This window comes from Mustelus asterias, unplaced genomic scaffold (genome assembly GCF_964213995.1).
Source record: "Mustelus asterias unplaced genomic scaffold, sMusAst1.hap1.1 HAP1_SCAFFOLD_201, whole genome shotgun sequence".
Lineage (NCBI taxonomy): Eukaryota > Metazoa > Chordata > Chondrichthyes > Carcharhiniformes > Triakidae > Mustelus > Mustelus asterias.
The window spans coordinates 1-132200 of record NW_027590192.1 but is presented as its reverse complement, the minus strand read 5'-3'; the positions used below and the strand labels follow the sequence as shown (position 1 = coordinate 132200).

The window sequence follows — 132200 nt, the reverse complement described above, 5'->3', positions numbered from 1 at the left end:
CCCTGCACAAAGAGTTTTAAAAAACTACTTCAGAACAGACAATTTCAGTTTCCACGAAACATTTCTCCATCTCATTTATCTTGAGCTGTAATCCCCATCCCACACACTCTCTCTTGTCCCTGAGCTGAAATCAAACTCATTGCCCCATCTCCACTCTGAGCCCAGCTCCCTCGCCCTCCAGCTGGATTCAGTCCTCCAGACCATGTGCAGATTGAGAGTACAATCAAGGAGTCAATTATTTTCCTTCCAAGTCAGGGGACGTGCAGCCCCACTGACTCTGTTGTTACCACAATGGGCACTCATGCTCTGCTCACCAATGAAACACCACAATGACCATTAACATGGGCCTGTTCCTTGGAAAAGCTCCATTTTATTTGTGCCACAACAGCAGGGGAATTACCTCCTGCACAGGCACAAAGGTATCATCAGTCACAGAAAATAATTGCAGCTGGTGTCTCAAACCTCATTTTACCATTTGCTCCCAGACATTCTCAGTTCAATTTTGAAATGCAAACTGAAATCTGGCATTATGGGGTAAATTAAAACCCATTTTAATGGTCATTTTCAGAATGACTATTCCCAAGAATTAATTCCCAAATCAGTAAATGAAAATTCTCATCAGCAATGTAAGCGGCACAGTGGTTAGCACTGCTGCCTCACAGCTCCAGGGACCTGGGTTCGATTCCCAACTTGGGTCACTGTCCGTGTGGAGTCTGCCCGTTCTCCCCATGTCTGCGTGGGTTTTCTCAGATGCTCCGGTTTCCTCCCATCGTCCAAAGATATGCCAGTTAGGTGCATTGGCTATGCTAAATTGCCCCTTAGTGTCCTGGGATGAGTAGGTTCGAGGGATTAGCAGGTTACATATGTGGGGTTATGGGAAGACGGCTTAGGTGGGATTGTTGTTGGTGCAGACTCGATGGGCCGAATAACCTCCTTCAGCACTGTAGGGATTCTATGAAATACTTTGGGAGAATTGCTATTTCAATGGGCATTTTCACATGCTATAAAATGAATTTTCAAAACAAATTAATATTTTAATGATTAATAAATAAAAAGTATTTCATAAAACAACCACCCAGTGTGGGGTTCAGGATTCTAACTCAGGGTTTCTGAGCTCCAGGAACCACTAACTGAACCAGCTGGGAATTGTCTCCACAAAACTTTCCCAACTCCCTCCCGGGAAAAAGCTGCAAACCTGGGAGCTGCAGCTTTTTACTGGGGGTGTTGGAGCCTCCAGCGGGTGTTCGTGAATCCTCCCCGCCCACCTCCCAGGGTTTCCTTCCTTCCCAGAGATCAGAGTCCTCATTGATTTGAGGCCAAAGTGTAACCTCTTATTTATTGTCCCCCTCCCCCATCCTCTGATGTGAACCATCCTCCAGTGGCTGAGCCAGGATGGGGCCGTTAACCTGGGCCTGTTCCCGGGAGGGAGGGAGGGAGAAGCCCCGCAGCTGCAAACCAGGGAGCTGACAATGATTCTGAAGGGTTTGCGGATCCACAAAGTGTTTCCAAATCCTCCCAGCCACCGCCTAACGCTGACTCCGCTTCTCCGGGACAAACAAGCGCCAAGGACAGCAATGACACTGCGCATGCTCCACATCACAATGCCCGGGGACTGATTGACGGTGGCTCCGGACCAATAGGAAGAGGGGGCGGGGCTGGAGGACCGAGCGGGAGCGGCTGGTCCTCCAACCAATCGGAGTGAATGAGGGGCGGGACCTGAAGCATGCGCAGTGTGGGGAATGGCGACAGACGGTTTAGAAAATTGAACAACATCAACTATCTCCCTCTGTTCAGACCCGGGAATGGAGCCCAGCAGGACCCGGGGACTCACCAGCCCACAGCTCCAACAGTTTGCTGAGGACCACTTCCCTGGGAATTGTGCTTTTTCAGAGTTCATCCCACACTCCTGTTTTCTGATTTCCAGCTGTTTCTGAGTTTTAACTGTATCCTCTATTGTGAACACCGAGGCAAAATACTTGTTCAATTCATCTCCCAGCTCCTCATTTTCCATCATCAATTCCTGGACTCACTTTCTATTAGACAGTGAAGAAATGAGGTGGAGCAAGTGACTGAAGTGTCAGTATTGGGAGCACTATTGGGAGCACCAATAGTTTTAAAATAGTTCTGGAAACAGATAGGACAGGTCCACAGGTCAAGGCCCTAAACTGGAGCAGGGCCACTTTTGTGGGCATGAGGCAGGATCGAGCAGATGTCGATTCGGTGAGTTTGTTTGAAAGGAAAGGAATGACTGGCAAATGGGAGGTTTTAAAAGTGTGATATCAAGAATCCAGGGGCAGTATATTCCTGTTAAGATGAAGGGAAAGAATGGCAAATTTAGGGATCTCTGGCAGACAAGGGACATTGAGGCTCTGGTCAGGTAAAAGAAGGAAGCATACATTGGGTTTAGGCAATCGGGGACAAGTGAATCACTCCGACTATAAAAAGTGTAAGAAAATACTGAAGAGGGAAATCAGGAGGACAAAAAGAGGGTATGATATGGATCTGGCAGGTAAGATTAAAGAAAATTCCAAGAGGTTCTTTTGCTATATTAAGAGTAAAAGGGTGGCTCGAGAGAGAATAGATCCCCTTAAAAATCAGTATGGCCATCTGTGTGTGGAGCCACAGGAGATGGGTGAGATTTGTAATGAATACTTCTCTGTGTTTACTGCGGAGAGCACCATGGGTGCTAAAGAAATAAGGGAAACAAGTGGTGATGTCTTGGGCACACGCATGTTACTTGGGAGGAGGTATCTGCAGCCTTATAAAAGCAAATTACTGCGGATGCTGGAATCTGAAACCAAGAGAGAAAATGCTGGAAAATCTCAGCAGGTCTGGCAGCATCTGTAAGGAGAGAAAAGAGCTGATGTTTCTTGTCTAGATAACCCTTTGTCAAAGCTCTGAAACATCAGTTCTTTTCTCTCCATACAGATGCTGCCAGACCTGCTGAGAATGGGGAGAGAGTGTGTGGGATGGAGATTTCCAGCTTTTGGGGAATGAGAGAGGAAAGAATGTTCCATAGAAATTGTCTGTTCTGAATTTCTATCCTGTACTGACACTGATGACTTTTGTGAACGAATTTTCCAGGATATTGAAAGAGGAATCACAGGCTGAAATCTCAAACGTCACGTCTAGACGCGACAGAATCATATTCCTTGGGACTTCAATATCATCGGACTTTGAATCCAGAAGGAGAAATGATTGTCCAGTCTGTAAATTTGAAAAGATTTGAAATGTCAGTGTGAGTGAAAATGCATCAACACACTGCCACACTTGAGTGAGAGTGTTCCAATGCACTGACTAAAGAGCTTTAACCAGTTACACAGCCTGAATAAATATCACACCATTCACAGCGGGTAGAGACTGTAATCTTGTTGTGTATGTGGACGAAGTTTCAACTGATTGTCCACCCAAGAGAGAGGTAAGGACACCTGCACCATGGAGAAACCATGGAAATGTGCGGACTGTGGGAAGGGATACAGAGCCCCATCAGAGCTGGAAGCTCATCGGCGCAGCCACACTGGGGAGAAGCTGTTCATCTGCTCTCGGTGTGAGAAGGGATTTCATCAGTTCTCCAGCTTACGGATTCACCAACGAGTTCACACTGGGGAGAGACCATTCACCTGCTCTCAATGTGGGAAGGGATTCACTCAGTCATCCCACCTGCAGTCACACCAGCAAGTTCACTCTGGGGAGAGGCCGTTCACCTGCTCTCAGTGTGGGAAGGGATTCACACGGTCATCCAGCCTGCTGACACACCAGCGAGTTCACACTGGAGAGAGGCCGTTCACCTGCTCTCAGTGTGGGAAGGGATTCACTCAATTATCCAGCCTGCAGACACACCAGCGAGTTCACACTGGGGAGAGGCCATACACCTGCTCTCAGTGTGGGAAGGGATTCACTCAGTTATCCACCCTGCGGGCACACCAGCGAATTCACACTGGGGAGAGGCCGTTCACTTGCTCTCAGTGTGGGAAGGGATTCACTCAGCCATCTGAGCTGCAGGCACACCAGCGAGTTCACACTGGGGAGAGGCCGTTCACCTGCTCTCAGTGTGGGAAGGGTTTCAGCGTTTCATCCCGGCTGCTGAAACACCAGCAAGTTCACAAGTGATTCCAGGGGTTGGATTCTGCTGTTATTGTTTCTGCTCTCAGCTGCATCCAGGACTGCATTTTGTTCATTCTCACAGTTGGTCAATGGGAAGGGTCAGAGGGTTTCTTTGTGCTGGACTGGCTGATCTCAGCCTCCAGTGGGCTGATGCTCTTTGAGTCTTTTTGCGAATACCTGGTTTCAAATTTCACGAGGATCACAGAGTGACAGGGTGTTAGGAAGTTGAGAGATATTTAGTCGGAAGAAAACAGAGGTTGGCAGTGCAAAGGTACATTTCTGAATGGAGGGCTGTGACAAGTGACGTTCCTCAGCGATCAGTGCTGGGACTTTTGCTGTTTGTAATATATATAAATGATTTGGAGGAAAATGTAACTGGTTTGATTGGTAAGTTTGTGGACGACACAAAGGTTGGTGGAATTGCGAATAGCGATGGGGAACGGCAGAGGATACAGCAGGATATAGATCAGTTGGAGACTTGGGCGGAGAGATGGCAGATGAAGTTTAATCCGGACAAATGTGAGGTAATGCATTTTGGAAGGTCTAATACAGATGGGAAATATACAGTAAATGGCAGAACCCTTCAGAGTATTCATAGGCAGAGGGATCGAGGTGTACAGGTACACAGGTTATTGTAAGATAATCAAGAAGGCATACGGCATGCTTGCCTTCATCGGCCAGGGCACTGAGTTTAAAAATTGGTCAGTCATGTTGCAGCTTTATAGAACCTTAGTTAGACCGCACTTGGAATCTCATGTTCAATTCTGGTGACCACACGACCAGATGGATGTGGAGGCTTTGGAGAGGGTGTGGAAAATGTTTATCAGGATGTTGCCTGGTGTGGAGGGCATTAGCTATGAGGAGAGGTTGGAGAAACTTGGTTTGTTCTCACTGGAACGACGGAGGTTGAGGGGGGCGACCTGATAGAAGTCTACAAGATTATGAGGGGCATGGACAGAGTGGATAATCAGAAGCTTTTTCAGGGGGTGGAAAAGTCAATTACGAGGGGCATAGGTTTAAGGTGCGAGGGGCAAGGTTTAAAGGAGATGTACAAGGCAGGTTTTTTACACAGAGGGTGGTGAGTGCCTGGAACTCGTTGCCGGGGAAGGCAGTGGAAGCAGATACGATAATGACTTTTAAGGTGTGTCTTGACAAAGATATGAATAGCATAGGAATAGAGATATATGGTCCCTGGAAAGGTAGGGGGTTTTAGTTCAGACGGGCAGCATGGTTGCTACAGGCTTGGAGGGCCAAAGGGCTTGTTTCTGTGCTGTAATTGTCTTTGTTCTTCGTTCTGTTTGGAACATCCCAAATGCCCATCCAATTTCCTTTTTAATTGTTTATTGTCTCCACTTCCTCCACCCTCGTAGACAGCGAGTTTCAGGTCATTACCATTCGCTGCATCAGAATATTCTTCCTCACATCTCCCCCCCACTCCCCCCCCTTGCATCTCTGACCCAAAACAAGAAATCTGTGTCCCCCCTCGTCCTTGTCCCATCAGCTAATAGGAACAGCTTTTCTTTGTCCACCTTATCTAAACCTGTCAGAATTTTGTCCACCTCTATCAAATCTCCCCTCAACCTCCTTTGCTCCAAGGAGAACAACCCCAGCCTGACATTGACAATAAAGAACAAACCAACAGAATATGTTACTGTCTGAAATCAAATGGGAATCTTTAATTTCTGTTTTAAAGATATTGTGAATATATTGTCCTGGACAATAAAGGAATTGGAATAACTCACCTTGGATGTGGTTGAATGGAATATATCAATCATATATGCACCTACAGTCTCATGAAAGTCTGGAATATGTAGCTGGAAGTCCCTTCCTAACAGCACTGTGGGTGGACGTACACCTGAGGCATTGCAGCAGTTCAGGAAGCCACCCTTGGGGTTGGGGTTGACCATGGCCAAGGCAGCTACGTACAGCCACATATTCTGTTATAATTGAAGGACTGCAGATTGAAAGTGAAGCATTGTGGGACTAGACTATCTTGACCATATTCCTGTGACTGCCCGGAAACTCAATGGTCTATTTCAGTTTATAATTGAGGATTTCTGGGAATAAGTTAAATGCGGAAATATTAAGCATAGCCTGGAGGAATTTGGAATAACTGAGAATTTTATCCCCAGATAAAGAACAAAGATTTTGCCTGTGTTTGGGTGTAACGTGTTTGGGATTTTAAATCAACAAAGATGTTGCCTCTAAAATCAGTCCTTGTAAGTTGTCTTAAAAAAGGTTAAGTTATAATGAACATAGAACAGTACAGCACAGAACAGGCCCTTCGGCCCACGATGTTGTGCTGAGCTTTATCTGAACTCAAGATCAAGCTATCCCACTCCCTATCATCCTGGTGTGCTCCATGTGCCTGTCCAATAACCGCTTAAATGTTCCTAAAGTGTCTGACTCCACTATCACTGCAGGCAGTCCATTCCACAACCCAACCACTCTCTGCGTAAAGAACCTACCTCTGATATCCGTCCTGTATCTCCCACCACGAACCCTATAGTTATGCCCCCTTGTAATAGCTCCATCCACCCGAGGAAATAGTCTTTGAACGTTCACTCTATGTATCCCCTTCATCATTTTATAAACCTCTGTTAAGTCTCCCCTCAACCTCCTCCACTCCAGAGAGAACAGCCCTAGCTCCCTCAGCCTTTCCTCGCAAGACCTACCCTCCAAACCAGGCAGCATCCTGGTAAATCTCCTTTGCACTCTTTCCAGCGCTTCCACATCCTTCTTATAGTGAGGTGACCAGAACTGCACACAATATTCTCAATGTGGTCTCACCAAGGTCCTGTTCAGTTGCAGCATAACCCCACGGCTCTTAAACTCCAACCCCCTGTTAATAAAAGCTAACACACTATAGGCCTTCTTCACAGCTCTATCCACTTGAGTGGCAACCTTCAGAGATCTGTGGATATGGACCCCAAGATCTCTCTGTTCCTTCACAGCCTTCAGAACCCTACCTTTGACCCTGCAATCCACATTTAAATTTGTCCTACCAAAATGAATCACCTCACATTTATCAGGGTTAAACTCCATTTGCCATTTTGCAGCCCAGCTTTGCATCCTATCTATGCCGACCATGGGGGACCTTATCAAACGCCTTACTAAAATCCATGTATATGACATCAACTGCCCTACCTTCATCAACACACTTAGTTACCTCCTCAAAAAATTCAATCAAATTTGTGAGGCACGACTTGCCCTTCACGAATCCATGCTGACTATCCCGATTAATCCGCATCTTTCTAAATTGTCGTAAATCCCATCCCTAAGGGCCTTTTCCATCAACTTACCAACCACCGTAGTAAGACTAACCAGCCTGCAATTACCAGGGTCATTTCTATTCCCTTTCTTAAACAGAGGAACAACATTCGCCACTCTCCAGTCCTCTGGCACCATCCCCGTGGACAGTGAGGACCCAAAGATCAAAGCCAAAGGCTCTGCAATCTCATCCCTTGCCTCCCAAAGAATCCTAGGATGTATTTCATCAGGTCCTGGGGACTTATCGACCTTCGGTTTATTCAAAACTGCTAGTACATCCTCCCTCCAAACATCTACTTCCTCCAGCCTATTAGCCTGTAACACCTTCTCTTCCTCAAAAACATGGCCCCTCTCCTTGGTGAACACTGAAGAAAAGTATTCATTCATCACCTCTCCTATCTCTACTGACTCCATACACAAGTTCCCACTACTGTCCTTGACTGGCCTTAATCTCACCCTGGTCATTCTTTTATTCCTCACATAAGAGTAAAAGGCCTTGGGGTTTTCCTTGATCCGACCCGCCAAGGACTTCTCATGTCCACTCCTAGCTCTCCTAAGCCCCTTTTTCTGCTCATTCCTTGCGAACTTGTAACCCTCAATTGAGCCATCTGAACCTTGTTTCCTCATCCCGACATAAGCTTCCCTCTTCCTTTTTGCAAGACATTCCACCTCTTTTGTGAACCATGGTTCCCTCACTTGGCCATTTCCTTCCTGCCAGGGACATACCTATCAAGGACACACAGTATTTGTTCGTTGAAAAAGTTCCACTTTTCATTAGTTCCCTTCCCTGACAGTTTCTGTTCCCATCTTATGCCCCCTAATTCTTGCCTAATCGCATCATAATTACCTCTCCCCCAATTGTAAACCTTGCCCTGCCGCATGGCCCTCTCCCTCTCCATTGCAATAACAAAAGACACCGAATTGTGGTCACTATCTCCAAAGTGCCCTCCCACAACCAAATCTAACACTTGCCCTGGTTCATTTCCCATTACCAAATTCAGTGTGGCCCCACCTCATCGGCCTATCCACATATTGTGTCAGGAAACCCTCCTGCACAAAAACTGCCCCATCTGAACTATTCGACCTACAAAGGTTCCAATCAATATTTGGAAAGTTAAAGTCCCCCATGACAACTACCCTGTGACCCCCACACCTATCCATAATCTGCTTACCAATTTGTTCCTCCACATCTCTATTACTATTTGGGGGCCTATAGTAAACTCCTAACAACGTGACCGCTCCTTTCCTATTTCTAACCTCAGCCCATATTACCTCAGTGTGCAGATCCCTCTCGAAGTGCCTTTCCGCAGCCGTTAAACTCTCCTTGATTAACAATGCCACTCCTCCACCTCTTTTACCAGCTTCCCTACATTTACTGAAACATCTATACCCCGGAACGTCCAACAACCATTCCTGTCCTTGTTCTACCCATGTCTCCGTAATGGCCACAACATCGTAGTCCCAAGTACCAATCCACGCCCCAAGTTCATCTACCTTGTTCCGGATGCTCCTTGCATTGAAGTAGACACACTTCAACCCACCTTCCTGTCTACTGGTACCCACCCTTGACCTTGATACCTTCCCCAACACCTCACTACCCTCAACACTGACTTCCGGACTACAACTCCTTTTCCCACCCCCCTGACAAATTAGTTTAAACCCCCCTGAAGAGCCTTATCAAATTTCCCTCCCAGGATATTGGTGCCCCTCTGGTTCAGGTGCACCCCGTCCTGTTTGTACAGGTCCCACCTTCCCCAGAATGTGTTCCAATTATCCATGTAGCTGAAACCCTCCCTCCTACACCATCCCTGCAACCACATGTTTAACTGTACTCCCTGTTCCTCAACTCGCTATCACATGGCACTGGTAACGTACCAGAGATGACCACATGTTTTTTCTTGGCTCTCAGCTTCCAGCCCAGCTCCCTAAAGCCCCGTCCCTTCTTTTACCTATGTCGTTGGTACCAATGTGTACCACGACTTGTGACTGTTCCCCCTCCCCCTTAAGAATCCAGAAAACACGGTCCGAGACGTCACGGACCCTGGCATCCGGTAGGCAACATACCATCTGTGAGTCTCTTTTGCTGCCACAGAACCTCCTATCTATCCCTCAAACTAACGAGTCCCCAATAACTATTGCCCTCCCGCTCTGCCCCTTACCCTCCTGAGCCACAGAGACGGACACAGTGCTAGAGATCCGCTCACTGCGGCTCACCACTGGTATGTCGTCCCCCTCAACCGTATCCAAAGCGGAATACTTGTTGCTAAGGGGAACAACCACAGGGTATCCCTGCACTGACTGCTTCCTCCCAGCCCCTCTCACTGTCACCCATCTATTTTCCTTTCCTGGAGTAACTATATCCATGAAGCTTCTGTTTATGGCCACCTCTGCCTCCCTAATGATCCTAAGTTCATCCAGCTCCAGTTCCCTAACACAGTTTTGGAGGAGCTGCAATCTTATACAATGAATGGTAAGGCCCTGGGGAGTGTTGAGGAACAGAGGAACCCAGGAGAAGTACATAGTTTGTTGAAAGTGGCGGCACAGGTCGACAGAGTGGTGAAGAAGGCATTTAGCACACTGGCCTTCATCAGTCAGGGCACTGAGTATAGGAGTTGGGACATTATGTTACAGTTGTATAAGTCATTGGTGAGGCTGCACTTGGAGTATTGTGTACAGTTTTTGTCACCCTGTGATAGGAAAGACATTGATAAACTGGAAAGAGTGCAAAGAAGATTTATGAGGATGCTGCCGGGCCTAGTGGGTCTGAGTGATCGCGAGAGGTTGGACAGGCGAGGGTTGTATTCCTTCGAATGTAGGAGAATGTGGGGTGACTATATTGAGGTGTATTAAATCATGGGGGGCATAGATAGGATGAACCCACATTGTCCTTTTGCCAGGGTATGGGAATTGAAAACTAGAGGGCATAGGTTTAAGGTGAGAGGCGAAAGATTAAAAGGGACCTGAGGGGCAATGTCTTCATGCAGAGGGTGGTGTGTACATGGAATGAGCTGCCAGAGAAAGTGGTTGAGACAGGTTTAAACATTTAAAAAGCATAAGTACATGAATTGGAAAGGATGAGAGGGATATGAGCCAAACATGGGCAATTGGGACTAGCTGGGAGGGCACCATGGTTGGCATGGATCAGTTGGGCCCAAGGACCTGTATCCGTGCTGTATTGCTCTAGGACTCTATGTGCTGGCTGCATCAGCATCTATTGCCCATAACTCATTGCCCTTGAACTGAGTGGCTTGCATTGCTGGGGGATGTGGTAATTTCCTTCTTTAAAGGACATTATTAAATTGGATAGATTTTTACAACACTTGTCATCAATGGACTTCTAATTCTAGATTTTTACTGAATTCAAATTTCAACATCTGCCACTGTGGGATTCGAACCCAGGGTTCACAGTGTTTTGCCCTGGATCCCTGTATTACTAATCCAATGACACTATCACTGCACCATTGCCTCCCCATCCATGGTAAAGGAGTTATAATAGCCCGAGATCTATGGAATCAGAGCATGCTGTAAATTTAAATTAATGCTCACTCACACTCACCCCAAAACCATTTCACTGTTTTCAACATTTTAAACCTGCTGGAGTCGACGTCTGCAAAGATCTGAGAGATTGGTGTCCGGGAAAAATGTTGCAATCTTCAAATCTTCTCCCTGTAAATGATGAAAATTATAGGTGTAATTCAAGGTTAGAAATTCAGGACAGACAAACATTTCTTTTGGTCTGAGTTTGCTGTGAGTAAATCTTTCCCTTCTAACCCCCTGTAAAAGGAGTTTCCAAAATCCATCAGCATCTGTCCAGAACAGAAATTCAAAACATTCTCTCCTGTTACCTGCACAGAATTACTTTAGTGGGACAAAATTGCAGTGGAAGCAGTTCAGAGAAGATCCAGTTGGTTGATTATAGAACATAGAACATAGAAAGCCACAGCACAAACAGGCCCTTCGGCCCACAAGTTGCGCTGATCATATCCCTACCTCTAGGCCTATCTATAGCCCTCAATCTCATTAAATCCCATGTACTCATCCAGAAGTCTCTTAAAAGACCCCAACGAGTTTGCCTCCACCACCACCGACGTCAGCCGATTCCACTCACCCACCACCCTCTGAGTGAAAAACTTACCCCTGACATCTCCTCTGTACCTACCCCCCAGCACCTTAAACCTTATTCCTGAAATGAGGAGTTTTATCTGTCAGGTTGAGCAGTTGGAGCCTGTACTCTTTGGAGTTCAGAAGACTGAGAAATAATCTTATTGAAACATCTGGGAATTTAAGGGTGGCATGATGCCTCACAGTACCAGGGTCCCAGGTTCAATTCCGGCATTGGGTCACTGTCTGTGTGGAGTTTGCACATTTTCCCCATGTCTGTGAGAGTTTCCTCAGGGTGCTCCGGTTTCCTCCCACAGTCCAAAGATGTATGGATTAGGTGGATTGGCCATGCTAAATTGACCCGAGTGTCAGGGGGATTAGCAGAGGAAATGCAGGGGGTAGTGGGGATGGGGCCTGGGTAGGATTGTGGTCAGTACAGACTTGATGGACCAAATGGCCTCCTTCTGCACTGTAGGGATTCTATGATTCATATGATATAAGGTGCTTGACAATGTGGATGCTGAGGATGTTTCCTTTGGTGTGGGAATCAAGTAAAAATAAAGGATTTAAGATTAAGATGAAGAGAAATCTATTCTCTCAACGGGCTGTTGATATTTGGAACTCTGTCTTCACCAGTGAGGATTGGAGGCAGGTCTATGAATATATTCAAAGCTGAGGTTCTGATCCACAAGAAAGTCATGGGTATGGACGGGGTGAGGGTAGCAAAGTCATAGATTCATAGAGATTTACAGCATGGAAAACAGCCCTTTGACCCAAATTGTCCATGCTGCCCTTTTTTTTAAACCCTTGAGCTCATCCCAATTGCCCGCATTTGGCCCATATCCCTCTATACCCATCATACCCAAGTAACTATCTAAATGCTTTTTAAAAGACAAAATTGTACCCGCCTCTACTACTACCTCTGGCAGCTTGTTCCAAATACTCACCACCCTATCCAGTTGCAATGGGATCTTGATCAATTGGGCCAGTGGGCTGACGAATGGCAGATGGAGTTTAATTTCGACAAATGCGAGGTGATGCATTTTGGCAGATTGAACCAGGGCAGGACTTACTCAGTTAATGGTAGGGTGTTGGGGAGAGTTACAGAACAAAGAGATCGAGGGGTACATGTTCATAGCTCCTTGAAAGTGGAGTCACAGGTGGACAGAATGGTGAAGAAGGCATTCGGCATGCTTGGTTTCATCAGTCAGAACATTGAATACAGGAGTTGGAATGTCTTGTTGAAGTTGTCCAAGACATTGGTAAGGCCACACTTGGAATACTGTGTGCAATTCTGGTCACCCTATCATAGAAAGGATATTATTAAAATAGAAAGAGTGCAGAAAAGATTTACGAGGATGCTACTGGGACTTGATGGATTGAGTTACAAGTAGAGGCTGGATAGACAGGGACTTTTTTATCTGGAGTGCAGAAGGCTGAGGGGTGATGTTATAGAGGTCTATAAAATAATGAGGGGCATAGATCAGCTAGATAGTCAGTATATTTTCCAAAAGATAGGGGAGTCTAAAACTGGAGGGCATAGGTTTAAGTTGAGAGGGGAGAGATACAAAAGTGTCCAGAGGGGACATTTTTCACACAGAGGGTGGTCAGTGTCTGGAACTAGCTGCCAGAGGTAGTAGTAGAGGCGGGTACAATTTTGTCCTTTAAAAAGCATTTAGATAGTTACATGGGTACGATGTGTATAGAGGGATATGGGCCAAATGCAGGCAATTGGGTTTAGTTTAGGGGTTTTAAAAAAAAGGGCGGCATGGACAAGTTGGGCCGAAGGGCCTGTTTCCATGCTGTAAACCTCTCTGACTCTATGACCTTCTGTGTGAACAAATTGCCCCTCTGGACACTTTTGTTTCTCTCCCCTCTCACCTTAAACCTATGCCCGCTAGTTTTAGACTCCCCTACCTTTGGGAAAAGATATTGACTATCTAGCTGATCTGTGTCCCTCATTATTTTATAGCCCTCTATAAGATCACCCCTCCGTCTCCTGTGCTCCAGAGAAAAAAGCCCCAGTCTATCCAGGCTCTCCAAAGTAGACATGATCTTATTGAATGATGCAGCAGGCTCGATGGGCCGGATGACGGGCTCCTGTTCCGAATTCTTATGTTCTTATTCTGATGTTCTTGGATAGTTGCGCATGCGCCCTGCAACCTGTTGTCCCTCTGAAGATAGAGGTTCTGAACCGAGCCCCCTGAAGCCACGCCCATTCTGACCAGCCCGAGAGCATGCGCTCTCCTTCCCCGCTGAAACAAGATGGCGGTTGAAAACCGGGGCCTGTTCCCGGGAAAAAATGACATGGAGATGCTGGCGTTGGACTGGAGTAAACACAGTAAGAAGTCTCACAACACCAGGTTAAAGTCCAACAGGTTTATTTGGTAGCACAAGCCACAAGCTTTCAGAGCGCTGCTCCTTCATCAGGTAAGTGGGAGTTCTGTTTACAAACAGAGCATATGAAGACACAAACTCATTTTGTGTCTTCATATTTTGTGTCTTTATATGCCCTGTTTGTGAACAGAGCTCCCACTTACCTGATGAAGAAGCAGCACTCCGAAAGCTAGTGGCTTGTGCTACCAAATAAACCTGTTGTACTTTAACCTGGTGTTGTGAGACTTCTTCCTGGGATAAAAGCCCGGGAGCTTTAAACCCGGGACCCACATGTTCTTATTCGGGCCTTGCGGCCTCCAGCGGGTGTTTGTGAAGCTTCCGCTCTCTCCCCACCCCGAATGCATTCCTCCGTCCCCACCCCGACTCCCGGTCCATTCCTCCCTCCCCACCCCGGCTCCATTCCTCCCTCCCCACCCCGACTCCCGGCTCCATTCCTCCCTCCCCACCCCGACTCCATTCCTCCCTCCCCACCCCGACTCCCGGCTCCATTCCTCCCTCCCCACCCCGACTCCCGGCTCCATTCCCCCCTCCCCACCCCGGCTCCCGGCTCCATTCCCCCCTCCCCTGACTCCCGGCTCCATTCCTCCCTCCCCAACCCGACTCCCGGCTCCATTCCTCCCTCCCCACCCCGACTCCCGGCTCCATTCCTCCCTCCCCATCCCGACTCCCGGCTCCATTCCTCCCTCCCCACCCTGACTCCCGGCTGCATTCCTCCCTCCCCACCCCGACTCCCGGCTCCATTCCTCCCTCCCCACCCCGACTCCATTCCTCCCTCCGCACCCCGACTCCCGGCTCCATTCCCCCCTCCCCACCCCGGCTCCATTCCCCCCTCCCCTGACTCCCGGCTCCATTCCTCCCTCCCCACCCCGACTCCCGGCTCCATTCCTCCCTCCCCATCCCGACTCCCGGCTCCATTCCTCCCTCCCCACCCCGACTCCCGGCTCCATTCCTCCCTCTCCACCCCGACTCCCGGCTCCATTCCTCCCTCCCCATCCCGACTCCCGGCTCCATTCCTCCCTCCCCACCCCGACTCCCGGCTCCATTCCTCCCTCCCCACCCCGACTCCCGGCTCCATTCCTCCCTCCCCATCCCGACTCCCGGCTCCATTCCTCCCTCCCCACCATGACTCCCGGCTGCATTCCTGCCTCCCCACCCCGACTCCATTCCTCCCTCCCCACCCCGACTCCCGGCTCCATTCCTCCCTCCCCACCCCGACTCCCGGCTCCATTCCCCCCTCCCCACCCCGGCTCCCGGCTCCATTCCCCCCTCCCCTGACTCCCGGCTCCATTCCTCCCTCCCCACCCCGACTCCCGGCTCCATTCCTCCCTCCCCACCCCGACTCCCGACTCCATTCCTTCCTCCCCACCCCGACTCCCGGCTCCATTCCTCCCCCCCATCCCGACTCCATTCCTCCCTCCCCACCCCGACTCCCGGCTCCATTCCCCCCTCCCCACCCCGGCTCCCGGCTCCATTCCCCCCTCCCCTGACTCCCGGCTCCATTCCTCCCTCCCCACCCCGACTCCCGACTCCATTCCTTCCTCCCCACCCCGACTCCCGGCTCCATTCCTCCCCCCCATCCCGACTCCATTCCTCCCCCCCACCCCGACTCCCGGATCCATTCCTCCCTCCCCATCCCGACTCCCGGCTCCATTCCTCCCTCCCCACCCCGACTCCCGGCTCCATTCCTCCCTCCCCATCCCGACTCCCGGCTCCATTCCTCCCTCCCCACCCCGACTCCCGGCTCCATTCCTCCCTCCCCATCCCGACTCCCGGCTCCATTCCTCCCTCCCCACCCCGACTCCCGGCTGCATTCCTCCCTCCCCATCCCGACTCCCGGCTGCATTCCTCCCTCCCCACCCCGACTCCCAGCTCCATTCCTCCCTCCCCACCCCGACTCCCGGCTCCATTCCTCCCTCCGCACCCCGACTCCCGGCTCCATTCCTCCCTCCCCATCCCGACTCCCGGCTCCATTCCTCCCTCCCCACCCCGACTCCCGGCTGCATTCCTCCCTCCCCATCCTGACTCCCGGCTGCATTCCTCCCTCCCCATCCCGACTCCCGGCTCCATTCCTCCCTCCCCTCCCCGACTCCCGACTCCATTCCTTCCTCCCCACCCCGACTCCCGGCTCCATTCCTCCCCCACCATCCCGACTCCATTCCTCCCTCCCCACCCCGACTCCCGGCTCCATTCCTCCCTCCCCATCCCGACTCCCGGCTCCATTCCTCCCTCCCCACCCCGACTCCCGGCTCCATTCCTCCCTCCCCATCCCGACTCCCGGCTCCATTCCTCCCTCCCCGTCCCGACTCCCGGCTCCATTCCTCCCTCCCCACCCCCACTCCATTCCTCCCTCCCCACCCCGACTCCCGGCTCCATTCCTCCCCCCCCATCCCGACTCCATTACTCCCTCCCCACCCCGACTCCCGGCTCCATTCCTCCCTCCCCATCCCGACTCTCGGCTCCATTCCTCCCTCCCCACCCCGACTCCCGGCTCCATTCCTCCCTCCCCACCCCGACTCCGGGCTCCATTCCACCCTCCCCATCCCGACTCCCGGCTCCATTCCTCCCCCCCCATCCCGACTCCATTCCTCCCTCCCCATCCCGACTCCCGGCTCCATTCCTCCCTCCCCACCCCAACTCCCGGCTCCATTCCTCCCTCCCCACCCCGACTCCCGGCTGCATTCCTCCCTCCCCACCCCGACTCCGAGCTCCATTCCTCCCTCCCCACCCCGACTCCCGGCTCCATTCCTCCCTCCCCACCCCGACTCCCGGCTGCATTCCTCCCTCCCCATCCCGACTCCCGGCTCCATTCCTCCCTCCCCATCCCGACTCTCGGCTCCATTCCTCCCTCCCCATCCCGACTCTCGGCTCCTTTCCTCCCTCCGCCACACTGACTCTCACCCGCTGAAAAAAAGTCCCCCGACTCGCAGAGCTCTGAGCAAAGTGACACTGCGCATGCTCCAGATACGGCATTGCGCCTGCGCAATAGGCTCCTGCGGAATGAATGGGACACTTTCACGCCCGCCGGGGCAACTGGGAATTAACGGCGCCATTATCAATCAAAGACATAATAGAAAACTATCTTGTGCAATTGAGATTAATTAATTTTTAAAAATACATTCCTCTGAACTTGTGATGTGTACTTATGTACTAAGCAGGTATTAAGGTTCCACTTAAAATTGAAAGAAAAGGTGCTGGAAAAACGCAGCAGGATTGAGAGGCAAGTTATGAATAGAGTTCAGACTGAAACAACAATTTAAAAAACCTACACGGGGGAGTCCAGGAACTGAGTTCTGCATCCAACAGACAGCCTGATTTATGCCAGCTCCTAACTGTGTTTCTAAACTCGAACTTATAAAACAATAACACAGAAACAAAACTCTGTAGAGACTGTTTCTGGGACAAAGAAAATAAATCTTGGAGATATTCATCAGGCCAGGCAGCCTGTGAGAGTCACAAACAGAATTGAGGATTCAGTTTGCTGACCTGCCCTCAGTCTGCAATTAAACATTTAGAGTCAGTCACTGACTAATGGCGGTCACAATTCCCACAATGCTCTGCGGCTCAGAAACCCCTCCATTCAAAAGTTGTTCGCCGTAATTCACGTATCATAGAAACCTTACAGTGCAGAAAGAGGCCATTCGATCCATCGAGTCTGTACTGACTCTACGACAGAGCATCTTTCCCAGGCACACCCCCTAAACCCGTAAACCTACGCATTTACCCTGCTAATCCTCCGACTGACCTTTCTCTTCACCCTGCCTGCAACGGCAACAATATTTTCTGCACCCGACTCTTTTCCTTCCCCCCTCTGTACTCCACCAATTTACTTTTTTTCTCTATAGCACGCAAGAAATAATACTTTTCACTGTATCCCAGAACATGCGACAATAATAAATCAAATTAGACACTACATATCTTGGGACACCAAGGGACAAATTTACCTAACCTGCACATCTTTGGGCTATGAGAAAAAACCGGAGCACCCAGAGGAAATGCACACAGACAGAGGGAGATTGTGCAAACTCCACACATGAGGTGGAGATGCCAGCGCTGAGCTGGGGTGAGCACAGTAAGAAGCCTCACGACATAAGGTTAAAGACCAACAGGTTTATTTGGAACCACAAGCTTTCAGAGCGCTGATGAAGGAGCAGTGCTCTGAAAGCTCGTGATTCCAAATAACCCAAAGAGAGAATGCTGGAAAATCTCAGCAGGTTTGGCAACATCTGTAAGGACAGAAAAGAGCTGTCATTTCGAGTCCAGATTACTCTTTGTCAAAGCTTTGACAAAGGGTCATGTGGATTCGAAGCATCAGCTCTTTTCTCTCCTGACAGATCCTGCCATATCTGCTGAGATTTTCCAGCAATTTCTCTTTTGGTCTCAAATTCCAGCATCCGCAGTAATTTGCTTTGATTCCAAATAAACTTATCGGACTTTAACTTGGTGTTATGAGACTTCTTACTGTGCAAACTCCACAGAGACAGTCACCCACCGCTGGAATCGAACCCTGACTCAGTGAGGCAGCAGTGCTAACCACTGTGCCACTGTGAAGGTAGTTTGCCGCAAATTTCGGGTGACAACAATGGGCTGGATGTTGCTCAGAATGTGGAGCACTGCAGCAAAGTACAGACAGACAGAGACAGAGCAGCAGACTGGACTGAGAAATGGAGTCTGCAGACTGGAACTGGCAGCATGAGGAGAGGTTATTTACTCTAACACTCACAGCAATCTACAACTTTTAACATTTAAGAAAAACTTGGACGGGTTCACGGATGAGAGGGGTGTGGAGGGATATGGTCCAAGTGCAGGTCAGTGGGACTAGGCAAAAAATGGTTCGGCACAGACAAGAAGGGCCAAAAGGCCTGTTTCTGAGCTGTAATTTTCTATGGTTCTAACCCACCCCCATTACCGAGACAGTGAGACAGAGATTATAAACACTCACCAACACAGCTCCAGTGAAACGTCCCAGGAAAAAGGGGGAATCTGTGGCAGTTCCTGTCCTGAAATAGCCCCAGGACTGTCACTCAAACCCCCAACCCGGCCCAGTTCACAGCTCAGCCTCTCAGCTTGCAGATTCCTGCACCTCGAGCCAACCCTATCCAGGTGTGGGAGGGATGTGGAACCACAGAGTGGGGGGGAGGGGTGACCTTCTGCTGTGCCCCAAATAGTTTCTCCTTCCTCTCCCCCTTGGCGCTCTCAGCTCTCAATGTGAATGTGTTGATGGACTTTGCAGAGCCTCACTGAGCTGCGCCTGTCCCTTATCCTGGGTCACCCCCTCCCCCTGGGTTCAGTGTGTTCAGTTCGCTGCTTCTTTCCCTGCTGAACCTTCAGTTAATCAAAAACAGAAAGTGCTGGAAAAACCTCAGCAGGTCTGATCGCATCTGTGATCATCCAGACTGGAAGCATTAACTCCATTCTCTCTCCACAGACGCTGAGATTTCCAGCATTTTCTGTTTATGTTTCAGATTCCAGCATCCGCAGCATTTTGCTTTTATCTTCATTTAAACAAGCATTCTTTGATGACCTTTACCCCCATTGCTCCTTTCCAGAGCTTCCCACCTTCTGCTATTGTCCCTGACTCCCACATTAACTCTGTCATTCCTCCCCTTTACCCCGCTCACCCTGTCTAAAGTCAGGCTCAGAGTTTTAGCGCCATCTCCCCCTCCCCCAGCCTCCACATCCCAACACCCGGAATCTCTAACCCAGCGGTTCCAGTTTGTCTGGTTTGAGTTCAGATTTGCCGCAGCACCGACAGGATTTCACTTCAAACCAGCCGGAACTGACTGCTCACAAATCCCTAAATGTTTCTCCAGCAGCCCGGGCTTGTTAATGTTGTTTAAAGTCAGCGCCCAAATGCAGTTACTCTCCTCAGTTTAAAAAGCTTCTCCGTTTAATCTGAAGTATTATTTGCACCAGACACAAACACAAAATTATGAACGTTACCCGAACCCCCCCCCCACCCCCCAGACCCGAGCTGGGGTGTCCGGAGTAAGAGACATCTGTTCCGGGTGTGACAATTCTTACACATTCTCTGCTTGACATAAAACGGAAAACGCTGGAAATATTCATGAATGAAAGCAAATTGCTGCTTTTGTCAAAAGGGTCACCTGGACTCGAAACCTCAGCTCTTTTTGTCTCCTTACAGATGCTGCCAGACCTGCTGGGATTTTCCAGCGTTTTCTCTTTTGGCTGGAAATACTCAACAAGTCAGGCAGCCTCTGTGGAGAGAGAAACAGACTGAATGTGACCTGTCATCGGAACTGGGAAATATAATATTATTTCTCGCAACTGAAAGAGACACTTTACAGTCTTCAGAACAAAACTGAGTCCAACAATTTTACACCACAATCTCTGCCCCCTTTGAGTTCTGGCCAGAATCAGATCAGTTGGGATCATGTCAAATGTTGAAGCAGAGGGGCCCAATGGTCCACTGCTTCTCCTCATTCTTATGGATGCTTGGCTGTATGTTTCACTCTGTTTCTGCCTTCATAGAAGCTGCTGGGCCTGTTGACTATTTGTGGCATTGACTGTTTTATTTCAGATTTTAAGACTCTGTAACATATCCCTGTGCAATCCAACAATTAATCCAGTTCCCCTGGATTTCTGTTCTGTAGCATATCACTGTGTAATCTAACAATTAATCCAGTTCTCCTGGATTACTGCTCTGTAACATATCACTGTGTAATCCAACAATTAATCCAGTTCCCCTTGATTACTGCTCTGTAACATATCACTGTGTAATCCAACAATTAATCCAGTTCCCCTGGATTACTGCTCTGTAACATATCACTGTGTAATCCAACAATTAATCCAGTTCCCCTTGATTACTGCTCTGTAACATATCACTGTGTAATCCAACAATTAATCCAGTTCCCCTTGATTACTGCTCTGTAACATATCACTGTGTAATCCAACAATTAATCCAGTTCCCTGGATTAGTGCACTGTGGCATAGTGGTTAGCACCGCTGCCTCACAGCACTAGGGACCCGGGTTCGATTCAAGTTTTGGGTAACTGTCTGTGTTGAGTTTGCACATTCTCCCCGCGTCTGCACGGGTTCCCTCTGGGTGCTCCAGTTTTCTCTCACAGTCCAAAGATGGGCGGGTTATGTGGATTGGCCGTGCTAAATTGCCCCTTTGTGTCAGGGGGACTAGCTGGGGTAAATGCATGGCATTAAGGGGATAGGGCCTGGGTAGGATTGTGGGCGGTGCAGACTCGATGGGACGAATGGCCTCCTTCTGCACTGTTGGATTCTATGATTTTAGTTAGAAGTCTCACAACACCAGGTTAAATTCCAACAGGTTTATTTGGTATCATGAGCTTTCAGGGTGCTGCTCCCTCATCAGGTAAGTCAATTGCCCATTATTCTAGATGCAGTCAAACTCACAGATGCACACATACATTCCCAGATACACATATATGGGGCTAAAGGGATATGGGAGGAAGGAAGGGATCAGGATATTGAATTCGATGATCGGCCATGGTCAAGGTGGATGGTGGGGCAGGCTCGAAGGGACACATGGCCTACCCCTGCTTCTAGTTTCTATCTGTTTATGTGAACACGCCCACCCACGCACACACACACGCACACAGTTGATGTCAGTCTCAGTCTAATCCACTAGCTGGGCACCAAAATAATAACAGAAGCCAATCTGAAACTCAGTGTGTGTGTTTTATTGTGAAATGAGATAATGTATAAATACATCCCCATAGCTCCGGGTGGGAGTGGAATTGATGATTTCTTGACTGTCTGTCTGCATGGTTGCCTCATAGCGCCAGGGACCCGGGTTCAATTCTCGGCTTGGGTCACTGTCTGTGCAGAGTCTGCACGTTTTCCCCGTGTCTGTGTGGGTTCCCTCCGGGTGCTCCGGTTTCCTCCCACAGTCTGAAAGATGCGCTGTTTAGGTGCATTGACCTGAACAGGTGCCGGACTGTGGTGACTAGGGGAATTTCACAGTAACTTCATTGCAGTGTTAATGTAAGCCTTAATGTGACTAATAAATAAATTTAACTTTTAACTTTAATTTTGTGATCTCATAGAATCGTAGAATCTTACAGTGCAGAAGAAGACCATTCAGCCCATCGAGTCTGCACCAACCACAATCCCACCCAGGCGCTACCCCCGTAACTCCACATATTTAACCTGCTAATCCTCCTGACACTCGGGTCAATTTTGCATGGCCAGCCAACCTAACCCGCACATCTTTGGACTGTGGGAGGAAACTGGAGCACCCGGAGGAAACCCACGCAGACACAGGGAGAATGTGCAGACTCTGCACAGACAGTGACCCAAGCCAGGAATTGAACTCAGGTCCCTAGCGCTGTGAGGCAGTAGTGCTAACCGCTGTGCCACCATGCCGCCCTTATCTCCTTGAACAAATAGTAAATTGTAGAGATTATAAAGTTTGAATTGTAATATCTAATGGTGTAAAGTATCTGGGAGCAGCGTGGATGTGATAAAGGCTGGAATACAGACTGTGGGAATGAGGCTGAAACTGCTGTGCTCAGTGAATGGTTCTTATTGGAAGGAGGGATGGGAGGAGGGAGAGAGGGATGGATGGTGAGAGGGAGGGATGGAGAAAGGGAGGGAGAGTGAGGTGGAAGTAGGGAGAGAGGGATGAATGGGGGTGAATGTGAGAAGCTGAAGTTTACATTTGAAGAGGTTCCCAGTCTCTCTGATCAGCTGAACTGGGAAGCTTTTCTGCAGACTGCACTGCTGCTGTCTCCCCTCCTGTCCACCAGGGGTTAGGGTTAGGGTTAGTTGCTGTAGGCCTCCCAGCTGCTGCTCCTCCCAGTGTCACCTCCTGCCCACTCCGGCCCCTCCAGTACACCTCACTGTGCCCCGGGCCATTCTTGCCATCCTGCCAGGTCTCGGGTACTGAGGCCAATAGTAAAGTTTATTTATGAGTCACAAGTAGGTTTACATTCACACTGTAATGAAGTTTCTGTGAAAATCCCCGAGTCGCCACACTCCGGCACCTGTTCGGGTAACACTGAGGGAGAATTCAGCCAATGCACCTAACCAGTACATCTTTTGGACTGTGGGAGGAAACCGGAGCACCCGGAGGAAACCCACAGACACGGGGAAACTCCACACAGTGACCCAAGCCGGGAATCAAATCCAAACCCCTGGTGCTGTGAGGCAGCAGTGCGAACCACTGTGCCACTGTACCACCCAGTGCTCTGAGGTTAAGTTTCTTCTTCAAACCTAAGAAGATTCAGTGTCACATCAGGACGGGGAAAAAGGAGTCCATTGGCTTCAGATGGATAATGGTAAAAGTTAATATCCCAATTTATTCACTTTATTCCTTCAAGCTGAGGTTTACAAAGTGAGAATTCCGCTGTTTACAGCAGTGACTAAATAAGCAATGACACTCATCCTATATTTAAATTAGTCTGTAATACACCTCAATTTCACACAGGTTAACATTTTTCAAGCATTTGGAACCCCAAATGTCTGCTGATGTGTCATCCAGAGCTGTTTCCCCGGCAGTTTGTGTCAGTAGTAGGCTGCCGTTACCATCCACTCTTGGGCAGGGTGAGGAGACAGCTCCGACACCGACCTCAGCTGGAATGGGTATTGAATCATACATTAGTCCGCAGGCCAGCAATGCTGCAGGAATTGCAAAGGGGCTGCACAGAGGTCCAGAATTAGAAGAGGGAGTTGTGGAGATGGAGGAAGCGTCTGCAAGACATGGGGACATTGTGGATTATCTCAAAATTACAGAATGTGGGAGACCAGTCAGGAATGTGTTGAAATTGTCAAGTCTGGCGGTAATGTGTGGATGTGGGATTCAGCAGCAGATGAAGGGCTGCACGGTGGAACAGTGGTTAACACTGCTGCCTGACAGCAGTGGGTTTCTGTGTACGTTCTCCCTGTGTCTGAGTTTCCTCTGGGTGCTTCCGTTTCCTCCTACATTCCAAAGATGTGCAGGTTAGGTGGATTGGCCATGTCAAATTATCCCTTAGCGTCCAAAGATGTGTAGGTTAGGGGGGTTGGCAGGGTGAATGCACAAGGGTACAGGGCCCATCGAGTCTGCACCGACTCTCCAACAGAGCATCTTACCCAGGCCCTATCCCCGTAGCCCCACATATTTATCCCGCTATTCCACTGTTACTTATTCATTACAATAGGGACCAGAGTCTGAGGTTATAAATGGGTGAGTTTACTCCAATAGTAATTCTTTCGACACCTGACAAGTTTACAGCTATTAACATCCTGCCTATCAAATAGCTCCAGCCGACATATGAGAGGACCAACATTCAGAGCTTTCAAATCCTTATCCTGAAGTTACAAAACAGACTTTAGTCCTCGGCCTGCTGATACATCGGCACATTCACACAGGGGTGGATTGGACTGTGATCTGTTTATTGTTCATCTTTAGTTCAATACAGTTTCTGAGTGATTTAAATTTAAAACAAGGTCTGCAGGCGTGAAGATTTATTGACACATGAATGAGAGATGCTGTGGGGCATTCTACAAGTCCAACCGGGCTGATTTACATCAGATAAACTCCAACTATCAGTATAAACATAATTTAGTTGGGATGCAATAACAGCAGCAATAACAGCAGAATCACACCCCTGTGATCACTGGTGAACTCGCTGGTGTCTCACCAGGTTGTATGACTGGGTGAATCCCTTTCCACACATTGAACAAGTGAACGGCTTCTCCTCACTGTGAACTTATTGGTGCCTCAGCAGAGTGGATGACCGGGTGAATCCTTTCCCACACTTAGTGCAGGTGAACGGTTTGTCCTCAGAGTGATTTCGCTGGTGTGCGAGCAGAAGTTTTCTGCTTTTAAAGCTCTTCTCACAGTCAGAACATTTGAACGGTCTCTCATTTGTGTGAACAAGTTGGTGTGAAGTGAGAGAGGATAAACAAGTGAATCCCTTCCCACACACAGGGCAGGTGAATGGCCTCTCCCCAGTGTGAATTCGCTGGTGTACAGTGAGGTCGCCTGATCGCCTGAAGCCAGTCCCGCAGTGAGAACACATGAATGGTCTCTCCTCAGAGTGAACACGTTGATGGTGACGCAGTTCCTCAGAACTTTTATAGCCCTTCCCGCAGTCTGGACATTTAAACAGTCTCTCTTCACTGTGAACTCGTTGGTGTTTCTGCAGGTTGGATGATGGTTAAATCCCTTCCCACATTCAGAGCAGGTGAATGGCCTCTCTCCAGTGTGAATGCGCTCATGTGCCACAAGGTGGAATGATGTCCTGAACCCTTTCTGGCAGTGGGAGCAACTGAACGGTGTGGAACCGGTGTGAATGTACTGGTGCTCCCGCAGTGTGCGTGGAGTTTTAAAACTCTTTCCACACTCAGTGCATTTAAACTCTCTCCTGTCGGTGTGAACTCGCTGGTGTCTCTGCAGGGCAGAGAAATCTGTGAATCCCTTCCCACACACGGAGCAGGTGAATGGCCTCTCCCCTGTGTGAATGTGCCGATGTATCAGCAGGGCCGATGACTGAGTAAATCCTTTTCCACATTTGGAGCAGGTGAACTGCCTCTCCTTGCTGTGAATGCGCTGGTGTATCAACAGGCCAGCTGTCTGAGTGAATCCCTTCCCACACACAGGGCAGCTAAAAGGTCTCTCTCCAGTGTGAGTGCGTCGGTGATTTTCCAGGCCAACTGGGTAATTGAATCCTTTCCCACAGTCTCCACATTTATACGGCCTCTCCCTGATGTGACTGCGCTTGTGTCTTGACAGGCCAGACGATCGTTTGAAGCCTTGTCCACACACAGAACATGTGTATGGTTTCTCCCCACTGTGAATGGTGCTTTTTTCTTCCATGTTTAATGGCCGATGATGTTCAGGTCCTGATGAATCGAGACACTCTGTCAGATCTTGATGTGATCCTTGATTTACAATTGTCTGTAATTTCTCACCTTCTAATCCCCTGAAAAATGAATTGAAAACAGAAAGAGGGAAACATAAGAGACAAGCCATTATAACACAAAGGCAAGATGTGAAATTGAGCTGAATGAATCTGGTAAATTGTGGGATTGGGAATAGGAAAAAGGATATGAAAGCTGCTGGATTGTCATAAAGCTTCAAACTGTTCACCAGTGCACTGAGGGAAAGGAACCCTTCACCCTTCAGAGCCCACAACAAAAATCCAGCCTTTATGTGTGAAGAGGGAGAGGTCAGGGAGGAGGGTGATGGAAAGAGATTTTATACATCAGCAACTCAACCAGCATTTTGGCAGAATCTCCCAAACCCACAATCTTTCCCACCTGGAAGTACCAGAGCAGCTGGGACATGGGAAACTCACACAACTTCCTGACTTGGACAAATATCACTGTCCCTTCAATGTGACTGGGTTAAAATCCTAATACTGTTGCATTGTGGGAGCACCTTTACTATATGGACTGCAGAGGTTTAAGAAAAAGGCCAACTATCACCATCACAAAGGATAACTGGTGATTGGTAACATATCACTGTCAGTGCAGGATAGTAATTCAGGACAGTAACCTGGGCCTTGTGAGTAATGTCCACATCCTAGGAAGTTTTATTTTTTTGCAAATCTATATGAAACTTGCAATGAAACAAAACCCACGACCACTACAATCTACAAGGACAAGGACAGATGGGAAACCACCATTTGGAATTCCCCCTCCAAGCCACTCACCATCCTGATTTGAAAATATGTCGCTTTCCTTCACTGTCATTGGATCAAAATCTTGGAATTCCCTCCCTAACGTCACTGTGGGTGTACCTACCACATGGATTGCAGCGATTTAAGAAGGCAGCTCACCAACAACTTTTCAAGGGCAATTAGGGATGGGAAATAAGTGCTGGTCTAATCAATGACACCCACCTCTATTGAGTGATTTTGAGAAATGACCTGGAATATCCATGAGAATACAATTCTGACAATTACTCAGTGATGCACCTCAATGAGCACCCGGAAACAAGGCTTTAGAACTGAAGGCTTTAATACATTAACAATGAAACTACTAACACAAATTCACCCGTTCAGACTGAAGGGGTCCTGCCGGAGCAGGGGGTCTTATACCCTGCCACCGGAGGCGGGACCCCACTGGAGTGTGCCATGATAACACTTAGGACAGGTAAACACCCTAACCCAACAACATAGTACAACCCCCATAACAACAACACCCTAGCCCAACAGTAACACAATAACAACCCCAGTGGTGAACCAACGATGGTTCACCACATTCACCCCTCCTTTAGGAACCAAAGGTGGCGGGGTGGATGAAAACAGACAATGACAAAAAAAATAACAGGATTCACAAGTCCAGACGGTCTGGAGGACCACACCGACGCTGCGATCTTCTCAACACCGGTTGCGAAACCGGAGCAGGTGCTTGCGGTGGCTCTCTCAAAGCAACATCTGGCTGTCCCCTCAAAGACTCCCGGGCCGGCCGGCCCTGATGAGGCGATGGTGTAGGGGATCCTGGAACGTTTGGTGGTGGTGGTGGTGGTGATGATGGTGGCGCCGATCTCCGAGTCTCAGGCAAGCTGTACATGGGAGTAAAAGTGTTATGCACTGGTCCCGGTGCTGACCGCGCCACGTCTGGGGAAGTAATGAGGAGTAGTGGATCTGTGACTGGGGGAATAGGAGCGACAGGAGTTGCTACGTCCCCTGCGGGCGCCAGGTCTCTAATGGAGACAGTGTCCTCTCGCCCGTCAGGATATGCCACATAGGCATACTGAGGGTTGGCGTGGAGGAGTTGGACCGGTTCGACCAAGGGGTCGGACTTGCGAGCCCTCACATGGCGCCGCAGAAGGACGGGTCCTGGGTACGTCAACCAGGCTGGCAATGAGGTCCCCGAGGACGACTTCCGAGGGAATGAGAACATCCTCTCGTGGGGAGTAGCATTGGTTGCCGTACACAGGAGGGAGCGGATAGAATGGAGCGCAGTTGGAAGGACCTCCTGCCACCGGGAGACTGGAAGGCCCTTGGATTTCAGTGCCAGTAGGACAGCCTTCCAGACTGTAGCATTCTCCCTTTCCACCTGTCCGTTACCCCTAGGGTTGTAGCTCGTGGTTCTACTAGAGGCAATCCCGAATGAGAGCAGGAATTGCCTCAAGTCGTTGCTCATGAACGACGAGCCCCTGTCGCTATGAATATAGCAGGGGTACCCGAACAGGGTAAAAAGCTCACTGAATGCCTTGATGACGGTGGCAGTCGACGTGTCCGCACAGGGGAAAACAAACGGAAACCGGGAAAATTCGTCTATTATGTTAAGAAAATAGACATTCCGATCCGTTGAGGGAAGGGGGCCCTTAAAATCTACACTCAGCCTCTCAAAAGGGCGAGTGGCCTTGACCAAATGTGCCCGGTCTGGTCGATAAAAGTGTGGTTTGCATTCTGCGCAAATCCGACAACTTCTAGTAACTGACCTGACCTCCTCCACCGAGTAGGGTAGGTTGCGGGCTTTTATGAAGTGGTAGAGTCTGGTGACTCCAGGATGACACAGATCATTGTGGAGAGCCTTCAAGCGGTCCTCCTGCATGATGGCGCATGTTCCGCGCGAGAGGGCATCCGAGGGCTCATTGAGCTTCCCTGGACGATACATAATATCGTAATTATAGGTGGAGAGCTCAATTCTCCACCGCAAGATCTTATCGTTCTTGATCTTGCCCCTCTGCGTGTTACTGAACATAAACGCCACGGATCGTTGATCCGTGATCAGGGTGAACCGCTTACCTGCCAGGTAATGGCGCCAGTGTCTGACTGCCTCCACAATGGCCTGAGCCTCCTTTTCCACCGCTGAGTGCCGAATCTCTGGGCCTTGAAGGGTGCGGGAAAAAAACGCGACGGGCCTGCCTGCCTGGTTTAGTGTGGCGGCTAGGGCGAAGTCTGATGCATCACTCTCCACCTGGAAAGGGATGGATTCGTGCATCGTGGCTTTCGAGATGTCGCTTTTCAAAACCTTGAAGGCCAATTGGGCCTCCGGCGTAAGTGGGAAGGTCGTGGACTTAATGAGCGGACGAGCTTTGTCCGCGTAGTTGGGGACCCACTGTGCATAATACGAAAAGAACCCGAGGCATCTCCTCAGTGCTTTCGTGCTAGCGGGCAAGGGAAGATCATACGGTCTGGATCAGGGCCAATGACCCCGTTTTCCACCACGTATCCGAGGATGGCTAACCTACGCGTACGGAATACGCACTTCTCCCTGTTATAGGTCAGATTCAGGCGAGATGCAGTGCGTAGAAAGTGTTGGAGATTCGTGTCGTGGTCCTGCTGGTCATGGCCGCAGATGGTGACGTTATCCAGGTACGGGAAGGTAGCCCGCAACCCGTTCTGGTCCACCATTCGGTCCATAGCACGCTGGAAGACCGAGACCCCATTGGTGACACCAAATGGAACCCTGAGGAATTGGTATAGACGACCATCCGCCTCAAAAGCCGTATATTGTCGGTCCTCTGGGCGGATGGGGAGGTGATGGTAGGCGGACGTAAGGTCTATGGTAGAAAACACTCGGTACTGCGCAATCTCTTCAGTTCTAAAGCCTTGTTTCCGGGTGCTCATTGAGGTGCATCAATTTAATACATTAACAATGAAACTACTAACACAAATTCACCCGTTCAGACTGAAGGGGTCCTGCCGGAGCAGGGGGTCTTATACCCTGCCACCGGAGGCGGGACCCCACTGGAGTGTGCCATGATAACACTTAGGACAGGTAAACACCCTAACCCAACAACATAGTACAACCCCCATAACAACAACACCCTAGCCCAACAGTAACACAATAACAACCCCAGTGGTGAACCAACGATGGTTCACCACACTCAGTGAAATACTTCACTCAGTCACACCATTTTCTGAGTTTACATTTGACTGGAGCTCTTGGATTCCGCTGTAATTGCTGCTGCTTGTGGAAGACTTTGGGACATTTGCAATTTTCCACCTATTACCACTCCCTTTCTTTCTGATGGATAATGAAAGATCTATGCATAGATTTCAGTATAGCTTGGTTCCTCTTTTAATTAATTTATCGAACCCGCCCCCGTCCCCCAATCTACACACAATAGTAAAAATATCACGAGCTCCTAATAATGACTTTTAATGGCAGAGTTCTGACCCAGCATTCCCCGCGGTGCTGAATGTCCCCTATTCACACCAGAGGCCGGCACCGCACAGGCGCATTAACCCCCCATATTGGAGCGTGCGCACTGTCAGTAATGGCGATGGGGTTGGGCTGTTTTTGCCTCTTTGCAGCGGGGAAGGAAAAGAAAACTCTGATGGAGCGGGCTCTGGATAGGGAGAGTTTCTAAACAATTGGTGAATGCCTCAAACCCCGATTGAGACTCTGCCGCTCCCGTGTTTGCAGCTCCGGATCTTTTCCCCTCCGAGGCCCAAGTCCAGGCTGACGGCCGCCATCTTGGTTCAACGAGGAGCGCATGCGGCAGGGTATTCTTGACGCAACAGTATGAGGGCTGGGCTGAGGTTATTCTCTTCCCACCGGGTCCTAGTGTCCGATAAGTCATCAGAGTATTAATTTTTGCAACATTTTCACCCAGTCTCAAGGTGCAGCTGATGTTTTGCAGCCGGGAGGAGTCCATGAGCCATGTTTATATTCAGTGTGAGAGGTTGCAGACCTTGAAGGAGCTGCTTCTCCATTTTTAATTACACTTCTGGTTTGTCCCACACTCCTATTCGTTGGCTGCCCAGTGTGGAGGAGGCTGGGGAGGTCAGAGGATCTTTTCCTGGACCTGCTCTTGGGGCTGGTTAAAACACTAATTTATAGATCGGCAGGAGGTAACTTGGCTGACGGCTGCTCTTCCGTGGTCTTGTCCATGCTCGAATGGTCCTGGAGAGGGAGTGTGTGGTGTCGACTGGAACACTTGATACCTTCCACAACTCAGGGTACCGGGTGTTTCATAGACACTGGAAACAAAGTTCTGGTTTAGTTCAAATGGAAGTTTGATTGGACCACAAGATTGAGGCAACAAGAGAGAAAAGAACATTCCATGGAAACTAGAACTGCTTGTTCTGAATTTCTATCCTGTACTGACAGTGATACTGACTATGCCAATGTCTTTTACAAGGTACACAGATGGGAAACTGAAACGAAACATCACATCAAAATCTGAAAAAGTCACTCCATTCATCAGAACCTGAATATCATCGACCTTTAAATGTGGAAGAAGAAATGTTTGTCTGTTCTGATGGTGGGGAAAGATTTCAAACATCAGTGTAACTGGAAAAGCACAGAGACAAACATACACACAAGTTCCAATGAGCTGACTTTGGAAAAAGCTTTAACCAGTTACACAGCCTGAAAAAACATCACACTATTCACAGCAGAGAGCCAAAGGATGGGAAGACCTAGGATCAGAATTAGGCCATTGGGCCCATCAAGTCTGCTTCACCATTCAATGAGATCGTGGTTGATCTGATATAATCCTCAACTCCACTTTCCTGCCGTATCCCCATGACCCTTGATTCCCTTACTGAGAAACAATACACAAGTTCTTTGTGTGAGCAAAGCTTGAACGGATCATTTAACCAAGAGAGACACAAGGATACTGGCACCATGGAGAAACCAGGGAACAAAGAAAACTACAGCACAGGAATAGGCCCTTCGGCCCTCCAAGCCTGCATCGACCATGCTGCCCAACTAAACTAAAACCCCCCACCCTTCTGGGGACCATATCCCTCTATTCCCATCCTATTCATGTATTTGTTCAGGCGTCCGTTAAAACTCACTATCGTATCTGCTTCCACTACCTCCCCCGGCAGTGAGTTCCAGGCACCCACCACCCTCTGTGTAAAAAAACTTGAAAATGTGGGGACTGTGGGAAGGGATTCAATTATCCATCGCTGCTGGAAATGCATCGCCGCAGTCACACTGGGGAGAGACCATTCACCTGCTCTGTGTGCAGGAAGGGATTCATTCAATCATCCCACCTGCTGACCCACCAGCAAGTTCACATTGAAGAGAGGTGTTGACAGTGATAACAATTCTAAAAGCTCTGAGGACCTGTGAAGCACCAGGTCATTCACATTGTGAGACAGTTCAGTTGCTCGCATTGTGGGAAGCTATTTAAACAATCACAGAACCTCACTGAACACGAACACACTCACACTGGGGAGAGGCTGTTCACCTGCTCTGTGTGAGGGAACGGATTCACATGATCATCCCACCTCGCTACACACCGACTGGTTCGCATTTATAACAGACCTTTCAAATGTACGGAATGTGAGAAGCGTTATAAAACCACAAGTGATCTGCTGATACACCAGTGAGTTCACAATGAGGAGAGGCCATTCAGATGTAAAGTGTGTGGGAAGGAATTCACTCTGTTATCCAGCCTCCAGAAACATCAGCGAGTTCACACTGGGGAGAGGTCGTTCACCTGCTCCTTGTGTGGAAAAGGATTCATTTATTTAACCAGCCTCAGATCACACCAACTCGTTCACTTGGATAAGAAACCTTTCAAATGTTCCGAATGTGAGAAGAGTTATAAAACCACAAGTGATCTGCTGATACACCAGCGAGTTCACAATGAGGAGAGGGCATTCAGATGTACAGTGTGTGGGAAGGAATTCACTCTGTTATCCAGCCTCCAGAAACACCGCGAGTTCACACTGGGCAGAGGTCATTCACCTGTTCCTTGTGTGGAAAAGGATTCATTTATTTAACCAGCCTCAGATCACACCAACTCGTTCACTTGGATAAGAAACCTTTCAAATGTTCTGAATGTGAGAAGAGCTTTAAGACCTCCAGTATTCTGCTGAGACACCAACAAGTTCAGACCAGGGAGAGACTGTTCACCTGCTCCGACTGTGGAAAGGGATTCACTCGCTCATCCAACCTGCGAACACACCAGCACATTCACACCAGGGAGAAACCGTACACTTGCTCTGAGTGCGGGAAGGGATTTTCTCACTCATCCCACCTGCTGAGACACCAACACACTCATAATGTAGAGAGACCGTTCACCTTCTCTGAGTGTGAGATGGGATTCACGCAGTCAACCCACCATCTTACCCACCAGAAAGTTGACAAGTGTCTGCAGGGGTGGATTCTGCTGTTATTGCTGCTGGTGATGACATCCAGGACTGAACCATGTTCATTCATCGCTATAACTGGGCTGGAGATTAATACTCTGGATAAATGTCAGATGAACTAATATTGTTTCGGATGCAAAGCGGGGACCTTCATTTCTTCAGGATAAGAACAGATTAATCAATGTTTTGTTACCAATTGCTGCTTTTTTGTGGCCTTTGTCGTTTCTAACTCTCAATTATTTCAGTTCTCATACCTTCAGTTACTCTCATGGACAAGTTCCAGCTCCCATCCCTTCCAGAGTGTCTTTCCTGGTCTCGGAATCCAAAGAACATATCAATAACATATCTGTGATCACTAAAGACAAAACAGTTAAATGCACTGATCCGCTTCTTTCCCCAGTCATTGGGGATGGGGATATCTGTGGAGCTTTCTCTCTGTGATTTGTTTAATTGTCCCTCACCATTCACGGGTGGATGTGGGGGGACTGCAGCTCTGATCTGATCCGTTGTTTGTGGATTGTTTGGTTCTGCCTAGAACATGCTGCTTCTGTTGTTTAGTGTGCTTATAGTAAAGTGTTACCAGTCACCGGATTGGAATCTCAGCTTTAGGGTGCCTGGTGCTGCTCCTGACATGTCCTCCTACACTCCATGTTGAACCAGGATGGTCCCTTGGCTTGATGGTGATGGTAGAGTGAGGGATATGCCGGGCCATGAGTTTACAGATTGTGGTTGAATATTGTGCTGCTGATGACCCACAGCACCTCATGGATGTGCAGTTTTGATCTATGTCTATTCTGAATCTATCCCGTGCCACACGAGATGATGGAGGGTATCAGATCACAAGGATAAGGAGCAGGTGTAGGCCATTTGGCCCCTCAAACTTGCTCCACAATTCAATAAGAATCATGGCTGATCTGACTGTGGCCTTCACTCCACTTTCCTGCTGCTCCATAATCCTTGACTCCTTGTTGATTAATACTCTGTCTAACTCAGCCTTGAATATGTTCAATGAACCACAGCCTCCATTGCTCTCTGGGGAAAATACCACAGACTAATGACCCCCAGAGAAGAAATTTCCCCTGATATCTGCCTGAAGTGGGAGAGTCCTTATCTTTAAAGTGTGACTCCTGCTTCGAGATTCCTCACAAAAACAAAACATTCTCTCGGCATCCACCCTGACAAGATCCCTCAGAATCTCATGTTTCAGTCAGGTCACCTCTCATTCTTCTAAATTCCATTGAGTATAGACCCAACTTACTCAACTTTCCCCAGAAGACAAACTCCTTCATCCAAGCAATCAGTCTAGTGAATCTCCCCTGAACTGTCTCCAATGCACCCATATCACTGTTCAAGCAAGGAGACCAAATCTGTGCACAGTACTCTTGGTGCAGTTTCACCAATTCTTTGTATGATTGTAGCAAGACTTTATTACTTATATATTCCATCTCCCTTACAGAAAACCTTCCTAACTACTTGCTGTTCCTGCTCGTTACTTTTCTGTGATTCTTTTAGAAGTTCACCCAGATCCCTCAGTCCTGCAGCATTCTACACTATATTTAGATTATATTGTTTTTTCCTATTCTTCCTGCTAAAGTCAATATCCTTATATTTTCCCACATCATACTCCATCTGTTAAGATTTTTCCTACTCACTTACCTATTTATATACCTTTACAGATTCTTTGTATCCTCCTCACAACATGCTTTCCTATCTATCTCCGTGTCAACCTGTTGCTTGATTGGACTGTGAGACTGTAGTAAAGGTCAGTTTGTAGTTTAGTTATGTGTAATGATCAAATAATTGAATTATATTAATCATTTAACCTGATGTGATATTCAGCTTAATTGTAATCGGTGTCAGACATGAGAATCCTGTGACTGGCTCTTTGTCTGTAGCTGCATCCTTATTTGACAAGTGAAATACATCACATGCCCTTGGATGGTGCAGAGTTACACTTTTTATTGTTTAATTATAGAGCAAGTGCTGTGAAACCCATCAAGTCTTGGTGAGTTAAGGTCTGGAGCCATTAGCTCCCCAGCCATTGACAACTGATAGTTATATTTGAGTTAGAGGCCTTGTTACATTGAAACATACATAGACACTAGAAGCAGGAGGAGGCCATTCAGCCCTTCGAGCCTGCTCCACCATTTATTATGATCATGGCTGATCATCACATTCAATATCCCGGTTCCCCCCCACCAAATATCCCTTTAGGCCCAAGAGCTATATCTAATTCCTTCTTCAAATCACAAAACATTTTAGCCTCAATTATTTTCTATGGTGAATTCTACAGATGCACCACCCTCTGGGTGAAGAAAATTCTCAACTCAGTCCTAAAAGGTTTACCCCTTATCCTCAAACTATGACCCCTAATTCTGGACCCCCCCACCATTGGGAACATTCTTTCTGAATCTACCCTGTTTAACCCTGTTAGATTTTTATAAGTTTCTATGAGATCCCCTGTCAATAAACCATCACATCTGCAATACTTTGTTTTAAATTTATATCATTTAGAAACTCTGCTGAAATAAAGATGAACAATAAACAGATCACAGTCCAATGCTGCAGCTCTACATTGACAGGAGAAAGTCTGTTCTGTAACTCCAGGATCAGACAGTGGAAGCTCTGAATGTTGGTAATCACAGGCAGGCTTGAGCTGTTTGATAGATGAGTTGTTCATCGCTGTTAACTTGCAGATATTGAAGGAATTACTCTGAAAGTAAACTCGATAATTTATAAGCTCAGACTCTGCTCCTTGCTGTCATGAATACTCAGCATCCATTAGTGCTAATTTACAGTGAATCACTGAGTATCCTGGGATCTTTGTTACTTGTTTTGTGAAATATCTCTCCCCATTAGTGTTGAACTGCTGGATAACTCTGATTGCATTTAGACATGTCTAGAAAGGGTCTGTGTGCCCAGATTTATCTGCAATTTGTAACCAATAAACAATGTTTATATTCTGACTTGTAGATTGATGTCCTGGTGATTTGTGAAGAAAGATTTAATTCACTCACTCAGCAGTTTTAGGGGAACCAGACTGAGGTTTAATGTAATAAGAAATAGGAGCAGGAAGAGGCCATTCAGCCCTTTGAGTTTGTTCAGCTATTCACTGAGATCAAGGTTGATAATCTACCTCAACCCCACCTCCCCGCACTGTCCCCATATCGCTTAACTTCTCTTTGTACCCAAATATTTATCAATCTTTGTCTTAATTGCACCCAATGCCAAGCATCCAATGCTCCCTGGGGTAGAGAATTCCAGAAATTCACAACTGAGTAAAGAATTTTCTCCTCAATTCAATCTAAATGATTGACCCCTTATTCTGAGACTGTGACCCAGTGTTCCAGGTTCCGCAGTCAGGGGAAACATTTTCACACCATCGAACCTCTCAGGCCCATGAAAAATCATATACTCTGATTAGATCACCTCTCATTTTTGTCACCACCATTAATTTGATCCTAGTCTCATTTTATCGGTTAAAGCAAAATACTGCGGATGCTGGGATCAGAAACAAAAATAGAAAATGCTGGAAAATCTCAGCAGATCTGACAGCATCTGTGGGGAGAGAATCGAGCCAACGTGTCGAGTCTGGATGACTGTCTGTCAGAGCTGACGAAGGGTCATCCAGACTTGAAACATTGGCTCTATTCTCTCTCCACAGATGCTATCAGACCTGCTGAGATTTTCCAGCATTTTCTGTTTTTGATTTTATAAGTACCCTGTTACCAAGTCCCAAACAATAAGATTTCTAATATTTCACCTACAACTGATGTTAACCGGTCTATATTCCCCATTTTCTCCCCTACTTTCTGGACTAGTTAACGTTTGCTGACTTCCGATCCTTGGGAACTGTTCGAGGGTTTAAGGAATTCTGGAAGATCAAACTAATGCATCCACTATTTCTGAAGCTCCCTCTTTTAAATCCCCAAGATGCAGGTTGTCTGGTCCAGGGAATTTGTCACCATTTAGTCCCATTAATTTCTCCAGTCTCTATTTCTATAAGACCCTCATTCTTATTGGACAAGGGACTGTGTAACCGGTCTCCAAAGCCACCACAGTTTTGGACTTGTGCAGCTCCCACCATTGATCAATCAAACCCATTTTGATGGGAATTAAATGGCTAATTTCATTTTTTTAAACTTTTATTCACATTGCACTTGTCAGAAAGGATCATTTAATTAACAACTTTTCTGTAAAGTTCCATAAAATGAGGTTGGAACATGTCTGTCTAGTTTTTCATTATTATTGACATTTGATGAACAGCATTACAACTCAAACGATATTGTATTGGTGACTAATGTTTAAAAATGGCTCTTCCTTGTATTAAAGTTCCCGCCCCCTTGCACGAACCCCTTGGTTCCCCATTATTAGAATTTTTCTTTTGTCTTCTACCATGAAGACAGATAGATACAAAGTATTTGTTGCATTTCTCTGCCATTTCCTTGTTCCCCATTATATTTTGACTTTTATCTGCCTCTCAGAGAATGTTTACTTTCACTCGCTTCTTCCTATCCACATACCTACAGAAACATTTAAAAATCTACTTTCTAAACTCTTACTGGTCTGCACCCAAAAAGGGAATTGAGCTCAGAAGTGATTTTAAAACAGTTTATTGAGAAGCAACAGTTAAAACAAGATGTGTGAGTTAAATAGATAGGAAAAGCACCTGACCTGTGACAGGTGAGAGAGATTTACAGATCCCAGAGGACAAGCAGACGGATGAAGCCAAGTGAATGTTGATGTCCATAACTGGTGCCTATGGAAGGTTCACTTCAATGAGCCTGATTGTGGGTGTTGGGGAGAAGCCAGTCAATTTGAAATCTCCTTGCTCTTGAGGGCCTGTTTTAACCTTTACATGTAGTTAGTTACTATAAGAGCCAATGGTATCAGGATTAAAAATGTCTTGCTTCAGGGCCTGTGCGAGAGACAGGTCCTTGGCAGGGAGAAAGGCTTGTCCTGTGTTTGTCAGCCAGCAAGCTTTCTTCAGAAGACAAAGGGAAGGCTCTTTGTATAATATTCCATCAGTATCCAAAGATTTTATAAGGCTATTAGATGGTGATTTCTTACAACCTGTTACTTGGATTTGACTTTTCTCCATTCCTGAGCTGAGGGGATTTCTGTACCAGATGGGATGGGTGAAATTTGGGAACTCTCGATTCTCCACCAATTCCCATTCCCCTTCTTTCTGGGGGATACTGGAGGTGTCACTGTGTGTAGGTCAGTAAGAATTCTCAGCAAGGATTAATCAGCACTTTCTAATTGGAGATGTTCATCAGTGGAACCTCTCAGACACTGAATTGTAGAATTCGGGCCAAAGATCAATAGGACGGCACAGTGGTTCGCACTGCTGCCTCACAGCGCCAGGACCCGGGTTCGATTCCTGATTTAGGTCACTATCAGTGCGGACTCTGCACATTCTCCCCGTGTCTGCATGGGTTTCCTCCAGGTGCTCTGGTTTCCTCACAGTCCGAAAGATGTGCTGGTTAGGTGCATTGGCCATGCTGAATTCTCCCTCAGTGTAACCCGGACAGGCGACTAGTGTGGCGACTGGGGGATTTTCACAGTAACTTCATTGCAGTGTTAATGTAAGCCTACTTGTGACACTAATAAATAAACTTCACTTAAACAATTTGAGATTGAAGTAAAAGTTCTGAATCTTGTTGTAAACTAATTTCAGATGGACCGCGGTAACTGCAGCCCCAGGAGCACAACCACCTCTAGATCCAGAATATTAAACTCCAGCCCAGTTACCGGCTGTATTAACATCAGCAGAAACAAACTCCAGCTGTCAGAATGAAAGGGCCCGGTTGTCATTAAGAGCAGCAATAACAGCAGAATCCAATCCCTGCCCTCACTTGTGAACTCGCTGGTGTTTCAGCAGCTGAGATGAATCAATGAATCCCTTCCCACACTCGGAGCAGGTGAACGGCCTCTCCCCGGTGTGAACTCGTTCATGTCTCAGCAGTTGGCATGAATCAGTGAATCCCTTCCCACACTCGGAGCAGGTGAATGGCCTCTCCCCAGTGTGAGCTCGCTGGTGTACAGTGAGACTGCCTGAGTGTCTGAAACTCTTTCCACAGTCAGTGCAGCTGAATGGCCTCTCCCCAGTGTGAACTCGCTGGTGTTTCAGCAGGGTGGATGAAAGCCTAAAGCTCATTCCACAGTCAGTGCAGCTGAATGGTTTCTCCCCGGAGTGAACTCGCTGGTGTGCCACTAGGTTAGAGGAATTAATGAATCCCTTCCCACACACGGAGCAGGTGAATGGCCTCTCCCCAGTGTGAACCCGCCGGTGTAACGCTAGATTGTATGACTGAATGAACCTTTTCCCACACACAGAGCAGCTGAACGGCCTCTCCCCAGTGTGAACACGCTGATGTAATGCTAGGTTGGATGACTGAGTGAAATCCTTCCCACACATGGAGCAGGTGAAGGGTCTCTCCCCAGTGTGGGTGCGTCGATGAGTTTCCAGTTTGGATGGGCAAGTGAATGCTTTCCCACAGTCGCCACATATCCACGGTTTCTCTGTGGTGTCAGTGTCATCATGTCTCTCCATGTTGATGATCAGTTGAAGCCTGGTCCACACACACAACACGTGTACAGTTTCTCCTCGCTGTGAATGGTGATGTATTTTCAGGCTGTGTAACTGGTTAAAGCTCTTTTCACAGTCAGTTCACTGGAACACTCTCACTGTGTGTCTCGGTGCTTTTCCAGTCACACCGATGTTTGAAATCTTTTCCCACTGACAGAACAAACAAACATTTCTCCTTCCACTTTCCAACTATGATGATATCCAGGTCCTATGAATCGAGTGATTCTGTCAGATCTTGATGTGAGGTCTGGATTGAGATTCCCATCTGCAATCCTCAACTTCTAACACCTGTAAAAACCATCAATAAAAGTCATCACGAACAGTCCAGGATAGAAATTCTGAACAGACAATTCTAGTTTCTCTGGAATTCTTTCCTCTCGAACCCCCACAGTTGCAGATCCCCATCCCACACACTCTCCCTCCTCCCTGAACTGAAATCCAAATAAATTGACAGATAATTATTTCAGTTTCCTCTTAAAAATGTGTACAACTCGAGATGGTATTTTCGATGATTCACTTCATTCATTACACATGAGAAAACATTAATCTGAATCACCCTGACCCGATCAGTCAGAATAGCAGATGTTAACTTTGTGTCCAGAACTGACTGTTTAGAGATTTGATGAGAAATTGTGAAGAGGGTTTCTCTAAACCTCCCTCTCTAACTAAGTTAAACCTGGTTTCAGTCTCATGGCCCATTCTGCTTTCTGGTTCTCTTCCTGCTGACTAATTAACCTCAATTAAATATCAAGAATACTGAAGCCACTGTTTTTGGTCCCCCTTCCAAGTCTTGTTCCTTTGCAATCCACTCAATCCCTCTTCCTGGCAAATGTCTGAAATTAAGCTAGTTTGTTCATAACCTCGGTGTCCCATTTGATCCCAAGTTTCTGGGACCACCTATTTCCACCTCGGTAACATCACATGACCTCAGCTCTACCTCAGTGCATCTGCTGCTCAAACCCTCATTCAGGCCATTGTTACCTCCAAACTCAACTGTTCCATCGCACTCTTGCAGGTCTCCCACATTTTACCCGTGGAAACGTGAAGTCATCCAAAAGTCTGCCAACCCTTTCCTAATTAACAGCAAGTCCCTGATCACCCCTGTCCTCCCTGACTTGCCTTGGCTCCCAGTCATGAAACACCTTGATTGTTTTGTTTTCAAATCGTTCCATGGCTTCAGCCCTCCCGATCTCTGTAATCTTCCCACAAACATCCGAGATATCAGTGCTGCTCTTGTACATTCCCTACTGTAATTGCTCCACTACTGGTGGTCGTGTCTTCAGGTCTTCAGCCCCAGGATCTGAATTCCCTTCCTACACCTCTCTGTCTCTCCCTCACTTTCCTCCTTTAAGCCTCTTTTAAACTCACCTCTTTGTCCAAGTTTTTGGTTATCTGTCCTAATATCTCCTGATGTATCTGGGAATCTCACTTTGTTTTATAATGTTCCTTAAAGTTTATTTATCAGTCACCAGTAAGACTTACATTAACACTGCAATGAAGTTACTGTGAAATTCCCCTAGTCGTCACACTCCAGCACCTGTTTGGGTCAATGCACCTAACCAGCACAACTTTCCGACTGTGGGAGGAAACCATAGTACCCGAAGGAAACCCACGCACACACGGGGGAGAATGTGCAAACTCCACACAGTGACCCAAGCCGGGAATTGAATCCTGGCGCTGTGAGGCAGCAGTGCTAACCACTGTGCCACTTGTGTGAAGTGCACTGGGATGATTTATGATATTATAAATAGAAGTTGTTGTTGGCTATAACTCTGACCTCCTGTTTTACAACAACCCACTGATTTCACAGCAAACTCTATCTCTGATGTTTTGTTTGCTGAGGATTATCCATTTGGTTTTGCCCTTAATAAAGATGGCCGATGTTAACATCTGAGGATTTTGCCTCACAAATTGAGGGATTAAAGTTTAATTATTAGTGTCACAAGTAGGTTTACATTAACACTGCAATGAAGTTACTGTGGAAATCCCCTCGTCGCCACACTCCGGCACCTGTTCGGGTCAATGCACCCTAACCAGCATGTCTTTCAGACTGTGGGAGGAAACCGGAGCACCCGGAGGAAACCCGTGCAGACACGAGGAGAATGTGCAGACTCCACACAGACACTGACCCAGGCTGGGAATTGAACCCGGGTCCCTGACGCTGTGAAGCAGCAGTGTTAACCACTGTGTCACCCTGACCCGAGATCCGGCATCTGACCGACACCGGGTGTTTATGAAGCCTCACCGCCCGGATCCATTTATGTTTCCGGTTTTCTTTCGGGCTCTGGATCCGCGCCATTTAAAATTTCCATTGAAAACCCGCCGGCTCGAGCTCCTTCCCGCCTGCGGATCCACAAAGTGTTTCCAAATCCTCCCAGCCACCGCCTAACGCTGACTCCGCTTCTCCGGGACAAACAAGCGCCAAGGACAGCAATGACACTGCGCATGCTCCACATCACAATGCCCGGGGGTTGATTGACGGCAGCTCCGGGCCAATAGGAAGAGGGGGCGGGGCTGGGGGACCGAGTGGGAGCAGCTGGTCCTCCAACCAATCGGAGTGAATGAGGGGCGGGGCTGGAGGACCCAGCGGGAGCGGCTGGTCCTCCAGCCAATGAGAGTAAATGAGGGGCGGGTCCAGGCTGGGAGTGGAGCATGCGGAAAGATGATCAGGCGCTGGGGAGCCTGGGAACGCACTGCGCAGGTGTGGTGAGCACAGTAAGAAATCACACCAGGTGAAAGTCCAACAGGTTTATTTGGAATCAGGAGCTTTCGGAGCTCCGCCCCTTCATCAGGTGACTCACCCAGTCCAACACCGGCACCTCCACATCAGGTGGTGTGGGTGTGCGCTCTGAGCATGCTCAGTGTCAGTCATGGTGTTGGTGAGGGTTCTGGAGGAGATTGTGAGCACAGGGTGGGAATGGAAACCACGGCTGCACTGGAAACAGCACCAACTTCTGGCCCAGGCCTCAGCTTTACCGCAGGGACAGCGCTGAAGCGGTTGGACATTGGGGAGGATTTGGAAACACTTTGTGGATCCGCAAACCCTTCAGAATCATTGTCAGCTCCCTGGTTTGCAGCTGCGGGGCTTCTCCCTCCCGGAAACAGGCCCCGGTTAACGGCCCCATCCTGGCTCAGCCACTGGAGGATGGTTCACATCAGAGGATGGGGGAGGGGGACAATAAATAAGAGGTTACACTTTGGCCTCAAATCAATGAGGACTCTGATCTCTGGGAAGGAAGGAAACCCTGGGAGGTGGGCGGGGAGGATTCACAAACACCCGCTGGAGGCCCCAACACCCCCAATAAGACCCATTGGCTGTAAGCCTGTTTCTTGAATGAAATATCATTCGATTTAAAAAGTTACCCAGTCTGGAGAACAGAGATAATACAGTGGATTCAGAGCTCTCTCCTCCCCAGCTCTGATCGAACAAGCTGCAGCTATACTGGAGATATTTATATTTAAATTGCTCACTACAGTTGTGATCTGACCCTGTTCAAACCATAACCAGAATGATATCTGTGCATTGTTCTGAGTGTGAGCACAAGGTTGTGTCACTCACAAACAGATACCATTTCCTTGGTTCACATCTCCACACAAAGACCAGCTCTTTACACATCCCCCTTTCTACACAATCACAGCAACATGAGCAAGGATATGAGTCTCATTACTTTTCACCCACATTTCATAACAGCAAAGGCTCCACAGTACAGGAGCACACTGACCGTATAAGTCTAATCAGCCTGCAGGTTCCTGTTAAATACAAAGCTGTACAGGAACACACTGACAGTGTTACACTGTCTCATCAGCCTGCAGGCTCCTGTTAAATACAGAGCAGTACAGGAGCACAGACAGTGTAAGAGTCATAAGAACATAAGAAATAGGAGCAGGAGTAGGCCATCTAGCCCCTCGAGCCTGCCCCGCCATTCAATAAAATCATGACTGATCTGAAGTGGATCAGTTCCACTTCCCCGCCTGATCCCTATAACCCCTAATTCCCTTACCGATCAGAAATCCATCTATCCGTGATTTAAACATATTCAACGAGGAAGCCTCCACCACTTCAGTGGACAAAGAATTCCAGAGATTCACCACCCTCTGAGAGAAGAAGTTCCTCCTCAACTCTGTCCTAAACTGACCCCCCTTTATTTTGAGGCTGTGCCCTCTAGTTCTAGTTTCCTTTCTCAGTGGAAAGAATCTCTCCACCTCTACCCTAACCAGCCCCTTCATTATCTTATAGGTCTCTATAAGATCCCCCCTCAGCCTTCTAAATTCCAACGAGTACAAACCCAATCTGCTCAGTCTCTCCTCATAATCAACACCCCTCATCTCTGGTATCAACCTGGTGAACCTTCTCTGCACTCCCTCCAAGGCCAATATATTCTTCCGCAAATAAGGGGACCAATACTGCACACAGTATTCCAGCTGCGGCCTCACCAATGCCCTGTACAGATGCAGCAAGACATCTCTGCTTTTATATTCTATCCCCCTTGCGATATAGGCCAACATCCCATTTGCCTTCTTGATCACCTGTTGCACCTGCAGACTGGGTTTTTGCATCTCATGCACAAGGACCCCCAGGTCCCTTTGCACAGTAGCATGTTGTAATTTTTTCCATTTAGATAATAATCCAATTTGCTATTATTTCTTCCAAAGTGAATAACCTCGCATTTGTTAACGTTATACTCCATCTGCCAGATCCTCGCCCACTCACTCAGCCTGTCCAAATCTCTCTGCAGACCTTCTACGCCCTCCACACGATTCACTTTTCCACTTATCTTTGTGTCGTCTGCAAACTTTGTTACCCTACACTCAGTCCCCTCCTCCAGATCGTCTATATAAATGGTAAATAGTTGAGGCCCCAGTTCCGATCCCTGCGGCACGCCACTAGTTACCATCCGCCAACCAGAAAAGCACCCATTTATTCCGACTCTCTGCTTCCTGTCGGATAGCCAATCCCCAATCCACGCTAACACCCTACCCCCAACTCCGTGTGACCCAATCTTCTTCAGCAACCTTTTGTGAGGCACCTTATCAAACGCTTTTTGGAAATCCAAAAACACTGCATCCACCGGTTCCCCTCTGTCAACCGCACTAGTCACATCTTCATAAAGTCTCATGAGCCTGCAGGCTCCTGTTAAATACAGAGCTGTACAGGAACACACTGACAGTGTAACACAGTCTCATCAGCCTGCAGGTTCCTGTTAAATACAGAGCAGCAGAGGAACACACTGACAGTGTTACACTGTCTCATCAGCCTGCAGGCTCCTGTTAAATACAGAGCAGCAGAGGAACACACTGACAGTGTAACACTGTCTCATCAGCCTGCAGGCTCCTGTTAAATTTGCTGAGACGATTTCAATTTAAACCAGGTTTGCAGGCATCATGTTCCATTCACATGTCAAAGAAGAGAGAGATGTTTTGGGACAGGGGTGAAGTCCAAGAGTCAGAAACAACAAACAAACTTGGTTTTAGCTTTATTGATCACAGGACTGTGACCGATAACTTCCCTGGATCCCAGCGCCAGGAAAGCCACTCTGGAAAATATGGGGAGCTGAGAATTGTCCACGAGACTAACCGAAGGCGTGAGAACTGAAATAATCCAGAGTTTGAAATGAGAAAAGGCCCCAAATGAAGCTGGTAGCAGGACATCAATTAGTCTCCTCTTCCATTGGAGAAATATTAACCCATTGGTTTTATTGTCAGTCTGCAGACAGGAGCTGGAGAACTGAACCCAGACAGAGGAGAGGGAGGGAGAAAACTGGGAGTGGAGGAAAGAAATGGTGAGATGGGTTTGGATTTCAGCCCAGGGAGGAGGGAGAGTGTGTGGTACAGGGATTTACTGATTTGGGGGAACAAGAGAGGCAATTTTCTTTTTAGCATGGCCAATCAACCTAACTCGCACATCTTTGGACTGAATTTCTATCTCGATTGACCGTGACGATTTTTGTTAACTCCTTTTACAGGTGAGGTGAGGAAACATCACATAAAAATCAGATTGAGTATCGACTTATTTGGACCTGAATATCCTGAGACTTTGAACGTGGAAGGAGAAATGTTTGTCTGTTCTGCCTGGAGGAGAAGATTTCAAACATCAGTGTGACTGGAAAAGCACTGAGACACACACACCCAAGTGAGAGTGTTCCAGTGAACTGACTGTGGAAAAAGCTTAAACCAGTTACACAGCCTGAAAAAACATCACACCATTCACAGCTGGGAGAAACTGTATATATGTTGTGTGTGTGGACAAGACTTCAACTGATCATCCAACCTGGAGAGACACAAGGACACTGGCACTATGGAGAAACCGTGGAAATGTGAGGATTGTGGGAAGGGATTCAATTATCCTTCCCATCTCGAAACTCATCGTCGCAGTCACACAGGAGAGAGACCGTTCATCTGCTGTGTGTGTGGAAAAGGTTTTGTTCAGTCACAACACATGCAGTCACACCAACACTCTCATTCCAATAAGAGACATTTAAAATGTTCCAACTGTGAGAAGAGCTTTAAGAGCAAAAAGCACTTGAAACAGCACCAACACACACACACTGGAGAGAGGCCATTCATCTGCCCTGTGTGTGGGAAGGGATTCACTCAGTCAGCCACACTGATGAGACACCAGCAGACTCACACGGGAAAAAGGCCGTTCACCTGCTCAGTGTGTGGGAAAGGATTCATTCAGTCATCCACCCTGCTGAGGCACCAGCGAGTTCACACTGGGGAGAGGCCGTTCCCTTGCTCCAAGTGTGGGAAGGAATTCACTCGGCTGACACTCTCAGTTTGCATCAACATGTTCACACTGAAAAATTACTTTTTAAACATTACGAATGAGAGAAGAGTGAGTTGCAGACACACCAATGCATTTGTGTTGAAGAGTGGATGCTCACCTGCTCTGTCTGTGGGAAGGGACTTATTCAGTCACAACACCTATTGAGACATCAGTAAGTTTTTGTGCAAGGGTGGGATTCTGTCAATCACTTCCATTGTGTGTTTCTGCTCATGTTAAACTCCAACCCTGTTATAGGAGTTATTGATATTCTAGATAAATGTCACTAAGTCAGTTTTTATGGAAATGCGCAGTGCTGTGTTAATATTTCTCCAATGGAAGAGGAGACTAATTGATGTCCTGCTACCAGCTTCATTTTGGGGCCTTTTCTCATTTCGAACTCTCGATTATTTCAGTTCTCACGCCTTCGGTTATTCTCGTGGACAATTCTCAGCTCCCCATATTTTCCGGAGTGTCTCTCCTGGCGCTGGGATCCAGGGAAGTTATCAGTCACAGTCCTGTGATCAATAAAGCTAAAACCAAGTTTGTTTGTTGTTTCTGACTCTTGGACTTCACCCCTGTCCCAAAACATCTCTCTCTTCTTTGACATGTGAATGGAACATGATGCCTGCAAACCTGGTTTAAATTGAAATCGTCTCAGCAAATTTAACAGGAACCTGTAGGCTGATGAGACAGTGTAACACTGTCAGTGTGTTCCTGTACAGCTCTGTATTTAACAGGAGCCTGCAGGCTGATGAGACTGTGTAACACTGTCAGTGTGTTCCTCTACTGCTCTGTATTTAACAGGAGCCTGCTGGCTGATGAGACAGTGTTACACTGTCAGTGTGTTCCTGTACAGCTCTGTATTTAACAGGAGCCTGCAGGCTGATGAGACAGTGTAACACTGTCAGTGTGGTCCTGTACAGCTCTGTATTTAACAGGAGCCTGCAGGCTGATGAGACAGTGTAACACTGTCAGTGTGTTCCTCTGCTGCTCTGTATTTAACAGGAGCCTGCAGGCTGATGAGACAGTGTAACACTGTCAGTGTGTTCCTGTACAGCTCTGTATTTAACAGGAACCTGCAGGCTGATGAGACTGTGTTACACTGTCGGTGTGTTCCTCTGCTGCTCTGTATTTAACAGGAACCTGCAGGCTGATGAGACTGTGTTACACTGTCAGTGTGTTCCTCTGCTGCTCTGTATTTAACAGGAACCTGCAGGCTGATGAGACTGTGTTACACTGTCAGTGTGTTCCTGCACTTCTCTGTATTTAACAGGAGCCTGCAGGCTCATGAAACAGTGTTAACTGTCAGTGTGCTGCTGTACTGCTCTGTATTTAACAGGAGCCTGCAGACTAATGAGACTTTATGAAGATGTGACTAGTGCGGTTGACGGAGGGGAACCGGTGGATGCGGTGTTTTTGGATTTCCAAAAGGCGTTTGATAAGGTGCCTCACAAAAGGTTGCTGAAGAAGATTGGGTCACACGGAGTTGGGGGTAGGGTGTTAGCGTGGATTGGGGATTGGCTATCCGACAGGAAGCAGAGAGTCGGAATAAATGGGTGCTTTTCTGGTTGGCGGATAGTAACTAGTGGCGTGCCGCAGGGATCGGTACTGGGGCCTCAACTATTTACCATTTATATAGACGCTCTGGAGGAGGGGACTGAGTGTAGGGTAACAAAGTTTGCAGACGACACAAAGATAAGTGGAAAAGTGAATCGTGTGGAGGGCATAGAAGGTCTGCAGAGAGATTTGGACAGGCTGAGTGGTCTAGTTAGGAACACATGATCGGTGCAGGCTTGGAGGGCCGAAGGGCCTGTTCCTGTGCTGTATTGTTCTTTGTTCTTTAAAATAGACACGAGTTTCCAGGCAGTCACAGGAATGTGGTCAAGATAGTCCAGTCCCACAATGCCTCACATTCAATCTGCAGTCCTTCAATTATAACAGAATATGTGGCTGTATGTAGCTGCCTTGGCCATGGTCAACCCCAACCCCAATGGTGCCTTCTTGAAGTGCTGCAATGCCTGAGGTGTACGTACACCCACAGTGCTGTTAGGAAGGGACTTCCAGCTACACATTCCAGACTTTCACTGGACTGTAGGTGGATATCAGATTGATATATTCCATTCAACCACACCCAAGGTGAGTTATTCCAATTCCTTTATTGTCCAGGACAATATATTCACAATATCTTGAAAACAGAAATTAAACATTCCCATTTGATTTCAGACTAACATTTTCTGTCAGTTTGTTCTGTATTGTCAGTGTCAGGCTGGGGTTGTTCTCTTTGGAGCAAAGGAGGTTGAGGGGAGTTTTGATCGAGGTGGACAAGATTCTGACAGGTTTAGATAAGGTGGACAAAGAAAACCTGTTCCCATTAGCTGAAGGGACAAGGACGAGGGGAGACACAGATTTCTTGTTTTGGGTCAGAGATGCAAGGGCGGGGTGGGGGGGGGGGGGGGGGGGGGCGGGGAGATGTGAGGAAGAATATTCTGATGCAGCGAATGGTAATGACCTGAAACTCGCTGCCTATGAGGGTGGAGGAAGTGGAGACAATAAACAATTAAAAAGGAAATTGGATGGGCATTTGGGATGTTCCAAACAGAATGAAGAACAAAGAGAATTACAGCACAGAAACAAGCCCTTTGGCCCTCCAAGCCTGTAGCAACCATGCTGCCCGTCTGAACTAAAACCCCCTCCCCTTCCGGGGACCATATCCCTCTATTCCTATGCTATTCATATATTTGTCAAGACACATCTTAAAAGTCACTATCGTATCTGCTTCCACTACCTCCCCCGGCAACGAGTTCCAGGCACCCCCCACTCTCTGTGTAAAAAACCTGCCTCGTACATCTCCTTTAAACCTTGCCCCTCACACCTTAAACCTGTGCCCCGAGTAATTGACTCTTCCACCCTGGGAAAAAGCTTCTGACTATCCACTCTGTCCGTGCCCCTCATAATCTTGGAGACTTCTATCAGGTCGCCCCCCTCAACCTCCGTCGTTCCAACCTCTCCTCATAGCTAATGCCCTCCGCACCAGGCAACATCCTGATCAATATTTTCCATACCTTCTCCAAAGCCTCCACATCCTTCTGGTAGTGTGGTGACCAGAATTGAACACTAGATTCCAAGTGCGGTCTAACAAAGGTTCTATAAAGCTGCAACATGACTTACCAATTTTTAAACTCAATGCCCCGGCCGATGAAGGCAAGCATGCCGTATGCCTTCTTGACTATATTCTCCACCTGCATTGCCACTTTCAATGACCTGTGTACCTGCACACCCAGATCCCTCTGCCTATGAATACTCTTAAGGGTTCTGCCATTTACTGTATATTTCCGATCTGTATTAGACCTTCCAAAATGCATTACCTCACATTTGTCCGGATTAAACTTCATCTGCCATCTCTCCACCCAAGTCTCCAACTGATCTATATCCTGCTGTATCCTCTGCCGGTCCCCATCGCTATCCGCAATTCCACCAACCTTTGTGCCGTCCACAAACTTACCAATCAAACCAGTTACATTTTCCTCCAAATCATTTATATATATTACAAGCAGCAAAAGTCCCAGCACTGATCGCTGAGGAATGTCACTTGTCACAGCCCTCCATTCAGAAATGTACCTTTGCACTGCCAACATCTGTTTTCTTCTGACTAAATATCTCTAAACTTCCTAACACCCTGTCACTCTGTGATCCTTGTGACATTTGAAACCAGGTATTCGCAAAAAGACTCAAAGAGCATCAGCCCACTGGAGGCTGAGACCAGCCAGTCCAGCAGAAAGAAACCCTCTGACCCTTCCCATTGACCAACTGTGAGAATGAACATGAATGCAGTCCTGGATGCAACTGAGAGCAGAAACAATCACAGCAGAATCCAACCCCTGTCATCACTCGTGAACTTGCTGGTGTCTCAGCAGCTGGGATGAAACTCTGAATCCCTTCCCACACTGAGAGCAGGTGAACGGTCTCTTCCCAGTGTGGACTCGCTGGTGTCTCTGCAGGTTGGATAACTGAGTGAATCCCTTCCCACGCTCAGAGCAGGTGAACGGCCTCACTCCAGTGTGAACTCGCTGGTGTCTCTGCAGGCTGGATAACTGAATGAATCCCTTCCCACACTGAGAGCAGGTGAATGGCCTCTCCCCAGTGTGAACCCGCTGGTGTGTCTGCAGGTGGGATGACTGCGTGAATCCCTCCCCACACTGAGAGCAGGTGAATGGCCTCTCCCCAGTGTGGCTGCGCCGATGAACCTCCAGCAGAGATGGGGTTCTGTATCCCTTCCCACAGTCCCCACATTTCCATGGTTTCGCCATGGTGCAGGTGTCCTTGCCTCTCTCTTGGGTGGACAATTAGTTGAAACTTCGTCCACACACAGAACAAGATTACAGTCTCTCCCCGCTGTGAATGGTGTGATATTTATTCAGACTGTGTAACTGGTTAAAGCTCTTTAGTCAGTGCAGTGGAACACTCTCACTCAAGTGTGGCAGAGTGTTCATGCTTTTTCACTCACACTGACATTTCAAATCTTTTCAAATCGACAGACTGGACAATCATTTCTCCTTCTGGATTCAAAATCCGATGATATTGAGGTCCCAAGGAATAAGACTCTGTCACGTCCAGACGTGACGTTTGAGATTTCGGCCTGTGATTCCTCTTTCAAGATCCTGTAAAATGAGTTTCCAAAAGTCATCAGTGTCAGTGCAGGATAGAAATTCAGAACAGACAATTTCTATGGAACATTCTTTCCTCTCTCATTCCCCAAAAGCTGTAAATCTCCATCCCACACACTCTCTCCCCATTCTCAGCAGGTCTGGCAGCATCTGTATGGAGAGAAAAGAACTGATGTTCCAGAGCTTTGACAAAGGGTCATCGAGACAAGAAACATCAGCTCTTTTCTCTCCTTACAGATGCTGCCAGACCTGCTGAGATTTTCCAGCATTTTCTCTCTTGGTTTCAGATTCCAGCATCCGCAGTAATTTGCTTTTATAAGGCTGCAGATACCTCCTCCCAAGTAACATGCGTGTGCCCAAGACATCACCACTTGTTTCCCTTATTTCTTTAGCACCCATGGTGCTCTCCGCAGTCAACACAGAGGAGAAGTATTCATTAAAAATCTCACCCATCTCCTGTGGCTCCACACACAGATGGCCAGACTGATTTTTAAGAGGATCTATTCTCTCACTAGCCACCCTTTTACTCTTAATATAGCTATAGAACCTCTTGGAATTTTCTTTAATCTTACCTGCCAGATCCATATCATACCCTCTTTTTGTCCTCCTGATTTCCCTCTTCAGTATTTTCTTACACTTTTTATAGTCAGAGTGATTCACTTGTCCCCGATTGCCTAAACCCAATGTATGCTTCCTTCTTTTACCTGACCAGAGCCTCAATGTCCCTTGTCTGCCAGAGATCCCTAAATTTACCATTCTTTCCCTGCATCTTAACAGGAATATACTGCCCCTGGACTCTTGATATCACACTTTTAAAACCTCCCATTTGCCAGTCATTCCTTTCCCCTCAAACAAACTCACCTAATCGACATCTGCTAGATCCTGCCTAATGGCCACAAAAGTGGCCCTGCTCCAGTTTAGGGCCTTGACCTGTGGACCTGTCCTATCTTTTTCCAGAACTATTTTGAAACTATTGGTGCTCCCAATAGTGCTCCCTGACTGACACTTCAGTCACTTGCTCCACCTCATTTCTTAACTGTCTAATAGAAAGTGAGTCCAGGAATTGATAATGAAAAATAAGGAGCTGGGAGATGAATTGAACAAGTATTTTGCCTCGGTGTTCACAATCGAGGATACAGTTAAAACTCAGAAACAGCTGGAAATCAGAAAACAGAAGTGTGGGATGAACTCTGAAAAAGCACAATTCCCAGGGAAGTGGTGCTCAGCAAACTGTTGGAGCTGTGGGCTGATGAGTCCTCGGGTCCTGCTGGGCTTCATTCTCGGGTCTTAACAGAGTGAGATAGTTGATGTGTTGTTCAATTTTCTAAAATTCCCCATCGGGAATTGGATAAAGGGAAACCGGTGGATGCGCTGTACTTAGATTTCCAGAAGACATTTGATGAGGTGCCACATCAAAGGTTATTGCAGCAAATAAAAATTCATGCTGCGGGGATAACATATTGGCGTGGATAGAAGATTGGCTAACAGCAAACAGTGGGCAGAAATGGATCATTTTCTGGTTTAAGAGAGAGAGTAACCTGGGCCAACCTTTCCAGAGTCTGCACGCTCCCTGGATTCACTTCCTTTCCCTTCAGTTGCTGCAAGTCCCCAATTTCCCCCAGAATGAGAAAAGAAATGGAAAGGGGTTGAAAAGAAAGTGTTTTACTCACAGATGTTGGTTTCTTTTTTTTTATTACAAATACGTTAATACAAAACAATTCTCACAGATGTTGGCGACAGGAGGAGGTTTGAATCTGTCTGAAGATCAATCTTCATTCACACAAAGCGCTCTGATTGGCTAGAAGACCAGAGTCCTTCCGGTCCTCCAACTCTTCCCATTGGTCAACACCTCAACATGAAGATCAGAGGGTGGGTTCTCCCCCGCACATGCGCAGCTTCCCCTCTCCCTCGCATATGCGCAGTCCCGGGCCAGGGGGAGATCACCGAGCGGCTTCTCGCTCTGGCCGGAGCCGTCAGCCGGTTGCCTGGAAACCTTGGCTCGATGTGGTGCAGGGGCAGGGGAACAATGGGTGGGGGCGGGGCTCCCGGGTCCGCGCGCCCGGGCCTGAGCACTGGAACCCGGAGACATCACCACGGAGCACAGTGATTCCTATTGGCTGATTCAGGCAGGACTCTATCGTGACGTCACAATGCAGAAGTTGTCCAATGAGCTTCAGAGTGAAACTTCCTCCTCTGGGCAACATCTGGGAGGAAATCAATATTTCCCCCTTTCCATTTCTTTCCTCATTCTGGGGGAAATTGGGGACTTGCAGCAACTGAAGGGAATGAAGTGAATTTGGTCTGTATATTCCACACATTTTTACTCCAATAATGTAGACAGTTATCTGTCTGGCAGCCTGCATGGAAATTTCCAGCTCTTTCTGTGTCCAGGACAGGAAGCAGTGAGCATGGATCTGTCAATCAGCCTCAATCAGCACCTTCAGGAGAATTGGGAGGGTGAATATTAGATACAGCAGAGTGAGAATGGAGGGAGAGTGTGTGGGATGGAGATTTACAGCTTTGAGGAATGAGAGAGTAAAGAATGTTCCATAGAAACTAGAATTGTCTGTTCTGAATTTCTATCCTGTACTGACACTGATGACTTTTGTAAATTCCTTTTGCAGGATATCAGAAAATTTAAAGACGAATATGAAACCAAACTTCACATCAAAATCTAACATAGTCACTCAGTTCATTGGGACCTGAATATCATCGACCTTTGAATCTAGAATGGAAATGTTTCTCTGCTCTGTCTGCTTCAGGAGATTTTAAACATCAGTGTGACTGGAAAAGCACCGAGACACACACACACTGAAACATGCGCACACCTGAGTGACTGTGGAAAGAACTTTAACCAGTTAAACAGCCTGAAAATACATTGCAGCAGAGAGACCGCACCCATGTTATGTTGTAACTGAACTGATTGTCAAGCCTGGAGAGTCACAAGGACACCCGCACCATGGAGAAATTGTGTAAATGTGGGGACTGTGGGAAAGGATTCAGGTTCCCATCTGCACTGGAAACTCATCGACGCAGTCACACTGGAGAGAGACCATTCACCTGCTCTGTGTGTGGGAAGGGATTCACTCAGTTATCCCATTTACAAACACACCAGGGAGTTCACACTGGGGCGAGACCGTTCACCTGCTCTGTGTGTGGGAAAGGATTCTCTCGGTTAAACAATCTGCTGACCCACCAGCGCATTCACACCGGGGAGAGGCCGTTCACCTGCTCTGACTGTGGGAAAGGATTCTCTCGGTTGAACAATCTGTTGACCCACCAGCAAGTTCACACCGGGGAGAGGCCATTCACCTGCTCTGTGTGTGGGAAGGGATTCACTCGGTTGAACAATCTGTTGAGCCACAAGGTCACTCACACCCAAGACAGACCCTTTAAATGCTCTGACTGTGAGAGTGGCTTCAAAAGCTCTCGCGAACTGATGGTCCACCAACCCATTCACACTGACGAGAGACCGTTTAGCTGCTCTCACTGCTCAAAGAGGTTTAGGAGGTCATCCACACGGCGGAGACACCAGCGAGTTCACACCAGGGAGAGACCGTTCACTCTGTGTGTGGGAAGGGATTCAATCGGTCATCCAACCTTCAGAGAATGAATCTCTGACTCCCTTCCCACACTGTGAGCAGGTGACTAGCCTCTCCTCAGCGTGAATTCACTGGTGTCTCAGCAGATTCGATGAATGATTGAATCCCTTCCCACAAGTGGAGCATATGAACGGTCTCTCCCCGGTGTGACTGCGTCGATGAGATTCCACCCCAGATGGGGCTCTGAATCCCTTCCCACAGTCTCCACATTTCCATGGTTTCTCCATGGTGTCGGAGTCCTTGTGTCTCTCCACAATCAGTGCACTGGAACACTCTGATACGGGTGTGAGAATCTCAGTGCTTTTCCAGTCACACTGATGTTAAAAAGGCTGATGATTTTCACGTCCTTATGAATCAAGTGACTCTTTTGAGATTTCCATTTTCCAAACCTCTCCTTCCAATATCCACTGAAAGGAGTTTACAAAAATCATCACTGTCAGCACATGATAGAAATTCAAAACAGACAATTGTAGTTTCTATGGAACATTCTTTAAATATCCACCCACGCCCCTCACACATACACTCTCCCTCTCATTCCATTTAGCATTCTGCAGCACGGTAGCACAGTGGTTAGCACTGCTGCCTCACAGTGCCAGGGACCCGGGTTCGACTTCCGGCTTGGGTCACTGTCTGTGTGGAGTTTGCACGTTCTCCCCGTGTCTGCATGAGTTTCCTCCCACATTCTGAAAGACGTGCTGGTTCGGTGCATTGACCCGAACAGGTGCCGGAGTGTGACAACTAGGTGAATTTCACACTAACTTCATTGCAGTGTTAATATAAGCCTTACTTGTGACTATTAAATAAACTTTAAACTTTAATATACACTACCCAATTACCCTGAAGGTGCTAATTAATGCTGATCGACACTCACCATTTCATGTTCCTGACAGATCGTAAGAAATAGTTAGAAATTCAGCCCACCAAGCTGTTCAATTGAATTCTTTTTATTCATTTATGGGACATGGATGTCGCTGGCTGGCCAGCATTTATTACCCATCCCTAGTTGCCATTGGAGGGCAGTTGAGAGTCAACCACATTGTTGTGGCTTTGGAGTCACATGTTGGCCAGACCAAGTGTGAGGTATTGCACTTTGGAAGGACAAACCAAGGTAGAACATACAAGGTAAATGGTCGGCACTGAAGAGTGCAGTAGAACTGAGGGATCTGGGAATACAGATACATAATTTCCTAAAAGTGGCGCCACAGGTAGATAGGGTCATAAAGAGTGCTTTTGGTACATTGGCCTTTATAAATCAAAGTATCGAGTATGAGAGTTGGAGTGTCATGGTGAGGTTGTATAAGACATTGGTGAGGCCGAATTTAGAGTATTGTGTGCAGTTTTGGTCACCTAATTACAGGAAGGATATTAATAAGGTTGAAAGAGTGCAGAGAAGGTTCACAAGGATGTTGCCGGGACTTGAGAAACTGAGTTACAGAGAAAAGTTGAATAGGTTAGGACTTTATTCCCTGGAGCGTAGAAGAATGAGGGGAGATTTGATAGAGGTGTATAAGATTTTGATGGGTATAGATAGAGTGAATGCAAGCAGGCTTTTTCCACTGAGGCCAGGGGAGAAAAAAACCAGAGGGCATGGGTTAAGGGTGAAAGGAGAAAAGTTTAAAGGGAATATTAGGGGGGGCTTCTTCACGCAGAGAGTGATGGGAGTCTGGAATGAGTTTCCGGATAAAGTGGTAAATGCTTTTAACATTTAAGAAAAACTTGGACGGGTTCATGGATGAGAGGGGTGTGGTCCAAGTGCAGGTCAGTGGGACGAGGCAAAAAAATGGTTCAGCACAGCCAAGAAGGGCCAAAAGGCCTGTTTCTGTGCTTTAATGTTCTATGGTCTGAAAACATGTACCAAACGACTCAAGAACAACTTCTTCCGACTGTCATGTTTGAATGGTCATATCATATATTAAGCTGATCTTTCTCTTCACCCTACCTGTACCTGCACCCTATCCTTTCCTTCTCCCCATGTACTCCATGAAAGGTATGCTTTGTCTGTATAGCGTGCAAGAAACAATACTTTTCAGTGGATCCCAATACATTTGACAATAAATCAAATCAAAATTTAATGCACATGTTGTGAAGTAGAAATCATGCAGGGCAATTGCAACACTTGAGGGACAGTGCAAGGCTCCCTCTACACTTTCCCATCAAACACTCCTAAGGTATGTACAACCCATCAAAGGTACAGAGGAAAGTTCTCTCCAAATCATCCTGTGAAAAACTCCCAGGGGAAGCACTACCCAAGCTAGGTACAAAGGAAAACTCCCATTATGTGCCACATCAAACAGTGCCAGAGAGGAGGAACACTTTAGATAAGAAAAACTCCATCTGCATTGCCCCACCAAACACTCCCAGCCCATAATGAGCTGGGTTCCAGGAGGTTAGTTACCAGGCAATTAAATTATGTCATAAAGCAACACCATTTAATCCAGTTGGTCCTCTCTTTGACCTTTTAAAGATGGAGAATTGGGACATCCTGTCCCCTAACAGTGCCAGAGAGTAGGCACAGTTTTCATACACTCCCTCTACACCGCCCCATCAAACACTCCCAGCCCAGAATGAGCTGAGCTCAAGGAGGTTAGTGACCAGGCAATGAAATGATGTCTTAAAACATCCCCATTTGATCTAGCATCTTATTCATACTGGGAATGTCAGGGTGAAAACTGGAACATTCTGTCTCCAAACACATCCCCTCCTGTTTACACCGAGAATGATGTGGAGATGCCGGTGTTGGACTGGGGTAAACACAATAAGAAGTCTCACAACACCAGGTTAAAGTCTAACAGGTTTATTTGGTAGCAAAAGCCACTAGCTTTCGGAGCGCTGCTCCTTCGTCAGATGAATGGGATTTCAGTTCACAAACAGGGCATATAAAGACACAAACTCAATTTACAAAATAATGGTTGGAATGCGAGTCTTTACAGGTAATCAAGTCTTAAAGGTACAGACAATGTGAATGGAGAGAGCGTTAAGCGCAGGTTAAAGAGATGTGTATTGTCTCCAGCCAGGACAGTTAGTGAGGCTGTCCTCATGTGTGCGGAACTTGGCTATCAGTCTCTGCGTTCTCCAAGGCGGCCTTCACGACACACGACAACGCAGAGTCGCTGAGCAGAGACTGATAGCCAAGTTCCACACACATGAGGACGGCCTCAACCGGGATCTTGGGTTCATGTCACACTATCTGTAACCCCCACGACTTGCCTGGGCTTGCAAAATCTCACTAACTGTCCTGGCTGGAGACAATACACATTTCTTTAACCTGTGCTTAACCCTTTCTCCACTCACATTGTCTGTACCTTTAAAGACTTGATTACCTGTAAAGACACGTATTCCAACCATTATTTTGTAAATTGAGTTTGTGTCTTTATATGCCCTGTTTGTGAACAGAACTCCCACTTACGTGATGAAGGAGCAGTGCTCCGAAACCTAGTGGCTTGTGCTCCCAAATAAACCTGTTGGACTTTAACCTGGTGTTGTGAGACTTCTTACTGTGTTTACCCCAATCCAACACCGGCATCTCCACATCTTGGAAATATATCGCTGTTCCTTCGCAGTCGCTGGGTCAAAATGCTGGAATTTCCTCCCTACCAGCAGGGTGGATGTACCTACACCACATGGACTGCAGTGGGTTCAGGTCCCATACATCACAAAGGTAGACACTCCTGCGCCCCTACAAACATGGCGATCGCACCTGCACCCTGTTGCACATTGCCCCTTACAAAGATGACGGCCGCACATGCGCACTGATAGACATTGCCACCGACAGATTGACGGCCGTCAGCCCAGGCCCAACACGACAAGTTGCGCCTCCAATTTGGTACCAACTGGGCGCCCCGGAAGTTATTTATCGGGGTTTGAGTTTGAACAACATGTTTACGAAACCTCTCCACCGACCCGCCACATTCACCTCTCTCTGCGCGCCGCCCTTTACCTTGAACTGATCTCGGATTCGAGTTAAAACCGTCCGTCCGTCGCCATTACCCGCACTGCGCATGCTTCAGACCCCTCCCCTATTCACGCTGGTTGGAGGACCAGCCGCTCCCGCTCGGTCCTCCAGCTCCGCCCCCTTTTCCTATTGGTCCGGAGCTGCCGTCAATCAGTCCCCGGGCATTGTGACATTGAGCATGCGCAGTGCGGCTCATGTCCAGGGACAGGCGCTTGTTTGTCGGATCTTCAGGCGGGAAGGAGGCGGATAAGCGGAGGCAGCGTTAGGGGCAGTGGGTGGGAGGGGAGGCTCCACACACCCAGTGGAGGCTTCAACACCCCCAATAAGGAACTAGCGGCACCGCCTCAACACCCAACACAACGGCAGCTGCAGCGCTTTCTCCCGGGGCCAGGCCCCAGTGGACAAATGTGGCTTCAGGAAGGAAATGCAGCAATGGGTTTGATTTGATTTATTATTGTCACATGTATTGGGATACAGTGAAAAGTATTGTTTCTTGCGCGGTATACAGACAAAGCATGCTGTTCATAGAATACATAGGGGAGAAGGAAAGGAGGGAGTGCAGAATATAGAGTTACAGTTACAGAAAGGGTGAAGAGAAAGATCAGCTTAATATGAGGTCGGTCCATTCAAAAGGAGGAGGCTTTGGAGAGGGTACAGAAAAGATTTACCAGGATGTTGCCTGGTATGGAGGGCATTAGTTATGAGGAGAGGTTGGAGAAACTTGGTTTGTTCTCACTAGAACGACGGAGGTTGAGGGGCGACCTGATAGAAGTCTACAAGATTATGAGGGGCATGGACAGAGTGGATAGTCAGAAGCTTTTTCCCAGGATGGAAGAGTCAATTACTGGGGGGGGGCACAGGTTTAAGGTGTGAGGGGTGAGGTTTAATGGAGATGTTTGAGGCAAGTTTTTTACACAGAGTCATAGTCATAGAGGTTTACAGCATGGAAACAGGTCCTTTGGCCAACTTGTCCATGCCACCCTTTTTAAAAAAACTTCTAAGCTAATCCCAATTGCCCGCATTTGGCCCATATCCCTCTATGCCCATTGTACCCATGTAACTATCTAAATGCTTTTTAAAAGACAAAATTGTACCCGCCTCCACTCCTACATCTGGCAGCTTGTTCCAGACACTCACCACCCTCTGTGTGAAAAAATTGCCCCTCTGGACACTTTTGTATCTCTCCCCTCTCACCTTAAACCTATGCCCTCTAGTTTTAGACTCCCCTACCTTTGGGAAAAGATATTGACTATCTAGCTGATCTGTGCCCCTCATTATTTTATAGACCTCTACAAGATCAACCCTCAGCCTCCGACGCTCCAGAGAAAAAAGTCCCAGTCCATCCAGTCTCTCCTTATAACTCAATCCATCAAGTCCTGGTCGCATCCTCGTAAATCTTTTCTGCACTCTTTCTAGTTTAATAATATCCTTTCTATAATAGGGTGACCAGAATTGCACACAGTATTCCAAGTGTGGCCTTACCAATGTCTTGTCCAACTTCAACGAGACATTCCAACTCCTGTATTCAGTGTTCTGACCGATGAAACCAAGCATGCCGAATGCCTTCTTCACCACTCTGTCCATCTGTGACTCCATTTTCAAGGAGCTATGAACATGTACCCCAAGATCTCTTTGTTCTGTAACTCTCCCCAACGCCCTACCATTAACTGAGTAAGTCCTGCCCTGGTTCAATCTACCAAAATGCATCACCTCGCATTTGTCTAAATTAAACTCCACCCGCAAGTGGTTCTGATGTTACAGAAAAATAACTTGGCAATAATAGTCAATTACAGCAAATCAGAAACCAGGAATGTTTCTAATCCTTCGTTGACGGACATATTCGCCAATTAAATCCTAGCTTTTCACCCTTTCGCATTCGATGAAAAATTGACTTCTGCTAATCCTTTATTTGCATAGCATATCCCCATATCTCGCCTTTGGTATTTGCTATGGAGAAATCTGGCCTTGCTCACCCTCTGGTGAAGGCTGAAAAGCAGAATGTTATGGGGCCTACGCAGGTGAAGATTAGCCTGTTCATGCTGAAATAGCAGACACTGACTCCTTTGAAGGTCTGCAAGCCGATAAACATTTTCACTCGCTGTTAAAGAGAAGGCAGGAAACTTTAATCTGAGCATTTCCACATAGTCAGCCCTGCTTCGTGCATGTGTTAGAGTGGGCCAAGCCTGAGGCAGCTGTCCTATATATATTTATAGAGAGAGAATAGACCAACGTTTCGAGTCTGGATGACCCTTTGTCAGAGCTCTGATGAAGGGTCATCCAGATTTAAATGATGACTCTTCTCTCTCCACAGATGCTGTCAGACCTGCTGACATTTTCCAGCATTTTCTGTTTTTGTTTCAGATTCCAGCACCTGCAATATTTTGCTTTTATCTGTATTTATATATCCAAATGTGGTATGTTAACAAAATGGACAGTTACTAACCGAAATATAAAGCATCATGTGATTTAGCTGACTTGACCATATTCCTATAGTTATTCAGTCATTAAAGACACAGTCATGAAACATTAAACTTGCTGAGCAGGGCCCCTCGTATCAACACACAGGCAGCTGCTTTGTGAGACTGCGAGCAGAACAGACAAGTCAGAGATAAGTGTCTTGAGAAGAGAGATTCATTGTGAAGGCTCAGGGACGGTTGATAAGATGTAGGAATTCTATGATTCTAATGAACATTCTTTCCTCTCATTCCCCAAAAGCTGTAAATCTCCATCCCACTCACTCTCCCTCCATTCTCACTCTGCTGTATCTAATATTCACCCTCCCAATTCTCCTGAAGGTGCTGATTGAGGCTGATTGACAGATCCATGCTCACTGCTTCCTGTCCACCACACACAAATCATAAGAAACAGGAGCTGCAGTTGGCCATTCAGCCCATCGAACTGCTGCAACCATTCATTGAGAATTGGCTGATCTACCGCAGCATCATTTCCCACGCTATCCCCCAGATAGAGAGAGAATAGAGCCAATGTTTTGAGTCTGGAGAGAGGAAAGAATGTTCCATAGAAACTAGAATTGTGTGTTCTGAATTTCTATCCTGCACTGACACTGATGACCTCTGTAAACTTGTTTTACAGGATATTGAAAGAGGAATCACAGGCCGAAATCTCAAACGCCACATCTCGATCTGACAGAGTCACATTCCTTAGGACCTGAATATCATCGGCCTTTGAATCGAGGAGAAATGGTTGTCCGGTCTGATGACTTGAAAAGATTTCAAACATCAGTGTGACTGGAAAAGTGCCAACACGCTGCCAGACTGGAGTGAGTGTGTTCCAGTGCACTGAGCTTGAACCAGTTACACAGCCTGAATAAATATCACACCATTCACAGCGGGGGTGGGGGGACTGTTCTGTGTGTGGACGAGTTGTCAACTGAAGAGAGAGGAAAGGACACCTGCACCATGGAGAAACCATGGAAATGTGGGGACTGTGGGAAGAGATACAAATACCCATCTGAGCTGGAAGCTCATTGGCGCAGCCACACGGGGGAGAGGCCATTTACTTGCTCTCAGTGTGGGAAGGGATTCAGTCAACCATCCCACCTGCAGACACACCAGCGAATTCACACTGGGGAGGGGCCCTTCACCTGCTCTCAGTGTGGGAAGGGATTCACTCAGTTATCCAGCCTGCAGAGACACCAGCGAGTTCATACTGGGGAGAGACCGTTCACCTGCTCTCAGTGTGGGACGGGATTCACTCGGTTATCCAACCTGCAAAGACACCAGCGAGTTCACACTGGGGAGAGGCCATTCACCTGCCCTCAGTGTGGGAAGGGATTCACTGATTTATCCACCCTGCAGACACACCAGCGAGTTCACACTGGGGAGAGGCCGTTCACCTGCTGTCAGTGTGGGAAGGGATTCACTCGGTCATCCAGCCTGCGGATACACCAGCGAGTTCATACTGGGGAGACACCATTCACCTGCTCTCAGTGTGGGAAGGGATTCACTGATTTATCCACCCTGCGGAGACACCAGCGAGTTCACACTGGGGAGAGGCCGTTCACCTGCTCTCAGTGTGGGGAGGGATTCACTCGGTTATCCACCCTGCGGACACACCAGCGAGTTCACACTGGGGAGAGGCCATTCACCTGCTCTCAGTGTGGGAAAGGATTCATTGATTTATCCGCCCTGCGGAGACACCAGCGAGTTCACACTGGGGAGAGGCCATTCAACTGCTCTCAGTGTGGGAAGGGGTTCAGTCAATTATCTGACCTGCAGCGACACCAGCGCATTCACACTGGGGAGAGACCATTCACCTGCTCTCAGTGTGGGAAGGGGTTCAGTCAGTTATCCAGCCTGCGGAGACACCAGCGCATTCACACTGGGGAGAGGTCATTCACCTGCTCTTAGTGTGGGAATGGATTCACTCAGTTGTCCAGCCTGCAGAGACACCAGCGAGTTCACACTGGGGAGAGGCCGTTCACCTGCTCTCAGTGTGGGAAGGGATTCAGAGATTCATCCCAGCTGCTGAGACACCAACAAGTTCACGAGTGATTCCAGGGGTTGGATTCTGCTGTGATTGTTTCTGCTCTCAGTTACATCCAGGACTGCATTTTGTTCATTCTCACTGTTGGTCAATGGGGAGGGTCGGAGGGTTTCTTTCTGCTGGACTGACCAGTCTCACAACTTGGCCTCCAGTGGGCTGATGCTCTTTGTGTCTTGTTGCGAATACATGGTTTCAAATTTCACACGGATCACCGAGTGACAGAGTGTGAGGAAGTTCAGAGATATTTAGTCAGCATTTCTGTTTGAAACCCCCCAAATGCCCATCCAATTCCCTTTGTAATTGTTTGTCTCCACTTCCTCCACCCTCGTAGGCAGCGCGTTCCAGGTCATTACCATTCGCTGCATCAAAATATTCTTCCTCACATCCCCTCCTACATCTCTGACCCGAAACTTTATATCTGTGACCCCCTCTCCTTCTCCCATCAGCTAATGGGAACAGTTTTTCTTTGTCCACCTTATCTAAACCTGTCAGAATCTTGTCCTTTGCTCCAAGGAGAACAACCCCAGCCTGACATTGACAATAAAGAACAAACTAACAGAATATGTTAATACCTGAAATCAAATGGGAATGTTTAAATTCTGTTTCAAAGATATTGTGAATATATTGTCCTGGACAATAAAGGAATTGGAATAACTCATCTTGGGTGTGGTTGAATGGAATATATCAATCTGGTATCCATCTACAGTCTAGGGAAAGTCTGGAATGTGCAGCTGGAAATCTTTCCCTAATATCACTGTGGATGTACTTACACAATGTGGAGGTGCCGGTGTTGGACTGGGATAAGCATCATAAGAAGTCTCACAACATCAAGTTAAAGTCCAACAGGTTTATTTGGTAGCAAACGCCACTAGCTTTCGGAGTGCTGCTCCTTCGTCAGGTGAGTGGAAGTTCTGTTCACAAAACAGGATTTTTTATGATCAGAACTCCCACTCACCTGACGAAGGAGCAGCGCTCCGAAAGCTAGTGGTGTTTGCTACCAAATAAACCTGTTGGACTTTAACTTGGTGTTGTGAGACTTCTTACAGTGTACTTACGCCTCAGGCATTGTAGCAGTTCAAGAAGGCAGTGTTGGGGTTGACCACGGCCGAGGCAGCTACATACAGCCACATATTCTGTTATAATTGAAGGACTGCAGATTGAATGCGAGGCATTATGGGACTGGACTATCTTGACCACATTCCTGTGACTGCTCAGTTTCTGCAATCATGAACCATTAAAGCTGCTTAGCAGGGCCCAGACAGAGGACCTGGTGAGAATATTTACTCAGAATGAGTTAGAATTAAACTTATTCCAGGACCGGCTGGTGTTCAGCGGCTGAGATTCCCGAATCTGTGAAGAGGAGATCTGACCAATCAACAAACAGTGGTAGGTAGTTGGTTAAGAAGTTAAAAAGCGTTCTCAGGCATTGTTTAAATTATTATATCCCAAATTTGTGATAAGAACTGTGAGGGACTTGTGATCCGATATTCAGTGAAGTGCCAGCATACTCCAAGTAGCACTGGACTGAAACGCAGACGTCTGAGAGTGGATTCTAATGGTTGCAATCCGACCCAAGCATGGCCAGTGAAAAATCAGAGCTCGAGTGGGGACCGGACAGGTCTCTTACCTGCCATTTGGAACTAAGAACAAGAAACTTATTGATAAAATTATTAGAGAATAGAGCCAACGTTTCGAGTCTGGAAGACACTTCATAACAGCTCTTATGAAGGGTCATCCATACTTGAAACATTGGCCCTATTCTGTCCCCACAGATCTGTCAGACCTGCTGACATTTTCCAGCATTTTCTGTTGTTGTTTCAGATTCCAGCATCCACAGTATTTAACTTTTATGATAAAATGATTAGTTCTGATTGGAAACCCCACGACCCTCCCGCAAAACAGAGGGAGTGGTGGCAAAAGGGGAAAAAGGATAAGGATGATAAAGTCTGGCTTCTGACTCTCGAGCCCATGTAGAATCAACAAAATGAGTGAAGCAGTTTGTAAAGAACAGAAGTTGTCCATCCCTAACAAAAACTGATCAAATTAAAGTAAATAGGTTCTGGAATATAACAAAAAAATGAAGAGCTGAAGTTTACAATCGAGTTTGTTTTGATTTTTATACTTGTGTAAAATGATGTAATTGTGTGCCAATTTTTTGCTGCTCACTCCCCATCCCTTTAGGTTCTGTAGAAAAGTTAATCCTTTCAGCAGACAGTTCATTTCTTTTCAAATCATCTGAAAACTCATGTCTATTTTAGTTTATAATTGAAGATTTATGGGAATTGGCTAAGATGGGCTTTTGACATTTTTAAAGTGTAAAAAAGTGGTCTTGAGAAGCCAATTTGGTAAAAAGAGGTGGAGGGAGAGATGTTTACAGAGAGGTGTTGAGAGCCGTTGGTTTTACAAGTTATCCATGTTTTTGGAGCGGTCACTTCATGTCCTGGTCTGAGAGGGATGGAGAGAAGTCCGTTCAATTGTTAAAGTTAAGCTTTCTATATTAACTGTTAATCGATACTTTACCTTTTATCGTTCTGACTTGTTACATTTTTAATGGTTAATTAACTTTCTGAATTCACCATTTAAATTGTTCTGTCTAGCCATATGGTTAAGACACTGGAACTTGGTGTGATTTACAATTGGGGAGGTTATTGTAAACAAGAGAACGCCCATAAATCTTAGTACAAATAAATTAAACTTCTTACAAATGGAATGCTATCCATTGTTACGAGAGAAATTGCACATAGAAGTAAAGATGTTCTGCTTCAGTTATGCAGGGCGTTGCTGAAACTGCATCTTGAAAACTGGGTGCAGCTTTGTCTCCTATTCAAGAAATGATACAAATGCATTGAAAGTGGTTCAGAGGAGGTTTAATAGATTGCTTCCCAATTCTTGACCCTCACAGGATAAATTTTGTCCGATTTTCCTTGTCTTCAGCTCTGACAAAGATTCATCCTGACTCAAAATGTTGTCTCTATTCTCTCTTTACAGATGCTGTCAGACTTGCTGAGATTGTCCAGCATTTTCTGCTTTTGTTTCAGATTCCAGCAACAGCAGAATTTTGCCTTTGTACCAATTCTTGTTGGATAAGAGATTCAAAAGTATCGGCTGCAGAATGAGAATGTGGAATGCAAGACAAATAGATCAGCCATAATGCAAATAAGTGGTGGAGCAGACTCAAAGGGCCGAATGGCCTAGTTCTGCTCCTATATTCAATGTTGGTCACAAATTCCTGACAATTGTGAAACAAGGCTGGAAGATTCGCCTTGCTTTTGTTATTGGGAAAATGCCCTGGGGAACCATCACTGTGAAAGACAGTTCTGGGATTAAAGGTTGCCAGTCTGGAAAAGGAAAACAGTAGAAATAAACCCTCGGGGAGTGAAGAATTACTTTGGACTGGTTTTGAATAATTGGGTGTCCAAGACAGAGTAAAATATAACCGTTGAGTGGGATATTTGATTGTGTTCAGAGTAAAAGGATAAATTCAATTTGACAGTTTAAGGACTATGTTCCCCACAAAAAGTGTTTAGCCATTGTTGCTTCCAGTTTGTTCGACTAAAAGTCAGAAAAATTTAAGTTTTGTCATGTGATTCTTTAATTTGTTCACTGGATTTAGAATTCAGTTTTTCAAAATTATTGATTGTCACAGAAATCCAAGCAGTTCATTTAAAGCCACAAGTTTCGACTTCCCATTTGCGCCTGCTGCTCCTTTCTGTCTCTCTATTGCTCGTGTCAATGACAGCCAGGTGACGGAGCTGAGGGCTGAATTTAGCTGAGAATAATGGGGCCTGCGCCCCAGTTGGGAAACTGCCTTGGGCGTCGCACTAATAGAGAGACTGGAAAGGTGCTGGAGGACTGAGTGGGAAATGGGCCTCCAACCAATTGTTATATCGGTCACTCAGAGCTAAAGAGAAACCCATCTCTTTAAATACATACAGGGAAGAGGCTGCAATGAAATCTGTCCCTTTTAACCTGCACAAAAGCAGGAGGCTGAGATTCACAGGCTGCAGGTGGAGACCATTCAGCCCAGCATGCCCCTGCTATCTCATAGAAACATAGAAAAACTACAGCACAAAACAGGCCCTTCGGCCCCACAAATTGTGCCGAACATATCCCTACCTTTTAGGCCGACCTATAACCCTCCATCCTATTAAGTCCCATGTACTCATCCAGGAGTCTCTTAAAAGACCCCATTGAGTTTGCCTCCACCACCATTGACGGCAGCCGATTCCACTCGCCCACCACCCTCTGTGTGAAAAACTTCCCCCTAACATCTCCCCTGTACCTACCCCCAGCACCTAAACCTGTGTCCTATCGTAGCAGACATTTCCACCCTGGGAAAAAGCCTGTGAAAGTCCACCCGATCTATGCCTCTCAATATCTTATATACCTCTATTAGGTCTCCTCTCATCCTACGTCTCTCCAAGGAGAAAAGATCGAGCTCCCTCAGCCTATCCTCATAAGGCATGCCACTCAATTCAGGCAACATCCTTGTAAATCTCCTCTGCACCCTTTCAATCTTTTCCACATCCTTCCTGTAATGAGGCGACCAGAACTGAGCACAGTACTCCAAGTGGGGTCTGACGAGGGTCTTATATAGCTGCATCATTATCCCCGGACTCCTAAACTCAATCTCTCGATTGATAAAGGCCAGCACACCATACGCCTTCTTAACCTTGGCCTCCTCCACCTGCGGGGCCGATTTTAGTGTCCTATGGACCTGGACCCCAAGGTCCTTCTGATCCTCTACAGTACGAAGAGTCTTTCCCTTTATATTGTACTCCTTCATCCCATTTGACCTGCCAAAATGGACCACTACGCATTTATCTGTGTTGAAGTCCATCTGCCACTTCTCCACCCAGTCTTGCATCCTATCTATGTCCCTCTGTAACTTCTGACATCCCTCCAGACTATCCACAACCCCACCAACCTTCGTGTCGTCGGCAAACTTACCAACCCATCCCTCAGCTTCCTCATCCAGGTCATTTATGAAAATGACAAACAGCAAGGGTCCCAGAACAGATCCCTGTGGCACACCACTGGTGACTGACCTCCATTTAGAAAAAGACCCATGCATACCCACTCTCTGCCTCCTTTGGGCAATCATAATGTGGAGATGCCGGCGTTGGACTGGGGTAAACACAGTAAGAAGTTTAACAACACCAGGTTAAAGTCCAACAGGTTTATTTGGTAGCAAAAGCCACACAAACTTTCGGAGCTCTAAGCCCCTTCTTCAGGTGAGTGGGAATTCTGTTCACAAACAGAGCTTATAAAGACACTAATCAAGTCTTTAAGAAACAAAACAATGTGAGTGGAGAGAGCATCAAGACAGGCTAAAAAGATGTGTATTGTCTCCAGACAAGACAGCCAGTGAAACTCTGCAGGTCCACACAACTGTGGGAGTTACAAATAGTGTGACATGAACCCAATATCCCGGTTGAGGCCGTCCTCGTGTGTGCGGAACTTGGCTATCAGTTTCTGCTCAGCGACTCTGCGCTGTCGTGTGTCGCGAAGGCCGCCTTGGAGAACGCTTACCCGAATATCAGAGGCCGAATGCCCGTGACCGCTGAAGTGCTCCCCAACAGGAAGAGAACAGTCTTGCCTGGTGATTGTCGAGCGGTGTTCATTCATCCGTTGTCGCAGCGTCTGCATAGTTTCCCCAATGTACCATGCCTCGGGACAAGCCCTCCGTATACACAGGATCTGCTCGGATGAGGAGGATCGCAACAGACACCTCCAGACGCTGAAAGATGCCCTCATAAGAACAGGATATGGCGCTCGACTCATTGATCAACAGTTCCAACGCGCCACAGCGAAAAACCACACCGACCTCCTCAGAAGACAAACACAGGACACAGTGGACAGAGTACCCTTCGTTGTCCAGTACTTCCCCGGAGCGGAGAAGCTACGGCATCTCCTCCGGAGCCTTCAACATGTCATTGATGAAGACGAACATCTCGCCAAGGCCATCCCCACACCCCCACTTCTTGCCTTCAAACAACCGCACAACCTCAAACAGACCATTGTCCGCAGCAAACTACCCAGCCTTCAGGAGAACAGTGACCACGACACCACACAACCCTGCCACAGCAATCTCTGCAAGACGTGCCGGATCATCGACACAGATGCCATCATCTCACGTGAGAACACCATCCTCCAGGTACACGGTACATACTCTTGCAATTCGGCCAACGTTGTCTACCTGATACGCTGCAAGAAAGGATGTCCCGAGGCATGGTACAAAGTGCAAAGGAAACTTAAAAACATCAAATTAAAATGTGATTATTCGGGTCGATAACGCACCCCGACCCCTGCGGTGCCCAGCGGGCGCGGAAGGCGTCAACCTCGCCCGTGGACACCGCATGCTCCCTCTCCAGGGACACCCGGCCGCGAACGGAGCCGCGGTAGAGGATGGACAGAGGAGGGAGTTTCGCTCTGAAGCTCATTGGCTACCGTCCACATTGTGACGTCACAACGGAGCGCTGCCTGAATCAGCCAATAGGAATCAGAATTCTACGCGGTGACGTCTCCGGGTTCCAGTGTGCAGGCCCGGGCGCGCGGACCCGGGAGCCCCGCCCCCACCATTGTTCCCCTCCCCCTGCACCTCCTCGAGCCAAGGTTTCCAGGCAACCGGCTGACGGCTCCGGCCAGAGCGAGAAGCCGCTCGGTGATCTCCCCCCTCCACCCCTGGCCTAGGACTGCGCATGTCCAAGGGAGAAGGGACTCTGCGCATGTGCGAGGGAGTGCCCACCTTTGACCTTCATGCTGAGGTATTGGCCAATGGGAAGAGTGGAAGGACCGGAAGGGCTCGGGTCCTCCAGCCAATCAGAGCTCCCCTATTGTCTGAATGCGGAAGTGGGCAATGAGCTTGTTCAGCTGCTCACTCGTGCCCAGCAAAGCTGCTGCTCTCTCTCTGAATTAAGATTGAGCTTCAGACAGACTTAAACTTCCTTCTGTCTCTCCAACATCTGTGAGTAAAACAGTTTTTTTTTGCACCATTCAATTTCTTTTCTCATTCTGGGGAAAATTGGGGATTTGCAGCAACTGAAGGGAAAGGAAGTGAATCCAGGGAGGCTGCAGACTCTGGAAAGGTTGGCCCAGGTCTCTCTCTCTCTCATAAAGTCATTTTCTCCCTCAGCTTGACACATTGATTTGTCTGGCAAAAATGTCCCTATCCTAATGTTCACAATTAAAGGGCTGGTTTCCCCAGGAGATGGCAGATTTCCTTCCCTAAAGCACATTAATGAACCAGATGGGTTTTTTTGGTCAATCGACAATGGTTTCATGGTCATCAGTAGATTCTTAATTCTAGATTTTGTTTTTAAATTCAAATTCCACCATCTGCTGTGGCAGGATTCGAACCTGGGTCCCCAGAACATTAGCTGAGTTTCTGGATTAATAGTCCAGCAATAATACCACGAGTCGATCAGCTCCCCTGTTGTTATATGGTACAGATTAGATATATTATTTATAGCTCTGTAATAAAATACACTTATTATATCTGGCTGTGTAATTTTGGACTGCAGCTATATTATATATTTCCAACAATCTCTTCCCTCAGAGAATTGTTAGTATCTAGATTTCTCTCCCAGTGGAGGGATTGAATATATTCAAGGATGAGTTAGACAGTTTTTGAATGACAAGGGAGTCAATAATTATTGGGAACAGGCTGGAAAATGGAGAGAAAGCTCAGATGAGGAAGGATTTCTTCACTCAAGGATGTGGTGATGTTTTGGATTCTCTACCGCAGAGGACTATAGAGCCTCAGTCATCAAGAATTTTCAAGAGAGGGATTGATAGGTTTCTAGATATTGACGATATCGATGGATATGGGGGACAGTGTGGGGAAAATAATGCAGAGGTAGATCAACCAATAATCTGAATGAATGGTTGAGCAGACTCGATGGGCCGAATGCTGACTGCAGCGCCTATTTGTTCTGATTTCTGTGCTGGACAGGAAGCAGTGAGCATGGATCTGTCAATCAGCCTCAATCAGCACCTTCAGGAGAATTGGGAGGGTGAATATTAGATACAGCAGAGTGAGAATGGAGGGAGAGTGTGCGGGATGGAGGCTCACGTCTTTTGGGAAATGGGAGAGGAAAGAACGTTCATTAGAATCATAGAATTGCTGCATCTTATCAACCGTCCCTGAGCTTTCACAATGAATCCCACTTCTGAGGACACCCTTATCTCTGACTTGTCTGTACTGCCGGCAGTCTCACAAAGCAGCTGCCTGTGTGCTGATACGGGAGGCCCTGCTGGGCAAGTTTAATGCTCCATGACTGTGTCTTTAATGAACGCTCCATAAACTAGAAATGTAGATTTGAATATTGATCGTATTCTGAATTGTGATTTTTTTTCTAAATTGACTTACAGGATATTAGACAAGGAGAAATCAGACAGAAATCTCCAACATCACATCGAGATCTGACAGAGTGACTCGACTTCTTGAGACCTGAATATCATCGGCCTTTGAATCTAGCAGGAGAAATATTTGTTTGGCCTCTTGGCTTCAAAAGATTGTAAACATCACTTTTACTAGAAATGCACTGAGATACACACACCCGAGTGAGAGTGTTCCAGTGCACTGAGTGTGGAAAGAGCTTTAACCAGTTACACAGCCTGAAAATACATCGCAGCATTCACAGCGGGGAGAGACTGTACCCGTGTTCTGTGTGAGATTTAACTGATTGTTTAACCTGGAGAGTCACAAGGACACCCGCACCATGGAGAAACCGTGGAACTGTGGGGACTGTGGGAAGAGATTCATGTTCCCATCTCTTCTGGAAATTCATCAACGCAGTCACACTGGGGAGAGGCCATTCACCTGCTCTGTGTGTGGGGAGGGATTCACTGACTTACCTAATCTGCAGAGACACCAACGAGATCACACTGGGGAGAGGCCATTCACCTGCTCTGTGTGTGGGAAGGGATTCAGTCAGTTACCCAGCCTGCAGAAACACAATCTCACTCACACCATTGAGAGACCATTTAAATGCTCTGACTGTGGGAGTGGCTTCAAAAGCTCTGGGGAACTGGTGTCCCACCAGCGCATTCACACTGAGGAGAGACCCTTCAGCTGCTCTCACTGCACAAAGAAATTTAGAACTTCATCCAACCTGAAGATACACCAGCGAGTTCACACTGGGGAGAGACCATTCACCTGCTCTGTGTGCGGGAAGGGATTCACTCAGTCATCCCATTTACAAACACACCAGGGAGTTCACACTGGGGAGAGACCATTCACCTGCTCTGTGTGTGGGAAGGGATTCACTCAGTTATCCCACCTGCTGAAACACAATCTCACTCACACCAATGAGAGACCATTTAAATGCTCTGACTGTGGGAGTGGTTTCAAAAGCTCTGGGGAACTGATGATCCACCAGCGCATTCACACTGAGGAAAGACCGTTTAGCTGCTCTCACTGCTCAAAGAAATTTAGAACTTCATCTGACCTGCGGAGACACCAGCGAGTTCACACCGGGGAGAGACCATTCACCTGCTCAGTGTGTGGGAAGGGATTCACTCATTCATCAAACCTGCACACACACAAAGTCACTCACACCAATGAGAGACCATTTAAATGCTCTGACTGTGGGAGCGGATTCAAAAGCTCTCAGGATCTGGTGTCCCACCAGCGCATTCACACTGAGGAGAGACCGTTCAGCTGCTCTCACTGCTCAAAGAGATTTAAAAGGTCATCCAGCCTGTGGGAACATCAGCGAGTTCACACTGGGGAGAGACCATTCACCTGCTCTGTGTGTGGGAAGGGATTCACTCAGTCATCCAGCCTGCAGAAACACAAAGCCACTCACACCAATGAGAGACCGTTTAAATGCTCTGACTGTGGGAGTGGATTCAAACGCTCTCAGGATCTGGTGTCCCACCAGCGCATTCACACTGAGGAGAGACCGTTCAGCTGCTCTCACTGCACAAAGAGATTTAGAACATTATACAACCTGCAGACACACCAGCGAGTTCACACCGGGGAAAGGCCGTTCACCTGCTCTGTGTGTGGGAAGCAATTCACTCATTCATCCAGCTTGCTGAGACACAAAGCCACTCACTCCAAGGAGAGACCCTTTAAATGCTCTGCCTGAGAGGCCGGCTTCAGAAGCTTTCAGGAACTGATGATCCCCGAGCACATTCACACCGGGGAGAGGCCGTTCAGCTGCTCTCACTGTCCAAGGAGGTTTAGAATATAATCAACACTGCTGAAACACCAGTGAGTTCACACCGGGGAGAAACCATTCACCTGCTTGGTGTGTGCGAAAGGATTTACTCAGTTATCCAGCCTGCCCAGACACAACATCATCACACCCAGGAGAGACCCTTTAAATGTGGACGTGGCTTCAAAAGCTCTCAGGAACTAATGTCCCACCAGTGAGTTCACACCAGGCAGAGGCTGGTCACCTGCTCTGACTGGGAAGGGATTCACTCAGTCAGCAAACTTGGTGAAACACCAGTGAGTTCACAAGTGATGACAGTTCTGGGATTATTCTTGTGAATCTTTCTTGCCCCTTCTCCAGTGCCTCTATTTCCTTTTTCTAAATGGAGATCACAAATAGAACGTAGAACAGTACAGCACAGGAACAGACCCTTCAGCCCACCATGTTGTGTCGAACATGATGTCAAATTAAACTATTCCTTTCTGCCTGCCCTTGGTCCATATTCCTCTATTCCTCACATATTCATGTGCTTATTTAAAACCCCCTTAAACACCCCTATCGTATCTGCCTCCACCACCATCCCTGGCAGCGCATTCCAGACACCTACCACTCTCGCTGTAAAAACACTTACCTCTCACATCTCCTTTGAACTTTGCCCATCTCACCTTAAGTGCATGTCCCCTAGTATTAGACATATCGACTCTGAGGAAAAGATTCTATGTCTCTTATTTTATAGACTGCTATCAGGTCTCCCCTCACCCTCCGCCGCTATCGAGAAAACAACCCTCGTTTGTCAGTCGCTCACACCCTCCAATCCAGGCAGCATCCTGAAAAACCTCTTCTGCACCCTCATCAAAGCCTCTGCATCCTTTCTGTAATGTGGCGACCAGAATTGAACGCAATATTCTAAGTGCAGCCCAAACAAAGTTTTATAGAGCTGCAACATGGCATGCTGACTCTTGTACTCAATAAAGGCAAGTATGCCATATGCCTTCTTTACCGACTAAATATTTGTGTGGCCAATTTCAGGAAGCTATGGACTTGAACCCCAAGATCCCTCTGTACATTAACTGTATACTTATCCTTAATATTTGATCTCCCAAAGTGCAGCACCTCACACTTGCCCGGATTAAAATCCATCTGCCATTTCTCCGCTCATATCTGCAGCTGATCTACATCCCACTGTATCCTTTGACAACCTTCGACATTATCTACAACTCCATCTAGTTTTGTGTCGTCTGCAAGCTTACCAACCCACCCATCCACGTTTTCATCCAAGTCATTTATATATATCACAAATAGCGCAGGTCCCAGTACGGATCCCTGCTAGTCTGACTTAACTGTCCCTCTGAAATGGCCGAGCAAGTCACTCCGTTCAAGGGCAATTAGGAGCTGAGCAACGTGTGCTGGGGCTTTGCCAGCAGTGTCCACATCCCAGGAAAGAATAAAGAATATTCTTTAGTCATGGACCTCCAGTCTGAAAAACACCCTCACCACTACTCTCTGACTTCTATGGGCAAGTCAATTCTGAATCCAAGCGGCCAAGTCACCGTGAATCCCATGCATCTTAATCTTCTGGATGAGCCGACCATGAGGGACCTTGTCGAAAGCCTTACTAAAATCCATGTACACAACATCCACTGCTCTACCCTCATCGATCACCTTCGTCACCTCCTCGATAAAATCGATCAAGTCAGTAAGATGTTGACGGTGCTCCCACTGCAGTCCCGTGATGAAAATATAGACTGGTTGGTGAAATGTAGATAACAGGTAGAATTGATATCTAATGAGGACTTTATACTTTAGAATTGAATACAGGGCTCATTGTTACTAACGGGTAAAGAAGGGTTAAAACCCTTACCCAGAACCCTTTTCACACACACGTGGACATCTCTGAATCTGACACACACCAAATGGAACGTTACACAAGGGGCTGGAATTCACTGGAATTTCTTAACAACCTTTCAATAGAAATGTCCTGGTACCGACTGTGACAAAGGACACAACAGACAGCAAGAACCAGGAGGAACCTTTAACACAGAGAATGTTAATGACCTTGTTCAGGACACCGGTGCCAGGCACAGGAGGATCCCAGGAAAAATGGAACATTTAATTTCTGTCTGTTTCACAATTCTAAATGACTGATTCTTTAACATAGGAATGTTTAAAAACAGCATTGTGATATTCCAAGGTCAACTGTGTCTGGGAAAGGGGCACACTGATGTGTTTTTATTTTAAACAGGAGGATCCATTGAAAAGCAGCTCTGGGCGATATGAGCACCTCCTGACCTACTTTCAATTCATTTCAAATCACCCATCACTTTCCGTGGAATATTCTTTATTCTTCCCTGGGATGTGGACACTGCTGGCAAAGCCCCAACACACGTTGCTCAGCTCCTAATTGCCCCTGAACGGAGTGACTTGCTCGGCCATTTCAGAGGGACAGTTAAGAGTCACCCACATCGCTGTGTGGGTCTGGATTCACTTGTAGGCCAGACCGGGTGAGGATGGCAGATTTCCTTCCCTGATAGGGGGTGTTAATAGGGTGAACTGGATGGGTTTTTACAACAGTCGATAGTTTCATAGTCACCGTTTCTGAGACTAACTTTATATAATTCCAGATTGATTCACTGAATTCAAATCCCACCAGCTGCCTGTCCCCAGATCCTTTGCTGGGTCTCTGCATTACTCGGCCAGAGACATTCCCACCACCTCCCCCTGAATGGAATATTCCACAACCCTTAGTTAAACAGGAAGGAGAAAAGAGAAAGGTTTGAACTTTGGATGACCTCATCACAAACTACAGAAACCTTAAAGCTGACCATTCTGTAAAAGTTTATAAACTTTATTTTTATAAAACACAGAGTAAGAAACAGGTGAAAAGTAACGATGGACATTCCGACTGACATCAGAAACATTGATTGACCGGATAAACACTCACTGCATCACAGAGCGATCCTCAACCATTAAAGAATTGACCCACAATAAGGAATGAGAGAGCCTTATAAAAAGGGGCAGGAGTTTACACAGAGAGGTGACACCCACAGCTGCTCAGGATGATGGAATTCAGTTCAGGAAGGGGATAAAGTGAGAAGCTTTTGTGATTCAAGGTAGAAGTATTGAACAATCTGGAATCAGTGCTTCTCGAGCTTGCTGACTGGCCGAACACTTCAATTAATCTCATCGTAACGACTCCAGTATAAATAAGATGGATTTGACTGACAAACGTTGAAGGTTTAGAGCCACAAGTTTCGACTTTCCATTTGAGCCTGGGGCTCCTTTCTGTCTCCCTATTGCTCGTGTCAATGACAGCCAGGCGACGGAGCTGAGGGCTGAATTTAGCTGAGAATAACGGGGCCTGCGCCCCAGTTGGGAAACTGCCCTGGGCGTCGCACTAATAGAGAGACAGGAAGCTGCTGGAGGACTGACTGGGAAATGGGCCTCCAACCAATTGGGGCTCGGGAGGGGGTGACTGGGGCTGATGGTGACGTGACCCCCAGGGTTCAGTGACCCCCGGGGTTCAGTGTCCCTGTGTCCAAAGCGGGGAGTCACAGGAACAGGGGACAGAGGAGCTGAAGAGAATCCAGTTGTGTCCAGAACATTGTGAACATCCCTTTACTCTGGTTGTCTTTGATCCTCAAGTCATTTTCTGTTTGTTTTAACCATGTTCTGTTTCATTAATAAACTTTTATCAGTAAAAATATTTGATTGTTTTGGACTTTTCCTGATGAGATTGATGCACTTTAGGGAAAGTGGGTGAGAGGGGTTGGCAGGCTCTTTAACAGAAAGTGAATCCCTCTAAGGTAATTGGCAAAGGAGCCAGAGGGGGAGGTGGGATTTTATTTTTGACACAGCGATGTTAGAAAATGAGGTTCAGGGAGTCAATTAACCCTTTCTCCCCTTTTCCCAAACTCTGAAATGATTCCCAGTGATAACCCTTATTGGTGACAGTGGTTAGATTTTATTCAGTATCAATAAGAGCTGACACAGGCTAATGTCTGAGCAGTCGTATCAAAGTGCAGCAGCATTACCATTACACTCTGGGTAGAAGCAGCATCTCCACGGAAATGCTCCCTGCTCTGCCCCAGATGCCACGGCACCAGTCAATGCAATATGTAAAACCTCGACAAATCTCTGTGCTCGGGGAATCCCTTCTTATACTTTGTTACATCACCAAGACTATGGAGACTGATTTAACCCAATCATTGTCCAGCTAACATAACAAAACCTGTCACTGAACCATCTGTATCTGCCCAAGCCACATCAAACTCTAAAACCAATTGTCTTCCCACGCTCCGTCCCTGGTACAGGGAGTCAGCATTCCCATGCCAAGCAGTGAAAACATGGTGGCCTTGACACACTGGTGTCATCCAGGATTCAAGGCTCTCCTGTTTTCTCTGTCCTCTGGGAGCTGTTTATCTCCCTGCTCCCACACAGCAAGTCGCCTGTTCTCAGCTCTGCTGGATTTCTGCTGAAGTTTGGCCCATTTTACACCTTTCGGATCAATAAAACATTTGGTCAATGACCCAAACCACAATTTCCCATCCTGTCACCTGTCAACCATCCTTACCCCGAGCGTAATCACAACAGGAATAAAAACAGGAGAAGTGTAACAATCAAATTCAAAATCAATGCATAACCAGTTATAGAATCTAATATAATATTCACTAATTAGCAAGAAAACCCAAAGTAGAGTGTCCCCCAGGATTCTTACAGTCCACACCCTGAGGGGGAGAACTCTCTCTCTGACCCCTCACTCAATTTCAATCCGTTATTTTCCAGTTCTGTTCTGGCCCCGCCTGGGGTAACATCTAATCGATTTTTCCTACTCCTGAAGGAGCACCGTGAGTTTTAGGTTACTAGTCCATAAGGACAGATGCTTCAAGCAACAGATCAAGCATGGATGTAAAAGATTCTCCAGCTCTCTCTTTACCACTATCTAAGTTGTGGACAGTTCTTATTCAGTATTATTTCCCCCAAGCCCTTAATTGTCCCAATCTATAATATTATTCATTTTACTGTAATTTTCCTCACTTTCTGTCCATGTGTATTGTGTTTAATTGGATCCTGATTGTTTTGAACTCAGTTTCTCTCTGGAGTGTCAGTGCCTTGATGATGTCCCAATGTTGTCTCAATCCCCTGGCCACATTAACCATTTCATCTCCTGCTGTGTCTCAAGTAGCTGTGTGTGTTTGGGACCCGCTCTTCACTCCATCTCACCATGAATTTAGGCTTGTTATTTTTCACACGTAACAAATCACATCTGCACACTCACTCCGGTATCCCAAAATCATGTCACACATTCTTAACTCTCAGATGCACGAATGAAATTATCAAAATGTGCCTGTCTTTCTTATCTCCCCCTGTTATGGTGCTGATATTTCATGTACTGGCCGGGCTTTCAAATGTGGATTTTGTTAAATCAAAGTTCATGGACAAGGATGTAAATATCACCAAGAGAAAGTGATCGACTTATTCATCCCATCTACACATTCCAGACTTTCACTAGAATGCAGGTGGACATCAGATTGATATATTCCATTCAACCACATCCAAGGGGAGTTATTCCAATTCCTTTATTGTCCTGTTGTGATGTATTTCTTCCAACTAACCACAGGAGACCCAGGAACATGTTACAATAGTTTATTCATGATTCACGCCTGGAGGGAACAACCCCAGAGAATGCTCTGGAAGAGCACCCTCCTGTGACACAGCTCTCACAGCTCAAAGTCACAGCTCTGACACAGCTCTCTAACAGAGTAATCACAGAGACAGCATTCTAATACAACTCTAATCCAAGTCACAGATACAGACAGGTTACACAATTATTCAATACACAGAACATGTAAAATTCCAATCTTGCCTACGTAGGTTTGTTCTTAAACCTTCACTCAAACGTTTGTGAGAAAATGGTCCGTTTTTCTAGAAAGTAAACAACCTTGATGGCAAGTATGCTGATGTCAGCACCTTGAGGTATTAGCAATTGACCAGCCTGTGATTTTACTCTAATGAGGAGTGGGGGGTGAGAGCGTTAAATCTACCCCCCCCCCCCCCCCCCCCCCCCCCCCCCCCACCACCACCACCACCACCAAATCCATTAATTCACTCTTACAGTCCAAATCTTTAAAACAGAAATTAAACATTCCCATTTAATTTCAGGTATTAACATATTCTGTTAGTTGGTTCTTTATTGTCGATGTCAGGCTGGTGTTGTTCCCCTTGGAGCAAAGGAGGTTGAGGGGAGATTTGATAGAGGTGGACAAGATTCTGACAGGTTTAGATAAGGTGGACAAAGAAAAGCTGTTCCCATTAGCTGATGGGACAAGGATGAGGGGGACACAGATTTAAGGGTTTGGGTCAGAGATGTAGGTAGGTGGGCGGGGGGGGGGGGGGGGGCGGGATGTGAGGAAGAATATTTTGATGCAGCGAATGGTAATGACCTGGAACTCGCTGCCTACGAGGGTGGAGGAAGTGGAGACAATAAACAATTACAAAGGAAATTGGATGAGGATCTGGGGGAGTTTAAAACAGAAATGCTGACTAAATATCTCTGAACTTCCTCACACCCTGTCACTCTGATCCTTGTGAAATTTGAAAACAGGGTTTTAGCAGCAAGGATCAAAGAGCATCAGCCCACTGGAGGCAAAATCGTGCGACCGGTTGACCATCTGTGAGAATGAACAAAACGCAGTCCTGGACGTATTTGAGAGCTGAATTGTCACAGCAGAATCCAACCCCTGTAATCACTTGTGAACTCGCTGGTGTCTCAGCAGGCTGGATGAAACTCTGAATCCCTTCTCACACACAGAGCAGGTGAATGGCCTCTCCCCGGTGTGAACTCGCTGGTGTGTCCGCAGGGTGGATGAATCTCTGTTTTCCTTCCCACATTGAGTGCAGCAGAATGGTCTCTCCCCAGTATGAACTCGCTGGTGTGTATGCAGGTTGCATAACTGAGTGAATCCCTTCCCACACTGAGAGCAGGTGAATGGTTTCTCTCCAGTGTGAACTCGCTGATGTGTTTGCAGGGCATATAAATCATTGAATCCCTTCCCACATTGAGAGCAGGTGAATGGCCTCACCCCGGTGTGAACTCGCTGATGTACCTGCAGGCTAGATAGCCGAGTGAACTCCTTCTCACATACAGAGCAGGTGAACGGTCTCTCCCCAGTGTGAACTCGCTGGTGTGACTGCAGGCTGGATAATTGAGTGTATCCCTTCCCACATACAGTGCAGGTGAATGGCCTCTCCCCAGTGTGAACTCGCTGGTGTGCCTGTAGGGTGGATGCATGAGCGAATGCCTTCCCACACTGAGAGCAGGTGAACGGCCTCTGCCCAGTGTGAATTCGTGCGTGTCTCTGCAGGGTGGATACAATACTGAATCCCATCCCACACCAAGGGCAAGTGAATGGCCTCTCTCCAGTGTGAATGCGCCGATGAGCTTCGAGATATGATGGGAATCTGTATCTCTTCCCACAGTCTCCACATTTCCACCGTTTCTCCATGGTGCGGGTGTCCTTGTGACTCTCCAGGTTAAACAATCAGTTAAATCTCACACAGAACACGGGTACAGTCTCTCCCGCTGTGAATGCTGCGATGTATTTTCAGGCTGTGTAACTGGTTAAAGTTCTTTCCACACACAGTGCACTGGAACACTCTCACTCGGCTGTGTGTGTCTCAGTGCATTTCCAGTCACACTGATGTTTAAAATCTTCTGAAGCTGATAGACCGGGCAAACATTTCTCCTTCTAGATTCAGAGCCTGATGATATTCAGGTCCCAAGGAATCGAGTCACTCTGTCAGATCCAGATCTGACATTTTAGATTTCTGTCTGTGATTTCTCCTCATCTAATATCCTGTAATTCAATTTAAGAAAAACATCACAATTCAGTACATGATCAAAATTCAAATCAGTCAATTCTAGTTTCTATGGAACATTCTTTAAAGACACAGTCATGGAGCATTAAACTTGCCGAGCAGGGCTTCTCGTATCAGCACACAGGCAGCTGCTTTGTGAGACTGCCAGCAGCACAGACAAGTCAGAGATAAGGGTATACTGAGAAGAGGGATTCATTATGATGGCTCAGGGATGGCTGATAAGATGGAGGAATTCTCTGATTCTCGTCAACATTCTTTCCTCTCTCATTCCCCAAAATCTGTGAATCTCCATCCCACACACTCTCCCTCCATTCTCACTCTGCTGTATCTAATATTCACCCTCCCAATTCTCCTGAAGGTGCTGATTGAGGCTGATTGACAGATCCATGCTCACTGCTTCCTGTCTTGGACATAGAGAGCTCAGAATCTCCATGCAGGCTGCCAGACAGATATATGTCTATCTGACTGGACTAACAATGTGTGGAATGTACAGACTGGATTCACTTCCTTTCCCTTCAGTCGCCAGGACCCAATGAACTGCACGCTAGACTTTTAAAAGTGGTTCCTGGAGAGATAATGGAGATTTTTGTTGAAATGTTTCTTAACTTGCTAGATTCCGGGAGAGTATCAGAAGATTGGAAATCAGCCAATGTGATTCCCTCGGTCAAAAAGGGAGAAGGCAGGGAACTATTGGCCAGTTAATTTAACATCTATTATTGGCAAGAAGCTGGAGTCAATAATCAAAGAGGAAATAGCTAATCATTTAGGAAAGCTGAATATAATCAAACTAAGGCAACATGGTTCTCGGAAAGATAAATCATGTTCAACAAATTTGCTCGATTTCTTTGAGAATGCAAGAGGAAGAGTAGATCGAGTTCAATCTGTAGATGTAGTGTATTTAGATAGGGTGGTAAGGCGGCACAGTGGTTAGCACTGTTGCTTCACAGCGCGAGGGATGCAGCTTCAATTTCGGCCTTGGGTGACAGTCTGTGTGGAATTTGCACATTCTCCCCGTGTCTGAGTAGGTTTCCTTCGGGTGCTCTGGTTTCTTCTACATTCCAAAGATATGCAAGTTAGGTTGATTGGCTATGCTAAATTGACCCTTCATGTTCTAAAATGTGTAGATTCGGGGGATTGTGGGGTAAAAATGTGGGGTTGAGATAGGGCCTCGGAAAGATGCTCTGTTGGAAAGTTGGTGCAGGCTCGATGGGCCAAATGACCCCCTTCTGCAATCTAGGGGTTCTATGATTTCCAAAAGGCATTTGACAAGGCGCCACATAAGAGGCTGGTGCATAAAGTAAAGGTCCATGGAATTGGTGCAAGTGTGTTAGCATGGATTGAAAACTGGCCGTCACATAGAAAACAGAGAGTTGGAATAAATGGGTCATTTTCAGAGTGGAAAGATGTAACTAGTGGAGTACCACTTGGATCAGTTCTTGGCCTGCAATTCATGATTCAATTAATGACCTGGAGGAAGGAACAGAATGTAAGGTTTCCAAATGATTCAAAGATAGGTGGAAGGACATGTTGTGATGAGGATATTTTGATTCTGCAGTGGGATATAGATAGATTGTGATGAAAACCTGGCAAATGAAGTTTAATGTGGGGAAGTGGGAGGTCATGTAGAAATCAAAAGGGAGATTATCTACATGGAACGGCACTGCAGGTGAGTGAAGTACAGAGGGATCTGGATGTTCTTGCACATGAATCACAAAATGCTAGCAGGCAGGTCCCACAACAGGTAAGAAGAAAAATGGAATTTTGACCTTTATTGCAAAGGTGTTGGAGTTTAAAAACAGGGGGGTTGTGTTGGTGAGGCCTCACCTGGAATACTGCGTAGTTTTGATTTTACTTAAACAAGGATACAGTAACATTGGATGTTGTCCAAAGGAGATTCATCAGACAAATTCCTGGGTGAGAGGGTTGTCCTATCAAGAGAGAATAAATTGTCTAGGTCTGTATTCCTTGAAGCTTTGAAGACAAAGAGGTGACTTTATTGAAATATTAGATCCTGAGGGGGGCTTGACAGGATAGACGGTGAGATATTTTTACAAGTGCGGAAGTCTCGAACAAGCTAAATGGTCGGTCATTTAAAACTGAGGTGCACAGAAATTTCTTCCCCCAGAGGGTGGTGAATCTCTGGAATTCTCTCCCCCACAGGTGGAGGCTAGACCACGATAAGTATTTAAAGTGGAGGTGGATAAATAGTTGATAGATTGAGGAGAGGGCTATGGGAAAAGGCACACAAAAGGAGTTGAAGCCGGCACAGATCAGCCAGAAGGGCCTGGTGGCCACTCCTGCTTCTATTTCTCGTGATCAGTTGCTGCAAGTCAACAGTTTCCCCCCAGAATGAAAAAAGGAATGGAAGGGGGGAGTAAAGAAAGTGTTTTACTCACAGATGTTGGAGAGACAGGAGGAAGTTTGAGTCTGTCTGAAGCTCAATCTTCATTCAGAGAGAGAGCAGCAGTTAGTTTTGCTGGGCAGGAATGAGCAGCTGAACAAGCTCATTGTCCACTTCCGCATTCAGACAATGGAGGAGCGTTGATTGGCTGGAGGCTGGAGTCCTTCCGGTCCTCCAGGATGCCCATTGGCCAGAGCCTGTGAGAGGCAGGACCGGAGCAGAGTCCTTCCGGTCCTCCAGAGTTCCCATTGGTCAATCCCCCGCAGACAGACAATGAGGGGCGGAGCCCCACGTGGGGGTGGGCGGGACTTTGCCCTCCAGCCGCGCTGAGCTGTTGTCCAAGGGGAAAGGCTGGAAGACCCGGACAGACAATGGTCAGTGCGCCGGCTTTGTCCGGGCCCCGCCCCACACCCGCACATGCGCATTTACCCTAAAAACTCGCACATGCGCATTTTTGATTCACTGTCTAGCTCTGGCCAATGAGAAGAGTTGGAGGACCGGAAGGCCTCAGGTTTCCCAGCCAATCGGAGCGTGGCTTTTTTGCGTGAATGAAGATAGGGCATCAGACAGACTGAAACTTCCTCCTGTTCCAACATCTGTGAGTAAAACACTTTGTTTTCTCCACCTTTCCATTTCTTTTCTCATTCTGGGGGAAATTGGGGACTTGCAGCAACTGAAGGGAAAGGAAGTGAATCCAGGGAGGCTGCAGACTCTGGAAAGGTTGGCCCAGGTCTCTCTCTGTTAAAGACATTGACATCCTTTGCTCCCTCAGCTTGACACATTGATTTGTCTGGCTCAAAGGTCCCTTTCCTAATGTTCACAATTAAAGGGCTGGTTTCCCCAGGAAATATCTGACATTTAAGGGGACTGTAAATTAATATAGATTAGAGATATGTTCAGTATTGTCATATGGCAAGATTAGACATGTATGGTTCTGCAGTAATGTACATTTATTATTATTTCTAATCTGTAATATCGTACGGTCGTGTGACATTAGTGTTTCTTTACGAATTTTTTAATCTCAAAATCATGATCCTGCTGTTGTAAATAAACCTTTCAGTTTTTTTTACATTATGGCACCGGCTTGTCTACAAAGAGTCCTTTATTTGCTCCTTAAGTGGCTTATATAGAGGTTGTTTGTTTTTACTTTGGGATTTGTGGATAAAAAACTGGTTGCAGGTCAGGTGACAGAAGTTCTTTCATTTTCACTTCTGAGATGCAGTTTAGTTTTAGAAGGGGCATCACGCTGAAAAGAGACGTCTCTCTCGCTTTCTCTCCCCTGTTTTATTTGGAAATTCCGTTGGTTATCTGAAAGCAAGGTCTTGCCTTCCTGAAGAAAATATTCTGCTGTTGATGGGTTAGGCATTATCTTGGTTGTTTTGTTTTGTTTGTAATTGCTAAAAGTTCTTGCTAATTTTCTTACGAAACATGTTAACTATATTCTTAAGTAAACTTTGTGAAAAGGTGGGTCATTTGAATCATACCTGAAGTGAAACATTTCATGCCAAATTCAAGATGTAAAACGTATGATTCAGGCCGGTTCCATAAAACATTTTGGAGTTTCTAACCTGAGCCCTAACATGTAGCTACGGGATATATTTCCAGTAATAGAGTCATTACAGCACAGAAGGAGTCCATTGGACCATTTGGGTCAATGCCGACTTTCTGTCAGTGTCGAGTGGATCCCATTCTGCAGCACCTCCAATTTCATTTCCAAGTTATTGATCATCTCTGCTTGGACACCCTCACAAGTAGTTCAAGATCATGATCAATTGTAGCCCCCTGTATCTTAGCCAACTGAAACAATTCTATCCATTAAACATATTTTTAGGCCCGTAATAGAGACATATATCTGTCTGGCCGCCTGCATGGAGATTTTCAGCTCTCTGTGTCCAGGGCAGGAAGCAGTGAGCATGGATCTGTCAATCAGCCTCAATCAGCACCTTCAGGAGAATTGGGAGGGTGAATATTAGATACAGCAGAGTGAGAATGGAGGGAGAGTGTGTGGGATGGAGATTCACAGCTTTTGGGGAATGAGAGAGGAAACAATGTTCCATAGAAACTAGAATTGTCTGTTCTGAATTTCTAATCTGTGCTGACTGTGATGACTTTTGTAAACTCCTTTCACAGAATATGAGGTGGTGAGGATTGACAGACAGAAATCTCGAACAAATGTCATGTCAAATTCTGACAGTCATTCAGTTCATCTGGACGTGAATACCATCGGCCTTTCAATCTAAAAGGAGAAATATTTTTCTGTTCTGTCTGCTTCAGACTTTCTTTTTGCATAAATGTGACTGGAAAAATGCCGTGACACACATATACCCGAGTGAGAGTGTTCCAGTGCACTGACTGTGGAAAGAGCTTTAAACAGTTACACAGCCTGAAAATACATCGCAGCATCCACAGTGGGGAGAGACTGTACCCGTGTTCTGTGTGAGATTGAACTAATAGTTTAACCTGGAGAGTCACAAGGACACCCGCACCATGGAGAAACTGTGGAAATGTGGGGACTGTGGGAAGGGATTCAATTACCCATCTCTGCTAGAAACTCATCGCCGCAGCCACACTGGGGAGAGACCATTCACCTGCTCTGATTGTGGGAAAGGGTTTACTCAGTTATCCAGCCTGCAGATACACCAGCGAGTTCACACTGGGGAGAGGCCGTTCACCTGCTCTCAGTGTGGGGAAGGATTCACTCAGTTATCCCACCTGCAGAGACACCAGCGAGTTCACACTGGGGGGAGACCGTTCACCTGCTCTCAGTGTGGGAAGGGATTCAGTCAGTTATCCAACCTGCAGACACACCAGCGAGTTCACACTGGGGAGAAACCGTTCACCTGCTCTCAATGTGGGGAGGGATTCACTCGGTCATCCCACCTGCGAGTTCACACTGGGGAGAAGCCATTCACCTGCTCTCAGTGTGGGAAGGGTTTCAGAGCTTCATCTGCCCTGCTGAGGCACCAACAAGTTCACGAGTGATTCCAGGGTTGGATTCTGCTGTTATTGTTTCTGCTCTCAATTACATCCAGGACTGCATTTTGTTCATTCTCAGGTAATGAACCTGGATGAATGTATCTAATTTCTATGTGATGACCCTAGTGATTGTAAGTAAGTTCAGAATACCTGGTTACTCAAATTCCTGAGCTGTACACCCCACCTACTGAGATATAGAAAAATAATGTTCAGCAGAATGGGGAAAGCTCCGTGCTGTCAATGGTTGGATCATTCCTTTTGAGGTTCACATTGCTATGAAACTAGTTTTATAGCAGGAAGACACAACTCCTCCACACATCACAGACAGGCTGCTGAGTCAGTGACCTTCCTTTCTCAAAATAGGTGGCAAAGCTGTTCCTCCAATTTGCGACTCTGTCTCTGCAGATGTAGCAACATCGGGAGAGACAGAATCTGTGATTGGAGGAGATGGTCCTCATAGTTTCTGTCTCTCCCATGTACAGGGTGATTTTTCTTCCAGTAGTTCCACCCATGACAGAATTTCCACGGCCCTTTTGAGGGTGAATTCACCCTCCACAGCCATGTATTTTGAATCCTGGTTCTGAAATATTCTCACTCTGGGCTTAAGGCTTCCTGGCGTCATACACAGATTTAGATCTTACCACCGAACAGTGCCAGAAGACTGGAAGATAGCAAATGTTGTCCCTTTGTTCATGAAGGGGAGTAGGGACAACCCTGGTAATTATAGACCAGTGAGCCTTACTTCTGTTGTGGGCAAAGTATTGGAAAGGATTATAAGAGATAGGATTTATAATCACCGAGAAAGGAATAATTTGATTAGGGATAGTCAGCACGGTTTTGTGAAGGGTAGGTCGTGCCTCACAAACCTTATTGAGTTCTTTGAGAAGGTGACCAAAGAGGTGTTTGAGGGTAAAGCGGTTGATGTGGTGTATATGGATTTCAGCAAAGCATTTGATAATGTTCCCCATGGTAAGCTTTTGCAGAAAATACAGACACAGGGGATTGAGGGTGATTTAGTGGTTTGGATCAGGAATTGGCTAGCTGTAAGAAAACAAAGGTGGTTGATGGGAAATATTCATTCTGGAGTTCAGTTACTCGTGGTGTACCGCAAGGATCTGTTTTGGGGCCACTGCTGTTTGTCATTTTTATTAATGACCTGGATGAGGGCGTGGAAGGATGGATTAGTAAATTTGCGGATGACACTAAAGTCGGTGGAGTTGTAGACAGTGTGGAGGGAAGTGGCAGGTTACAGAGGGACATAGATAAGCCCCTCCATACCAGGCAACATCCTGGTAAACCTCCTCTGTACTCTCTCCAAAGCCTCCACGTCCTTCTGGTAGTGCGGCGACCAGAACTGGGCGCAGTATTCCAAATGCGGCCGAACCAACGTTCTATACATCTGCAACATCAGACCCCAACTTTTATACTCTATGCCCCGTCCTATAAAGGCAAGCATGCCATATGCCTTCTTCACCACCTTCTCCACCTTTGACGTCACCTTCAAGGATCTGGACTTGCACACCCAGGTCCCTCTGCATATCTACACCCTTTATGGTTCTGCCATTTATCGTATAGCTTCTCCTTACATTATTTCTACCAAAATGCATCACTTCGCATTTATCAGGATTGAACTCCATCTGCCATTTCTTTGCCCAAATTTCCAGCCTATCTATATCCTTCTGTAGCCTCTGACAATGTTCCTCACTATCTGCAAGTCCTGCCAATTTTGTGTCATCCACAAACTTACTAATCACCCCAGTTACACCTTCTTCCAGATCGTTTATATAAATCACAAACAGCAGAGGTCCCAATACAGAGCCCTGCGGAACACCACTAGTCACAGGCCTCCAGCCGGAAAAAGACCCTCTGTCTTCTGTGACCAAACCAGTTCTCCACCCATCTAGCCGCCTCCCCCTTTATCCCATGAGATCCAACCCTTTTCACCAGCCTACCATGAGGGACTTTGTCAAACGCTTTACTAAAGTCCATATAGACGACATCCACGGCCCTTCCCTCGTCAACCATTCTGGTCACTTCTTCAAAAAACTCCACCAGGTTAGTGAGGCATGACCTCCCTCTCACAAAACCATGCTGACTATCGTTAATGAGTTTATTCCTTTCTAAATGCGCATACATCCTATCTCTAAGAATCTTCTCCAACAACTTCCCCACGACGGACGTCAAGCTCACCGGCCTATAATTACCCGGGTTATCCTTCCTACCCTTCTTAAATAACGGGACCACATTAGCTATCCTCCAATCCTCTGGGACCTCACCTGCGTCCAGTGACGAGACAAACAACCCCAAGTTATCCAGCCTAACATTGGAACTATAATTCCTCATCCCTGGAACCACTTTGATAAATCTCCTCTGCACCTGGTCAAGGAGCCTCACATCCTCCATAATGTGTGGTGATCACTGGTTTGCACAGACCCAGGTATTCTGTGTTCCTGTCTGTGATCTCATCACATACTTACAATTGCACAGTGACATCACCCCTGCTCCCCGGGGATTTGCTCAACTGGGAGATTTTTCTCTGACTCCAGTGCTTCTGATATCTTTCCAGCTGCAGGCTCCAGCAGGAGATTTTAATATTAAAATCAGTTAAATTCTTTCAGAGGTGAGTGTTTGTGACCATTCACGGGCGCGGGTTCTCGTCATAAACCAGGTGTTCGCCTCCATGCTGTGGTCCCGGCTGGTCCCTTTGACCCCTCCCCCTGGCTTTGTAGCCAATATCCAGAGAACCCTCCTGCGGTTCTTCTGGGACAATCGACTGCACTGGGTCCCTGCCGTGGTTCTGCATCTCCCACTTGGGGAGGGCGAACAAGGTCTGGTGTGCCTCCGCACTCAGATAGCGACCTTCCGCCTCCAGGCCCTGCAGAGGTACCTTTACGTTGAGCCCCCTCCACAGTGGTGTGCCATGGCGACGTATTTCTTCCGCCAGTGGCACGGCCTCAATTATGACGTGCAGCTCCTGCATATCGAACTGGGGCGTGCTTCGACCGCCCTGCAGGAGTTGCCCGTCTTTTACCAGGACCTCCTCACTGTCTGGAACACGGTCGACTCGCGACGCAGCTCTCCCCCGTCAGGAGTAGCGGCTCTCGTGCGAGAGCCGCTGCTCAGGAATCCGCTCCTCCAGCCGTATAACTTCAGGTGGCTGGCGGAGAGGAGGGCTGTGGACGCCGGGGTGACCAGAATCGGGGACGTGCTGAGCGCGCGGGGGTGTCCAAAGCCAAAGCCATCCAAGACCTTAGGACGGTCATGCTCGGCCCCAAAAGTGCACGCGGTCTTGAGGCGGCACATGCTTGCGGTGGAATCCCGCCCGAGCGTTCCCCTGTTCGGGCGGAATTCCGCATTGGCCCAAAGCCTCAGCCCCCTCCCCTGGGTGAGGTGCCCCACAGCCTGAGCCGCCTCGCGGAAATGTCATCCGTGCCTTTTTCTACCGCGCAGAGGCGTTTCCTGTGCGGGCTGCTGCTGCACACCCTCCACTACTGCCTCCTCGCCTGTCGCCCGGATACACCTTGGCGGGCCTTGTTGCTGCCGGGCAGTGGAGGTCCTCAGTGGAGGTCCCTCTACGGAGGGATCTCCCCCAATTACGTCGGGGACCTGGGGTGGAGGGTGATGCATGCAGCAGTTCCGCACAACCGTAGGATTCACTGGTTCACGGGCTCCGAAGACTGCCCTTTCTGCGGCCTTGTGGAGTCCGTGGACCATGTCTATGTTGAGTGTCTTAGGCTGCACTCCCTTTCTGTTTTCCTAAAGAACCTTTTGTTGATGTTTTGTCTGCACTTCAGTCCCACGCTCCTGATCTACGGACACCCGGTGCGGAGAGGGGAGGGTCGGGATGGCGACCTCCTCGTGAACCTGCTCCTGGGCCTGGCGAAATGCGCCATTTACCGGTCCAGGCTGCGGGCGATCGAGGGGGCCGTCCATCCTGACTGTCTTCCCCTCTACCGCGGCTACGTTCGCGGCCAGGTGTCCCTGGAGAGGGAGCATGTGGTGTCCACGGGCGAGGTTGACGCCTTCCGCGCCCGCTGGGCACCGCAGGGGTTGGGGTGCATTATTGACCCTAATAATCACATTTTAATTTGATGTTTTTAAGTTTCCTTTGTATTTTGATTTCTGTTCGGGCTGTTCCCCCTCCTTTTTGGGGAGCTGCCCCTTTTACTTTGTCCTGATTTAATCTGAGTTTGTTTACTTGGTTTGGTTTGACCTAAAAAGAGGTCTCTCTGAATGAATATTGAGTACAGACAGACTCAAACTTCCTTCTGTCCCCCACATCTGTGAGTAAAACACATTCTTTTATCCCCCTTTCCATTTCTTTTCTCATTCTGGGGGAAATTAGGGACTTGCAGCAACTGAAGGGAAAGGGAGTGAATCCAGGGAGGCTGCAGACTCTGGAAAGGTTGGCTCAGGTCCCCCTCTCTCTGACTTAAAGACATTGACATCCTTTGCTCCCTCAGCTTGACACATTGATTTGTCTGGCTAAAAGGATGGTCCCTTTCCGAATGTTCACAATTAAAGGGCTGGTTTCCCCAGGAGAAGGCTGACATTTAAGAGAACAATAAATTAATATAGGGCAGAGATATGCTTAGTGTTGTTACATTGTAGATTTGATATATTATTTATGGTTCTGTAACAAAGTACGTTTATTATTATTTCTCATCTTGTAATGTAACACTGAAGCTATGTGATATATTTCCACTCATCGAGTCATTACAGCGCAGAAGGAGTCCATTCAGTAACTCGAATCCATGCCGACTCTCTGTAGAAGAATCCAGTCAGTCCCATTCCTTTCTATATTTCCTTTCCTCCGACAACTTTATTTCCTTCATGTGCCCATCTAATTTCTGAAATATATTAAAGGGGACAGTAAACTAATATCGGACAGAGACGTGTCTGATGGTGTTTTTTATTCATCCTTGGGACACGGGCATTGCAGGCTGGGCCAACATTTATTGCCCATCCCGATTTGCCCTTGAACTGAATGGCTCGCTAGGCCATTTCAGAGGCTGGTTGAGAGTCAACCACATTGCTGTGGCTCTGGAGTCACATGTAGGCCAGACTGGGTAAGGACGGCAGATTTCCTTCCCTAAAGCACATTAATGAACCAGATGGGTTTTTCTGGTCAATCGACAATGATTTCATGGTCATCAGTAGATTCTTAATTCTAGATTTTGTTTTTAAATTCAAATTCCACCATCTGCCATGGTGGGATTCGAACCGGGTCCCCCAGAACATCAGCTAAGTTTCTGGATTAATAGTCTAGCGATAATACCGCGAGGCTATCCGCTCCCCTGTTGTTATATGGTTCGATATATTATTTATAGCTCTGTAATAAAATACACTTATTATATCTGGCTGTGTAATTTTGGACTGCAGCTATATTATATATTTCCAACAATCTCTTCCCTCAGAGAATTGTTAATATCTAGATTTCTCTTCCATAGGGACCAGTGGAGGGATTGAATATATTCAAGGATGAGTTGGACAGTTTTTGAATGACAAGGGAGTCAATAATTATTGGGAACAGGCTGGAAAATGGAGAGAAAGCTCAGATGAGGAAGGATTTCTTCACTCAAGGATGTGGTGATGTTTTGGATTCTCTACCCCAGAGGACTATAGAGCCTCAGTCATCAAGAATTTTCAAGAGAGGGATTGATAGGTTTCTAGATATTGAAGATATCGATGGATATGGGGGACAGTGTGGGGAAAATAATGCAGAGGTAGATCAACCAATAATCTCAATGAATGGTTGAGCAGATTCGATGGGCCGAATGCTGACTGCAGCTCCTATTTGTTCTGATTTCTGTGCTGGACAGGAAGCAGTGAACATGGATCTGTCAATCAGCCTCAATCAGCACCTTCAGGAGAATTGGGAGGGTGAATATTAGATACAGCAGAGTGAGAATGGAGGGAGAGTGTGTGGGATGGAGATTCACAGCTTTTGGGGAATGAGAGGGGAAAGAATGTTCATTAGAATCATAGAATTGCTGCATCTTATCAACCGTCCCTGAGCTTTCACAATGAATCCCACTTCTGAGGCCACCCTTATCTCTGACTTGTCTGTACTGCTGGCAGTCTCACAAAGCAGCTGCCTGTGTGCTGATACGGGAGGCCCTGCTGGGCAGGTTTAATGCTCCATGACTGTGTCTTTAATGAATGCTCCATGAACTAGAAATGTAGATTTGAATTTCGATCATATTCTGAATTGCGATGTTTTTTCTAAATTGACTTACAGGATATTAGACAAGGAGAAATCAGACAGAAATCTCCAACATCACATCGAGATCTGACAGAGTGACTCGATTTCTTGGGACCTGAATATCATCGGCCTTTGAATCTAACAGGAGAAATGTTTGTTTGGCCTCTTGGCTTCAAAAGATTGTAAACATCGCTGTGACGAGAAATGCACTGAGATACACACACCCGAGTGAGAGTGTTCCAGTGCACTGAGTGTGGAAAGAGCTTTAACCAGTTACACAGCCTGAAAGTGCATCACAGCATTCACAGTGGGGAGAGACTGTACCCGTGTTCTGTGTGAGATTTAACTGATTGTTTAACCTGGAGAGTCACAAGGACACCCGCACCATGGAGAAACCGTGGAAATGTGGGGACTGTGGGAAGGGATTCATATCCCCATCTCGGCTGGAAATTCATCAACGCAGTCACACTGGGGAGAGGCCGTTCACCTGCTCTGTGTGTGGGAAGGGATTCACTCAGTTATCCAGCCTGCAGAAACACAATCTCACTCATACCAATGAGAGACCATTTAAATGCTGTGACTGTGGGAGTGGTTTTAAAAGCTCTCAGGTACTGATGATGCACCAGCGCATTCACACTGAGGACAGACCGTTCAGCTGCTCTCACTGCACAAAGAAATTTAGAACTTCATCCAACCTGCAGATTCACCAGCGAGTTCACACTGGGAGAGACCGTTCACCTGCTCTGTGTGTGGGAAGGGATTCACTCAGTCATCCAGCCTGAAGACACACCGAGTCATTCATACCAATGAGAGACCCTTTGAATGCTCTGACTGTGGGAATGGCTTCAAAAGCTCTCAGAAACTGATCGTCCACCAGCGCATTCACACTGAGGAGAGACCGTTCAGCTGCTCTCACTGCACAAAGAGGTTTAGAATATCTTCAGCATTGCTGAACCATCAGCGAGTTCACACCAGGGAGAGACCATTCAGCTGCTCGGTGTGTGTGAAAGGATTTACTCAGTTCTCCAGCCTCCGCAGACACAATCTCACTCACACCCAGGAGAGACCCTTTAAATGTTCTGACTGTGGGAGTGGCTTCAAAAGCTCTCATGAACTGATTACCCACCAGTGCATTCACACTGGGGAGTGACCGTTCACCTGCTCTGACTGTGGGAAGGGATTCGCTCAGTCATGCAACCTACGGGTACATCAGCGAGTTCACACTGGGCAGAGACTGTTCACCTGCTCTGACTGTGGGAAGGGATTCACTCGGTCAGCAAACTTGGTGAAACACCAGCGAGTTCACAAGTGATTACAGTTCTGGGATTATTCTTGTGAATCTTTCTTGCCCCTTCTCCAGTGCCTTTATTTCCTTAATCTAAATGGAGATCACAATAGAACATAGAACAGTACAGCACAGGAACAGACCCTTCAGCCCACGATGTTGGGTCGAACATGATGCCAAATTAAACTTATCCGTTCTGCCTGCCCTTGGTCCATATTCCTTGCATATTTATGTGTTTATCTAAACGCCCCTATCGTATCTGCCTCCACCACCTGTGCTGCAGCGTGTTCCAGACACGACCACTCTCTGTGTAAAGGAAAAACTTGCCCCTCACATCTCCTTTGAACTTTCCCCCTCCCACCTGAAGTGCATGCCCCCTAGTATTAGAAATTTTAACTCTGGGGAAAAAGATTCTGACTGTCAACCCTATCTCTGTCTCTCATAATTTTATAGACTTCAATCAGCTCTACCCTCAATCTCTGCAGTTTCAGAGAAAACAACCCTAGTTTGTCCAGCCTCTCATTATAGCTCATCCCCTCCAATCCAGGCAGCATCCTGGTAAACATCTTCTGCACCCTCTCCAAATCCTTTGCATCCTTCCTGTAATGTAGCAAACAGAATTGAATGCACGATTCTAAGTGCGGTCTAACCAAGGTTTTATAAAGCTGCAACATGACATCCTGAATAAAGGATGTCAGACTCAATAAAGGCAAGCATGCCATCTGCCTTCTTTACCACCTATCTACTGGTGTGACCAATTTCAGGGAGCTCTGGACTTGAACCCCAAGATCATTGCTGTTCAGGGGTCTGCCATTAACTGGATACTTACCCTTAACATTTGATCTCCCAAAGTGCAGCACCTCACACTTGCCCGGATTAAACTCCATCTGCCATTTCTGCGCTCATATCTGCAGCTGATCTACATCCCACTGTATCCTTTGACAACCTTCTACATTATCTACAACTCCATCTAGCTTTGTGTTGTCTGCAAACTTACTAACCCACCCATCCACGTTTTCATCCAAGTCATTTATATGTATCCCAAATAGCGCAGGTCCCAGTACGGATCCCTGCAGAACACCACTCGTCACGGACCTCCAGTCAGAAAAACACCCTCCACCACTATTTTCTGACTTCTATGGGCAAATCAATTCTGAATCCAAGCGGCCAAGTCACCGTGAATCCCATGCATCTTAATCTTCTGGATGAGCCGACCATGAGGGACCTTGTTGAAAGCCTCACTAAAATCCATGTACACAACATCCACTGCTCTACCCTCAATGGTCACCCTTGTCAGCTCCTCAATAGAATCAATCAAGTTAGAAAGATGTTGACATTGCTGCCAGTGTAGTCTGGTGATGAAAATATAGACTGGTTCAGTGAAATGTAGGTAACAGGTAGAATTGATATCTAATGAGGACTTTAGCAAGGGAGGTGTTGCATAAGGTTAAATCTCATGGGATCCAGGGTGAAGTAGCTAAATGGATACAAAATTGGCTGGATGATAGAAGACAGGGGGTGGTTATAGAGGGTTGTTTTTCAAACTGGAGGCCTGTGACCAGTGGTGCACCACAGGGATCAATGCTGAGTCTACTCTTATTAGTCATTTATAATAATGATTTGGATGAGAATATAGGAGGCATGGTTAGTAAGTTTGCAGATGACACCAAGATTGGTGGCACAGTGGACAGTGAAGAAGGTTATCTCCGATTGCAACGGGATCTTGATCAATTGGGCTAGTGGGCTGATGAATGGCAAATGCAGTTTAATTTAGATAAATGTGAGGTGATGCATTTTGGTAGACTGAATCAGGGCAGGACTTACTTAGTTAATGGCAGGGTGTTGGAGAGAGCTATAAAACAAAGAGATCTAGAGGTACATGTTCATAGTTCCTTGAAAGTGGAGTCACAGGTGGACAGAGTGGTGAAGAAGGCATTCAGCATGCTTGGTTTCATCGGTCAGAACATTGAATACAGGAGTTGGGACGTCTTGTTGAAGTTGTACAAGACATTGGTAAGGCCACACTTGAAATACTGTATACAGTCTGGTCACCCGATTATAGAAAGGATATTATTAAACTAGAAAGAGTGCAGAAAAGATTTACTAGCATGCTACCAGGCCTTGATGGTTTAAGGTATAAGGAGAGGCTGGATAGACTGGGTCTTTTTTCCCTGGAGCGTAAGAGACTTGGGGGTGATCTTATAGAGGTCTAAGTAAAGTAAGGTTTATTTATTAGTCACAAGTGGGCTTACATTAACACTGCAATTAAGTTATTGTGAAAATCCCCTAATCGCTGCACCGCGGCACCTGTTTGGGTACACTGAATGAGAATTTAGCATGACCAATGCATCAAACCTGCACATCTTTGGATTGTGGGAGGAAACTGGAGAACCCGGAGGAAACCCACGCAGACACGGGGAGAATGTGCAAACTCCACACAGACAGAGGGCATAGGTTTAAAGTGAGAGGGGAGAGATACAAAAGGGTCCAGAGGGGCATTGTTCATTGTTCCACAGGACCAGGCTGAGGAGAAGGCAGTTGGTTTGTTCACTACATTTATTTATTTATTTTAAGTTAAAGTTGTGTAAAAAATCGGAGGTTTTCTTTTAAAACAGGAAGTGGGCCCAGCAGGAGTCTGGGAAGGTTTTTGGAGGGTTTAAAAGTAGGCCGCACTTTTGAGCGGGCAGCGTCGTTAGCGGGCAGCAGAGTGAGCAGGAGGCAGAGTGAAAGTTGTAGGGCTTTGGCTCACAGGGCTTAGGCAGAAAGGGCGAGCAGGGGTGAGTTGAATTCATTTTTTGCTGTTTCTACCTGGTACTGGCAAGGTATCTAGAGGGGATGGGCGTGAAGGCAGTGCAATGTTCCTCTTGCACTATGTTCGAGGTGAGGGACGACGTCAATGTCCCTGCTGATTATACCTGTGAGAAGTGCATCCATCTGCTGCTCCTCCAAAACCGTGTAAGGGAACTGGAGCTGGAGTTGGAGGAACTTAGGATCATTAGGGATGCAGAGATGGCCATAGACAGAAGCTTCAGGGATACAGTTACTCCGCGGAATGAAAATAGATGGGTGACGGTGAGAGGGGCTGGGAAGAAGCAGTCGGTGCAGGGATCCCCTGTGGTCGTTCCCCTTAGCAACAAGTATTCCGCTTTGGATACGGTTGAGGGGGACGACATACCAGTGGTGAGCCGCAGTGAGAGGATCTCCGGCACTGAGTCCGTCCCTGTGGCTCAGGAGGGTAAGGAGGAGAGCGGGAGGGCAATAGTTATTGGGGACTCGTTAGTTAGAGGGATAGATAGGAGGTTCTGTGGCAGCAAAAGAGACTCGTGGATGGTTTGTTGCCTACCGGATGCCAGGGTCCGTGACGTCTCGGACCGTGTTTTCCGGATTCTTAAGGGGGAGGGGAAACAGTCACAAGTCGTGGTACACATTGGTACCAACGACATAGGTAAGAGAAGGGACGGGGATTTAAAACAGGAATTTCGGGAGCTGGGCTGGAAGCTGAGAGCAAAGACAAAACATGTGGTCATCTCTGGTACGCTACCGGTGCCACGTGATAGCGAGTTGAGGAACAGGGAGAGAGTGCACTTAAACATGTGGTTGCAGGGATGGTGCAGGAGGGAGGGTTTCAGATACGTGGATAATTGGAACACGTTCTGGGGAAGGTGGGACCTCTACAAACAGGACGGGGTGCACCTGAACCAGAGGGGCACCAATATCCAGGGAGGGAAATTTGCTACGGCTCTTCAGGGGGATTTAAACTAATTTGTCAGGGGAGTGGGAAAAGGAGTTGTAGTCCGGAAGTCAGTGTTGAGGGTGGTGAGATATTGGGGAAGGTATCAAGGTCAAGGGTGGGTACCGGTAGACAGGAAGATGGGTTGAAGTGTGTCTACTTCAATGCAAGGAGCATCCGGAACAAGGTGGATGAACTTGGGGCGTGGATTGCTACTTGGGACTACGATGTTGTGGCCATTACGGAGACGTGGGTAGAACAAGGACAGGAATGGTTGTTGGACGTTCCGGGGTATAGATGTTTCAGTAAGTGTAGGGAAGCTGGTAAAAGAGGTGGAGGAGTAGCATTGTTAATCAAGGATAGTTTAACGGCTGCGGAAAAGCACTTTGAGGGGGATATGCACACAGAGGTAATATGGGCTGCAGTTAGAAACAGGAAAGGAGCGGTCACGCTGCTAGGAGTTTACTATAGGCCCCCAAATAGTAATAGAGATGTGGAGGAAGAAATTGCTAAGCAGATTATGGATACGTGTGGGGGTCACAGGGTAGTTGTCATGGGGGACTTTAACTTTCCAAATATTGATTGGAACCTTTGTAGGTCAAATAGTTTGGATGGGGCACTTTTTGTGCAGTGTGTGCAGGAGGGTTTCCTGACACAATATGTGGATAGGCCGACAAGGGGTGAGGCCACATTGGATTTGGTACTGGGAAATGAACCGGGCCAAGTGTTAGATTTGGTTGTGGGAGAGAACTTTGGAGATAGTGACCACAATTCGGTGTCTTTTGTTATTGCAATGGAGAGGGATAGGGCCGGATGGCAGGGCAAGGCTTACAATTGGGGGAGAGGTAATTATGATGCGATTAGGCAAGAATTAGGGGGCATAAGATGGGAACAGAAACTGTCAGGGAAAGGCACTGATGAAAAGTGGAACTTTTTCAAGGAACAAATACTGGGTGTCCTTGATAGGTATGTCCCTGTCAGGCAGGGAGGAAATGGCCGAGTGAGGGAACCGTGGTTCACAAAAGAGGTGGAATGTCTTGTGAAAAGGAAGAGGGAAGCTTATGTAGGGATGAGGAAACAAGGTTCAGATGGCTCGATTGAGGGTTACAAGTTAGCAAGGAATGAGCTGAAAAAGGGGCTGAGGAGAGCTAGGAGGGGACATGAGAAGTCCTTGGCGGGTCGGATCAAGGAAAACCCCAAGGCTTTTTACTCTTATGTGAGGAATAAAAGAATGACCAGGGTGAGGTTAGGGCCGGTCAAGGACAGTGGTGGGAACTTGTGTATGGAATCAGTAGAGATAGGCGAGGTGATGAATGAATACTTTTCTTCAGTGTTCACCAAGGAGAGGGGCCATGTTTTTCAGGAAGAGAAGGTGTTACAGGCTAATAGGCTGGAGGAAATAGATGTTCGGAGGGAGGATGTATTGGCAGTTTTGAATAAACTGAAGGTCGATAAGTCCCCTGGGCCTGATGAAATGTATCCTAGGATTCTTTGGGAGGCGAGGGATGAGATTGCAGAGCCTTTGGCTTTGATCTTTGGGTCCTCGCTGTCCACGGGGATGGTGCCAGAGGACTGGAGAGTGGCAAATGTTGTTCCTCTGTTTAAGAAAGGGAATAGAAATGACCCTGGTAATTATAGACCGGTTAGTCTGACTTCGGTGGTTGGTAAATTGATGGAAAAGGTCCTGAGGGATGGGATTTACGACCATTTAGAAAGATGCGGATTAATCCGGGATAGTCAGCACGGATTTGTGAAGGGTAAATCGTGCCTCACAAATTTGATAGAATTTTTTGAGGAGGTAACTAGGTGTGTTGATGAAGGTAGGGCGGTTGATGTCATATACATGGATTTTAGTAAGGCGTTTGATAAGGTCCCCCATGGTCGGCTTATGATGAAAGTAAGGAGGTGTGGGATAGAGGGAAAGTTGGCCGATTGGATAGGTAACTGGCTATCTGATCGAAGACAGAGGGTGGTGGTGGATGGAAAATTTTCGGACTGGAGGCAGGTTGCTAGCGGAGTGCCGCAGGGATCGGTGCTTGGTCCTCTGCTCTTTGTGATTTTTATTAATGACTTAGAGGAGGGGGCTGAAGGGTGGATCAGTAAATTTGCTGATGACACCAAGATTGGTGGAGTAGTGGATGAGGTGGAGGGGTGTTGTAGGCTGCAAAGAGACATAGATAGGATGCAAAGCTGGGCTGAAAAATGGCAAATGGAGTTTAACCCTGATAAATGTGAGGTGATTCATTTTGGTAGGACAAATTTAAATGTGGATTACAGGGTCAAAGGTAGGGTTCTGAAGACTGTGGAGGAACAGAGAGATCTTGGGGTCCATATCCACAGATCTCCAAAGGTTGCCACTCAAGTGGATAGAGCTGTGAAGAAGGCATATAGTGTGTTAGCTTTTATTAACAGGGGGTTGGAGTTTAAGAGCCGTGGGGTTATGCTGCAACTGTACAGGACCTTGGTGAGACCGCATTTGGAATATTGCGTGCAGTTCTGGTCACCTCACTATAGGAAGGATGTGGAAGCGCTGGAAAGAGTGCAGAGGAGATTTACCAGGATGCTGCCTGGTTTGGAGTGTCGGTCTTATGAGGAAAGGTTGAGGGAGCTGGGGCTGTTCTCTCTGGAGCGGAGGAGATTGAGGGGAGACTTAATAGAGGTTTATAAAATGATGAAGGGGATAGATCGAGTGAACGTTCAAAGACTATTTCCTCGGGTGGATGGAGCTATTACAAGGGGGCATAACTATAGGGTTCATGGTGGGAGATATAGGAAGGATATCAGAGGTAGGTTCTTCACGCAGAGAGTGGTTGGGGTGTGGAATGGACTGCCTGCAGTGATAGTGGAGTCAGACACTTTAGGAACATTTAAGTGGTTATTGGATAGGCACATGGAGCACACCAGGATGGTAGGGAGTGGGATAGCTTGATCTTGGTTTCAGATGAAGGTCGGCACAACATCGTGGGCCGAAGGGCCTGTTCTGTGCTGTACTGTTCTATGTTCTATGTTCTAGGGGCAATTTTTTCACAGAGGGTGGTGGGTGTCTAGAATGATTGCCCTTGAATGGAGTGACTTGCTCAGCCATTTCAGAGGGGCAGTTAAGATTCACCCACATCGCTGTGTGGGTCTGGATTCACATGTAGGCCAGACCGGGTAAGGATGGCAGATTTCCTTCCCTAATAGGGAGCATTAATAGGGTGAACTGGACAGGTTTTTACAACAATTGATGACAATTTCATGGTCACCGTTACTGAGACTAACTTTATATAATTCCAGATTGATTCACTGAATTCAAATCCCACCAGCTGCCTGTCCCCAGATCCTTTGCTGGGTCTCTGCATTACTCGGCCAGCGACATTCCCACCACCTCCCCCTGAATGGAATATTCCACAAACCCTTAGTTAAACAGGAAGGAGAAAAGAGAGGCTTTGACCTTTGGATGACCTCATCATGAACTAAAGAAACCTTAAAGCTGACCATTCTGTAAAAGTTTGAAAACTTTATTTTTATAAAACACAGAGTAAGAAACAGGTGAAAAGTAACGATGGACGTTGTGACTGACATCAGAAACATTGATTGACCGGATAAACACTCACTACATCACAGAGCGATCTTCAACCATTAAAGAATTGACCCACAATAAGGAATGAGAGAGCCTTATAAAAAGGGGCAGGAGTTTACACAGAGAGGTGACACCCACAGCTGCTCAGGATGATGGAATTCAGTTCAGGAAGGGGATAAAGTGAGAAGCTTTTGTGATTCAAGGCAGAAGTATTGAACAATCTGGAATCAGTGCTTCTCGAGTTTGCTGACCAGCCGAACACTTCAATTAATCTCATCATAAAAACTCCCAGTGTAAATAACATGGGTTTGACTGACAAATGTTGAAGTGTTGATTTAGACCCACAAGTTTTGACTTCCCATTTGAGCCTGGGGCTCCTTTCTGTCTCTATTGCTCGTGTCAATGATAGCCAGGCAACGGAGCTGAGGGCTGAATTTAGCTGCAAATAACGGGGCCTGCGCCCCAGTTGGGAAACTGCCCTGGGCGTCGCACTAACAGAGAGACAGGAAGCTGCTGGAGAACTGACTGGGAAATGGGCCTCCAACCAATCAGGGCACCGGAGGAGGTGACCGGGGCTGATGGTGACGTGACCCCCCAGGGTTCAGTGTCCCTGTGTCCAAAGCGGGGAGTCACAGGAACAGGGGACAGAGGAGCTGAAGAGAATCCAGTTGTGTCCAGAACATTGTGAACATCCCTTTACTCTGGTTGTCTTTGATCCTCAAGTCATTTTCTGTTTGTTTTAACCATGTTCTGTTTCATCAATAAACTTTTATCAGTAAAAATATTTGATTGTTCTGGGCATTTCATGATGAGATTGATGCACTTTAGGGAAAGTGGGTGAGAGGGGTTGGCAGGCTCTTTAACAGAAAGTGAGTCCCTCTAAGGTAATTGGCAAAGGAGCCAGAGGGGGAGATGGGATTTTATTTTTGACACAGCGATGTTGGAAAATGGGGTTCAGGGAGTCAATTAACCCTTTCTCCCCTTTTCCCAAACTCTGAAATGATTGCCAGTGATAACCCTTATTGGTGACAGTGGTTAGATTTTATTCAGTATCAATAAGAGCTGACACAGGCTAATGTCTGAGCAGTCGTATCAAAGTGCAGCAGCATTACCATTACACTCTGGGTAGAAGCAGCATCTCCACGGAAATGCTCCCTGCTCTGCCCCAGATGCCATGGCACCAGTCAATGCAATATGTAAAACCTCGACAAATCTCTGTGCTCGGGGAATCCCTTCTTATACTTTTTTACATCACAAAGTCTATGGAGACTGATTTAACCCAATCATTACCGAGCCAACGTTTGAACGGATCAATTACAAAACCTGTCATTGAACCATCTGTACCTGCCCAAGCCACGTCAAACTCTCAAACAATTGTCTTCCCACGCTCCGTCCCTGGTACAGGGAGTCAGCATTCCCATGCCAAACAGTGAAAACATGGTGGCCTTGACACCCAGGTGTCATCCAGGATTCAAGGCACTCTTGTTTTCTCTGTCCTCTGCATTTATATTGAATTTAATTGTTTATCTCCCTGTTCCCACACAGCAAGTCATCTGTTTTCAGCTCTGCTGGATTTCTGCTGAAGTTTGGCCCCTTTTACACCTTTCAGATCAATAAAACATTTGGTCAATGACCCAAACCACAATTTCCCATCCTGTCACCTGTCAACCATCCTTACCCAGAGCGTAATCACAACAGGAATAAAAACAGGAGAAGTGTAACAATCAAATTCAATATAAATGCACAGCCAGTCATAGATTCACTAATTAGCAAGAAAATCCCAAGTAGGGGATCTCCCAGGATTCTTAAAGTCCACACCTTGAAGGGGAGGAAAATTATGTCGCTGACCCTCACTCAATTTCACTCCATTATTTTCCAGTTTTGTTCTGGCCCCGCCTGGGGTAACATCTGATCGATCTTTTTTGCTTCTGAAGGAGCACCGTGAGTTCTAGGTTACTTGTACATAAGGACAGATGCTTCAAGCAACAGATCAAGCATGGATGTAAAAGATTCTCCAGCTCTCTCTTTACCCCTATCCGAGGTGTGGACAGTTCTTACTCTGTATTATTTCTTCCAAGCCCTTAATTGTCCTAATCTATAATATTATCATTTTACCTTTCTTCACTGTGTGTCCATGTGCAGTGTGTTTAATTGGATCCTGATTGTTTTGAACTCAGTTTCTCTGGAGTGTGTTTCAATGCCTTGATGATGTCACAATGTTGTCTCAATCCCCTGGCCACATTAACCATTTCATCTCCTGCTGTGTCTCAAGTAGCTGTGTGTGTTTGGGACCCGCTCTTCACTCCATCTCACCATGAATTTAGGCTTGTTATTTTTCACATGTAACAAATCACATCTGTGCACTCACTCCGGTATCCCAAAATCATGTCACACATTGTTAACTCTCAGATGTGCTGACGAAAGGATCAAAGTGAGTGTCTGTCTTTCTTATCTCCCCCTGTTATGGTGCTGATATTTCATGCAGTGACCAGGCTTTCAAATGTGGATTTCTTTAAAACAAAGTTCATGGATGTCGGAGTGTTTCACAGACCAAATATTATGCTGGCCTTCACTGATTTACAACTCAGCTAATACAAAGAACAACATGGCAGTACGGTGGCACAGTGGTCAGCACTGCTGCCTCACAGCACCAGGGATCCAGGTTTGATTCCTGGCTTGGGTCACTGTCTGTGTGGAGTTTGCACATTCTCCCTGTGTCTGCGTGAGTTTTCTCCAGGTGCTCCGGTTTCCTCCCACAGTCCAAAGATGTGCGGGTTGGGTTGATTGGCCATGCGAAATTGACCCTAGTTTCTGGGGGATTAGCAGGGTGAACAGGTGGGGTTACGGAGAAAGGCTGGGATTATTGTCAGTGCAGGCTCGATAGGCTGAATGGCCTCTTTCTGTACTGTTGGGATTCTATTCTATGAATATAATGAAGCAATGTAATGGGCATCTTGTTGATTTTCAGCCTGGGTGAATACAGTGACCTGGAGTTTTATGACCCTTTTGGAATTGTTGGGTGGAGCCTGATTGAAAGTCAGGTGCTGTCTTTGGACAGTTTTTTTTTTAACAGGAGAAAGTTTTAGTTTCATTTTGTCACAAGCTGTCTGGACTGCAAACTGAAAGCAGTGTTTGTCGTCTCTCTCTCGAGAATGAAGATTCCGCTGCCTGAGAGTTGCCAGCTGGAACATAGAAGCAAGCAGTCTCTCTCTCTCTCGGTTTTGGAAGTTCCAGGACAGGGAAGGCAGAGTTTGAATTCAACATTTTAAGCGCTAATTCACAGCAGGTGTTAAAAAGCTGCCAAATCCAGCATCACGTGAGCAAACCTGCTTTCTGTGCAAAACCTAGAATGGGGTGTATATTTGTAGGGATTATTTGATTTGGAACACTAAGCTGCACTGGTTGATATAAGAAAGATCATGGTTGCTTTTTATTGCAATTGGTAAAAGTTATGCTATTTTTTCTAATTATATTTTAACTGTGTTCTTAAATTAACTTTGTTTGATAAAAGCTTCCTAGTGGGTCACTTGAATCGTACCTGGAGTGAAACACCTTACACTCACTCGAGTGCAAATCTTATGGCTCGGCTGACTTTGTAAAACACCTTGGATTTCTGACCTGGATCATAACACATTTCACCCACACCCAAGGTGAGTTATTCCAATTCCTTTATTGTCCAGGACAATATGTTTGCAATATTTTCAAAACAGAAATTCGACCTGCACATTTGATTTCAGGTATTAACATATTCTGTTAGTTTGTTCTTTATTGTCAATGTCAGGCTGGGGTTGTTCCCCCTGGAGCAAAGGAGGTTGAGGGGAGATTTGATAGAGGTGGACAAGATTCTGACAGGTTTAGATAAAGTGGACAAAGAAAAGCTGTTCCCATTAGCTGATGGGACAAGGATGAGGGGGACATAGATTGAAGGTTTTGGGTCAGAGATGCAGGTGGAGATGTGATGAAGAATATTTTGATGCAGCGAATGGTAATGACCTGGAACTCCCTGCCTACGAGGGTGGAGGAAGTGGAGACAATAAACAATTACAAAGGAAATTGGATGGACATTTGGGGGGTTTCAAACAGAAATTCTGACTAAATATCTCTGAACTTCCTAACACCCGGTCACTCTGTGATCTTTGTGAAATTGAAAACCAGGTATTTGCAACAAGACTGAAAGAGCATCGGTCCACTGGAGGCAAAGTCGTGAGACCGGCCAGTCCAGCAGAAAGAAACCCTCCGACCCTCCCCATTGACCAACTGTGAGAATGAACAAAATGCAGTCCTGGTGTAATTGAGAGCAGAAACAATAACAGCAGAATCTAATCCCCATATTCACTAGTGAACTTGTTGGTGTGTCAGCAGGGTGGATGAATCACAGAATCCCTTCCCACACTGAGAGCAGATGAACAGTTTCTCCCGGTGTGAACTTGCTGGTGTGATTGCAGGATGGATAACCGAGTGAATCCCTTCCCACACACGGCGCAGGTGAATGGCCTCTCTCCAGAGTGAACTCGCTGGTGTCTCCGCAGATTAGATAACTGAGTGAATCCCTTTCCACACTGAGAGCAGGTGAATGGCCTCTCCCCGGTGTGAACTCGCTGGTGTGTCTGCAGGTTTGATAAATCAGTGAATCCCTTCCCACACTGAGAGCAGGTGAACGGTCTCTCCCCAGTGTGAACTCGCTGGTGTGTCTGCAGGTTTGATAAATCAGTGAATCCCTTCCCACACTGAGAGCAGGTGAACGGTCTCTCCCCAGTGTGAACTCGCTGGTGTGTCTGCAGGGTGTACAACTGAGTGAATCCCTTCCCACACTGAGAGCAAGTGAATGGTCTCTCCCCAGTGTGAACTCGCTGGTGTGTCTGCAGGTGAGATAACTGAGTGAATCTTTTCCCACATGCAGAGCAGCTGAATGGCCTCTCGCCTGTGTGAACACGCTGGTGTTTCTGTAGGTTGGATGACTTACTGAATCCCTTCCCACACTGAGAGCAGGTGAATGGCCTCTCCCCAGTGTGAACTCGCTGGTGTGTCTGCAGGCTTGATATCTGAGTAAATCCCTTCCCACACTGACAGCAGGTGAATGCACTCTCACCAGTGTGAACTTGCTGGTGTCTCTGCAGAGTGGATGAATCAGTGAATCCCTTCCCACACACCCAGCAGGCGAACGGCCTCTCCCCAGTGTGGCTGCGCCGATGAACTTCCAGTAGAGAGGGCGCTTTGTATCTCTTCCCACAGTCTTCACATTTCCACGGTTTTTCCATATTGTCGGTCTCCTTGTATCATTGGAGGTCAATCATTTGAAGCCTTGTCCACACAGAACACGGGTACAGTCTCTCCCCACTGTGAATGCAGCGATGTTTTTTCAGGCTGTGTCACTGGTTAAAGCTCTTTCCACTGTCAGTGCACTGGAACACTCTCACTCGGGTGTGTGTTTGTGTCCCGGTGTTTTTCCAGTCACACTGCTGCTTAAAATCTTGCAGTAGACAGACCGGTCAAACATTTCTCCTTCCCATTCAGAGGCTAAGGATATTTAGTTTCCAAGGAATCGAGTGACTCTGTCAGATCGAGATGTGATCGTTAAGATTTATCGGTGTGATTCCTCTAATATCCTGTGAAAACAATTTACAAAATTCATCAGTGTCAGTACAGGATAGAAATTCAGAACAGACAATTCTAGTTTCTATGGAACATTCTTTCCTCTCTCATTCCCCAAAAGCTGTAAATCTCCATCCCACACACTCTCCCTCCATTCTCACTCTGCTGTATCTAATATTCACCCTCCCAATTCTCCTGAAGGTGCTGATTGAGGCTGATTGACAGATCCACGCTCACTGCTTCCTGTCCTGGACACAGAGCTGAAAATCTCCATGCAGGCTGCCAGTCCAAAAGAAATATGGCTACATTCTCGACTAAGAATGTTTTAACTGGATTGTTTCAGTGAGTGAAGATACAGGGGGGTTGTGATTGATGATGATATTGAACTTGCTGCCAACGTGGGTGATCATAGAGTTTTACAGCATGGAAAGAGGCCCTTCGGCCCATCGTGTTTGTGCCGGCCATCAAGCACCGTTCTATTCTAACCCCATTTTCCACACGTGATGTGTAACCTTGCATATTATGGCATTGCAAGAGTTTATCTAAATTCTTCTTAAATGTGATGATGATTCCCACCTCTACCACCCTTTCAGGCAGTGAGTTCCAGATTCCCACCACCATCTGAGTGGAAAAGCTTTCCCTCTCATCTCCTATAAACCTCCTGCCCCTGAACTTAAATCCAGGCCCCTGGTTATTGACCTCTCTACTAAAGAGAAAAGTTCCTTCCTCTCCCCCCTATCTGTGCCCCTCAGAATTTTATACACCTCAATGTTAGGCTGGATAACTTGAGGTTGTTCTCCTTGGAGCGAAGTAGATTGATTGAGGTGTACAAGGGTACATGGAGGTGTCAAAGTTTACATGCTCTGTTTACACGTGGACAAGCTCTGACTATGGGTCATCCAGTCTCGAAACGTTGGTTCTATTCTCTCTCCACAGATGATGTCAGATCTGCTGAGATTTTCCAGCATTTATTGTTTTTATTTCCCTTTCTATTTCCTTCTCTGTCACCGCTCTGCCTCATCAATAAGACATTGGGACTCAGAGGGTTGATGCAGTTTGATGGCCAAGTTGTCTCCATTCTGAACACTGGGGAACAAGCTCCTCCCACTGATTGACAACATTGCCCTCTACAGACATGGCGGCCGCACATGCGCACTGCTGCCTATTGCCCCCAATAAAAATGGCGAACGTTAACCCGGGACGAACATGAGGAACTGCAGGCCTGCTCGGTGCAAACTGGGTCCGGGAAGCTCTCTTCCGCATTTTGCGACTCTCACAACATGCTTACGCAGCGTTTCCACCCACCTGGACGATCCATTGCTCTCTCCGTAACGCCAATCACCTCGAACAGATTTCCGAGCCCAAAATAAAAACCGTTTTCCATCGCCATTACTCACACTGCGCATGCTCGAGTCAAAGGTGGCCCCGCCCCTCGTTCGCTCCTATTGGTTGGAGGACCAACTGCTCCAGATCGGTCCTCCAGGTCTGCCCCCTCTTCCCATTGGTCCACGCTGCCGTCAATCAGCTGGGCATTGTGACGGTGACTTGCTGCTTGTCCAATAATCAGTGACAGAGTCTGAGTGTAACAATGACACACACAGGCTCCAATACAATCAGAGTGGGGATGGAGCACAGAGACAACACAGCAAAGCACTGACTTACTCTCAGTGTAACAAATACAATGTTTGATCAAATAATAAGAGTCACGTTGCAGTATGTAAGTGAACACATCATTTGATCCAATGTAATGGTAATACAGTCAGTATCTAGTGCACCCTCACCAAAGTTTAAGTTTCATTTGATACTGTGAGTGAGTCATGGTATATTGATATAATGTATTTAAATTTCGATGTGTGTTACTCTCCCACTGTCAGTATCAAACAATAACCTGTCTGTTATTCCAATTCTGCTGTATTTTACAACTGCAGCTCCTGGGGCTGATTGGAGTCTGGTATAATAATCACAAAGGTCGGTTTCAGTGTCTCTGAGGTCATTTTAACTGCAGGTAATCTGACATTAAGGGAGACAAGAGGCCCAACAAACATTTGATTATAATAGGAGGACAAAGTGTAAGGGAACAATGATATTTTAAGGTGTCTGTGTTATGGTGAGTGTCACTGGGAGGTGAGTGATAAAATACAAGTGGAAACATCATGACAGAGACACATGTGACTGACTCGGCCTGACTGAGAGCTGTTATACTCGAGGCGAGAATAATGAGGACATGTGGATCTCCTGAGATTTCTGATATCTGAGGTGTATCTGTTAGAGGAACTGAAAATAATCAGTTCCTCCTCATGGTTATCTCCAGTTCTCAAGTTACACAGACACACAGGAAAGAGATCTGACAGCTCATCAAACCCAATATTTTAATCTTCTGTTTGAGACACATTATAACCGAAAAGATCAAACATTAAAACCTTAGGAGAGAAACATTCAGAATGTCACAAAGATGAGTGAACTGTCCAATTAATCCCATTCACCATAACTCTGCCAATTTACCTTCTGCAAGTATTTATCCAATTCCCTTTGAAAGCTACTATTAAACCTGCTTCGAGCACCTGTCAGTTTGTGCATTCCAGATCATATCAAGTTATTGTGCAAAAAATTCTCCTTATCACCCCCTTCAGTTCTGTTGTCAATTATATTAAATCTCTGTGTCCTCTGCTTACAGACCCTCCTGCACCGAGGAAATCGATTCTCTCCATCGACAGACTTCCTGCTCCTGGGAGATAATTTCTCTCCATTGACACTATCATAAATCATTTGTCATTTTAAACACCTCTATTAAATCTCCCCATCACATTCCCTAATCTAAGATGGATAACCCATGTTTTTCCTGCCCTGAAGAATTACATGGACTCAAAATGTTAACTCTCTGAACAGATGCCGCCGGACCTGCCGGGTTTTTCTGCTTTTCTCCCTGTTTATCCTTCTATAATCAATCAGAAACTCTTCATGATTTTGAACATCTTGATCAAATAGGAACACACAAAGCCTGAGAAAGATACAGAGGAAGGGAGAGACAGAAAGACAGAGAAAAATTGAGAAAGATTTTAAAAAGCAGAAAGATGAGACGGTCAAAGATAAAAGCTGAGAAACAGAGGAAACAAGCAATACAGAGAGAATGATCTAGAATTTAAGGGAGCAGGCTATCAGTTCCCAGCTATGGGGAGCAGAGTCGGCATCTCCACATCAGAGCAGAGGGAACTCAGTGGGCGGCACGATAGCACAGTGGTTAGCACTGCTTCTTCACAGCTCCAGGGACCTGGGCTCGATTCCCGGCTCGGGTCACTGTCTGTGTGGAGTTTGCACATTCTCCTCGTGTCTGCGTGCGTTTCCTCCGGGTGCTCTGGTTTCCTTCCACAGTCCAAAGATGTGTGGGTTAGGTTGATTGGCCATGCTAAAATTGCCGCTTAGTGTTCTGAGATGTGTAGGTTAGAGGGATTAGCGGGTAAATATATGTAGGGATATGGGGGTAGGGCCTGGGTGGGATTGTGGTCGGTGCAGACTCGATGGGCCGAATAGCCTCCTCCTGCACTGTAGGGTTTCTGTGATTCTATGATTCAGAAACTGATCCACAGACACAGCTGGTTTTATCTGCAAATGGAAACTCTGAACAGAAATAACTGACTCATTTGTAAATGTCACCACAATGTGACCTTTGTGACTCTGCCCTGACTCTCTGGACAGATACATAAGAACATAAGAAATAGGAGCAGGAGTAGGCCATCTAGCCCCTCGAGCCTGCCCCGCCATTCAATAAGATCATGGCTGATCTGACGTGGATCAGTACCACTTACCCGCCTGATCCCCATAACCCTTAATTCCCTTACCGATCAAGAATCCATCCATCCGCGCTTTAAACATATTCAGCGAGGTAGCCTCCACCACCTCAGTGGGCAGAGAATTCCAGAGATTCACCACCCTCTGGGAGAAGAAGTTCCTCCTCAACTCTGTCTTAAACTGAACCCCCTTTATTTTGAGGCTGTGTCCTCTAGTTTTAACTTCCTTACTAAGTGGAAAGAATCTCTCCGCCTCCACCCTATCCAGCCCCCGCATTATCTTATAAGTCTCCATAAGATCCCCCCTCATCCTTCTAAACTCCAACGAGTACAAACCCAATCTCCTCAGCCTCTCCTCATAATCCAAACCCCTCATCTCCGGTATCAACCTGGTGAACCTTCTCTGCACTCCCTCCAATGCCAATATATCCTTCCTCATATAAGGGGACCAATACTGCACACAGTATTCCAGCTGCGGCCTCACCAATGCCCTGTACAGGTGCATCAAGACATCTCTGCTTTTATATTCTATCCCCCTCGCAATATAGGCCAACATCCCATTTGCCTTCTTGATCACCTGTTGTACCTGCAGACTGGGCTTTTGCGTCTCATGCACAAGGACCCCCAGGTCCCTTTGCACGGTAGCATGTTTTAATTTGTTTCCATTGAGATAGTAATCCCATTTGTTATTATTTCCTCCAAAGTGTATAACCTCGCATTTCTCAACGATATACTCCATTTGCCATATCCTCGCCCACTCACTCAGCCTGTCCAAATCTCTCTGCAGATCTTCTCCGTCCTCCACACGATTCACGATACAGGCCGCATTGACAGATGTTCTCACCAGATTGTGGTCCCTGGATTTATTTTCTGCTCAGAAGTGAGATGTGAGGTTTGGAACCGGCAGCAGAGAAACAGGAAGTTGTGTTACCTGAGAATGAAACAGCCGGCGTCAGTTTGATGTTATCACCATGAACAGTCTTCCTGTCTGTGAGGGTGAACTCACTCTGACAGCATCAAGAACAACCACACAGATTGCTGCCAGTCTCAGCATTACATTCATCTCCATTCCCATTTTAAACAATAAAGGAGATTATTTGGACTTTTAACACATTCACTGAATTGGGAGATGGACTGAGGGTCATCAGTGGGAGAAATGAGGAGGAATTAGAGAACAAATGAGTTTTCCCAAAGAGGGTTATTAGAAAAGAGGAGATTTAAAGTGAGTCAAGGCCTGTCAGAGGAAGTGGGAGAGAGAAACAGAGAGGATTGAATCTCCATCAATTAAATGTTTTCTCAGACAGCGAAGAGAGATGAAGTGTGTTTGTGCTTTTTCAGAGAGAGGTAATGAGAGAGAGAAAACAATGAATAAGTTTAAGCATTATCTGAAATAGGAAGGTTAAATGAGTGAGTGTTTGAAAGAACGATAGAGAGACATTAAGTGACGAAGACAGTTTCTGAGAGGAGAGAGATTAAGTGAAAATGAGAGAGGAGCGAGGTTAGAGTGTAAGAGAGGTGGAAGGTGAGGTAAGTGTGAGTGAATGCCTGGAGAAAGAGAGACGTTCAGTGAGTGTTAGAGAGATGAGAGATGTTGAGCGATTGAGTTTCTGAGAGAGAGGAGATGTTAAGTGAGTGAATGTCTGAAAGAGAGGAGAGCAGGTTCACACCCAGGGGTCACTGAGAATGATCAAAATAAGGAGATCACCCAGAAAACTACCAACAGGAAACTTCAGCTGAACACATCACTCATTCTTAAATGGTCAGTCAGGGCTCTGGTGCTGCTCAGCTTCTCTCTGTTCTGTTTATAATGGTTAAAGGCTGATAGGAGTGAGGTTTATTTAAAAGGATAGTGTATGGGAAGCACACATCAACAAAACTGAGAATTTTTGGACACACACTGCAGCTCCTTCTCTATCTGGGAATCAAATTGTTGTCTCATTGTCCCAACAGTTAACAGGCTCCTTTGAACGTCTCCAGCTGCTACTTTAATGCAGACTTCAACCAATTTATTTGAAGCCAGTTTCTGTTCAATAAACCAGGACTGACACACACACATTAAAATGTTTTAGACTTTTTTTCATTTTTAGTCTGGAAACCTAAACCTGCCGTTTCACTCTCAGTCAGGAATAGATCCCAGTTTTACACCAATCTTTGACAGCACGTTTCCAGCATTCACCATTGTTCTTCCTGACTCTAAACACAGTTGTAAAGGAGCTTCTTTTCCGTGTCTAGGAGCTCGGAACCATGGAAAAGAGCGACTGGGACACATTTTTTTCACACCTCAGGATTCACCCACACGGGGACTTTGCTGTCAGTGAAAAGTGATGAAAAAGACCAAAGTGCTGTTTGTCCCTCTCAGCGAGACCCTGAAGGACTGGGTCAAGAATGAAGTTCTGTTCCTACTGTGTGACCCTCCCTCAGATTGCCCTTTCTGAGCTCCAGCCTGGTGACGTTAAACACTCAAATGGAAAAGACAAAAATCTACAACAATGATTCAATCAAATGTCTATTTCACATTTATTCAGAATATTAAACCTCAACAGAAGAAAAAAGTCAGAGAGAACATGATTCAGACCTGGATATGATTAACAGCATCGATAAGTGGAGAATCCAAACCTTGCAGTCGTTTGTGAACTTGCCGGTGTTACTTAGCAGGTGGGATGACTGAATAAATCCCTTTCCACAGACATTACAGGTGAACGGCCTCTCCCCAGTGTGAACTCGCTGGTGGTTCAGAAGATAAGATAAATGAGAAAATCCCTTCCCACAGACAGAGCAGGTAAATGGCCTCTCCCCACTGTGAATTCTCTGATGTGTCAGCAGGTTGGATGACTGACTGAATCCCTTCCCACACATGGAGCAGGTGAACGGCCTCTCCCCAGTGTGAACTCGCTGGTGATTCAATAGGTTGGATGAACGAGTGAATCCCTTCCCACACACGTAGCAAGTGAATGGCCTCTCCTCACTGTGAACCTGCTGGTGTGTCAGAAGGTTGTATGAACGGGTGAATCCCTTCCCACATTCAGAGCAGGTGAACGGTCGATCCCCTGTGTGGAGCTGCTGGTGTATCAGAAGGTTGGATGAATTAATGAATCCCTTCCCACAGTCTGAGCAGGTGAAGGGCCTCTCCCCAGTGTGAATTCTCTGGTGGTTCAATAGGGCAGGTGGACGGCTGAATCCCTTCCCACACACACAGCAGGTGAATGGCCTCTCCCCAGTGTGAGTATATTGGTGCGTCAGCAGATCCTTTTTGTTTTTAAAGCTCTTCGCACAGTGGGAACAATTAAAAAGTTTGTTATCAGAGTGAACAAGTTGATGTGTCTGCAGGTGGGATGACTGAATGAATCCTTTCCCACACACAGAGCAGGTGAATGGTCTCTCCCCAGTGTGAATACGTTGGTGCGTCAGCAGATCTTTTTTGCATTTAAAACTCTTCTCACAGTCAGAACATGTAAACATTCTCTCATCTGTGTGAACAAGTTGGTGTGTCACAATGTGGGATGAGCGAGTGAATCCCTTCCCACACACAGGGCAGGTGAACGGCCTCTCCCCAGTGTGAACCCGTCGGTGAGTCAGAAGGTTGTATGAATGGGTGAATCCCTTCCCACAAACAGAGCAGGTGAACGGTCTCTCCCCAGTGTGACTGCGCCGATGAACTTCCAGTTGTGATGGGAAACCGAATCCTTTCCCGCACTCCACACATTTCCACGGTTTCTCCATGGTGCCCTTGTGTTTCTCCAGGTTGGATGATCAGTTCAAGCCACATCCACACACACAACATACACGTAGTTTCACCCTGCTGTGAACTGTGATGTTTTTTCAGGCTGTGTAACTGGTTAAAGCTCTTTCCACATTCAGTTCACTGGAACACTCTCACTCGGGTGTGTGTTTGTCTCGATACTTTTCCGGTCATACTGATGTTTAATTTCTTTGCCCACAGGCAGAACAGACAAATATTTCTCCTTCCACATTCAAAGACCGATGATATTCAGCTCCGAAGGAACTGAATGACTTTGTCAGATGTGATGTCCGGTTTGAGTTTTCTGTCTGCCAATCTTTCACTTCCAATATCCTGTAAAAACAGTTTAGAAAAGTCATCACTGTCAGAACACGATACAAACTCTGAACAGACAATTCTAGTTTCTCTGGAACATTTTTTCCTTTCTTGTTCCCCCAAATCAGTAAATCCCCGTGCCACACACTCTCCCTCCTCCCTGGGCTGAAATCCAAACCCATCTCACCATTTCTTTCCTCCACTCCCAGTTTTCTCCCTCCCTCTCCTCTGTCTGGGTTCAGTTCTCCAGCTCCTGTCTGCAGACTGACAATAAAACCAATGGGTATTATTGGGGGTGTTGGGGCCTCCAGCGGGTGTTTGTGAATCCTCCCCGCCCACCTCCCAGGGTTTCCTTCCTTCCCAGAGATCAGAGTCCTCATTGATTTGAGGCCAAAGTGTAACCTCTTATTTATTGTCCCCCTCCCCCATCCTCTGATGTGAACCATCCTCCAGTGGCTGAGCCAGGATGGGGCCGTTAACCTGGGCCTGTTCCCGGGAGGGAGGGAGGGAGAAGCCCCGCAGCTGCAAACCAGGGAGCTGACAATGATTCTGAAGGGTTTGCGGATCCACAAAGTGTTTCCAAATCCTCCCAGCCACCGCCTAACGCTGACTCCGCTTCTCCGGGACAAACAAGCGCCAAGGACAGCAATGACACTGCGCATGCTCCACATCACAATGCCCGGGGATTGATTGACGGCAGCTCCGGACCAATAGGAGGAGGGGGCGGGACTGGAGGACCGAGCGGGAGTGGCTGGTCCTCCAACCAATCGGAGTGAATGAGAGTCGGGACCTGAAGCATGCGCAGTGCGGGTGAACCAGATAAACCTGTTGGACTTTAACCTGGTGTTGTTTGACTTGTTGCTGTGTTTACCCCAGTCCAACGCCGGCATCTCCACATCAGTGCGGGTAATGGCGACAGACGGCCGGTTTTAGTTTGGAAGGGAGATCAATACGAGGTAGTGGGCGGCGTGCGGGGAATGATAAATGTGGCGGGTGGGTGGAGAGACTTTGTAAACATGTTGTTCAAACCCAAACCCGGAAATGAACTTCCCGGTCCCCCCCTTTGTAGCAAATGGAGCGACAGCTTGTAGTGTTAGACCCGGGCTGACTGCCGCCATTGAGGCTGCATGTGGGAGGCCGGCAGGGATTGTGATCGGAGAGTGAAGCCCTGACGTCACAATGGAATGGGTGAGGGTGTGACATCACAATGGAATGGGTGAGAGTGTGACGTCACAGTGGAATGGGTGACGGTTCCAGATGAGCTGAGACTGGGCTGGAGTCGGGCGATGGCACTGACATGTGTCCCGGTGGCACAGTGGTTAGTGCAGCTGCCTAACAGCGCCAGGGACCCGGGTTCAATTCCAGCCTCGGGTCACTGTCTGTGCAGAGTTTCTACATTCTCCCCGTGTCTGTGTGGGTTTCCTCCGGATGTTCCGGTTTTCCTTCCACAGTCCAAAGATGTGCCGGCGTTGGACTGGGGTAAGCACAGTAAGTAATCTCACAACACCAGGTTAAAATCCAACAGGTTTATTTGGTAGCACAAGCCACAAGCTTTCAGAGCGCTGCCCCTTCATCAGGTGAGTGGGAGTTCTGTTCACAAACAGGGCATATAAAGACACAAACTCAATTTACAAGATAATGGTTGGAATACGAGTCTTTAAACGTAATCAAGTCTTAAAGGTACAGACAATGAGAGTGGAGAGAGGGTTAAGCACAGGTTAAAGAGATGTGTATTGTCTCCAGCCAGGACAGTTAGTGAGATTTTGCAAGCCCAGGCAAGTCGTGGGGGTTACAGATAGTGTGATATGAACCCAAGATCCCGGTTGAGGCCGTCCTCATGTGTGATTGACAGATCCATGCTCACTGCTTCTTGCTCTGGATGCAGAGAGCTGAAAATTTCCATGCAGGCTGCCAGACAGATAAATGTCTGCATTACTGGAGTAAAAATGTGTGGAATATACAGACCGAATTCACTTCATTTCCTTCAGTTGCTGCAAGTCCCCAACTTCCCCCAGAATGAGAAAAGAAATGGAAAGGGGGAAACATTGATTTCCTCCCAGATGTTGTCCGGAGGAGGGAGTTTCACTCTGAAGCTCATTGGACAACTTCCGCATTGTGACGTCACAATAGAGTCCTGCCTGAATCAGCCAATAGGAATCACTCTGCTTCGCGGTGACGTCTCCGGGTTCCAGTGCTCAGGCCCGGGCGCGCGGACCCAGGAGCCCCGCCCCCACCCATTGTTCCCCTCCCCTACATCTCCTTGAACCAAGGTTTCCAGGCAACCGGCTGACGGCTCCGGCAAGAGCAAGAAGCCGCTCGGTGATCTCCCCCTCCCCCCGGCCCGGGACTGCAAAATGTGCGAGGGAGAGGGGAAGCTGCGCATGTGCGGGGGAGAACCCACCCTCTGATCTTCATGCTGAGGTGTTGACCAATGGGAAGAGTTGGAGGACCGGAAGGACTCTGGTCTTCCAGCCAATCAGAGCGCGGGCTTTGTGTGAATGAAGATTGATTTTCAGACAGACTCAAACTTCCTCCTATCTCAAACATCTGTGAGTAAAACACTTTCTTTTCTCCCCCTTTCCATTTCTTTTCTCATTCTGGGGGGAAACTGGGGACTTGCAGCAACTGAAGGGAAAGGAAGTGAATCCAGGGAGGGTGCAGACTCTGGAAAGGTTGGTCCAGGTTTCTCTCTCTCTTAAACCCCAGAAAATGATCCATTTCTGCCCACTGTTTGCTATGAGCCAATCTTCTATCCACGCCAATATGTTCTCCCCGCAGCATGAATTTTTATTTGCTGCAATAACCTTTCATGTGGCACCTCATCAAATGTCTTCTGGAAATCTAAGTACAGCGCATCCACCGGTTTCCCTTTATCCAATTCCCGATGGGGAATTTTAGAAAATTGAACAACACATCAACTCTCTCACTCTGTTAAGACCCGAGAATGAAGCCCAGCAGGACCTGAGGACTCATCAGCCCACAGCTCCAACAGTTTGCTGAGGACCACTTCCCTGGGAATTGTGCTTTTTCAGAGTTCATCCCACACTTCTGTTTTCTGATTTCCAGCTGTTTCTGAGTTTTAACTCTATCCTCTATTGTGAACACCGAGGCAAAATACTTGTTCAATTCATCTCCCAGCTCCTTATTTTTCATTATCAATTCCTGGAATCACTTTCTATTAGACAGTTAAGAAATGAGGTGGAGCAAGTGACTGAAGTGTCAGTCAGGGAGCACTATTGGGAGCACCAATAGTTTCAAAATAGTTCTGGAAAAAGATAGGACAGGTCCACAAGTCAAGGCCCTAAACTGGAGCAGGGCCACTTTTGTGGGCATTAGGCAGGATCGAGCAGATGTCGATTAGGTGAATTTGTTTGAAGGGAAAGGAATGACTGGCAATTGGGAGGTTTTGAAAGTGTGATATCAAGAGTCCAGGGGCAGTATATTCCTGTTAAGATGAAGGGAAAGAATGGTAAATTTAGGGATCTCTGGCAGACAAGGGACATTGAGGCTCTGGTCAGGTAAAAGAAGGAAGCATAGATTGGGTTTAGGCAATCGGGGACAAGTGAATTACTCTGACTATAAAAAGTGTAAGAAAATACTGAGGAGGGAAATCAGGAGGACAGAAAGAGGGTATGATATGGATCTGGCAGGTAAGATTAAAGAAAATTCCAAGAGGTTCTATAGCTATATTAAGAGTAAAAGGGTGGACAGAGAGAGAATAGATCCCCTTAAAAATCAGTATGGCCATCTGTGTGTGGAGCCACAGGAGATGGGTGAGATTTTTAATGAATACTTCTCCTCTGTGTTTTCTGCGGAGAGCACCATGGGTGCTAAAGAAATAAGGGAAACAAGTGATGATGTCTTGGACACACGCATGTTACTTGGGAGGAGGTATCTGCAGCCTTATAAAAGCAAATTACTGCGGATGCTGAAATCTGAAACCAAGAGAGAAAATGATGTTTCTTGTCTAGATGACCCTTTGTCAAAGCTCTGAAACATCAGTTCTTTTCTCTCCATACAGATGCTGCCAGACCTGCTGAGAATGGGGAGAGAGTGTGTGGGATGGAGTTTGACAGCTTTTGGGGAATGAGAGAGGAAAGAATGTTCCATAGAAATTGTCTGTTCTGAATTCCTATCCTGTACTGACACTGATGACTTTTGTAAACTCATTTTCCAGGATATTGAAAGAGGAATCACAGGCTGAAATCTCAAACGTCACGTCGAGACGTGACAGAGTCATATTCCTTGGGAGCTGAATATCATCGGACTTTCAATCCAGAAGGAGAAATGATTGTCCAGTCTGTCGATTTGAAAAGATTTGAAATGTCAGTGTGACTGAAAAAGCATCGACACACTGCCACACTTGAGTGAGAGTGTTCCAATGCACTGACTGAAGAGCTTTAACCAGTTACACAGTCTGAATAAATATCACACCATTCACAGCGGGGAGAGACTGTAATCTTGTTCTGTGTGTGGACGAAGTTTCAACTAATTGTCCACTCAAGAGAGAGGCATGGACACCTGCATCATGGAGAAACCATGGAAATGTGCGGATTGTGGGAAGGGATACAGAGCCCCATCTAAGCTGGAAGTTCATCGGCGCAACCACACTGGGGAGAGGCCATTCACCTGCTCTCAGTGTGGGAAGGGATTCACTCGGTTATCCCTCCTGCAGAGACACCAGCGAGTTCACACTGGAGAGAGGCCATTTACCTGCTCTCAATGTGGGAAGGGATTCAGTCAGTTATCCGACCTCCAGAGACACCAGCGAGTTCACACTGGGGAGAGACCGTTCACCTGCTCTCAGTGTAGGAAGGGATTCACTCAGTTATCCAGCCTGCAGACACACGAACGCGTTCACACTGGGGAGAGACCGTTCACCTGCTCTCAGTGTGGGAAGGGATTCACTCAGTTATCCAGCCTGCAGACACACGAACAAGTTCACACTGGGGAGAAACCATTCACCTGCTCTGAGTGTGGGAAGGGATTCACTAACTCATCTGACCTGCAGACACACCAGCGAGTTCACACAGGGGAGAAACCATTCATCTGCTCTGAGTGTGGGAAGGGATTCACTAACTCATCTGACCTGCAGACACACCAGCGAGTTCACACAGGGGAGAGGCCGTTCACCTGCTCTCAGTGTGGGGAGGGATTCACTCAGTCATCCAACTTGCAGAGACACCAGCGCATTCACACTGGGGAGAGACCATTCACCTGCTCTCAGTGTGGGAAGGGATTCAGAGTTTCATCCCACCTGCTGAGACACCAAGAAGTTCACGAGTGATTCCAGGGGTTGGATTCTGCTGTTATTGTTTCTGCTCTCAATTACATCCAGGACTGCATTTTGTTCGTTCTCACAGTTGGTCAATGGGGAGGGTCGGGGGGTTTCTTTCTGCTGGACTGGCCGGTCTCATGACTTTGCCTCCAGTGGGCTGATGCTCTTTGAGTCTTGTTGCAAATACCTGGTTTCAGATTTCACAAGGATCACAGAGTGACAGGGTGTTAGGAAGTTATAGAGGTTTACAACATGGAAACAGGCCCTTCGGCCCAACTTGTCCATGCCGCTCAGTTTTTACCACTAAGCAAGTCCCAATTGCCCGTATTTGGCCCATATCCCTCTGTACCCATCTTACCATGTAACTGTCTAAATGCTTTTTAAAAGACAGAATTGCACCCACCTCTACCACTGCCTCTGGCAACTCATTCCAGACACTCACCACGACCTGAGTGAAAAACTGCCCCTCTGGACCCTTTTGTATCTCTCTCCTCTCACTTTAAACCTAAAACTAAGAACAAGAAATGTATCGATAAAATGATTAGAGAACAGAGCCAACATTTTGAGTCTGAATGATGCTTCATAAGAGCTGTTATGAAGGGTCATCCATTATCGAAACTTTGGCTCCATTCTTCACAGATGCTGTCAGACCCGCTGAGATTTTCCAGCATTTTCTGTTTTTGTTTCAGATTCCAGCATCCGCAGTATTTTACTTATCTGATAATTTGATTTGGTCTGAGTGGAATCCCCACGACCCTCCCGCAAAACAGAGGGAGTGGTGGCAAAGGGAGAAAAAGGATAAGGATGATAAAGTCTGGGTTCTGATTCTCCGAGCCCATGTAGAATCAACAAAACCAGTGAACCAGTCTATAAAGAACGGAAGTTACCTATCCCTAACAAAAACTGATCAAATAAAAATAATTAGGTTGAGGAAGAGAACAAAAGAATTAATAGATTAAGTTTAAAATCAACTTTATTTTGTTGTTGGACAAGTTTTTAAAAATTATGTAAAGTGATGTAATTGTGTGCCAAGTGTTTTCTGCTCACTCCCCACCCCTTTAGATTCTGTAGAAAAGTTAACCCTTTCAGCAGACAGTTCATTTAGTGATAGAGGTTTCCAGCTTGGAAACGGGCCCTTCTGCCCAACTTGTCCATGCCGCCCCTTTTTTAACCCCTGTGCTAGTCCCAATTGCCCACGTTTGGCCCATATCCCTCGACACCCATCTTACCCATGTAACTGTCTAAACGCTTTTTAAAAGACAAAATTGTACCCGCCTCTACTACTAGCTCTGGCACCTTTTTTCAGACACTCACCACCCTCTGTGTGAAACAAATGCCCCTCTGGATCCTTCTGTGTCTCTCCCCTCTCACCTTAAACCTATGCCCTCTAGTTTTAGACTCCCCTACCTTTGGGAAAAGATGTTGACTATCTCGCTGATCTATGCCCCTCATTATTTTATAGACCTCTATAAGATCACTACAAAGCCTCCTACATTCCAGGGAAAAAAATCCCAGTCTATCCAGCCTCTCTTTATAACTCAAACCACCAAGTCCCGGTAGCATCCCAGTAAATCTTTTCTGCACTCTTTCTGGTTTAATAATATGCTTTCTATAATAGGGTGACCAGAACTGTACACAGTATTCCAAGTGTGGCCTTACCAATGTCTTGTACAACTTCAACAAGACGTCCCAACTCCTGTATTCAATGTTCTGACCAACATGCAGAATGCCTTCTTCACCACTCTGTCCACCTGCAACTCCATTTTCAAGGAGCTATGAACCTGTACCCCTAGATCTCTGTTCTGTAACTCTCCCCAACACACTACCATTAACTGAGTAAGTCCTGCCCTGGTTCGATCGCCCAAAATGTATCACCTCGCATTTATCTGAATTAAACTCCATCTGCCATTTGTCAGTCCACTGGCCCCTCATTATTTTATAGACCTCTATAAGTTCACCCCTCAGCCTCCTACATTCCAGGGAAAAAAGTCCCAGTCTATCCAGCCTCTCTTTATAACTCAAACCACCAAGTCCCGGTAGCATCCGAGTAAATCTTTTCTGCACTCTTTCCAGTTTAATAATATGCTTTCTATAATAGGGTGACCAGAACTGTACACAGTATTCCAAGTGTGGCCTTACCTATGTCTTGTACAACTTCAACAAGACGTCCCAACAAGATCATGCTACAATCCTAGATAACCTTCTTCACTGTCCACGATACCACCAACCTTGGTGTCATCTGAAAACTTACTTACCATGCCTCCTACATTCTCATCCAAATCATTAATATAAATGACAAATAACAGTGGACCCAGCACCGATCCTTGAGGCACACCGCTGGTCACAGGCTCCAGTTTGAAAAACAACCTTCTACAACCACCCTCTGTCTTCTGTCATCAAGCCAGTTTTGTATCCATTTGGCGAACTCACCCTGGATTCCATTAGATTTAACCTTAAGCAACAATCTACCATGCGGTACCTTGTCAAAGGCCTTGCTAAAGTCCATGTAGACAGCATCACCTGTACTGCCCTCATCTACCTTCTTGGTTACCCCTTCAAAAAACTCAATCAAATTTGTGAGACATGATTTTCCACTCACAAAGCCATGCTGACCGTCCCTAATCAGTCCCTGCATCTCTAAATGCCTGTAGATCCTGTCTCTCAAATACCTTCTGACAACTTACAGATGTGAATCACACCGGCCTGTAGTTCCCAGGCTTTTGCCTGCAGCCCTTTTTAAACAAAGGCTCAACATTTGCCACCCTCCAATCTTCAGGCACCTCACCTGTGACTATCAATGATTCAAATATCTCTGCTCGGAGACCCGCAATTTCCTCTCTAGCCTCCCACAGTGTTCTGGGATACACTTCATCAGGTCCCGGGGATTTATCTACCTTGATGCGCTTTATGACTTCCAGCACCTCCTTCTCTGTTATAAGTACACTCCTCAAGACATCACTTTATTTCCCCAAGTTCCCTAACATCCATGCTTTTCTCAACAATAAATAATGATGAAAAATATTCATTTATGATCTCACCCATCTCTTGTGGATCGGCACATAGATGTCCTTGTTGATCCTTAAGAGGCCCTACTCTCTCCCGAGTTACTCTTTGGCCCTTTATGTATTTATAGAACCTCTTTGGATTCTCCTTTGCCTCATCTGCCAAAACAATCTCGTGTCCCCTTTTTGTCCTCCTGATTTCTCTCTTAATTCTACTCCTACACCCTCTATACTCTTCAAGGGATCCACTTGATCCCAGCTGCCTATGCATGTCATGTGCCTCCTTCTTCTTCTTGACCAGGGCCTCAATATCTTGAGTCAACCAGGGTTCTCGACTTCTACCAGCCTTGCCCATCACTCTAAGAGCAATGTGCTTACACTGAACCCTGGTTAAAACACTTTTGAAAGCCTCCCACTTACCAGACGTCCCTTTGCCTTCCCACAGACTCTCCCAGTTAACTGTCGAAAGTTCCTGCCTGATACCATCAACATTGGCCTTGCCCTAATTTAGAATTTTAACTTTTGGACCTGACCAATCATTTTCCATAGGTATCTTAAAACTGATGGAATTATGGTCACTGGTCCCAAAGTGATCCCTCACGAACACTTTTGTCACCTGCCCTTCCTTATTTCCCAAGAGGAGGTCAGGTTTTGCCCCTCTCTAGTCGGGCCATCCACATACTGAATAAAAAATTCCTCCTGAATACACTCAACAAATTTCTCCCCATCCAAGCCTCGAATACTATGTCTGTCCCAGTCAATGTTGGGAAAGTTAAAATCCCCGACTATTACCACCCTATTTTTCTTGGAACTATCTGTAATCTCCTTACATATTTGCTCCTCAATTTTCCACCGACTATTTGGGGGCCTATAGTACAACCCTATCAAAGTGATTTCCCCCTTCTTCTTTCTCAGTTCACCCCTTTTGACTCAGTAGGCGAACCCTCGGATATATCCCCTCTCAGTACTGCCGTGATGTTTTCCTGAATCAAAAGTGCAACTCCCCCTCCTTTCTTTCCTCCTGTTCTGTCTTTCCTCTGGCATCTTGTTTTTAACTTGTTTTTAAATCGCCCAGAAACTCGTGTCTATTTTAGTTTATAATTGTGGATTTATTGGAGCCAGTTAAATGTGGAAATTTTAAGCGTAGCCTGGAGGAATTTGGAATAACTATGAGAATTTTATTGTGTTGTCACCTCAACCCCAGATAAAGAACAAAGAGTTTGCAGGTGGTAACGTGTTTGGGATTTTAAATCAACAAAGATTAGATGTTGCCGATAAAATCAGGCCTTGGAAGTTGGCTGAAAAAGGGTTAAGTTACAATGAAGGATCTTGCATCTTATTTTAATCAAGGAGTTGTGAGTTTGTAGTGCTCTGTCGCTTTAAGAAGCTACAGCTGCGAGAGAGAATGCTGAGGATTCATTGTTTGAAATTTACGAGCTGTGAGAATCTGTGTGTTTTGTTTGTTTTATGTGGATGTTTGTAGATGTGTTTTATCATTGTTTTGGGCTACATTTGTTAAGGTTTATCTTTCTGGGGAATTAACCTTACCTTGAGTCTTTAATTAAAGGCATTTTTGGGAGTTTAAAAACAGGATCACAAGAACGCTTAAGTAATTAATTTTGGTTATTGTTGTTGTAAAGCACATGCTAAGTTTCTCTGTTTGTGTATGGATGATATTTGTGGGTTGAACGCTTTAAGCTTTGAGGTTTTCTGTCTGTGATTTAAATCAAACAGATTTTTAAAAAGGAAGTGTAATTAATAAAGCTTTTTTTTCAAAAGTTATGAACTTGGAGCCATATTTACTGGACAGAGACAGGATTCCAGGATATTTCACTAAACATGCGGGAATTTTAATCCGGATACAATTCACTCATGAGAATGAGTTTTAATTTGTAATGGTTATTTAAAATTTGGGACATGTGAAATGATTCTGACCAATCCTGTGTTGGATTGATCTTGGGTTAAACTTCCTGTCAGGTCCAAAGACACAATTAACACAATGAAAAGGAAAATTCTGGAATTGGATACTGAAGAAAAGAGTTTAAAAGGAGAGATTATTAAATAGAAATGATTCCCAGACCGTGTGGTCGTTAGGTTGGAACAAAGGAAGAGTGCTGACATCCATTTGAAAACTTTTAATCCACCCCTTTTCAAACTCAGTCTATGTACAAAGAAAACCCCAAGGATGGTAGATAAGGGGTTCTGGAAAACATCATGATGGGGGCACCTATCTGTTCATGAGATGATCACAAAGCCCCATGATGTCCAAATACTAATTTCATTGGACCTTTCTGTAATGTGTGTAATCTATCACCATTCTGATTGGATTGTGTCCAGCCGGGATGAGCTGAGTAACTGGATAAGAATTGATTATTTTCTTTGTTGGATGGAGTTACACATGGTCAGCCCCTGTGGCTTCTCCCCGCTGGCGTAACTCAATAAACTATTTGTTGAATCAGGTTTAAGTGTTGAATGATTCTTCTGAGTTCATTCACCCCAACACACTGGGTACATTACCACTTCATCCTTGGGAGTGGCCTGATAGGCCGTGGTCCAGACTACATGTGGCCTTTGGGGGGCCTTTCATGAATCACATGTGTTTGCTTGTTGTAGATGCGCATTCAAAATGCTTGGAAGCACAGATCATGAGTAATATTACAGGGCAATTAGGACTAGCTTAGTGGTAAAAACTGGGCGGCATGGACAAGTTGGGCCGAAGGGCCTGTTTTCATGCTGTAAACCTCTATGACTCTAACTACCTTTTTTGTGGCCTGAAGTTCCCACAATTGGAAAGCAGCCAGATTAGTTAAATAGACAGCATTAATTGTAAGACAATTAAATAATAAATGATTCATTAATATATATGTTATGAAGGCTGGAAATGTAAATTTGAACACAAGTTTATAACTTTTAGAATTATAAACACATTAAGAATGGTTAAAATGCTGTGGGAATTATCAGATGTTCCCTTCTCATGCTGACAGAATAAAGAAAGATGAAAGGACTTGTTAACCTTGACTGGAGGGAATGAATCGGCTCCTGTTCAAGATGTCTCAACATTGAATGACTGATGTGAACCAATTATTGGTTGACACTCAGGCTACCCCAAGCTAAGAGATATCGTTTGAGAGAAAGAATTGTCTTAAAATTAAGACAACGTGTGCAATTAGCTAAAAACCAAACCAATGTCATTATTGACAAGTTATCGACCAATTGGCTAATTCCCAACAATTAGCTGAGGATGGCTTTCTACATTTTGAAAGTATAAAAAGGGGGATTCGAGAAACCAATTTGGTAGAAGTTTTTAAAAGTTAACTTTGTTTATAGTTTGTTTATTAGTGTCACACATAGGCTTACATTAACATTGCAATGAAGTTACTCTGAAAATACCCCAGTCGCCACAATCTGGCGCCTGTTTGAGTAAACTGAGGGAGAATTTCGCATGGCCAATGTACCCAACCAGCACGTCTTTTTGACTGTGGGAGGAAACTGGAGCACCCGGAGGAAACCTGCACTTTACTGTTCAAAAATCTATCTATCCTTGCCTTAAAAACATTCAATGAGGCAGCCTCAACTGCTTCACTGGGCAGGGAATTCCACAGATTCACAACCCTTTCTGTGAAGAAGTTCCTCCTCAACTCAGTCCTAAATCTGCTTCCCTTATTTTGAGGCTGTGTCTCCTAGTTGTAGGTTAGGGGGATGAGCAGGGTAAATACTTGGGGTTATGGGACAGGTCTGGATGGGATTGCCCTGTGTGTCAGGGGGATTATATGAGGTTACAAGGATTAGGCCTGCGTGGGATTGTTATCAGTGCAGACCTGATGGGCCAAATGGCCTCCTTCTGCACTGAAAGGATTCTATGATTTCAGAGAATTGTGAAATTGGAGATTACTGAGATAGGGAGGGATAAGGTCATGGAGGAATTTGAAAATAAGGATGTGAATTTTAAAATTGAAACATGACTTGACTTAAAGCCGATGTAGGCTTTATGGATGAATAGGATTTGGATGAATAGGATTTGGATGAATAGGATTTGGATGAATAGGATTTGGTGTGAGAAAGCAGACGGGCGGCAGAGTTTTGGATGATCTCACATTTCTATGTGGGGAGTGGGGTGAATGTGAGAGGCTGCTCAGAAATATATTGGAATCATCAAGACTAAAGGTAACAGATGGAGTGGGGTGGAGACTGTGGACATTTTGGAGATTGAAATATTTGGTATCAGTGATGGGATGGATATGTGGTCAGAAACTCATCCTGTTGTTAAATCTGACAGCAAGGCCTGAATTTTTCATCCGTTGGGCACACTCACATGGGAGTGCCTGGAAGTGGGTGTAATCAGCCCTGGAAATCGGCCCCGGAAAGTGATCTCATGCTGGCTGGCTGATTAACGGGCAGTCAGTGTGAAACGTGCACTGGGAAAGGCTCAGTGCTGCCGGGTAGGGAGGGAGGGAAGGGGACGGGCACTGAGGAAAGCGAGGGTGCTGTTGGCATTTCCAATACGCTCCCTCAGGGGGACAGCTGCTGCGGAGCCTGTCTCACAGCTACTGACCTGTAAAAAATAAACTGCGATGGAGCTCCTCACACTTGTTGGAGGTGAGAATGGCAGAGATGGGGAGAGGGAGAACCCTTCAAAAGGAATTAACTTCTGTTAGCAGTATTTAAAAGACGCAAGACACTGTGTTTAACACAAAGCTGATTTATTTGACTCTTATCCAGAATATTTACACCTATAACCGGCCTGGTGTTTATTAACATCAGCAGGACCAGACTCCAGTGAATGATATTCAATCCTGCAGGTGATTAACAGCAAACCCAATCATTGTCATTACTTGTGACCGCGCTGGTGTCTCAGCAGATGGGATGACTGAGTGAATCCCTTCCCACACACAGAGCAGGTGAACGGTTTCTCCCCGGTGTGAACTCGCCAGTGTTTCAGCAGACTGGATGAATCACTGAATCCCTTCCCACACTCCGAGCAGCCGAGCGGCCTCTCCCCAGTGTGAATTCTTTGGTGTACGGTGAGCTGAGATGATTTCCTGAATCCAGTCCCACAACGAGAGCATCTGAACGGTCTCTCGTCAGTGTGAATACGTTGATGGGTCACCAGTTCCCCAGAACTTTTAAAGCACTTCCCACAATCCAGGCATTTAAATGGTCTCTCGTCAGAGTGAACCCGTTGATGGGATGTCAGTTCCACAGAACTTTTAAAGCACTTCTCACAGTTCAGGCATTTAAAAGGTCTCTCATCAGTGTGAACTCGCTGATGTTTCAGTAGGTGAGATGACTGAGTGAATCCCTTCCCACACACAGAGCAGGTAAATGGTTTCTCCCCAGTGTGGATTCGCTGGTGTTTCAGCAGATCAGATAACTGAATGAATCCATTCCCACACTCGGAGCAGGTAAATGATCTCTCTCCAGTGTGAATTCGCTGATGTGTCATCAGGTGGGATGACTGAGTGAATCCCTTCCAACACACAGAGCAGGTGAATGGCCTTTCCCCAGTGTGACCACGTTGGTGTCCTAACAGATTGGATAACTGAGTGAATCCCTTCCCACGCTCAGAACATGTGAATGGTCTCTCCCCATTGTGATCTCGCTGGTGTTTTAGCAGACTGGATGACTGAGTGAATCCCTTCCCACACTGAGGGCAGGTGAATGGTCTCTCCCCAGTGTGACTGCGTCGATGAGTTTCCAGGTCAGATGGATAACTAAACGCTTTCCCACAATCCCCACATTTCCACAGCTTCTCCCCAGTGTGACTGTGCTTGTGTCTCGACAGGCTGGATGATCGACTGAAGCCTTGTCCACACACACAACACGTGTATGGTTTCTCCTCACTGTGAACAGTGCTTTTTCCTTCCATATTTAATATTCAATGATATTCAAGTTACGATAAATGATACACCTCTGTCAGCTCCTGGTGTGATGTTTGGTTTCAGTTTCCTGACTGTAAATCCTCCTCTTCTAAAACCCTGTGAAATTGATTTAAAACAAAAACACAGAAGTGAGAGAGAACCCACAAAAACTCAAAGGCAGCTTGTGAAATTGAGCTGAATGAATCTGGTAATTTGTCTGATACTAATGAACAGTGCTGGATTATCATAAAAACCCAACTGATTCACTAATGTCCATCAGGGAAAGGAACCTACCACCCAGTCTGGGTCTGTACAGACTCAGGCCTCTACTTAAGGAGAGTTCAAGACAGTGGGAGAGAACGGGGAGTAATGCAAGAGGTGAGGTTGTGGGGGGATGGGGGAGGTGCTGGTGATGGCAGGAGGAGAGGGATTTTACACATCTATAACTCAGCTGGAGCTTTGACAGAATCTCCCAAACCCTCAACTTCCACCACCTGGAAGGACCAGGATCACAAGTGTGAATGAACACCTCGAAATTCACCTTCAAGTCTCACACACTTGGGGATTTTCACAGTAACTTCATCGCAGTGTTAATATAAACCTACTCGTGACATGATAAACTTTTTAAAAAAACTTTAAACACACTGTTCTGACTTGTCTGCCATCCAGTCCTGGATGAACAGATATTTTATATATTGGGAAGACTGAAGTCACTGGTTTCAGTCTTTGCTACAAACTTCACTCCCCAGCCACCGACTCCATCTCTCTCCCTGATAATTGTCCGAGGCTGAACATGATTGTTCACAACCATGGTGACATGTTTCACCTCAAGAATTAGGAGTCGGCCATTCGGTCCATCAGGTCTTTCACCTCTGTCACTGTTTCAAGTCTGGATGACCGTTCTCCAAACAGTCATTCAGACTCGAAACGTTGGCTCTATTCTCTCTCCAAAGATGCTGTCAGACATGCTGGGATTTTCCAGCACTTTGTTTTTGTTAAACATTCACTTGATTGCAGTTTGCTGTGGGTAAATCCTCCCCTTCTAACCCATGTAAAATAAGTTTCCAAAACCCATCACTCTCAGTCCAGGATAGAAATTCACAACATTGTGTCTGCCTGCTTTCTGGCTCAGGATTACTTAAGCTGGGACACATTTTCATTGGAAGCAGATGAGAAAATGTTCACTAGGCTGACTCCTGTGATGAGGGGGTTTGGCTTCTGAGGAAAGGTGGAACAGGTTGGGTCTTTACCCATTGGAATTCAGAAGAATGAGAGGTGATCTTGGTGAAGCATATTAGATCCTGGGGGAGCTTGACCGGGTAGATTCTGAGAGGATGTTTCCCCTCATGGGGTAATATCCAATTATGGAACAGTTGAAAATAAGAGGTCTCAGTTTACACCATGAGGAGAAACGTATTCTCTATGAAGATCATTAGTCTTTGGAAATCCCTTCTCCAGTAAGTAGTAGGCTTGGTCATTGAATACATTTAAGTCTGTGTTAAGTTCATAAGATATTGGAGCAGAATTAGGCCATTCGGCCCATCGAGTCTGCTCTGCCATTCGACCATGGCTGATATGCTCCTCATTCCCATTTTCCTGCCTTCTCCCCATAACCAATTAAAAATCTGTCTAACTCCTCCTTAAATTTACTCACTGTCCCAGCATCCACCGCACTTCAGGGTAGCGAATTCCAGATTCACAACCCTTTGGGAGAAGTAGTTTCTCCTCAACTCTGTTTTAAATTTGCTGCCCCTTATCCTAAGACTATAAGCTCTTGTCCTAGAATACCCCACAAGAGGAAGTATCCACTCCACGTCTACTTTATCCATACCTTTTATCATCTTGTACACCTCAATTTGATCTCCCCTCATTCTTCTAAATTCCAGAGAGTATAGGCCTCTCTCTCTTCATACGACAAACCCGTCATCTCTGGAATCAATCTGGTGAACCTCCCCTGAACTGCCTCCAATGCCACTACAACTTTCCTCAAATAAAGGGACCAAAACTGTGCACAATACTCCAGGTGCGGCCTCACCAATGCCTTGTATAGTTCCTTACATTTATATTCTAATCCTTTAGCTATAAACGCCAACATTCCATTCACTTTCTTTATAATCTGCTGTACCTGCATGCTGGTTTTCTGTGACTGGTGAACGAGGACACCCAGATCCTTCTGCACTGGAGCACCCTGAAGTCTCTCCCCATTTAGATAATAAATCGCCTTCCCAACACTCCAGCCCAGGCAACATGCTGGTGACTCTCCTCTGCACTCTTTCCAGTGCAATCACATCCTTCCTATCGTGTTCCTCAGTGTTACGTTCTGTCTGATTCTGTCAGTTGATGTTTCTGAGATTCACCTTGGGACACTCTCCTACATTAAGGGTCTGATATAAATCAAAGTTATTTTTAAATCACATTGTAACAGACTGGGGAAGTCAGGATTAAAACAATATCTAGGTAAATGGAGTTTGGTCACAGATCAGCCGTGACCCCAGTCAATAAGAGAACAGGCTCAAGGGGGAGAAATGATTTCCTCCTGTTCCCAATAAACTTGGGCTCAAACACCAGCTGATGAATGGAAAGTGATGGGAGAACTGGGGGGGAAGACACTTCACCAGAAACCAGCACTGGAGCAGAGTTAGAGAGTGGGAGAGGCCCGGGGGGGAAACAACACAGGAAATGGAGTAGCTCATTCAGCCTTTTGAGTCTGCTCTGTCATTCAGTTAGACTCTGGCTGATCAATTAGTCTTTCTGAACTTGAAGAACAAATAGCTGAACAGTTAACTCCAGCTGGTTATAGGGTTATTAACAGCAGCAGAAACACCAGCTGATAAATGGAAAGCCTGTTCCTGTGCTGTACTTTTCTTTGTTCTTAAGTGGGGAGAAGACACTTCACCAGGAACCAGCGATGGAGCAGAGTTAAAGAGTAGGAGAGTCCTGTGGAGAGACTACTCAGGAAATGGAATAGGTTGTTCACCCCTTCAAGTCTGCTCTGTTATTCAATTAGACCCTGGTTGATCCATTAGTCCATCTGAACTTGAACAAATACCTGAATTGTTAACTCAAGCTGGTTACAGCAGTTATTAACAGCAGCAGAAACACACCATAGCTATCAGAATGCACATGGGTCAGTGCAGGATGTGATTACCTGTTCAATAACTGGGGAATCTGCCTCCAGACTTGTGAACTCGCTGGTGTCTCATTAGGTTTTGTGACTGAGTGAATCTGTTCCCACACATGGAGCAGGTGAACGGCCTCTCCCCGGTGTGAACTCGCTGGTGTATCAGGAGATCAGATGAGTTAGTGAGCACACTTGTGTTTCAGCAGGCGAGATGAACTGCTGAATCCCTTCATACACACAGAGCAGGTGAATGGCCGCTCCCCAGTGTGAAGTCGCTGGTGAGTGCGAAGGTTGAACATTCGACTAAAACTCTTCCCACACGCGGTGCAGATGAACAGACTCTTCCCAGTGTGACTGCGCTGATGTGCTT

At 46.7% G+C, this 132200-nt stretch overlaps 6 protein-coding genes across 7 annotated transcripts; 3 read left to right on the top strand and 3 right to left on the bottom strand.

The window, feature by feature from the left end:
• Positions 1-37508: 37508 nt before the first annotated feature.
• Positions 37509-114835, bottom strand: LOC144485636 (uncharacterized). The gene is made up of 3 exons (XM_078203739.1): positions 113166-114835; positions 105635-106334; positions 37509-39295 (listed from the first exon to the last, which is right to left on the bottom strand). The coding sequence occupies exons 1-3, from the start codon at positions 114235-114237 to the stop codon at positions 38713-38715; spliced, it is 2355 nt and encodes a 784-aa protein (XP_078059865.1). The 5' UTR covers positions 114238-114835; the 3' UTR covers positions 37509-38712.
• Positions 58670-63593, top strand: LOC144485623 (uncharacterized). Its single transcript, XM_078203722.1, has 2 exons — positions 58670-58870; positions 61528-63593. The coding sequence occupies exon 2, from the start codon at positions 61854-61856 to the stop codon at positions 62802-62804; it is 951 nt and encodes a 316-aa protein (XP_078059848.1). The 5' UTR covers positions 58670-58870; positions 61528-61853; the 3' UTR covers positions 62805-63593.
• Positions 79266-83459, bottom strand: LOC144485627 (uncharacterized). Its single transcript, XM_078203728.1, has 2 exons — positions 83378-83459; positions 79266-80959 (listed from the first exon to the last, which is right to left on the bottom strand). Exon 2 carries the CDS (start codon positions 80606-80608, stop codon positions 79850-79852), a length of 759 nt encoding a protein of 252 aa, XP_078059854.1. The 5' UTR covers positions 80609-80959; positions 83378-83459; the 3' UTR covers positions 79266-79849.
• On the top strand, positions 83925-94052 carry LOC144485632 (uncharacterized). Its single transcript, XM_078203733.1, has 3 exons — positions 83925-83980; positions 85513-86437; positions 92600-94052. The coding sequence occupies exon 2, from the start codon at positions 85870-85872 to the stop codon at positions 86362-86364; it is 495 nt and encodes a 164-aa protein (XP_078059859.1). The 5' UTR covers positions 83925-83980; positions 85513-85869; the 3' UTR covers positions 86365-86437; positions 92600-94052.
• Positions 114836-115374: 539 nt separating the features above from the next.
• Positions 115375-124633, top strand: LOC144485626 (uncharacterized). Its single transcript, XM_078203727.1, has 2 exons — positions 115375-116148; positions 118749-124633. Exon 2 carries the CDS (start codon positions 119085-119087, stop codon positions 119856-119858), a length of 774 nt encoding a protein of 257 aa, XP_078059853.1. The 5' UTR covers positions 115375-116148; positions 118749-119084; the 3' UTR covers positions 119859-124633.
• A 2932-nt stretch (positions 124634-127565) lies between these two features.
• Positions 127566-131987, bottom strand: LOC144485620 (uncharacterized). 2 transcript variants are annotated; one of them, XM_078203716.1, is made up of 2 exons: positions 131858-131987; positions 127566-128826 (listed from the first exon to the last, which is right to left on the bottom strand). In XM_078203716.1, exon 2 carries the CDS (start codon positions 128715-128717, stop codon positions 127680-127682), a length of 1038 nt encoding a protein of 345 aa, XP_078059842.1. In that variant the 5' UTR covers positions 128718-128826; positions 131858-131987; the 3' UTR covers positions 127566-127679. The 2 variants fall into 2 exon arrangements, with proteins under 2 accessions (XP_078059842.1, XP_078059843.1); XM_078203717.1 differs by lacking the exon at positions 131858-131987 and adding an exon at positions 130835-131119.
• Positions 131988-132200: the final 213 nt, after the last annotated feature.

Excerpts from the sequence above, each read along its gene's own strand:
- LOC144485626 (XM_078203727.1), top strand. The coding sequence starts at position 119,085 with ATGGACACCTGCATCATGGAGAAACCATGGAAATGTGCGGATTGTGGG.
- LOC144485627 (XM_078203728.1), bottom strand. The coding sequence starts at position 80,608 with ATGGAGAAACGGTGGAAATGTGGAGACTGTGGGAAGAGATACAGATTC.
- LOC144485632 (XM_078203733.1), top strand. The coding sequence starts at position 85,870 with ATGGAGAAACTGTGGAAATGTGGGGACTGTGGGAAGGGATTCAATTAC.
- LOC144485623 (XM_078203722.1), top strand. The coding sequence starts at position 61,854 with ATGGAGAAACCATGGAAATGTGGGGACTGTGGGAAGAGATACAAATAC.
- LOC144485636 (XM_078203739.1), bottom strand. The coding sequence starts at position 114,237 with ATGGAGAAACCGTGGAAATGTGTGGAGTGCGGGAAAGGATTCGGTTTC. Across the intron at positions 106,335-113,165 it reads TCAGTCATCCCACCTGCTAA|TTCATCGGCGCAGCCACACT; the intron begins GTAACACCGGCA and ends CTCTACTGGAAG. Across the intron at positions 39,296-105,634 it reads CGAGTTCACTCTGGAGAGAG|ACCCTTCACCTGCTCCATGT; the intron begins GCCATTCACCTG and ends CACTGGGGAGAG.
- LOC144485620 (XM_078203716.1), bottom strand. The coding sequence starts at position 128,717 with ATGGAAGGAAAAAGCACTGTTCACAGTGAGGAGAAACCATACACGTGT.